A 126413-nucleotide genomic window follows, 5' to 3' on the forward strand; every position below is an offset into this window, starting at 1 on the left:
CATGAATGTGATGCCTGTGTGCATCTGTGCAACAGGCGCGAGAAGGGGCTCCACAGCCCGACGGGCCAGGCTGGGGTGTCTGGCACAGAGACTGAATGTGACCAGGGCAGGACAGGCCTCTGAGCCCAGCCCAGATCTCAAGTACGGCCAAGAATGGGACCACACACCACCAGCTCTGGGCAGCATCAGCGACACCTGCTCCCAGGCTGGACGGCGCTATCTGAGGAGGATGGGCCCCAGAGATTGTAGAGTCTCTTGTGTCTGGCCCTGTGATATCAGGGGCTGGGGACAGTGCAGGGTGACCATGCGTTCTCCGCCTCCCGCCCCATCCTCGCCCACTGCCTCTGCCATTTTGCACTCCCCACAGGCAGATGGGTCTGATGGGGTTTTTCCAGGCTGGGTCGGTGGCCTGACCCAGCAGGGGCCATGGGGACAGGGCAGGGACCATTCCTGGACACTCAGGGGAGATGAGGTGTGTCCCTGAGCCCCCACGGCTGGGGGCAGGGGTTGGGGGTCTGGGAACAGCTTTGGCAGGAGCAGGCGGAAGTCAGGGATGGGGAGGTCGGCAGTGCCCCCCACCCCACATCCTGTTTTGGAATGTGGGGCCCCAACACATGCGTTCCTTTGGACTTCGTCCAGGCAGTATCTCCCCACCCAGGCCCACTCCCAAGGGAACTGTGCACCAGGGTGGGGAGGGTTCCCCGGCACGCCCAAGCATTAACCTAGGGTTTTTCCAGGCTGGGCTGAGCCCCTGAGCCAGCACGGGTTAAGGACACATTTTCCACCTCTTCCTGAAATCAGGCCAGGGGATCTCCATCAGCACGTGGAAAACCATACAGGCCCCCATGGCTGAAGGGGAGATGAAACATAACAAAGGAGGCGAGTCCTGGCGAGGCACAGCCCACCTCCAGTGCCTGTGCCCACCAGCCCCACATTAAACCCTGGGGACTGTCAGGCCCTGGGATACCACCTGGGAAGCCCAGCCAGGCTGAAGTGGGGACAGTTCCATGACGGGTTTAAGAGCATGGGCTCTGGACCAGTCAAGCCAGGGATGAGGCCGGGACCTGCCATTTACTCGCTGCCTGACTGTGGGAAAGTGGCTTAGATCCTCTGAGTCTCAGCTTCCCTCCTGCCAGGGTTGTCAAGAGAATTAAATGAGCTAATTCATGCAATGGGCTCAGCACAGGGCTGGGCCCAGCACAGGTGGCCAGGTGAGGGAGGGGGATGGTGTGCGGGCTGGGCAGACTCCCAGAAAGGCAGAGGGGACAAATAAAACATCTCAACCTGCAAGTGTCCCCTCCCTGGCCGCTCAGGTCACTGTCCATCCTCCTAACTCTCCTCCTCTAAGGGACAACTTCTTCTGCCACCTAGAGCAGTAGGAAGTGACTCAATTCAGAGCCTTATGGGGGAAGAGAAGCCTTTCTCTCTATTATAAAAACCATGCTCATTATAGTAAATCTGGACATTACGGAAAAGCAGGAAGGAAGCAAAAGCTGTTATTTAGCTACCGAAGCCAACCCCTCTGGTTAGCTGCATGTTTTTCCATGTGGGATTTTTCCCGGGCACGGGTTTGCTTGTTCTCTGTAACATGGTTGGGACCTTAGCATGAGAACGGAGAGCTGAAGGAGATACAGGGTCAGCTGGCCCAGCCTCCTCAGTTGACAAGCCAGGAGACTCTGGCCCAGAGAAGCTCAGGGACTTGTCCAAGGTCAGGGGTGGCAGAGCCGGAACCAGATCCATTAGGTGTTTGCTGCCTCTCAAAATACCAGTGCCCCCAACACCAGCACCAATCCTCCCTCCAGCCCTGAAGACAGCCTTCAAAGGGGACAGTCAACAGCGGATTGAGGCCTTTCAGTTTGGAGGGACAGGCTTCCATGAGTCCCCTGGTTCCCTCAATAAGGGGTGCAGCTCTGGTTGACCCCTCTCCCCCATTTCTAGATGGAGACACACCATGGGATGGGAGTGAGGTGGGGGTAGGGGTGGGTGAGAGACGGAAAGGGAGGGCTAGCAGAGCCCAGCAAGGGGTGTGCCCTGTGCCTGTTCCCAAGGGTGGAGTCAGACAACAGGGTCACGCTGTCCCTTTAAGAGAAGGGGGAGAGCTAGCCCCTCTCAGCCATCCTGTCCTGTCATCCATCCCAGCCAAATGCGAAAGGGAAAATGAAAGAGGGACCAGGAGGAACAGGTCCTAGGCATCTCTCAAGGTCCCTCGCTCAGCTCTAACACCCCAGCTCCAGCCACAGGGTGAGTGGGGCTGGTGAGGATCTGGGGGCCTCAGGGCCCCAAGGGACCCGAGTGTGTGTGTGTGTGTGTGTGTGTGTGTGTGTGTTGGGGGAGGCTCTGAGGAAATGTGGGAGGAAGCAGAGAAGCACCAGCAGGAGATGGGAGAGGGCTAGGCCCACATTCCCAACACCCTGGGGTCCGACTGTTTGGGGACACCTAGGACAAAAGATCCTGATAGAGTTATGGAAATTGGGGCTCCCTTTGTGTCAGGCCCCCAATTCTGTGAGGAATCCACTGAAGTAAAAAGGGCAGTAGAAATGGTGGGCGGAGAAAGAAGGAGGTGGGATCCCTCTGGGTCTGGTGGCTCCCACCTCTCCCAGGGGTACCAAATTGGGTCTGGAGTCCCGGGTTCGAGCCACCGTTATTGCCCATGGAGCATCCCTGAGTACATAAGGGCACCACTGGCTTTCTGCTTCTACAAATGCGGTCAGGGGCTGGCCCTGCTGATCTCCACGTTCCCTGTCTACAAATCCGGACTCTGGAGGAGCACAGGACCCAACCACGCAGGCCCATGGGTGTCTGGCTAGAGCACCAGGGTGGAGCTCCTCCCCAGCACCCATTGGCCCCAAGGAGAAGGGCGCCCATAGTTGAGAATCACCGAACCCCTCCCGCACCCGCCCCATTTGCTAACTCATTTGTTCCCACAAAATCCCGCCTAAACCCAGGTCTAGCTGACCCCCTGACTCACCCCGAAGTTAGAGGAGGTCTAATGGACTACACCCCGACGGGGATGGAGGGGTGGGGGTCCCTGATCTGCCCCGGCCTCTGACTCCAGCCCTGCGTCCACAGCGCCATGGGGGAGTGGGCGTTCCTCGGCTCGCTGCTGGACGCCTTGCAGTCGCAGGTGCCGCTCGTGGGCCGCCTGTGGCTGGTGGTCATGCTGATCTTCCGCATCCTGGTGCTGGCCACGGTGGGCGAGGCCGTGTTCGCGGACGAGCAGGAGGAGTTCGTGTGCAACACGCGGCAGCCAGGCTGTCGCCAGATCTGCTATGACCGCGCTTTCCCCGTCTCCCACTACCGCTTCTGGGTCTTCCACATCCTGCTGCTCTCGGCGCCCCCGGTGCTGTTCCTCATCTACTCCATGCACGAGACCAGCAAGGAGCCGGGTGGGGCCGACGCCACGCCCCGGGGGCGCCCCCAGGGCCCCTGCGCGCCCTCCGCCCTGCGCGCCCGCCGCGCGCGCTGCTGCTACCTGCTGAGCGTGGTGCTGCGCCTGGCGGCCGAGCTGGCCTTCCTGGGCGGCCAGACGCTGTTCTACGGCTTCCGCGTGGCCCCGCGCTTCGCGTGCGCCGGCCCGCCGTGCCCGCACATCGTGGACTGCTTCGTGAGCCGGCCCACCGAGAAGACCGTCTTCGTGGTCTTCTACTTCGCCGTGGGGCTGCTCTCGGCGCTGCTCAGCGTGGCCGAGCTGGGCCACCTGCTCTGGAAGGGCCGTCCGTGCGCCAGGGGCTCTCACCAGGCGGCCGAGCGCGACAACCGCTGCAACCGCGCGCACGAGGTGGCGCAGAAGCTGCTCCCGCCTCCGCTGCCGCCGCCGCCGCCGCCGCCGCCGAGCCTGCCCTCCCGGCGCCCGGGCCCCGACCCCTACGCCCCACCCGCCTATGCGCACCGGGCCGGCGACAGCGAGGGCGGCAGCGGCCGCAGCAAGGCGTCCCTGGCCATTGTCCGCCAGGACCTGGCCATCTAGAAGCGGCCACCTCCTCGGGCGGAGGGTGAGATCAGAGGCCGGCAGACCCCGCCGCCCCCGGCCCTCACCGCAGAAGCAAGAGGTGGCTTCCGCAAGAACTGCTCGAGGGACCCTGCTGAGCAGGAGACACGCAGCGGGGATGGCCTGCAGGGTGGCATCCCAGCCGGGCCGGGTCAGAGGATGAACTAAGGCAGGTCCTTGATGCCCTGACCCAGGTGGAAAGGAAGGAGGCCAGGGGGCTGGGAGAAAGTGGGTGAAAGGAGGGCAGACAGAGTGCAAGGTGGAGGAGGTTCAGATGGTGACCTGGTTGTTTTACTGGGGACGAAAACAACCGTGAGACTAGTCTCTGTGTGGGCTCTCCGTGCATGTGTGCACATGTACACAAATGCGGTGTGAGCTGTGTGTGCGCGTGCACATGTAAAACTTGTGTGAGCCGTTTGTGTGCATGTGTGTACGAACATACACATTCCATGTGAGCTCTCTGTGTGTGCACACCTGTACATCCTGTGTGGGTTTTGTGTGTGCATATGTATACCCCGCGTGCGTCCCGAGTATGTACATGCATGTGTACGCCCTGTGCGAGCTGTGTGTGTGTGTGTGATCTCTGATATACTCTGTGTGGGTGGCCAGGATCCAGTGCCAGCAGCAGCCACAGTGCCTCCCTCCCTACCTGGGGGGTGCATCACAGGAAGGTCTCCCCTCCTGATGGAGCCCACACAGGAAGAGGGGGGCAGGCCACAGTCTGGTAGGGCTTGTGGGCACCTCCACACTCTGGACCTTGTGGCCTGAGCTGGGAGGCGAGCTGCCCTTTCACCGAGGTAGAGTGGGGAGCGGGGGTGGGGCCAGAGGGCAGGACTCTTCTCTTCTAGCTTCACCCTCCTCACCCTGCTACTGGTCCCCACAGTTTATAAACATGCTTGAGTCCCTTCCATCCTCAGAAGAAACGTCCCCCCAAACGTGCTCCTGGCCCCGCATATCCTGCAGCCACCACCCATTTCCCTCCTGGGGGAATACAGAGAGCTGTCTACATGGCTGCCTCTTGTCCCCCTCCTGTCTCTCCTCTATCCCCATCTGTCTTCCTCCCTCACTGCCCAATGGGGCCACTCTCCATAAGATCTTCCAGAGCCTAAGCGACAACTCCAGGGGCCACCATCTGACTGCTCCCCTGGGGCTCCGTCCCCCCTGCTGAGCAGACTGCCAGTGACTCACTCGGCCTGATTTTTCCTGCGTCCCTGGCCCTTCCCTCTCTGTTCCTGCGCTCCTCTTCCGCGGCTCTTCTGCCTGTACTCCACAGGGCGGCCGAGGGGTCTTTCTCAATAGCCCCCCTGCTTAGGCCATTGGGGCTGCTCTGCCCTTTGGGTAAGCCCAGCACCTGAACGCGGCTCCTGACGTCCATCTGGCCCTGCCTCTCAGGCCTCCAGCCCCGTCAGATTGACTTCCCCACGGGTTTCTCTGCTCCAGATGACACCGAATTTTCTGTTTCTCCCAAGCCTGGTGCCTGATTTTGCTTCCCAGCGTTTGAACATCCTGTTCCTTCGCCGGGAGCAGCCTCCTCTTTGCAGCCCCACCCTCCCCTGGCTGACACCCACCTACCTGCCTTTTGGTCTCATTTGGGAAGAAAACAGATGCTTTCCCTGACGCTTGCCACTCTCAAGTCACTGAATTCTGGACCCCTCCACGCAAACTCAGATGTGGAGGTCCAGCTGTTTTCCAGATATATTCCTTCAACGAGTATTTGTTGAACACGTACTTTGCGCCAGGCAGTGTTCGAGATCAGCACTGTTCAGGAGAAACAGGACATGAGCCACATGTAATTTCAAGTTTTCCATTAGCCACATTAAAAAGTAAAAGGAAACAGGTGAAATTAATTTTAATATATTTTCTTTAACCCAATCTATCCAAAATATAATTTCAATATATTATTTGAAAATATTAAGGAGATATTTTACATTCTTTGTTTGGTACTAAGTCTTTGGAATCTGGTATATATTTTACCCTTGGAGCACATCTCAGTTTGGGCCAGCCATGTTTCTAAGACTCAGTCACCACACGTAGTTAGTGGCTGCTGTATTGAACAGAGCAGATCCAGATGTTGGGCTACAGTGGTGAGCAAAACCTGACTTCATGGCGCTTACATTCTGGTGGGGAGGGCCAACAGTACATGTAGAATGTACTGCCAGGAAGCCGTAAGAGTAAGGGGAGAATGACATCCTTGAGGGATGACACTGGAACAGAATGTAACCATGAAGTTGTCTCCAGGAAGAGCATTCCAGGTGGAGGGAATGGCAAGTGCAAAGGCCCTGAGGCAGGAATAAGCCAGAGGTGTTGGAGGCCAGTGTGGCCCAAGTGGAGCAAGGGATGGAGGAGGAGGCATGTCAGCAGCACCTCAAACACAACCTCAATTTCCTTAGTTCTCTTTTCAGTTGCTGATGTCCCCATCCACACAGGTCACCTCTACCCACTGTTGCTGTAGCCTGTCCTCTGCCTGCCTTCCACACTCCTCAATCACCTGTCCTCCCATTTCACCACCTAAGTATTTCCTCCCTGTCTCCTCTCTTCTTCAGCCCTCAGAGGCTGCACAGGGTCAGCCCCGTCACCAATGGCCTGGAGAACTCCCACAGCCTCTGCTCTGCACCCCTGCCTCCACACTCCTCATCCTGGATTACTGATCACCTCACTCACTGGCTTAAAGTCCTTCACTCCCATTGCCCTCAGGATCAAGTCCAGCTCCTGAACAGGCGTGACCTGAGCCTGTTCCGGCCGCCACATCCTCACCACTTCCACCAATCCAACCAAAAACTGAAATGGTTGAGACACAGAGATGGTGGCGATTTCCAATCATGAGAAGCTATTTATCACCTCTGCATCCCACCTGGCTGACTTTCCCTTAGAGATGAAGCTGGGGGGAGGCACCTCTTCCAGGGCGGCTTCCAAGCTCTACCTGAGCCTGGTTCGATGCCTCTGCCCTGCGCTCCCGGAGGCCTGAGCAAGACCCGGTCACCGCCCTCCCCAGGCTGTATCTGCCACCATCCTTGGTGAAGGCGGGGCCTGGTGCAGTGCCAAGCACATGCCAGCCCTTGGTGACCAGACGCCACAGCAGTGGTTCCCAACGAGGGGGCAGTTTTGCTCCCCAGGGGATGTTTGGCAATATCTGCAGACATATTTGGTTGTCACAGCCGGGGAGAAGATGCCACCGGCATCTAGTGGATAGAGGCCAGGGATGCTGCTAAATATCTTACAATGCACAGGATGGCCCCTCACAGCAAAGAATTCCCGAGCCCAAAATGTCACCTGGGCAGTGGTTGAGAAACTCTGCTCTGCAGCAACGTGCTGTGAGCCCCTGAGGGCAGCCCTAAGCCGCAGAGGGTCCCAGCAACAAAGGGACTACCCCAAGGGGCACTTTGTAAATGTGGGGGCCGCTGCTTTAGCTGTCACAACGAGGGGGACCCTGCTGGTGTTTGGTGGGCCAGGGCTAGGAATGCCAAGATGTCCTCCCATAGTAAAGAATTGTCACGCATGACTTTAGAATGTCCCACTGGACATTTACATAGTGAGAAAGCTCTTAATAATTACCTGAGCCCAAAACCTGACTGTTTTACATGTAAAACATTAAGGGTTTAGTTTGGGGAATTTTTTTTTGAATGTTTTTATTATGCATTCTAAGTTTTTATTTCAACAGCCACTCATACTCTTTAAACTTTCCTGGGTTTCTTGTACAGAATAGTTTCTGACCTTCTTACTTCTTTTAAAACCAAATGTATTCATTAAACATAAAAGCGAGCAGGACTGTCACATCTGCCATGTGGTTGTGCTCAAGTATGAGCACACGGAAACTCACAGTACTTTCCCTTCATTTCTCCTTTACAGTACAGCTGATTTTCTTTTTTGAAGATTGGCACCTGAGCTAACATCTGTTGCCAATCCTTTTTTTTTTTTTCTTTTTTTTTTGGTTCTTCTCCCCAAAGGCCGCCAGTACATAGTTATATATTATAGTTGTGGTCCTTCTGGTTGTGGCATGTGGGACGCCCCCTCAGCATGGCCTGATGAGTGCTGCCACGTCCGCGCCCAGGATCCGACCTGGTGAAACCCTGGGCCACTGAAGCAGAGCGCGCGAACATAACTACTGGGCACCGGGCGGCCCCACAGCTGATTTTTGTTAAGCACGTGTGCAGGTATAACTTTCACTTCAAATTCTTAGAGAAAGTCTTAGAAAATAGTTACCAGAAGCAGAGAGCCCCTGCTCCGCGCTCCCTCCAGCGCCAGTCCCGCCGACGGTGAGATAAGTGAGGCGCTGCCGCCACCTGGTGGCTGAAGTAGAAATGGCAGGCGGACTCCAGTGGAAGGAACTCTTCCTGGCCAAGAATCTCTGCTTGCCCAGGCGTCCCGCTAACACTCCCCAAACACAGCTTCCCCTGCCACCACCGCGCACCCGGACCCCTGCCCCAGACCTCGGTGCTTGATGCTTCTTCAGGGGCTTCAGGGATACAGGAAAGAAGCTGAGAAGCTGAGAAAGTGGGAGCCCTGAGCACTTGTCGCTGATCTGCCACTAACTGGCTGTGTGACCCTGGGCAAGGGCACTGCCCTCTCTGGGCCTTGATGTGTACTGTGATGGATGGGAAAAAAGTACCCTAGAGGCCTGCCATACTTGATGCTCTCAACCAGGAGCATCCAGGTTCTCCTGCAGCCTCCTGCCCACAGAATGACCGGAGGGGTGGGCAGGACAGTCCTTCTCCAGGGCAGAGAGATGAATGGCTCCTAAGCTTCCATCCCAATCCTGAGTTCTTGTAAGGTTGCGATGAGCCCCTGACCCGGATCTCCATGCCAACTGCCACTCCTCCCTTGAGGTCACTCCAAAAATAGAACTGCTCTGCCACTGAGTGACCCCAGACGCAAACTCTGACTTCCCAGTGGTTACGGTCTCCCTGCGAGCAGAGGCTGGCTTCCTCCCTCAGAATGGGGACTCCCTGAAGGCCGGGCAGTCTCTCGCCTCCCCTCTCCCCACTGGGGCTCCCTGACACGGGCTGTGTCCGACCCCAGACCGAGGCCTTCCCAAGGGCAGCCCTGTCTCCTTCTACAGGGTCGCCAAAGACCTCAGGACAAGGTCCCAAAGGCAGCGTGGCCCCCAGTGCTCACACCTGACCCCCCAGGCCCAGCCCCAGGCCCAGAGAAGGCGGCGAGGCAGCGAGGGTCCGAGGCATGTGTAGAATAAATATAACTTTATTCTTTATCCAGTAGATCTCAGTGGAAAGTCCAACAGTAACAGGTGCACCAGCGGGCTCTTGGGGATGAGACCTCAACCCCGGGGCAAGAGGGCAGGGCAGAGCCAGCTCCCCCAGCCCAGGGGTGCAGGGGGTGAAAGGAGGGGACCCCCTGTGGCCCGTCCTGCGGGGCAAGGAGGGGGCATTGGTGTGGGGTGGGGGGCAGGGGGCAGGCCAGGGAGATGGAGGAAGTCAGGCCAAGTGTGTCTGTCGGCTCATCTGTCCGTTGTGTGTGTGTGTGTGTGTGTGTGTGTGTGTCTGGGGACCCTGTGGGTGGTGCTGGTGGCTGTGAGGCTGGGGGGCCGGCGCCTTCACAGTGGGGGCTGGAGGGCTCGGATGACATGAGCCCTGACAGGGAGGCAGCTCTGCCAAGGACACGGGGCTGAGAAACACACACGGGGATGTTCTGAGCGCCCCGTGCTCTGCTCCTGCCCGTCCCTCGTGGTGAGCCCCTCCTCTGGGGGCTGCTCCGAACTTTCCACACCCAGTGGTTAGGCAGAATGAGAAGAGGAGGGCAGGCCTCAGAAAGTCAGTACTTCACAGTTTTAAAGAGAAAACTGAGGAGAAAAGGCTGGGGAGGAGGGCTAGGGGGGTGCAGGGACATGGAGAGAGAGTAGGAGCCCCTTCTGAGCCGCTCCCCTCCCCCAGGACCCACCCCACTCCAGCTCTGGATCCAGCTTCCCCCCCAATACACAGCACAGATTCCTTCAGTATAAATGTGCTTAAAATGAAAATTCTTATTAAAAAATCAAAACCAAAAAAAAAATTAAAATAAAAACAAAACCAGCGAGAATTAATACCTGGGGGTTGGTATGGCAGGGTATGTACAGGGGGAACCCCCCACCCCTGGCCCACCCCCTCTGTCACCAACCGAGGCAGGGGGGTTCCCCAACCGGGGGGCAATGGCTTGCGAGTTCTGAGGATGGGGAGCCAGGTCCTGGCATTTGCTGGTGATGAAGATGTGGCGAGGCGGGCAGAGGGGGGTCTTGATGAACACGAGGCCCCCAGCCCCATCCTGAGGCCCAGGACCAGGGGTCCTCGCTCAGTTCATGGCCTTGCCCCTGATGACAGCCCAGGCTGCGGGAGCAGGCAGTCCATCACGGCCCAGGCCTCTGTCCCAAGAGTCGCCGCCTCCTCCCTCCCATCCCCCGAAGAAGGGAGGACGGGTGGGGGGCAGGGCTGGCGGGGGTCACATGGTTGGTAGAAAGGCAGAGAAGCCAGGGCATGGGGCGAGGGCTGTGTCCACGGGGCGCAGGCGTCACGGGGAGTGGGTGGCGGGGCTGCTTCTGTTTGAGCTGGGGCTGAGGCTGGGGCTACAGCTGCCGGGTGGGGGGACCAGGCCGCCCCCATCCCGCCCCCCGCCCCCTGGCTGTCCGCTCAGAGTGTCCAGGCCCTCTGAGTTCTCCAGCATTTCCTGGATGAGAGGTGGCATGGAGCCCGGGATCTCCATCTTCAGCGTGATCACCCGCTCGGCCCCTGCAGGAAAGGAGAGGCAGAGGTCAGCACGCCAGCCAGCCCATTCCCCTAGCAAGCAGGGCCCCAGGAAGGAGGGCTGCAGGGTACGGGGATCAATACTGCCCTTATCAGCATCGCCTGTGCACTGAACTCGGGCCTCGGTTGGACATAAGCCAGCCCTCATAAGTCCCCAAGTCTGAGGAGCAGCGGGGCAAAGTGGTTCCGAACTCAGGCTGTGGGGTCAGACGGCCTGGGCTTGACTCTGGGTCCTTCCCATGTGCTGTGTGCTAAGGATTCTCCTGACATCTCAAAACAGCTCTGTAAACACCGTCATTATCCCCACTCTTCAGATGGGAAACTGAGACTCAGAGCTATTAAGCGACCTGCTCAAGGACACACACCCGCACGGTCTGGTTCCAGAGCCATTCTCTGAACCACCATGCAAAGGTGACACTGCCACCTCAGAGCTCACAGGCAGGTCACCTGGGCACGGTGGGGTCCAGATGAGTGGGGCATCATCCTGGGTACAAAGATGTAGGGTTTGGCTCGGATATGGAGAGCCTGACCCTGGGCACGGACAGTGGGTCCTGGGTCAGGTCTTGGGGCCCGACCCAGGCAGACCCACAGGGCACAAATCCAGGTGTGGGAGCCTCACCCTTAGCACTGATGCTTCGCAGGTCTGTGATCTTCATCAGCATCTTGGGGAACATGTGGGGGCGGCTGGGCCTCCGTTTCCGCACATAGACCTTCAGCGCCTCGAGCAGCGGCTCCTGCAGCATGTCCACCCTGTCTGGCTGCTCCAGGTCCTGCCGGTCTGAGGAAGCAGAGATGCCCCCTGAGCAGCTGCCCTGGCCAAGCGAGGAACACAGCCGCGCTCCCATCCTTGGCCACTGGGGGGCGTGCCTGCCCAGGAGAAGCCTGAGCTTCTCTGCTCCTGGGGCCTCCCCACACCGGGTACTGGAGGGGTCTGTCTGCTGCGAGAAAGCCCTAAGAGGCTCTTAAATGCCAGCAAAGGGGAGCTGGGGATGGGGGTTGCCCAAAGGCTGCCCTGACAGCCCAGTTCATGGGGCTGGGACCCCTGAACACAGGCAGTGCTGTCCGTAGGCAGACGAAGGATGGCCCAGCAGGTCTCCCAATCCCACCCACTATTCTGCACGCCAGCACCACATGGCAGAAAACATAACAATAAAATAGTAACAGCCAAGATTTACTAGGTCTTACACTGGGCACACTGGGCCCTATTTATTAATTACCACCTTAATCCTCCCATCAACTTCATAAGGTGGCGACTATTATTGCCCCGATTTTACAGAAACGGGGCCTCAGAGAAGTTCAGCAACCTGCTCAAGGTCCCAAGCTGGCCAAGATTTGGACCTGGGTGGTCTGACCTTCAGGCGCTCACTCTTAAGGCCCCTAGGAAGGAGCACTGCCTAGAAATAGGGAACCAGATGTCAGGTCTCCACCGCCACTCCCTTGCTGTGTGGCCACAGATCAGACTTTGCCCCTCTGGGACTCAGGTTCCCCCTGAGAGGAGCCTGACAGGGGCCAAGGTCCCTTTCTGATCTGATGACCCCTGAGCTTCTCCCTAGGAGGGGCTCCAAGGGCTGCACCACCAGCCCAGACCCTTGCCCACCTCCACAGATGAGGCAGATGGCGCTGAGCAGCCCGGTCTCAGCATCATCCATCTCCAGGGGCAGAAGCTGGTTGGCGAAGGCAAAGACCAGGTCCGTGAGGGGGCCGAAGCCAGCGTTGTGCATCTGGGTCCGGTTGAGGGTCAGCCCGTCTGAGAAGGTCATTGTGTCCTGCTCGGGCGTGTACCGCGTGCAGATCCGCAAGATCTGGGAGCAGAGGATGCTCAAGTTCAGGGACTCGGCCCATCCCTCTAGCACTTTCAGCACAGCATCCACACAGGACCACCTGGCAGGCAGCCAGACCTGTGCCATCAGACAGAAGCTTCTTCAATGATGGAAACATTCTCCACCAGCACCATCCAATACAACAGCCACCAGCCAGCCACACCGTGGCCACTGGGCACTTGAAATGTGGCTGGTGCAACTGAGGAACTGAGTTTGTTTAATTTTAATAAATTTAAATAGCCACGCATTGTGAATGGCTACTGTAGTGGACAGTGCAGATCTGGAGCATCCTGCCTCCATGCAGAGAATTTCTAAGGGAAACTAGAATTGCCAGGAGGCAAGGACCACAGTGGATTTATGTCTACAGTTCCCAGGACTATTGCACAGAGCTTAACAAACGTCTATCATCTCCAACTGGGTCAAACCCTGATCCTGCCTCCTGCATCCAGGGCACAGGAGGGGAAGGCTGCCCAGAGACGGCACACTCTGCACCTCCCACTGCGCCCCACCCCTACGAGGAAGCAGCAGCCTGGTCACTCCCAGGTTCCCCACCCTGGAGGTGGCCAAGAGGGAAGAGATGGGCTGAACCCATCAGGTATGACAGGGAGAAGGGTCCTCCTTCCAGCCTTGGCTTTGCAAGTTCCACTGCCCCCCATCCCGCCTCCAGCCCAGCCCACCCTCGGCTCCACCAAATGTCCTGCAGTCCTCTGAACCCAGCTAGTCCCACACCAGCAGGCCTTTCAGATCCTGGTCCTAAGTTAGGGACGCCCTCTCATGTGCTCCTTCTACACGATGGCCCCTAGATGCTAGCTCCTCCAGGACTTTGTCCCTGGGGCCCAGCATTTGTGGCTCTCTCTTCTACAAGGAGGAAACAGCCCTCCCCCATCTCCATCCAGCACTTAGCTCAGTTTTGCAACCTCTGTTTACATATCTGTTACCTCCACCAACAGAAGGTTTTCGAGAGAGGGGATGGTGTCGTGTTCATCCCTGTTCCTGACACCCAGCTCAAGGCCTGGCCACGCAGGGTCCCAGGTGAATCTTTATTACAGACATAGATGGCAAAATGGGTGGTTTGGATGGAAGGCTCAATGGAAAGATGGGGTGAGGTGGATGGCTGCATGTACGGTGAATGGGTGAACCAGTGCCCATCCGAGTGCTAAGTGGCTGAGTGGACAGGTGGACACACAGGGGAGAGGAAGGGTGGATTTTTGGGTGGGTGGGCATTTTGGCAGATCGATTCCAGATGGATGTTTAGGAAGGTGGTGATCTGAGTGGCCGGACATCCTCCAAGGACATGGGGGCAGTGCCCAGTGGGCAGGGTGCAGACCCTCACCAGGATGTCCAGGCAGGCAGCCTTGAGGAGGGTGATCTGGTCAGCAATGGTGAGGGTGGTGAAGCCGGGCAGTTGCTTGGCGAACTCCACAGTCTTAATGATGCACTTGGTGGAGAGTTCACTGAACTTGTCCCAGAGGTCAATGTCCAGAGAGACACGTTGTTCTGAGCTGTTGTTCTGGGAGGATGGCGGAGAGTGAGGGCCTTCTCCTCAGGGCACCCATTCTCGGCCTGCCTCCACCGCCCCCACAGGCCTGCCTCACTTCCCGAGAGCTCCTTGAGAGAAGGCAGCAGGAGGAAGGCGAAGTGGGAGAAGAGAAGGACGTGGAGGCGGAGGCAGGGCTGAGGAGGCGCAAGCCCGGCAGGAGAAGGGGTGCCCCGCCCCGCCAGGACGGGGGAAGCCGTACCGTAGTGTATTTGCCCAGCTGGCAGAGGGCAGGAAAGGTTTCCTGGTGCGCTTTGCGCACCTTCTCGATGAGCTCCCCCACCTCCGGCGTCAGCGTGTAGCTCTCTGAGCACTCGGGCTTGGGTGCCTCCTTCTTCTTCTTGTTCCGGTCATTCCTCACGGCTGTGGAGGGCACAGACCTGGCCATTAGCAGGCATCAGTCCATCCCCACGCGAGCTCCTCCCACCAGACAGAGAGCCGCTGGCTGCGGAGGTCACCCAGCGGGGGCACACACACACGGGAACACCAGGCAAATGTGCACACACACAAAAGCACACACATATGAGTGCACAGGCAGGCAAGGTGTCAACACACCGTCCACCCCTCCACGCCCACCTGACCCACACGCCAAGTCCTGCCCAGGGCCCCACAACCACAGCACATGGGTCCCTCAGCCAGCCCACCGTGCCCCGCGCTCCCACACATTGACTCCAGCCCACACTCCAGGTGTGCAGGTGTCCCGGGCCAGAAGCAAGTGTGCAGTGTTCCATCTGCGTGCTCTGCCTCCCCCGCCCCCGACTCCCTCTGCTTCCAGGAAGGACCAACTCCTGCCTCCACTGGCCCCCAGCCCTCCTGGCAGCCCGTCCCTGGGAGGAGCCCCAAGCAGCTCCTCCAGCAGGCAGGCAAGGAGGAGGGCTCCCCAGCCTGAGAGTGGGGGGCCAGGCGGGAGAATCTCTCGGCCCATTAGCCTGGGGAGCTGACAAATCACCAGGGGCGCTGAGCCGCACACACCACTCGGCTTTAAAGAAGCGATGGGGTCGTTACCAGCCGATTATCCCAGACACACAATCACTCACAGGGCCAGTGGTGGCGGCTGCTGACGCTGGAGGAAGAGAGGGTGGGGGTGGGGGCCCGGGGAGGGGGCAGCAGGTTGGGGGGAGCTGGCATAATTTGGAGATCACTCATGTCGATTCTGCAAATTCAATAAAGTGCAAGGGAGAGAAGAGAGAGGGAGAGGGAGAGTGGGGGGATAATTTGGGAAGAGAAAATTGCAGCTGTGACAAGACGTTTATCATTCGGAAGCTTTAATTCTATTGAAATGGCAGCTGCTCAGCTCGGGGGCACAGAGCAGCCGGAGAGGAGGAGGGAGGGAAAGGGGGAGCAGGCGGTGGGAGGGAGAGGGGGTCCCCATCCTGGTCCTTCTGCACTAGAAAGCTCTGGGAGTGGAAGGTAGCAGAAGCAGAGGGAGGAGGAGGTGCTGGGGCCCCAAGGGAAGGGTCCAGGACTGCGGGTCCCAAGCTGTCACCTGCTCTGCAGCATGGAGCCACCACTTCCTGGGCTCTAGACATTGCAGCCCGTGTCTCCTGTGGCAGGAGGTGGCAGGGTGCTGCAGGGCCCCTCCACTCCTGTCTGGGGCTCCTCGCATGCCCCCTACATCCCGTCTCCACTTCCCTCTTCCAATGCCCTCCCCACAAAGAGCTAGGGGTCCTGCAGCGCCCTCCCCTACCCCATCCCCCAAGGCTCATGCTCCATGGCAACGGCCACGCAGACAAGGAGGCGTCTGTCAGCGTCATTTATCTCTGACATCATCAATCACCGGTCACCACGGCAACACCCATGATTCAACATAAGAGGGTCTCCCTGTCCAGCCGTCCCTCCCTCCCTCCAGTGGGCCTCAGCTGAGCCCAAACTGGAAACCCCGTTCCTCTGGGATCTGAGAAGTCCCAATTCTCTCTTCCAACTCCACGTCCCAGGCTTCACCAGACAATGGCTTTTAGATCCCCGTGCCAGCCGCAACACCACACAGACACTAACACCAACCAGCACCCCTCAGCACAGGCCCTTCCCGAAGATGCACAATCCAGAGGGACTCAGGTATGCCTCTGAGCCCAGCCACAAAGCCAAGCAGGGCCTGGAAGCCAGCTGGCCAGGAGCAGACACACACACAGACATGTGCGAGCACACACAGCCAGCCCTGCACCAACAGGCACAGCTGTCCATACACGGACACACAGCTGGCTAGATGCAGACAGACAGACAGTCCCTTGAGCCCACACACCACCCCAAGGGCATGCAAGTGCACAGCCCTACACACTCACACCCCTGCTCCCCGGCCTTCCTGCCCCACAAGGCCGGCCCCTGGCCCGTGGCACTCACACTCCCTGGACATGCCCACTTCGAGGCACTTCTGCAGCCGGCAGTACTGGCAGCGGTTCCGGGTCACCTTGTTGATGATGCAGCTCTTGTCCCGGTGACACGTGTACACCATGTTCTTCTGGATGCTGCGGCGGAAGAAGCCCTGGGTATGGAGGGAAGGGGTCAGGTCAGCCACACCCACCGCGGGAGCAGTGCGGCCTAAGGCCCCCGCCCAGAGCAGGTGGCCAAGCCAACTGCTGCCCCCAAGCCTGTGGCCATCACCTACCTGACCAAGCCAGGTAAGGTGGGGAGAATGGTCCACCTACAAGAATACCCCCAAGAGAATCCCAGCACCTGCCTCTACACTGCAGGTGGGCAGGGGTCTTCCCCCAACCTACACCCACACACCCGGCGCTTCCTCCCTCCTGGGGAAAAGGACCTCAGGGCTGCGAGTGAGGCAGGAAAAGGGGGAGATGGGGCCAGACAGGAGAGGGCAGGGCTCCAGAACCCACGGCCCTGGGCTCAGAGTGCAGGAAGAGAAGGCAAGCACAAAGAGGCCACAGAGGGACACAGGCTGGCCAGAGAGATGGAGACGAACACACACTCAGAAGCAAGGCAGCAGACACACGTTCAGCAACCAGGCAGATGTGCATGCACTGATCACAGGAAGACCCAGGCGGGTCAGGGGCTGTACACTCGGGCGAACCAGAGAGGCAGACAGACAGACCAGGGACAAACTGGAACAACCAGACAGGACGGGCAGACATACACAGTCTGAGGACTTGCACTTTGCCCTTGATCTGTGCCCTTTGTCCCACACCTGAGGATAGCCATTCCACACCAAGGGGCAGCCCAGTGCCCTAAGCCCCAAAGCTGTGTAGCTTCTGAGCCCCAATCTCTAGGGAAGAAACAGGCACAGAGGTTCTGGCTCTGCAGAGACGAGGAAGAGAGGCCAGGCCCACTGCTGGGAGGGCAGCAGCCACATCTGCGCCCTGGAGCCTAACATGCACACAGGGAAATGCAGCCAGCCAGCGAGCAGCCCGCAGCCTGGGCACCTGAGGGAGAAGCCAAGACAGGGCGCCCACTCCAGACTGCCGCCTGCCAGGCTGCCGCGGCGAGGTTCAGGCCAGGCCGCCGGGGACAGGCCTCCTGGGTCCCCAGCCAAGAGCCAGTCGGCAGCCAGCTCACCATGGCAACCTGGGCAGCGGCAGCAGAGTGGGTGTATGCCCTGCCAGCTGGAGGATGAAGACAGGGCAAGGAGCTCAGGCAGGAGAGGGACCTCTGGTTTGGGGGAGCCCTGTTCATTTCTGGGGGAGTACGATTGCAGGCCTCTTCTCCTCCAAGGCTGCTGCCACCTTCTGCATAGAAGCAAGATCAGCAGCTTAGGGACATCCCTGCCCCCAACAGCATACTCCCAGGGCACTGGCAGTGGGGACATCCCATTTATCTAATCAGGATTGTCCTTCCCAATGACCCTCTCAACTCACCTTGCAGCCCTCACAGGCGCTGACCCCATAGTGGTAGCCTGAGGATTTGTCTTGACAGACAAAGCAAGGCTTATAGATGCGGGGGAGAGGGGGTGGCGAGGGAGGGCTGGGCACTATCTCTTCTGAACTGCTGCTCTGGGTCTCGATGGCTAGAGAGAGAAGACGGAGGGGAGGTTAGAGACCGGGGTCGCCATCCTTAATTCCATGCCCACCCTGCCTCATCTCTCCCAGGAGCCTTGCCCAGCCTCATCACTGATGCCAGGATTCAAACTCTGGGGTAGGGACACAGTCTCAAGAAAGCTGGTACTTCCCAGCCAAACTTGGGGAATGAGGCTGCCAATGAAGCCGCAAGCACCCCATCACTCGTGCCGACTTTCCCAGGATCCCCCCTTCAAAACGAGAAAGATCAGATGATAAACCATGAGATTTGTATGTGGACATGGTGACATTTGGCGGGTGAGGGTGGGGGTCAGCCCTGTTCTAAAGCCCTGGGCCCTGGGTGGCCTGGCACGATGTCTCCATGTTAGGAAGGAGTTAAGCCCTGATGAGGAGGGAGGGAAGAGGACACAAGCTGGGGGCAGAGGAAACTGGGGTCAACAGGATATTCAAAGCCGGCCACTCCCCCACCCCCTCTGCTTCCGCTCCCCCCCTCCACCCGCTCCCCTCTCCACCGCCTCTGCCAGAAGCCACAGCCCCTCCTCCACCCAAACAATCCCCTGGCCAAGGACCCAAGGCAGGGTCCGCAGAGTCTCGCAAACGTTGGGGCCAAGAGACAGGGACTCCCTGAGATAAGCAGGGGGACTCCCTAGAGACAGGGAAGAGTCCCTATGGGCGCCGGAAGCCCACTGCTCTGGGTGCCCCGTCTAGGGGGAAGCAGCATGACAAAGGGGGTCTGTTCCCATCAATGCTCTGTCTGTCTGGCCTCAATACTATGTCCGGGTTACTACCCCCCTCCCCTCCTGTTATTCAGCTCCAAGAGGGCAGCCAGGAGGGGTGACCCAGCCAGCAGAAGCAGCCCCCACTAGCCAAATCCTCCCCAGTGTCTGGCCTCATGCCCATCACGCCAGGCAGAACACAGCAGGGCTGGATGGGGGCTGTCTGTGCCCAAAACCTGGGCAGCTGGGGGTATACCATGCTGGATGAGAACTATGACCGAGGCAACCCCAGATTCCCAAGGGGCCACCCAGCATCCTCCTGAGACCCTAGCCAGGTCTACCTATCCAGGTCCAAGGAGGGGCAAGGACACCTCCCTAAATAGGTAGAGCCCTATCTCTTCCCACACCTCAAAATCCTACCTAGTCTCACCCTAAACTCTGGCATACAAGGTTCCGAAATTCAAAGCGGCCCAGAGCTCCTGGCCCAAGCACTTACAGCCGTGAGTCACATGGCCCCAAATCCAGGCAGAGAGAAAAGAAGTGCATAGATGCTGGGGGTTGGCTGCATGTTACCACCCTCCCCCCTTACATGCAGACACACCAGGACTGCCAGGCAGGCGGTTGATGACCGGGAACCTGGCCAACGACCTTGGCAAGGCCCTCCTGGCTCTTAGTAGGGCCTGGGCACCAGTTCCCCAGTCAGCCTGGCTAACCAGCACTGCTGTGGTCCCATGTCCCCATCCCTGCCCAGAGGCCAGCCTGCAGCAAAGGAATAGTGGATGCCCACATCCTCACCAGTGCACAGGCTCTTCACTGACCTAGCCCAACGTTCAGCTCCTCACTCAACACCAAACTGCCCTGGCCTGGTTTTCCCCCACCTCACTCTCCCCAGGCCAGACAAGCAAATCAGACAGGCGAGAGGCCTGAGAACAGCTGCTGGGGGGCGGGGTGGGGGGCCTGGGTGAGGCCAGGAGGCAGAGGGGTGAGCGACAAAGGAACCCTTTGTTGTGCTAACTTTTTCCAAGACGTAAAAGGAGTAACAATAGACAATCCAGACTGGGGGGTGGGGGGGGGGATCAAGGACAAGGGTGTAGGGGGACTGTGGCCTAGAATCCCAGTCAGCGTTCCAACAGGCAGAGGATGAAGGCCCTGACCTCCCCTCCCATTCCACCCTTTGCCCAGGGCTGGCCTCCTCCAAAGCCCCACCTCTAAAATGGACCAGATAGGAAGAGGAGAAAGGACAGAGGGAACTTTGGGGTACAGAGTGGGGTGGAGGGAGGGGAGGGGTGCATGGGGAGACACACAGGATACTGGGATGAGGGACAGACAGCTTTAAGGTCAGGAACTGACTGGAGGGGCAAAGGCCCATAGAAATTCAGAGCTAAGGCAAAGTCCAGAGGGCGTTTATGGAGCTGAAAGAACATGCTTTTTAAAATTGTTTTTTGGCAGGATGGGGGAGATGACCCAAGGTGGGGGCTACAGTTTGGGCTGGGTGAGGCTTCCTTTTGGCCCACTCCAAGCAGCTGGCTGCCTTTGAGACTGTAACACCCTCTGCACACCACCCCCCCACCAGCACGTCCCCACCTGTCACCCAGGTAACAGCTTTGAGGTTTCCCACTGTGCCCTTTGAACCTAGAGCCCTGGCCCAGTCCTCACCGTCCCAGGCCTCCAGCCAGCAAAGCCTGGGGCACTCTGGCACCCTCACAGCCTCACCAAGAGTTAATACACAGCTTTAACTCTGCACACCCCACCTAGTGGGGAAGGACTGCCACGGCCTGGCCCCTCCCCACTCAACTCCCTCCCCAGAGGCTCAGCCCACAAATCTCTCTTCTTCCTGCAGAAGGACGAAGCTGGAGAAGCACCACACCTTCTCAGCTCAAAGGTCCAGGGCCCAGCGGAGGGCTGGAACCGGCTCAGGAAGCCAGGCGTCCCCTCTGCCAGGGTCCCCTCCCCCGCCCCCCTCAGGGCGGGCAGGAGGCGCAGAGCCTCCGGATTCCCCACACCCCAGAGCCGTTCGCAGGCTCGCACAAGGGGCCGGTTTCCTGGAGGAGATCAGCAGGAAATCAGCCGGGCCCCCGGCCAGCAGCTCCCCTCCCAATCCAGCTGGCGCCCGCTCCTCCGCAGCTCCCCTCGCAGCCCCTAGGGAGGGTTGGGGAGGGGGCGCAGGGCCCTCGGGGCCGCCCTTCCTCCTCGCCAGGGGAGGGTGGGGGTGGCGCTGGGGGTAGTACGGGCAAGAAGGTCCCTGGCCCAGCGGCCGCCGATAAGCATCTCTCCCCCTCCCCCCACTCCGGGCATCCACGTGCTTCACATTCTTGGACGTCTGGGAGCGGGTGGAGGCGTGAGAGGCGAGATTGGTGGGGGACAGACGGGGAACCACATCCTGTGTACCCCTTGTCCTCTAGTGCCCTGAAGCAGGGCTCGGGGAGGGAGAGGCAAGGTCCCCACGGCCCTGCAGGATCCAGGTCTCCTCCCCCAGGCAACCTGCTGTCTCTTCCCACCTTTGGTGGAGGTGGCAGGAGAAAGTGAGAACTCGGTGGTTGAGAGTGCTGGAGGGCTCCTGTCACCAGACAACCTCCACACACACCAAGGGGTTCCTTCCAACGCAGTGGTAGACAGGGTCAAGTCACCACCCCTGGCCTCCAGGTCCTTCCTGTGCCTCAGAACAACCTCCACACCCACCATTCCCAGCCCACAGCCTTGGGGGTGAGCCCACTGGCACCCCACTGGCATATGCACATCTACATGCAGACTACAGGAACTGGGAAGCCCAGGCCTCTCACTCTCCTCCAACCCAGACAGGCCGTAGGGAACAAGGCTCCACTTCCCCATTGCCTGTGGGCTCCACTCTGCTTCTCCAGCTCCAGTTTGGGGCCAGGAAGAGCTGAGCTGCCCTGACCAGCAAAGGAAGAGTCAGGGCTAGAGCCCAAGGTCTCAGATCCCAGCTTCCTCCCAGTCCTCTGGCAAAGGTGGCCAAGGTGGTGGAGGGGGTGACCCTGGCAGCTGTGCCCCAATTATCCCACTTTGGGGGGACACCTTCCTCCAGCTCTGGGAGGATAGAAGAATGGTGCTGGTGTCACACCTCTCACCTCTCCCTTTTTGCCAAAGTCAACCGATGCTCACACCCCGTCTCACCCCATCTCCCAACATCTCCCACCGTCTGCAGCCCACAGCCTCCCAGCCGATCTGCCCCAGAGGCAAAGGTCGGAGGCTGGACAATAGGAAAGGCTGGGGGTGAGGTGGCTCTGAGAGGGGCAGAGGTGGGGTGTCTCTCCACCTCAGGTCTGTCTTCCTAGAGTAAAGGGGGTGGGAGTTGCCCTTCAACCTTCTCCAATCTTCCTTGCCCCCAGAGACCCACTCCACTCCTGCTCCCTGGCAGGCCGGGGGGCGAGGCAGCCAGTCAGGGAGGGTGGCAGAAGCTCCAGAGAGGAGCTGAGAAGGTAGAGGAAGAAACTCGAGCCGGTAACAATAACCCCCTAGGGCAGCTCTCTCGAACTCAGGTACACCACCTCCCAGCTGGAATGAACACGTCCAGGTGTGCACCCCAGGCACTCACCGCTGGTGCCCAGAGCCCCTCTTGCAGAGGAGCCGGAACCCAGAGAGGGGACAGCGAGGAACGAAGGTGAGCAGGCTGCCAGAACCCCAGGGTTCTCATCAGCGCCCCTCTTAGAAAGGGATAGCCCAGTGCCTGCCCCATCCCCAAGTGAAAACAAGGTAACAAAAGGACGTGGCTTGGTTGGGAGGGGATGCATGCTCATTTCCAGAGTAGCCTCAGACCCACAAAAAAGAAACTCATGCCCCAGAGAACAAACCAGATTAGGATTAGGGGGAGTGGGATTTCTCCCACCAGAACAGCTTCTACCCTCCATTCCCAGGGCAGAAGCCTCAAAAATGCCAGCCAGTGTCTAGGGCCAGGACAACCCTCAGATGGACGTGCCCCTCCCCAAGATGAAAGGGTTGGTTAGGATGGCAGACGGGTGTCTGATGAAGTTGCCCCTTCCTGCCACACCCCACTGCCAACACCAAAGACACGGAGCGCTCCCCTGACACCGACTCTAATAACACAAGGGGAAGGGCTGGGGGCAGCAGCTGTCGCACAGGAGGAGGTCTCCCCCAGGCTTTGGCAGGGGTGGGGTCAGGGGAAGAGGCCCCTCCTCCTCGGGCAGACAAGCCCACAGATAGGACCTTTACCCTACCCTCCAGGGTGGCAGAAAGGACCCCTCTCCTGTGAAACTACAGGATACCAAGCACGAAGATATAAACTGGAGGCAAAAGGCTTCATTTCCCCTGCAAGCCGTAGAAGGAGAGGAGAACAAATGTTTCCTGAAGGGAGGAACCCCCAAAGTTCCTCAGTCCTAATATAACACAAACAGCGCCCAGGGTTACTCGGGGCAGTCCAATTGTCCAGCAAGGGCACCCGAGTTTCAGCCAGATAGACGAGGGAAAGTGAAGGGTAGAGACAAGACCCCCGCCACGCCCCCAGACCCGCATCCCACGGTAGGAGGGGAAGCCCCACCGCCCACCCCCACCCCCAGCTCCCACAACAGGAGAGGGGAGGCCGGTACCTACAGTGGTTTGAGCCATTCCAAAGCGGAGTCCGGAGCGGGGTGGAGTAGGGACCGGGGGCGGGGAGCCCCTTCTCCGGGAGCAAACAAGCCCGATTCTGGTTATAAAAATCCACCACTAGGAAGGGATTGGGGGTGGGGGTAAGGCCCCCCACTTCTACACTCTCGTACATCTTCCCCGCGGAGATAAGAGGTCCGGGCGGGGACGTCCTGCACGACGCCTCCCTCACTCAGGCGGCGGCGCCATCCGAAAGAAGCTGGGGGCGAGGGGCACGTGCCCTCGCCCCGACTGGCGACCCGGGCAGGGGGCAGCCCTCTGCCCGAAGTCCAGCGTCTAAGTCGGCCGGCCGCTCCGCCAGCGCCAGGTGAAAAGCGGGGAAGTTGTGTGTGCCGGGAGCGGGGTCCCTCGGCTCCCCCCGGGAACGCCCGGCCGAGGCCCGGGAACTCAGCCGCTTCACCTCGAGGGGGCTCCCGTCTCGTGTCTCATGGTGTCCAAGGCAGAGTTCGCGGCTCCCCAAGTGCGCCGGCCGGGGGCGGGATCGGCGCGGGGCAGGGGGGTCACCGAGCACTTCCTCCTCCCCGCCGGGGCTCCCTGGCTTCTCCGGGCGAGGATTCCGGGTGGGGGTGGGGAAGGCGCGGCTCCGCCTCCGCCAGGCCCGGGGCGGCCGGCCGTCGCTCGGTCTCCGGCGGTGCGCGCCGAGGCCCCCCGGCCCGCGCGCCCCCTCCCCTGCGGCCCCACCCCCTTTCCTCCGCCCCGTCCCGTCCAGGCACCGCCCCTGGCTTAACCCTTTCCCGGCGGGTCTGACCGCAGTGGGCGAAAAGCAGGGAACTGAGAGCGAGAGGCGGGATGAGGATAGGCGAGTGGGGGGAGCCTGGGAAGGGGGAGGAGAGAAGAGGGGACGGAAGCGGGGAAAGGCTCCAGAGGAGGAGTACGCGGAGTACAGACGGAGGACGGGTACGGGGAGAGGAGGGGGCTGCGCGCGGAGGCGAGGACGGAAGAGGGGCGGGCGTCTCCCCCACCCTAGTTCCGGCGTGGTTTGGTCCCCCGTGGTTTGGTCAGTCCTTGGCCCGGCGATACCACGGCGGGGAAGGTGGTGGGGCGGAGAGGAGGGGGTGGTCCCGGTGTCCTCCCCCTAACACACCCCCCACCCAGCCCCGGCCTCATTTGCCTAATGCAATGCGGCTGAACTCTCGCTGAACTCGCCTGGCGGCGCCTCACCTCCGGGTGACCCACCCACCGCTGCCCGTGACATCACCCGCTCGCCAGCCCGCCCGCGGAGCTCGCCCGCCGGCCCCCTGCCCGACTGAGCCGGGCAAGCTCCCCCGGGGACACGGAGAGCGGCCGCAGGAGGCGAAGGGCCGCGGTGCGTGTGGCCAAGGGTTAGCGCCACGAATGTGGCGTGCCGGGTGTCCCGGGTGTGACATTGTGCAGCTCGGGCGCTGTGTCGGAATGAGACACCCGGCTTGTGTCATTGTCTGTGACATCATGTGTGACTCCGGCCGCCCGCCCACCCGCCGCCGGAACCCGACGCGGCAGCGCGTGTGCTCTGGCACAAACGCGCGCAGAGGGGGCTCCCCTCCCCACGCTCTGCGTGCTTCCGGCCAGCATAGCCCCGCCCAGGGTGTCTCCCGGCCGCGGGAACAGGATCGACCCCCCACCGCACAGCCCAGCCCTGGAGAGAGAAAAGGAGGAGCTGGTGCCTTCCAGCTGACCACTTCCTCCCCGAAGCCCTCTTTCATTGGAAGAAAGGTTTAGGTTGGATAGGTCCATTAAAGAGGGGATGCCCCCAGAGGAGAGGGTATCCTATTACTCCCTCTGACCCTGCTGCGCAGCTCCCGCCCTCTAAAAAAGGGATGGGAATTCACATGCTTCCCAAGGATATTCTTCTAGCAGCTAGGCTGTTTACCTACGTTGTCATTTAATCCTCACAGCAACTCCAAGAGATAAGTGGGCATTATTCGTATTTTACAAATAAATAGGCTGAGGTTTCAGCAACGCTAGATGTGTTGTCCAAGATCACACTACTAATTAAGGGTGAAGTGAGCATTTGAATTTTCTGTAGCCAAAGCCCATATTCCCACCATGCCAGGCAGATTCAAGAAAAACTATTTTCTGAGCACCTCCAACAGAGATACCGTGGTGAGCCTGCCCTTGCAGACCATATGGAGCAACAGCCATTAAGCAAATAATCACAAATATATATAACTGCAAACTCAGATAATTGGTATTATGACACAAGTATAGTGTGCTTTGAAGGAGAATTAATGTAGGTACCTAATTTAGGTTGAAGGGTCTGGGAAGACCTCAAAGCAGAGACGTAAGGAAAGAGGAGAAGTTTGGAAATTAGACAGAGTAGGACGGATTGCAGTTTCAGCAAGAGGAAGACCCTATGCGAAGGTCCTGGGGTTGCAGAAGCGTGTGAGTTCATCCAAGGAACTGACAGAGGACGAGGGTGAATGGAGTATAAAACTCAAGAGGAAAAAGGGCACAAGACCAGACTGAAGACATGGGCTGAGGCCAGACCAGGGGGGCTTGTTGGCCTCAATAAAACTGGATTTTACCCTAAATGCGAGGAGAAGCCACAGAAAGGTTCTAAGCAGAGCACAGGCAAGATCTGACTTACAGTGTTGTAAGATCTTTCTGTCAGCTGTGTAAAGAATGGATTGTAAGAAGGCAAGAGAGACCACTTGGAAGTTTCTGCACCAGGGGCCGGCTGGGTGGCGCAGCAGTTAAGTTTGCACCTTCCGCTTCTCGGTGGCCTGGGGTTTGCCAGTTCAGATCCCGGTGTGGACATGGCACCGCTTGGCAAAAAGCCATGCTGTGGTAGGCGTCCCACATATAAAGTAGAGGAAGATGGGCACGGATATTAGCCCAGGGCCAGTCTTCCTCAGCAAAAAGAGGAGGATTGGCAGTAGTTAGCTTCATTAGCAGAAGATTAGCTCAGGGCTAATCTTCCACAAGAAAAAAAGAAGAAGAAGAAGTTACTGCACCAGTCCAGCCGGCACACAATGGTAGCGCAGCCTAGGAAATGCAGTGGTGATAGACAGAGGAAGGTGGATTCACAAGACATTTTGAAAGTAGAATCAAAGGAGGGGGAGTGGGAGGTAGCAAAGAGGAGTCTGGTACGTAGCTTGTGCAACAGCAAAGTTCCTGAGACTTCAAAGTAGAGAAGTTTCCTGAGCTGGTGGACAGGTGGTTGTGGGGCTCCAAAGTGAGGTCTCCCCTGAGTGAGGTCTAGGCTGCAGGTGGAATGCTGGGGTCTGGGGCACAGACGCAGGCCTTGGCAGTGCATAAGACTGCTGGGGAAGAGGGCAGACTGCTTCCATGGCCCTGGTCTCTGTCCTGCCAAATGATGTAGCCCCTGGGTACCAGTTATGTGGGAGGCTCTGTGTTCACAGCTTCCAGGTACTAAGGGATCTGCGGTGTCCCTGCCATCAAAGACCTGGTGATCAGGAAGGATTACAGATTATTACAGCTCATGGCAGGAACTAGGTGGGGAGAAGTCACTGCGTGGTGGAAAGATGAATGTTGTCTAAGAGAAAAAATAAGGACCCACAGGCATTCAAAGGAGGGAGGGAGAGTGTGGCAAGGAAGGGGGAACATCTGTGAAGGTTTCTGGGAAGAGATGGCATTTAAGATGTTCCTTAAAGGATGGATAGGATTTCCGGAGCTGAAGAAAGGGACAAGTCGGGGTGAGATGCCTGCTCTGAGCAACAGCAAGGTTGTGAGGCAGGTCAGAGCAGAACAGTGTCCTGGGGCAGTGGGAGAAGAGCAAAAAAGGAAGACTCTAGCCGGCCACTGGGGGTGGGAGGACTCGGGTAGCCACTGTTTGGAGGCCTGAGGCCCTGTCCTCCTCTGCCGCATCTCCCACAGCTCCACCAGGGCTGTGTGCTGAGCAGGTGTGGGCTGAACCAAACTGGCCACCACTTGTGCTAGGCAGGACTTCCTCCTGTCCCTAACCCCATCTGGAGGGGACAACAGGAAATCAGGAGGCTAGAGCCAGACGGACTTCAGGTCCCAGTATAGGTGGCCATCCCCCAAGACAATGCTTACTCCACCTGCCCCTGGTCATCAGTGCTCTCGCAGAGTACTTGAAGCTCACCCAGGGCCTCACCAGCAAGCAGGTCACTGTGGCCTCATAGCAAGTTGCCCAGCCAGGGACCGATTAGGAGTCTTGCTTTAAAGAAGAGGAAACAGACTCAGAGGTTGGGTGACCTGCTGAAGGCCACACAGGAAGAGCTGTCCTTTTAAGACTTCTGCCCACGGGGGGCCTTAGTCTGAGGGCTGGCTGAGGTTCCTGGCAACCCAGATGTAAAACAGGGAGGGGAAGGCCTCTATTTCTGATCTAGCCAGGGCTGAGGGCCTCCAGTCTACCGTGGAGACCCAGCTTCACTGGCTGTGCCCGGACTCCATGGAGGGAGAGGAGGAGGAAGGCGGTGTGGGCACCGCCCCGAAGTAATTTGGAAAAGGGAAACACTTCCTCTTTCCACAGATGCTAAACCCCTAAAGAGTCGTCAGGGCCTGCACTGGCACATCCCCATGGGCACACGGCCCCTGGCATGGGGTGGACACAATGTGTCAGGTCCTGGCCAACCTAAGAGGACAGGCTTCCTTCCTTCCTCTCCCCCAGCCCATCCTGGGATCCTGCCTGAGGGGCACTGAGCATTATCAATGCTATGAGATAAAAGGTGAGGGGGCCCCATTTTCATCAAAACCCCATACTAAAGTCTTCTGGCTGACTCTGCATTTTACATCTCAGGAAAGGCACTGCTAGCAGCACCCCCTTCCCCTAGGCTGTCCCTCCTATAGTCCAGGGAAGGAGTGGGCAGGAGGGAGGGAAGACACAGACTACCAAGGGGAAGGAGTGGCAGAGGAGAAGAGAAAGGTACACCCCCAGCTCTGTCTCCACAGGCTTCCCAGACCCTAGGCCCATTCCCCACACACAGCAATTATGTGGACGGAAAGGAAAAGCCTGGAGCCAGTCTTTTGGGGCTCCTATCCCCGGCTCCTCTACTGATTGCTTCCAACTTTCCTGCCCCCACCCCACACATTGAAACAAAGTAAGAATAAGAACTATGGCTTTTACACTCTGTTCCTACAGTGTCTGTCTGAAGATGCGGGGAGGGTGCCCGCTGAGCTCTGCAAACTCCCCTGGCAGCAGTGGGCAGATTCGGGGGTGGGGATGGGTGTGAACAGACTGTTTCCCCAGCTTCCAGGACAGGATGGAGATATGGCCCAGGCCTCTTATCACTCTCCCTCCAGTCTTCAGGATCCAAAACAGAGAAGAGGGGGAATTGGGCGGGGAGGGGGCGGGGGGTGGCTTCCCTATGCACCTACTGGGGCAAGGAGGAGGTCCTAAAGGAGAAGCAGGGCCTCAGCCATGGAGAAGGGGGTTTCAGCATTGGCACTGACAGCTCCCAAGGCTCCTCGCACCCAGGAGTGCTCCCCACAGACCCTCCCACAGCTGCCTATCTGGATGGTGGAAAATAGCCCAGCTTTATACTTAACCCAGTCACTTAACATCCACCAGTGCTGTTCCCTCATGTGTAAATGAGGATAATGCCCCACCCAGGATTGCAGGGATTAAGATTGGTAAAATAGATCCGGGCACACATTAGGTACTCCACAGATGTTAGCATCCCCTTCTTTCCAACTCTGACCTAGAAAGGGCCTGGGTCCCTCTTCAGTGTCGTAATAGCCAGTTCCGCAGCAGTGACACAGCGATGATCACATGCAAGTCGCAGAGCTGAGCACATTACGTTGATGTCTTGCCTAATCTCAGCCCTTTGAGGGAGGTTCTGGTAATATCCCTGCTTTACCGATGAGGAAATATGCTCAGAGAGGGTACTGCACGCAGTAAGTGGCAAAGCCAGAACCCAAGGTACACTGCCTACTCCACAGCCGCCCTTGGAGTTCCCAGGGTGAGCAACCAAAAAGGCAGGTTACTTTCCCCTCCAGCCTAGACCAGTGATCCTCCCCTCCCCAAACCCCTCCCTTTAAACACTCTGTGCCCTAAGTCACTGCCCCCTCCAGCACACAAACTAACTGACACCCCCCTCCCTGACTCCAGATTTGATTCTCCCAAGACACTCAACTCTCTGACCCTCTCACCAAATACACACAAGCCATTAACCCCCTTTCCAACACACACACAACCCTGACCCCCCCTCCCAAAACACACACAACCCTGACCCTCCCCACAATGCACACAGAATCTCAACCCTCCACAGTAAACAGCAGTCCTCAGAGACCAAGCCCCAGGGGCCTGTTTGGGGGTGGGGGATCCAGTACCATCTCTGGGGCCTCCCACTCTGGCTCCCTGAGAGACTATAGCAGGACAAATACCCACCCCTCCCCACAGTGACCTGGAGAATATTTCTGTCGTTCCAGGGTCTCTGAAAGGTACACTTAAGATATCCAAAGTCCAGCCTCCTTCCAACTTAAGACAGGGATGGGAGGGTGAGGGGGGCCATCTGAACGCCTTTGTTGGTGGGAAGTGGGAAGTAGGAGGAGGGAGCCTTATCAGCGAGGTTTCCTACAAAAAAGGTGGCAGAGGACCAGAGCATATCGTTGCTCCCTGCAGGAATGGGGGCCACCGATGTCGACCTCTTCCGGGAACTGCCTGACCCCCAACACCAGACTAAGGCGAAGGGAGCAGGGAAGGTGAAGCTGCCTCTATCTCTGAGTGTGAATTCTGATCTGTCATGCTTCACTACACGGAGCTGAGAGCTTGGGTCACCAGGCCCCTCAGCCGTGCACGAGAAGGAGGGAGATACCTGGCTCCCTCAGGCCGCAGCCACACCTCTGGTCCCAGAGAAGGGGAAGGTCAAGGAGAGGCTCAGAAGCCGGGGGTCTGAGTAGGAAGAGAAATTGTTATTGTTTACTAGGAAGGAGGAGGGGCAGGGAAACCCACAGGCTCACAGAGGGAGGGCGCAGGAAGGGGCATTGCCTAACCTGGGTGGAGAAAGCCAGAGAAGGCTCCACTTGCCTGAAATGTGGGCACCCCACCCTAGGGGGAGAAGGTTACCAGGGTGGGAAGCGGGGGACCCGGAAGCCCTCCCCACCCACCTCTAAGAAAGAGGAAGAAGCTTGCAACATTCAGAGGAGGGCAAAGTATTCACTCATCTGGCACAGGACAGGGCAAGGACAGGCGCCAGGCCCCTCCAAACCTCTATGAGTCGAGGCCCAGGTGGGCAGATTTTCTACGTCTCCGTTCCCATCACCTGGGCAAGAATAAGTTGTCCACAGGCACCAGGTTACGGGCCTCTGACTTCTCCCTCCCTAAAAATCCCACCCTGGTAGGAAGCAGATGTTCCAGTTACCCAAGCTGAGGATATGACCCCCAGTCCCTGTAGACGCAGTAACCACTCCACAGATATTAGGAAGCACGGACACACCCACCCATTCCCTAGCAACCTTGAACCCAGAGACTGGCCTCCCCCATCACCTAGCACAGCCTGGAAGATTGGACTAGAATCGGGGTTCCCCAACTCCCAGGTCACTATGCTGTCCACCTCACACTCCTATGTAAGGAGGACAGAAGACGGCGTGGGAACAGAAGGTAGAGGTGTAAGAAGGGGTGTCAGTGGGAACTGAGGCAGTATCTGTCTACCCTCTGGCCCCAGGGCATAAAGGACGGGGCCTAAAGGAGTACAGACATAGAGCCCCTGCTCCCAGCGGCTGATGGGGCCTGGGAAGGAGGGGGCCACCGCGGAGCCACAGGAGGCGATCCAGGAAGCAGTGGTGGCGGTGGGCAGACAGCCAGTGCGGGCAGTGAGGCACCCAGCCAGGGCCTGCCCCAGGGACAAAGAGACTCCCTGGCTCCAGGGAGAGTGCACTGCCCCCACACTGAGAAGGGGGCACTGACCCAGTCGAGCCAGGCGCACAGGGCAGTGGTGCCAGGCAGCTTGCCAGTGGTCATGGGAGGGACGATGGGTGCCCAGGGCAGGGTGTTCAGTCCATGCCCGCTAGGAGAGGTGGGACACGTTTCCCAGGTCAGCAGCTGACCAGCCAGCCAGCCCGTTCTGCTGCTTCCACCCCCTCCCACCCAGGCCAGGCCTCTGCTCTCTCCTCCCCCCAGCCCTGGCCTGGCGCCCAGCTGGGCCCTGGGGGCCAGAGTTACTGTAAGCGGCCTGGCAGGCCCAAGGCCTGGACTCTGCCAGCTGGCCATAGCCGCCACCACCTCCCACTACCTGGCTCGGCCAGCCAAGGAAGGGTACTGAGACCCCCGCGCAGCCAACAGGCGACCCCTGTGGCAGAGGGCGGAGGCAGACAGAAAACACAGGCCCTGCCAAGAGCATGAATGCGTCCACAGCCAGAGTCCGGGCTGAGCGCCCCCTCCTGGGACACTCGCCCTATCCACCAGGCTACCCATGGGTCCCTCCTTCTCACCCTCCCCACAAAGGGAAGCACAACCTAGCATGGCCAGGGTGGAGCTGGCAGGAAGAGGGGGGGTTCCAGCTGGCCTGCCCCTGTCTACTCCTTCAAGCTCTTTCCCTCAGACGCACTGGAGGGGGTGGGCTGGAGGTGGGGGGCCACTCTCCGTAGAGCTGCCATTTCCACCAAATGTCGAGAGGTTTGTTTACCCGCCTCTGACCTCTGTGTCCAGTCCCTGGAGCTATTTATAAGGCCCTCAACAGCAGAGCACAGGAGAGGGCCCGAGGGCACTGTGTAACAGCACTGTTTCATCTCTCCCTCTGCCACCCCCAACATCAAACACAACCACTGTGATCTGCCTATAAGCCATGGCCTCTCATCCTTGAGCCCCCCACATGATGGTCCCCCACTTCTGGAGAACACCTCAACACTACAGCGAAACAGGTGTGCCCAGAAGCCAAGCCCTGAGGCCTGCCGCCCTCCACAGCCCCCACCCACCAAACCTCCCACCACCCCACTTACTGGCTGGGGATGGCGTGCTATAGCCGCTAACTGGAAGCTGGTGCTGGAGAGTGGTCAGAGCGCCTGGCGGGGAGAGTCCACCCAGCATAGGGGGGAAGAAGAAGGCATAGGGGGGCACCGGGTACCCATTGAGGTGCCCTCCCCCAGGTGTTGGGCAGGAGCTGCTGTTGCTGGCCATGCCAAGCAGCCACAGTCAGAAGGGCAAGCAGACAGTCTGGCAGAGGGCTCTGGCGGGCTTCAGGCCGCCCCTCCTCGGAGCATGGGGCCTGGGCCCAGAGGGGGTTTGGGTGGTCAGCCCACCCCCCCTTCTGTCCTGGAGCTGCTGTCCAAGGCCAGCAGGCTAATCTCCGCCTTCTGGAGCCCCCACTCTAGCTGGGGGCCGGGTGGGTTGGGGGATGTCCCAAGAGCCGATCCTTTGGTCAAGCAGTTCTGTGAGCTGGCACTTTCCTGGGAAGGTCCAGAGCTGGCCTTCAGGACGCCGAAAAGGATGCCTCTCCTAGGTGGGCCCCGGCTAGGCGGCTGGGGGGGCCATGTCCTGTGATGCTGCAGAAAGAGGAAAGACAGGTGAGTGGGCACTGAGGAGCAGGCACACGGGCATTCCCCATGGAGCTCCCCAACCTGGGCGGCCGGAGATTTTCCTGTGGCACCCGGCTGAGCAGACAGCTGGCACCATGCCTGGCTGGCAGAGACAGCCTGGGAGCAGGGCCCAGACACTGCTGGGGGTAGCAGGATAGCACAGCCAGGCTAGGGAGACGGAGACAGAGGCCAGAGCCATGGAGGGTCTCTCACCCACAATCCTGAGGGGCAAGGGTCCAGGGTGCCACCCCAGAGGATCCCTGCAGCAGAGGCAGGCAGCTGGCCGTCCTTCCCCCAGTGAGGGTTACCTGAGGTCAAGAGCGGAGAATGTGTGCTTGAGGGGAGGGGGGGAGGAAAAGCTGCTTCCCTAAAGCATTGGTACTTCTCAGAAAAATGACTCCTAAGCCAGGGGGCCCTTCTCACACCACTTCCCCCCCCAAATCAAGCCCCAGCACCCCAGATGGGTTTGTCCCACAGGCCCAGGGAGGAGGCCCATTGACCTACAGACAAATAGGGAAATGGGAACCAAGGACTCCTAGGTATCACCTCCAATGCCCAACAGCACGATGGGCTGAGGGCAGGCAGTGTGTCAGGAGGGCAGGGACTGCCCCGGCCGGAAGCCCCCTACTCCCAGGCAATGAAGGGGTGAGGGAGACTGATCTCAGAGTTCACCCACACACCCTGTCTGCAGAAGCCACATCCCTGGAGGGGGTGGGAGGTGGGCTGAAGATGAAAGGCCAGGTGCACCCCCACCGGTGGGTACACAGATCCACACCCTGTTTGAACAGCTGGGACCAGAGGACACGAACAGATAACACCCTGGGATAGAGAGAGACAGAGATGAACCCGGAGATCCCACGACACAGTGAGACAGACAGGCAGCAACAAGAATAAAGAGACGGAAAAAGAGAAGCAGATCCACAAGAGGATGCTTCACGTCCACTCGGGCTACAGGAGTTTATACAGACATAAATACATATGCACGTATTTATATATGGATATGTTTGTACTAATATATATGACACATATATCTATAAGAAAAACAAAAGAAGAGAAACAGACAAAAAGAAACACAGCCAATCAAAACCACAATGAGATACCACTTCACATCCACTATGATGGCTGTATTCAAAAAGTCTGATAAGGGGGCTGGCCCCGTGGCCTAGTGGTTGAGTTCAGCGTGCTCTGCTTCAGCAGCCTGGGTTCATGGGTTTGGATCCCAGGTGTGGACCTACACCACTTGTCAGTCATGCTGTGGTGGCAACCCACATACAAAATAGATGAACACTGCCACAGATGTTAGCTCAGCAACAATCTTCCTCAAGCAAAAAGGAAGATTGGCAACAGATGTTAGCTCAGCCACAATCTTCCTCAGCAAAAATAAAAAAGTCTGATAATAACAAATGTTGGCAAGAATGTAGAGAAACTGGAACCCTCATACATTGCTGGTGGGAATGTAAAATAGTATAGCAACTTTGGAAAATAGTCAGGCAGTTCCTCAAAAGGTTAAATACAAAGTAATCATATAACCCAGCAATGCCACTCCTAGGTATCTACCCAACAGATATGAAAACACACGTCTACACAAAAACTTGTACATGGATGTTCATACCAGCATTATTCATAATGGCCAAAAAGTGGACCCAAATGTCCATCAACTGAGGAATGGATAAATAAAATGCTGTCTAGCCAAGCAATGGAATATTATTCTGCCATAAAAAGGAATGAAATACTGACATACATTACAACATGGATAAACTTTGAAAACATTATGCTAGTTCTAAAAGACCACATATTGTATGATTCCATTTATATGAAACATCCAGAAAAGGCAAATCTATAAAGACAGAAAGTAGATTGTGGTTACCAGGGGCTGGGGCGTGGGTTTGAAGGAAATGGGAAGTGACTGCTGATGGGTATGGGGGCTTGTTTTGGAGTGATGAAAATTTTCTAAAATTGACTGTGGTGATAGTTGCACAACTCTGTGAATATACTAAAACGATTGAATGGTACATTCTAATGGGTGAATTTTATGGTATATTAATTACAACTCAATAAAGCTGTAAAAAAGAAGAAGAAAGAAAGGAAGAGAGGAAGGAAAGAGAAAAGAAAAGAAACACAGACCCAAAATAAGAACTGCCTCCATTTCCAACCCCTTCTCCCCCAAGCTCAGGCCAGACTAGGTTCCAAGCTCCAGGCTCCAGGCTCAGACCTGGAGTCCAGGGCATGCGGACATGGCCAGCATTTGGCCGAGGACAATGCCTGGGACGGGGGAGTTCCTGCCAAGGCCACTCTGAGGAGGCCAGGTCTTCTGGGCCCAGCTGGGCCAGGCTGAGGGAGGGAGAGGTGGGAGACAGGTACTTGCTAGGGAGGGGCAGCTTTGCCAGGAGGGAAATCTGGACCTTATTAATGACCATGATTTTTACTGTTACTAATTACGACAGCCACAGGGCCTCTCTCCTTACTTCTGAACGAGGTGCCCCCTTCTCTCCCCAGGCTCCTCCCAGGCTGAGAGGGCTGATGTCAGAGGAACAGGGGCCCCACCCATCGGGCCAGCTGCCGTCCTGGCCCCCCCACACCCCTGTGGGGCCCCACACAATGGGAACTCAAGCTGGGGAGCTAGGCAAGGGAAGGAGGAGTTGGCTGAGCCTCAGCAGCATGACACACACACACACACACCACACACTTACACAAACTCCTGGACACAGGTCTACGGAAAGTGTCCGGGTGGGTAAGAACACGCTTGCGTGCCCCAGCCTGTGTGTGTGTGCGGGCACACACGTGAGGAGAGGGAACCTGGAGATACCATCTCTCCACACCTGGGCTCCGCCACACAGCGCGTGGTTCAGGGCTTGCTTGCGTGCATGGCCCCAGGACACAGCTCCCCACAGACACCATCACAAGCCCACAGTTCTCCAAACTGCACATTCCCTGGCCCTCACACAGCCGGGCTGGCCTCTGAACCCACCTCCCTGCAGGCCCCTCAACACGCACAATAGGATCCACAAACACCCAAGAGGTGCTCCCTCTGAGAAACACTGAAGTGGATTCAAGTCCATACGGAGGCCTGCCTCCCCGAGGTGAGGCCCAGGAGGCTGAAGCCCGGAAAGCCATGCACTCCAGACCCCAAGCACCCTGACCCAGCTTTTGGGGGGTCAGGAGAAGATTCAGTCAGACCAGTCTGGACCCTCTGGAGCCCACCTTGCCTCCAGAGGAGAGAGAATTGCAGCCACCTTAATGCCTCAACTTTGCCCCAGAGGAGTTTGAAATCTCGGACCATACTTCAACCCCCTACAGATACACACCCAGGGAGAGGCTGGAAGGCCTCCCCCACCCCCATCAGAGCCTCATTAACTCAGCCTGCAAACTTTGGTGCAAAGTTACTCAGCTCCCTGGGGAGGGCCTTGAGCTGCGAGAGGGGGTAAAGGTCACAGAAATGGGCCAAGAGCCAGGCTGGCCAGGGAACAGGGATGGGCAAGGGTAGGGATGATGGAGGCGGGGCCAAAGAGTGTAGGCCCAGCCTCAGAAGGTCCCTCTGTAGCCATGAGACTTGGGCAGACGCTTGGGCCCAGGCCCCCTGTACCCAGGGGTGGAGACGATACCGTCAGAGAATCGAAACCAGCACCAAAGAAAGGGAAAACAAACTACCCACATCCAACCTCCACCCTATGCCCGCCACCTCCACTGCCCACAGGTTCCCTCCCTCGAGGGAGAGAAAACCACATGCCCACACCTCCACAACACTAAGCCCAGCCTCGGCACAGCAGAAAGAGGGCTGGGGGCTGGAGTGTCTGCCAGCAACCATGCACCCCTGCCCGCTGGGGCCTCCCTCACCCCAAAAAGGTGCCAGGATCCCTTCCCCAGTGTCAGACATCCCCAGCTGCCCATTCGTTATATCCCCCAGAGTCACACGCCTAGAGACAAATGCAAGAGCTGGCTGAGCCACAAAGATGGTAGAAAGAACCAGAGGTTTGAAGGGTCAAATCTCAGCTCTGCCACTCTGGGTGACCTTAGGCAAGTCACTTAACCTCTCTAAGCATCTGTTTACTCGCCTGTGAACTGCATACCTCAACAACTGGCTCTGTGATTTAAGAGATAAAAGTCCTGGAAAGCACCTAGTATAGCGCCTGACACAGAGGAGGTGCTGGGCAACTGGGTCCCCTCCCTCCCCCATACCTCTGAGCACCACCTGAGTGCCTCCCTGGGCAGTGTGTCTGCTCTCCCTTCCCATTCCCCAACCAAGGCTAGCATCTGTTCACAGGGCTGGGCAGGAGAATTACCCATTTTCCAGGGTCTGCTTCCCCCCAGACTGAAGAGAGGGATGTGGGCAGAGGGGTATTTGGGGTGTGGGTAGAGGCCCGACCACAATCCTTTCCCAAATTCCCTTCTTTCATGTCACAAACCAAAAAAGGGAAACCTTTGGATTTGGGGAGGGGAAGAGAAATAGACCATTTCTTCCCCTATTCTCAGGGGAGAGGAATCAGGGGTCCCCAAACCCAGCTGGCCCAGTCCCCCTTCTTCATCTACTTTCTCCTCTCTACTCCTCAGGCTCTCCCAAAACAATGGCTCCCAAGGTAGAAAAGTCAGGCGGTCCCAGGGGGGCTGAGAGGAGGGGACAGGGATTGGGGAGCTTAAAAGAAGGGGAGACAGGGGGTTTCCTAAGCATTCTAGACAGTCAATGAATCATATGCAAATAACACTCAAAGCTCAAGCTCAACTTGGGGGGTGGTGGGGGTGGGGATGGGGACTCCAGCCCTGGCAGAAACAGAGACCTGGCCCCTTTGGACCCCCTACCCCTGCTAGGAGCTGGCAGAGCAGGGCAAGGCAGGACAGGGCAGATTTCAAACCAGAACAGTGGGCTGGAACTATTTATAAACTTTCCAGGAAAACACACACATATACACACACACACACAAAGCCACAACCTCTCTCCTCCCCCACGCTCCTCAGATCTGCAGGCAGGGGTTGGGGAGCAGCAATGGCTACTACTCCCTTTTTCCCCTTTATCCAGGAGCCCCTCTGGCCAAGGTTCTCACCGGCTCCTCCCCGGCAAGGCCACAGTCCAGCTACTCTGGTCTCAGTTTACCGTTTGCTCACCAGGGTCCGGGTTGCAGAAAGCCTGGCCAGGCCAACCTCTCTTTGAAAGGGACCACCCCAGGATGGCCTGAGAAGGATCACGTGGGCAAGGCTGGGACAGATGGAGGTGCCTCTTCCCCACCAGCCCTGAGGACCCCAGGCCTGCCTCACTGGAGCTAAGCTTGTTTGAAAAACCTGTCCCAAGCATGCGTCAGCCCTGAGCACATCCTCAGGGGGGTAGGGGAAGGCTGAAGTCGAGCATCTTCCTCTGGATACTGCCACTGCCCACTGCCCACTGTCTCAAGCGCAGCACCTAGTCCCAGAAGAGTGGGTCTGATGTCTCCCGAACTTGTGCCCCACCTGGCCTAAGGTCCTGCTTCAGCTACGCAGGGCTGCCTGACCTTCACATGCCACAATCTCAGCAGTGACTGAATACCAGGCAGAAAGGGCAACTGGACAAGCCCAAGCCCAGACAGGCCAGGTTCTGGGAGGAGGAAGCAGGGGTCTCTGCCAAGCAGGGCAGTGCCCCCAACTCCTGCACCCCCAAGGACCGCAACCCAGAGCCCCGTGGGAAACATGCTCAGGACCTCTGAAGTCCAGGGTGGCTAAGGGGCCCACCCAGAACCAGAGCTGAAGCCTCCCACCCAGTCTTCTTTCAAGCAGAGAGTAGGTGAAAGGGCAGGGGGCAGCCCAGGCCGCAAGGAGAGGGAGCAACCCACGGGGAAGGAAGAAAACAGGAAGAGGAAGAGATGAGCCTGCCCAGGCCACAGCCAGACCACAGGAGTGTGTGGACCATACAAAGGCAGCTCTGTCCTTGTGGGGGACCAAAGGGGCACAGACAAAAGGGGACCCCCCAGCCTGGAAACCACCGTCCTCATACCCAGCCTGGCACGGGGCTTTCCCCACCCTCACCTTGGCAGCTGCCCCCTCACCACTGTCTCCCCCTCCCCCATGCAGTGCAGGAAGCACAAGTCCCTCACAATGGGGGGGTCAGAGCACAGAGCAAGTGAGTGTGTGTGTGTGTGTGTGTGTGTGTATGTGTGTGTGTGTGTGTGTCTACAGCAATCCCCCCATCCCCTCAGCTCTGCCCCAACCCTGAGACTGCCAGATTCTAAATCCTAGGGCAGACAGACTGTCTGCAGGTCACAGTGCTACCAGCCCCCTCCCAGCATCTCTCCCTGGGGACCCAGGCTGCAGGGAAGCCGGGAATGGCCCCCCTGCTGCCTCAGGATATCCTTTTGGCTCTGACCCCAGACCAGGCCTGAGTCAGACTGTGCCCTGCCCCATACTCCCTCATCCCTCGACCCCCCAGGAACTTCCTACTCCATACCCGCCTATTCAGTTGGGGCTAGAACTAGGGGCAATCTCTTCCCCTCTCCATCCTCAGCTGAACAGGGAAGCCCACAAGGGGGTGGGCAAAATGGGTCACAAAGTCCTATGGCCTGCCCCTTAAAGTACAGGCCTGCGGGATCAAGGAGAAGCTGGTGCAGGCTGTGTGTACGGGAAAGGACACTCTGCAGACCACGACCCTCCCACCCCCAAAAACATACACAACTGGGGATCCTGTCCCGAGCCCCTCCCTACTCCAGCCTGGATCCCAAGAAGCCACAGAAATGCCCTGGGGAAGGTAGTTTCCATGAGAACACAGGATGGGAGAAGGCTCAAAAAGTAAAAGGAACTAGAGAGCAGAGGTTCCAGGCACCGGCATCTTCACGAGGCAGCAGGACCCAGGCCAGAGGGGACAGGGTCTGCACAATCAATCAGACTCACACAGTCGGCCACAGTCAAGCACAGCCAGACGCGGTCACAGTCTCCCCAATGCTGGGTCTGCGTAGGTGGCTGTGACTCCTTCCCACAGACAGAAGTCTGGGGGGCCCTGGGGGATCTGGGGCATCGGAGACCACACACACTCAGCCTGAAACGGCCCCCTAGACAGGCCCCCCAAGACCCCCCCCAACTGTGGGCCTGGGGGGAGGAGCAGCTCCCTCCCCACAAGAACCAGGGTAGTGCCCACGGCGGCGGCTATCTCCAAGGCAACCAACAACAAACATCCCGGGAACCACAGTGGGACAGGAAGTGACAGCCACGTGACAGGAAGACATTTTTTTCAGCGTTGGGGGGGTGATGAAGATTGTTAGCAGCCCCTGGGGAATCAGCTGTCCCCCTAAGTTTCCCTCACTTTGAGCTGGAGGGAAGGGGGGCTGGGAGGGTGGCCACTCCCCAGCGCAGTGTGCACAGTTGGTGGCAGGGTTGACAACCCCTCCCTCCCTGCCTGCCACTCACAGTCTCCTCGTTGGTCACCCTCCCCTCCACTTCCTGCCGTGACTGGAGATCAGAGAACTCCCCACCGCAGCTTCCCCTTCTCAAGTCTCGATTCCTGGGCTGAAGGTTTCACTGGGGGTGAGGGACTGAAGGAAGGAGGGCTGGGGACCTGCGGTAGGACCCAGGGGACAGAAGCTCTGGGGTGGGGCCCGGAGGGAGCCACTCCAAGGTAGGTGTGTACACACAGGCACACAGCGAGTGGGTCACGGTGACACACCACCAGGCGCAGTGACACACCGAGACTGCCTGACCTCGGACAGCCCTGGGGGGAGGGGAGCAGAGCCATTGGATCCAGCCCTGGCGTGCCCCACTCCAGCCCTGTCTTGAGCCTCCGGGTTCATCTAAGGCGTCTACTGCCTCCAGGCAGGCGAGGTCGCAACTGTGCACAGCCTCCGCCGCCTCTCCCCCGCCTTTTATGCAGAGGAATCCCCCTCCCTGCTCCAAGGTGCCCGCCTAGATGAGGGCACCTTGGCTGGAGGTGGGGGGAATGGAACCTCCCTCCATCCCCCTCCCCTTCTCTGCAGATGTCCCAGACTATATTTAGCCCAAACCGGGCGGCCAGCCAGACCCAGACTCCCCACTGGCCCGGAGCTGAGCTCCCAGTTTTTATGCAATTAAAACATTAACAGAGAACCACCCCCAGCCACACACCCCCACGTCCCCCAGCCCTGCCAGAGCAGCAGAGCTCAGAAAACTTGAACAAGGGCAGCCCGGCTCTGCAACCAGTGACGGGGGTTGGGGGGGGTCACTGGGCAAAGAGCAATAAATCCATCCCCTTGCCTATCATCTCCTCGCCTCTACCCCCAGAGGCAGGACAGGGGCATCATCCATGAGATCAGGTTGACAGTTGGAGGGGGGCAGGCTTTCCTTGTTTCGCAGAAGGAAGAGAAAGGCATATCCAGTGGGTGAGGGGGTTGCCTGGTTGCAGAAATTCCACCTGTCATTTTGCAGCCCCCTCCCAGGCCAGCTCCAGTTACAGGGCTGGGGGCTGGCAACAGGTGCTGGCCAGGCTGGCAGCAGTCTAATCCCCCACCCACTCCCCAGGCTGAGAGTGGTGCCTGGAGGTCCCAGCAGGGGCCCTGGTGGACACGATGTTGGGTTGGAGGAGGAGGCATCGCTGCCAGGTGCGGGGTGGGGGGGTGTAAGACCTGGCCCCCTGGACACTACGATGTGTATTGGAGGGTCTGGGGAAGGCAGGGAAACCTTAGCTCCACTGCACCTATTTCATTTCCCCATGATGCCAGGCGGGAGGGCTAGAGTGTGGGAGGTCTGTCTGCCTGCCTCTTCCTCCTCCTCCTCTCCAAATTCCAGGAACAGGCAAGGGAGGCTCCAGTTGCGGAGAGAGAGGGAGAGCAAGCGGGCGGTCCCAGCTGGTGGGGGGCGGGGACTGGAGCGGGAGGCAAAATCCAGACGAAGCAAGAGACACCCACACCCGAGCCAGACTGGGGACAGACACACCGACGCTGACACATTCTCACACTCTGGGCCTGGTCCCCGCATGCCCGCCCAGACACCCTCAGCCAATCCTGCCAATCCCCAGAACACTCCCTGAACACACACAGAGATCCTGGCCCTCACCCCCACCCTGCATCCCCCTACAAACCGGGTGGGCTCCAGACAGCAGCCAGAGGGTGAGGACGGGAACAGAGGGAGGAAAGACAGCAGGCGTCAGAGAAGACGTGCAGCCAAAGCCCTGGGAGCTGGGGGTATCAGTTGCCACACTCCTTTCCCAAAACCCAGTAAGTCAAGACAACCCTGGTCATCTTGCCAAGGGCCCTGACAGCTTCCCACACTCCCAAAACCACCACCACCAGAAAGGGACGGGGGTGGGAGGTGCTGGGCAAGTGGGGAGTACCCCGTTTATTTGTCACAGGGATAGGATTACCTTCCCCAGATGCCCATCACCCCAGATCCCAGACAGTGCTCCTAAATAGACCCCACAGAGGCCCAAACACACTCAGCCGTCCAGCCCAGAGTAAGTCCTGCCCTGCCCTGCCCATGCCGCCCAGAGGACAGGGAACCAGGCATTGAGGTTTACATTTTGGGGCAGGCCTCACCCTCATGTCACACAGTTCTAAGGATGACTCCACCTAAGACTCTAGAGTCTGAGCAGGCGGGAAAGGTCTCAGAGGGCAGAGCCAGCTTCCAAGACCAAATGATTTAAGGGAAGGGGTGCTAATTAACTGGGGTCTGGGTCAATACCCCCAAAATGGACCTGAAGGGCTACTCAGACGACGTCCTCTCCCCCACACTAGACAGGGTGGCAGGAACCACGTCATGGCACAAGTGGGTGACTGTGCCCAGCGGGGGAGGCACGGGGGTGATCAAGATGGGGCTGCCCACAGCTAGCTTCCTGCCAGGCTGCCACATGGTTGGGAGTAGGAGGGGGATCAGAGAGGTGTCCCAGAGTGGAAGCAGGGGCATTTAAGGTCAGACTGAAGGGACAGAGATTTAGAGGCTATGGGGGTGGGCAGGATTAAGCTATTCCAAGCCCAGAGTCTTCTCAGATCTGCCACTGCTTGTGCACTGCCCTCACCAGTCTGATGGGGAAACCCCGACAGCGACCACCTCATCCACACTCACTCACACCCTCAAAGTCCTTCCAAATCCAACATCCTCAGCTCCCAAGGGCCTACTTGAGTCTGACCCTAGTGACGGCTCTGTCCCAAGATGGACATGGTCCAGACTCCCAGGCAGAAGTGATGTCCTAGCCCCTCCCAATACACCAACACCCTTCACAGCCACAAACTCCCTGACTCCGCAACCACCCTCCTTCTTCCTCCAGCTCCAAATACTCTTTCTCTTGTTCCTTCCTCCAGACTCATCCCCACCTCCCCCCTCACAGGGGAAACCCCAAGCCTCCAAGCCACCCTACTCCAACCTGGGGCTTCCCTGGCCCAGCTGCCCCATCAATCACAAGGCCCTGGTGGAGAGTTTGGGGCTTGAGCCCCAGTTTCCTAGCAGGACCTGATATCCTTACTGAACCACTTCTCCAGAACAACCCTGCCCTATGATGACTGCAGCCAGGGAAGAGGACAAGAGACATCTCTGAATCTCCTAACCAGGAAACTGGAGGAGGGATGGTGGTCAGCAGCAGAAGTGAGGGTTGGGGGCAAGCCGCACGGGGTGGGGAGGTGGGGGAGTGTTCTAGGGAGCAAGTCCCTCTGAACGTGTACACACACACATGTGCAGACAGCCAGCAGGCAAAGGACAATCTGGTTACTGAAGAGGGAGCCTGCACCAGGCAGGGGCCAAGGGTACTCGTCCATGCCAGCACACTGGGCATCCTATCCAAGACAGGATGGATCATGGAGAAGCCTCTAAGGTTGGAGGCTTTTCTTGTTTGATCTCCACAGGAGTTGGTCCTCATCCACAGCCTAGTACACTGGGGGCCTATCCCCCTTCCCACGGAGCAGCCTGACAATAGGGCAGTGCCCAGAGAGGGGACAAAGCCAAGCCAATTATCCAACACTCCCCTGAACATACACATCTGGCTAGCAGCTTTTGCGCCTCGTGGGTGGCACCAGGTCCTAGACACCCTCATCAGAGCAAAGACGACGACCAGTCTATTCCGTCCTCCCCTCAGCCCAAAAACCTTCCACAACCCCATGGTAGCACCAAACCCAGAGACATCCCTCCCCCTACTGCACTGGCTCCCGCACCCAATTCTGACGGCTCCCCTCACTCCACGGGGGACACCAGCTGAGCGGGCCCCGCCCCCCAGCCGACTGCCTCTGATGGGGGTGGGCCCCCCGGGCTGATTCTCCCCAAACCACAGGGCGTCTCAGATAACAGGAGAGAAAGAAGGAGGGGGCTAGTCCGTTGGGCATCCGATCTCTCCCCAAACAGGTTTGAAAGTCTTTTTGTTTTGCTTGGTTTTGAAGAGAAAAGACAGAGAACAGGGGTTCCCAGCGGCGGTTCTGCTACAGCTCGGGCACCGGGGACACGCGCGGCAGACCGCCCCAGACGCCTCACGGCTGCGCGCGAAGACACGGGAGCAGACAGACACATAGACGGGGCACCCCCACCCTGGGCACGGCGGCGGCGGATTGGGAAGCCCAGGAATCCCCAGGTTCCCGTCGGAACCCGTCTGGCACCTGGTCCCCGCCCGCCGCTCCCCTCAACAGCAGGCCACGGGGCTCCGTTGCCTGCGGGAGCCAGGGGGGTCTCCAAGATCCCCGGGAGAGAGGTTACCTCGAAGTGGGGGGACGCAATCCGTCCGGGGCGCCCGCGGGCACGGCGTCTGCCCTAACCCTGCGCCTAACCTCTGCGCTCGCCGTCAGAAGTGCGGGGTCCCGGGAGAGGAGCAGTCCGGGGGGCCGCGGCTCAGGGGCGCGGGGCGAAGGCAGCGGCCATGGCGAGTCACGTGCGGAGGCTGAAACTTTACCCGGAGCCCCAGACTAGGGGGGCGGAGGGTACCGAGCAGTGGGGAGGCCCTCTCCCTCAGGCCCGCCTCCGTCCGCCCAACAACCAATCACCATCCAGGGGCGGGCCCACAGGATCACGCCCCCCGGCCCCCCCGCCCTTATAGAACCAGGGAAGGGCGAGTCTTAAAGGTGCCGCGCCTAACGGAAGGCAGGACCGTGGGAATCTGGGAGAATCCCTCCCTCTGCCCCAAAAGAAGAGATTCAGAGCCAGGAGCGGGTGAAGATATGCGGAAAGAATGGCAAGAGGGCTCGGTGAAGAAAGGACTGCAGTGTGTGGCATCACACTCCCTTCCCCCCAACCACACACACCCACACTCACGGGGGCATGGATCACACACACAGCCCTGACACCTAAACCAAGAGAGGCGGCGGCATAGTATGGAAGTGAACACGGTGACTACGGACGGCCCTAGCTGTCAAGCCCCTGATTCCCATAATTATAATCTTGCTCCAGGGACCGGTTGGAGCCGAGAGCTGTGTGACCTTGAATAAGTCGCTTCCTTTTTCTCAATCTTAATTTTCTTATCTGCAAAAGAGGAGGGCAAGAGTAGACCTCCCGCAAGTACACCTCCTCTCCTCTTCCCCCAAACACCTCTCCATCTCGACTGGGTCACAAGAACTCTGGCCCAACCAAACCCTTCAGCGCCCCACAAGCACCCTTCCACCAAAAGGGCAGCGGCTCTTGGATCTTCCAAGAGCCAAGTAGGGGGCGCCCAGGAGCACCCCTCCATGCTAGAGGACTCTCAGACTCAAGCTTCTCCCTCCTGGCCCAGGCTGGAGGAGCCTGGAAAGCTTGCGTTCTTGTTCCAGTGGGGCAGATCTGAATCACTCTCCATCTGCAGAGACCCCAATCCCCAACACAGTCACGAGCCCCTCTCCAAGCCCCCCAGCCTGCTGCTCCGTTTGGGAGGATCGTGTCCCCACCTCCAGCAGTCTACTGGAGTGGGGGTGGGGCGAAAGCGGAATCACTAAAGAACAACCTCCCCTCCCCGTCCCCGGTCAGAGAAGTGGCCACAAGTGCCCCCACAGGACTTCCCACTGGAAAGGGAAGTGCCACACTCCCAGGCCTCCATCCCAGTGAGGAGACTCAGCTTGATCCGGCTGGCAGAGCTCTCAAACCCACCGGTCCGACGACCCCGCTTTACAGACGAGGAACCAGAGACGAGGAGTGTACACAGACCGGGAGCGGACACTGGGTTTTGTCCACGGTCGCAGTGGTTACAAAGCCGGGTCTAGAATTGAGGTATCTGATTGTCTCTCTCCAGCTTTAGCCCCCTAGCCTTGGTAAGGTAGGACAGGCCCGGTGGGGACGCTCTGCCCTGAGGTCAGGCGCAGGGGAAAGGTGCCTGGGCAGCGCCAAGCAGCGGTTACCCAGGCCCCTTCCCGCCTGCTGGGCTGGGCTGTCTCCCGCTCCCGTCTGGATTTCCGTCTGCCGGTGCGAACCGCCCGCCCAGCCCCTCCCGCCCCGTCCCGTCCAGATCCATCCGCAAACATGCGCTCAGCGGGCAGGAATGCGCCAATGGCTCCCAGATGTGGACGCCGACGCTTAACCCCTTCCCCTCCAGCACCCCCACCCCAAAGGCCTTCCAGCTTGAGCCTAGGCAGCAGCTGGGGACGGCGCCCTAGGGAGGGACCAGCCTGAGATGGGACCCAGCACCAGCCACCCCCAGCCTGCACAGGCTTCTCCTGGCCTAGATTCTACCAGTCTTCCTTCCAGCTGAGGCCAGAGGGGAAGGATCATGGACACAAAAATGCAAGTGTGCATAAACGTAGGTACGCTTCCTCCCACCAAGGGTGGCCTTCACATACACCTGCCAGCACGTGGGGTCAGATACACTCGTGCACATTGAGAGTCAGGTGTGCAAAGGCACTCCCAGAAAACCCATACATGCATAGCCATGTGCACATTCAGAGCACACATGTGTATGCCCCCACATGCACGCCCAGGATGTATGCACATCCATGGGCACACGGAACAAGCACATATAAGACAGGCATCTGTGCTAGCACAAGGGCATGAAGCAGAGGGTGGGGCACACTCCTAAACAGACACAGCAGTAGGCCCATGTGCGGATGAGGGAAGAAATTCATGCACCCACAAACCTGCTCCCCACAGGGGGTCAGTCACTCATGCATACAAGACTGGCACCCATGTGTATAAGTACACAGCCTGCACACCTTTAGGGTACTCCCTCCCTGCCAAGGGCACCCAGTACTGCATGTCCAATGTCTAGCCCTACCCAGGCTTGACTCCAGGAGGCAGGAGAGGTCCCCAGGTGGGAGGCTAGGAGTCTTCAATCTGCAGCAGCAGCTGAACTGCAGCTGTGCTGGGCCTGCAACAGGGCTCCCATCCCCCATCCTCCAAGGACCCTCGTGCAGGAGGTTGAGAAAAGTGCAGGAAGCAGCAGAGGACTAGCGGAGGGGGAAAAGCCACAGGCCCAGGGGCTCCTCACTCTTTAGGAAAGACACTTCTTGGGGCTTACCCTTCCCCTCCTGCACACAGAAGTAGATGTGCTTGGGGAGGAGCCTGAGCTGCTGGTTTCCCAAGACAGTGATCCCTCTCCAAACAAGATGAAAACCAAGAGAACCCTGACAGGTGCATTGCCAGTGACAGCCCCCAGCAGTCAAAGGAGATACAAAATAGCTCTGAGACACCCCAGGAGGGCCCACACTTCCAGCAAAACAAAGCCTCCCTCTCAGAGCCTGCCAGGAACTCCTGAAGAATAGCATCATTGGTAATCTGAAGAGAGGATGGGAAGCATTGCCCCTCCAAGACCACCTGGATGTGGGTGGGGTGGGAGATGTCTGCTGCAACAGAACCAGCCCCAACTGACTTCTCTTCTCCACAGCCTCCCAGCTCATCCCCAAAGGAGCTCCTCCCACAAGCACCCTCATGGCCCCACCCCCATTTGACTCTCAAAGTACGGAAGGGTAATCTGGGGCAGGGCTCCTATGTCCATTGCATAGATGAGGAAGCTGAGGCTCAAAAAGGAAATTTCCTTGCCCAAGGTCATACAGCTTGTCAGTGGCAGAGCTAAGACTCAAACCCACAGGCTCCTCAACAACGCCTCCCCCCATTTACTCGGAATCAAACATATTTCTACACAGTACCCTGCTGCCTCTTCCTTCACCCCCTAACAGAGCAATTGAGCAAAACACCATCCTTGCCTGGCTCTGCAGGTTTATGGGTGGGGCCAACACATGCCAGAGAAAGATCAGAGAAGGTACTGTGGGCTACACACATATCCCCCAACCCTACCCTAAGCATGATGCCCACCTGCCCAGCAGGCACAGCCGGGTGACTCAGCTGCATCCGGGGGAGATGCCAGGGCAGTGACTCACCTACCGAGAAGAGCTGAGCCTGGCACTTTGCCAGCCCCAGGACAGAAGTGACTTAGTCACCGAGACTGTGATGCCCAGCAGGCACACCCCAGGGATTGGGGACGGGGCAGGCTGTGCCCTCCATGGTTACATACACCCCCTGGTGAAGAACAGGCATCCTGGGGTGAGCCATGGTTGTATCTGCCCCTGCCCCCTCACCACTGCCCACTCCCACCACACCAGGCGCTGCTCCAGTGCAGACAAGTTTTGTGAGACCCCTGGGCTGCCCTGCTCCCTTGCAGCCTGCCCCCTGCCTGTCACTCACCACCCACTCTCCCACCAGCCCCACCTCCTCCTGCCACCCAAGTTGTACCCAGGCTGTGAGTCTCCTTTAACATGTCCTGGCAGCACCTCCTGCCCCCACAGCCCCTCTCACCACCCCCCCACATACACACACATACACACACTCATACACACTTCTGCCAGCAGCTGCTGAAGTTGTTGAGCAGGAGAGGAATCGGGAGGGTGGGGTACAGGGATTGAGTTACCAGAGGCCGATGGGGTGGGCCGTCACCCAATCCCTTCCCCAGCTAGTCCTCCTCCTTGGGCACAGTCTCCCTTACCTGCTTTCCTCCCACCTCTGGCTGGCAGCCTCCTGCCCTTTATGCCCCTCCACCCCCACTCCACCCAAGCTAGGAAATAAATGTTTAAGAGTATTTGTCATGCTAAGACCAGCCCGGTATATGAGGGGGAGACAGAATGAGAGAGATCGAGACAGAGATGGACAGAAAGAATAATTCCAGTTCTCAGTGCTCTGGCTACAACCACTAAGTGTGTCTATCTCTGTGTATGTTGGAGCTGTAAGGGGACTGAATAACTCCCCAAGTCCCAGGAGAGTTGATAGGGCCCAAGGGGAGTCCACAGGCTGAACAACCTCAATCCATTTGCACTATTGATTTCTCACACACTGCAGCAGGTCTGATGGAGGGGGGGACATGATAAATCAGCCCCCCAGAGACAGAGAAACTGAGTGGGGGGGGGAGGGACTCCTGCGCCACAATTTGTGGCCCACTGAGACCAGCTTGGTGGGCAGGGGGTGGGCAGCAGAGGAATAGATATTGAGTAGCAGGAGGCAGGGTCAAGGAGTAGGTGTTGGATTAAGGCTCCTCTGGAACACCTCCTTCCAGCTGGATCTGAAGCTGATTTGAAGAAAGAAGGTAGGGGACAGAAGCACCACATTTGGCTACACAGGCAGGGCCCTGAACAACTCCAGGGGGCGCCATTCACATTAGAGTCTATGCAATGGCTCCTCCTGCAGCTGTGCAACACGGTGGCCCTGGGGATGAGGCTGAGACAGGAGACCAAATTCAGAGGGACCACACTTCTCCACCGAAATTTCTCCACCTGCACCTCAATCAAGGCATCAGAGGAAAACTCATTTCTGACTTGTTATTAGAAGCCCGTAGTAATCTCCCTACTTTTCAGCCCTGCACCCTTCCTTTGTTGAGGAGATTGGCAAACAACCACGAGGACCTACACATGGCAGGATGGGGGCTCACAAAGGGCTCTGGAGAGTCTGCAAACCTTAGTCCTCAGTCTGTCCCTAACTCATTCTGGGTCTGTGGGCAAATCTGTGCATCTCTAAAATGGAGTTAGACCGGATGCCCCTTCTCTAAGTTGTCTCCAAGCCTCACTACTCGTCAGCCTGTGAGCCTGTTGGAAGCCGCCCAGCACCTCGATTCACACCAGTGGCCACAGGCCACCTAAACAAACCCCAACCCTCACCTCCCTCCAGCCTGGACACAGGCTCTCTCCATACAGTGGAGACTTATAAACACACCAAGCTGGGGTTTACCGGAGACTCCGCACAAACAAGCAGAGAGGAAAACCGACCAGACGTGCCTGGCTGAGGTCCTCCTTGCTGCCCTAGGGGAGGGACGCACAATCATGTGTGGTGAGGGAGCTTGACGAGAAAGAATGGTGCAAAGGGCCTAGGTGGGGGTTCCAATGCAGCTAACAACTGGCTGAGTCCTTAGGGCCAGTCACTTCCCCTCTTTAGGCCTTAGTTTCCCTCTCTGTAAGGAAGAGGGATTGTCTATGTGACTTCTCAAGCCCTTTGTGGTTCTAAGTCCACTTGGACAGACAGAGCCCTGAGGGGTCCCCAAGACACCCTGCCTGCTTGCTTACCCTCACCTTGGCCAGCCCCTCTGCCTGCCCGTGCTTTTCTGCACGTCCCTTCTGCCAGGGGACAGACCAACTAAAAATAGTCCCTGCAGCCTTTCTCGCCCACAGCTGCCCAAAGAGCAGGAAATGAGGGGGGCAGGGAGGCCCATGTCCTGCTCTCCTCCACAAATTCCCAGCTCAGAACTATGTCCAGCACTCCAGCCTGGGGCTAGTGCCAACTTGGCCATCTTGGGGGCATCCCACACCCCTTCCCTAGGGGGAGGCCTGCCCATAAGTGCCTACAGTCACAGAGCTGTCCCTACCCCGCAAGAGGAGGAGAGAGGAGGCAAGCGGTCTAAAGGGAAACCTTCCCAATTTCTGACAAATCTGTGCCAACCACATTGTGGGCACCGTGAGGGCAGGGCCTGGCTCCACTGACTGGTCTTTTGAGGGCAGAGAGAATTGGCGTGGGGAAGTTTGTGCTGGTTTCCTTCATCCTGGCCCAGCTGGAGGGAAGACAAAATAGTGCCCCAGCTTCAATTATGCTAATCCCCTGTTCCCCAAAATGTGTGGGGGAAGACATAGGGGTTTCGATAGCCACCCCTCGATACCATGGGAAAAAAGCTAAAAAGGATAACAGAAGATCTTGGCTTCCACATGTAAAGATGGAAGGCTGGAGGCAAGAACAGGCCATGCCTGCCAGGCTGGGAATGTGTTGCCCCCAAACTGAATCAGAGGCTAGGAGGGAGGAGTCAGGGTGCTACGGTGCCAGGGGCTACAGTGCACCCACCCCTATCCCACCTGAGATTCCTGATACCTCCCAGCCCTGGGAGAAGGCCCTCCTCACACAGGAGGAAGGAAACCAGCTTAGTGACTTTCTGGAGGCCTGCAGGGCAGCTCTGCACCATGAGGTAGGCAGGAAACCCAGGAGTCCTGGCACCCAGCCCAGAGAGTGAGTGAGAGAAATACCTTGGAGGGGAGGAAACAGCCCAGAGTAAGGCAGACACATGGTACCCCGAGCAGCTCCCAGATGTGACCCATAAGGAGGAACTGGCCAAAGGCGCTGGATGGGGAAAGTGAACACATTTCTGAACAAGAGAGAAGAAAGTGGGGCCATGGGAATGGGAGGGATGGGGCCAGCCTGGCTCTTACCTCCTGTCCTCTCCTCCCTGTCAGAGTCAGAGATCCTGACATTAAGGCCACCAAATATCCAAGAGGTCTTGGGGTCCTGGGTGTGTTTCCCTCTCCCCTAATCTTCAGACCCCAGCCCCTTCATTCCTAAGCTTCCTCTGGCACCCCTTCCCCAGGGCCAAGCCACGCTGGGAGTCAGCAAGCCCAAGGTGGTAACTGGGAGGCCTGGGCAGTGCCAAGGGTAGCCCTCCTACCATCCTCCCACTGGCTTTCCTCCCGCCTGCTCTCAGCCGCCACACATATCTCAGCTGTCGAATCCGATTAGGGCTCCTGCCCAGTGAGCCGGACAAGGAGGCCAGTGGGCAGGGGAGAGACAGGGACAAGGACGCTGAGCAGGAAAGGCAGAAGGAAGGTGAAGACAGGGCTCAGGGGAAAAGGTGTGGAGCCCCCAGAGGAAGAACAGCCTGGTAGGGCGATCTGTCCTCTCTGACCACAGGCGCTCTGGCGTCAGCTACAACCGGCACTAGGGGAATTCTGCAGAACCCTGGGGCAACAGCCCTGCCTGGTTCCTCTATCCCCCAGATGGGCAAGGATGGGGGAAGGAAACTGAAGGCAGAGAGACTGACCTAGATTTAGGAAGAGAATCCCATCCTGGAACCCTCCCCCCACCACTCCAGTCATAACTACCATTTGCACTGGGCTTTAGGATACACTGTCTTATGGAGTCTTTATGGGAGTATCCCTATCAGGCAAGCTGGGCTTGTTACTGATGGCTATTTTTACAAGTGAAGAAACTGCGGCTTAGAAACCTGTATAAATACATATAGTTAAATGACAGGACTGAGTCTCAGATTTAGGCATCTGATTCTCAGTCCACTGCTCACACTCAGAATCTCTACTTTTCTCTCTGAGTCAAGAGCAGAATTAAGTCTAAAGTCACTCCATTATCCACCCTTTCTTCCAAAACCAACCCCTCACCTAGACAGTTACCAGATAAGGACATGGCACCCACCCCCAACATACAGAGAGCTAGAGGGGTTCCCCCAAAGTGTGACCTGTCTTTTCTATCACTCCCTTCTGCAGTCTGCTACACCCAGAGGTAATATACACACTCACACACAGAGTTACTCCTACACTCCCCCCTACAAACCCACCAAACCAGAATGAGGTGCCCTAGATCTTCAGAGAGCTGGGCCTGTCAGCCCCCCTCTGGAGAGAAAAACAAGCCACTGTAAACAGTAGGTGCCATTCAGCCCTCTCCCAGAGAGCCTGCAAGAGGGCAGAAGCTTCAGGGTAACACCACGAGGCTGAGGCTCTGACAGTCAAGGAGCCCAGGGAGCTGGCACAGCTGGGTGTCCTCCTTGATCTGGTCCACACCCCCAACCCCAGCCATCTGGGCTGAGCCTCTTCCGGCCTTGGCCATACTCCTGGATCTCTCCCCTTCAATGCATGTAGCCACCTCTATCCAAAGCTTATAGAGCTTACAACTATATGGTCTACACACACACACACACAGCAGGGGGGTCCGGGGGTGCAGGTAGGGGTGGAGGACTTTGCTATGGGCCCTGAGGTGTTGGCAGGGATGGGGGCTCTAAGCTGAAAGAAGTTTCCCTAGAGGAAAAGGTCACCAAAAACCGCTCACAACCTCCACTACCCTCCAGCAAAGCCTTCGGTCACCCAAGTGCCAGATGAGCCTGGAAAGGGACAGTAGTTACCCTACAAGGTGAGTAAGGAGTGGCAGGTGAAGTCCTGAGCTCTTGGGGCTGGGAGGCAGAGAGGCAGCAAGAGAGAAACCCCCCAGAAGGGCTCAGCTCCCTCTCCTGCTCCCTACACTGTTACCCCAGCACTGCCAATTCTCCTGTGGAGGTGACATGGGGGAAGGGGTATTAGGCAATACTGAAAAGGAGGGTGCAAGGGTGTGGGGCCTGAACAGACCTTCCCCCCACTTTCTATTCTTAGCCAGAGAACAGGGAATGCCTCCGGGGAAGTGCAGGAAAAACGCTGGAGGATGCAGGGGCTCTGAGCTTTCAGATACCCCACTGTTCCCAGGCTCCCACCTCCCAGGATTACAGTGAGCAGTGGGGGAGGAGGGATGGGGAAAGCCTGAACTGGCGAGAGGGAAATAACCAGATCAGAAGCAGAGAGGCCCAGCAGAAGGCAGCCGAAGGGGAATTGGGAAGGGGTGTGTGTAGTCCTACCTGCTCAGGTGAGTGCTGGCATGGGGGCGATGGGGTTCCCAGGAGATCCGGGGAAGCCCTCTCAGCTCGATTCAGGATTCCCCCCTGCTTCTAGGTTAGGCTGCTGCAAGAGGCACGGGTTCCCGTTGGGTCCTAAAGCCCACTCATCAAACAGTAGGCTCTCCCCGCCCTCTTCCACCCGCCCTGACTGGGTCATCGGGTGCAGAGCTGAGGACTGATGGGAGAGAAAGGCTCACTGGGAGAAAGACAGGGATCTGAGTCATAGGCTGGAGACAGGAACAGTCCCCAGTCTCAGATACACAGCACATGGATGACTCTAGCTGAGGATAGGATAACATGGGACAGGAGAAAAAAGACATTTCTTCCTGCCTGCCTCAAGCAGATGGATTTGGGCTTTGGTGCTGAGATGGGGTTAAGATCTCCTCCCCTATCACTCCAGCTAAGCCACCTAGCCACTGAGAATTTGGGGAAGGGGGCGTTCATTTTGGATGGGTGCTCCTTCTCCCTATCCCTCATAGATGTAGCACAGTCTCCTCATCCTTCCCTACTATTCCTAAATGACAAGGAGGTCACCCCAGGGGGAAAACCCTCCAAAACCTTGCTTTCCAGTAAGTAAAAAAGGCAGCATGACTTGGATGGCAGTTGGAAACTGGTCAAGTTATATCTCCTTAGACTGAGGTGTGTGTATCTGGGAGTGTTAGTGTGCAGATATACATATACAGTGAGAGTATGAGCAGGTGGGGCTGGGGGACTGAGCTACATCCATTACCAAAAACGGCAATTGTCAGTGGAAGAACAGGATGCAGAATCTAGGGGTCAACTAGTGCCCCTACCCAGCCCCTAATAGGATCCTGAAACTTTACCAGAATGACTAAGTTAAAGAAAATGTTTTCCTAGGTACCATATGAGATAAATACAGGGGGCAGAGGGGCCTCTTAACACACTTAGATCAACTTCAACATTACAGACCTAGTTTAGCATAGCTAATCTCAGTAACTCAGAAAGGAGAATTCAGGTTTGGTGGGCCAGGTGGGCCAGGGAAAGGTGGACAGGAAGGCTGCAGAGGGCTAGATTGAGAACATTTTGCAAGGAGAGTTGCACATATCTCCAACAGCAGCAGAGCAGGGAAAACGTCATGGGGTAAAGGGCCAGGGGAAACCAGGGACAGTCTTGAGGGAAGGGAGAAAGCACATCCTCTTCCTAGAAGGGGAGAGGGCAGTGGCATTGCCTCCACCTCCTCTGTCTTGCAAGAAAAATGGGGAAAGAAGCTAGACAGTATGGACGAGGGCCCCAGGGTGGAGTCCATGGGGTGAGTTCAGGTCAAGCCTTTCACCCTAATGTGCCTCAGTTCCCTCCCAGCTGTTACACCAGGCTCTTGGTTCTTCCCAGGCAGCTAATGAATGTTTACAAGAGTTTGGAGATCCTCAGATCTCAGCTGGGCCACCGCTACAGTTATAAAGCTCAATAAGCACTGAGCGTTATTTGGGGAGGGGAAGAGAAAGCCAAGAGGGAAACAGACTACTCTCTTGCAAACTAAGGATACAACCAAACTCAGAGCAGCACAATCCTCAGCTGCCACAGGATATCCTTGTGCCCAGGGATGAAGGTCACACACCCTGGTACCTCCAACCACCACCAAAGGCTGGTCTCCAGCTAACTGCAGGCAGAACCCAGACTAACAGCTGGTCTTCATTAACTCCAGCTTTTTTCACCCCCCACTGTGAACCCACAGCTTCTACAGGCCTAGGCCAGAGCGGGCTGCCCTAGCTGACCTTGCAGCTGACTCCGGGTTGGGGGACGCTGCACCAAAGTCCAAGTTACCAGCTGAAAATAAAGTTGAAGTAAGTCTCCTTTTTCCCACTGGGAGCAAGAAGAGAGGAAAGAAAGGAGTGTGGGGGTGAGAGGGTGGAGGTAGGGGAATTTAGGGCAAACAGCAGGCAGTGAAGTCAGCTGGATTGAGGCCCAGAAACCCCCACACTCTGGGGCCAAGTCTTACTCTAGCTTTGCTTTCAGCTTGAGTCTTGGCTAGGCCCCAAACTAGGGAAGGCCCTGGCTGCCCCTTTCCACCTCCCTACCCCCGCCCTTATTAAATACACATTTTATCTCTCAGCATCTTCATTATCTTAACTGAAGGAGACAAGCGGTGGATGGCGGCAGCAGAGCGTCAAGAGGGGGGGCGGGTGTGGGGAGTAGGCGCACCCTTGTTATGAAGTGCTGATCTAGCTCTTTCAGGCGGTGTGGGAAACAGAGGAGGGATCAAAGGGAGCGAGGCTGATTCAGAACTCAATTAGAGCTTTTTAAAAAAGGAGCTGGCTCTCTCCTTTCGCCAGTCTTCAGACAGCATTTACCCAGGCCCCTTGCACCCAATTAGCTTCTACTGCCAGTGCCTTGGGGCTGGGGTTGAAAATGAAGGGGAGGCCAGAGGGCACGCCTTCTCCCCTACAGAATGTACCTCTTCTGAGAAGAGGGAGACCTACCCTGTTGGTAGCTTAGAAGAGAATGTCTTAGAGGGCACCTTCCTTATCTTTTTAGGAGGAACCTGAGATCAGAACTTTCCCCAAAAGTGAAAATGTGGGACATCAAAGGTGGGTTCCTCCTTAATCCCTTGCCAACTACAGGCACAGCTCCTGGCCAATCTCTAGGGACATAGGTAACACCCAGACAGGCACCCCTCTTCCCAGCAGGTAGGTCTCTCTCTCCATAGCCAAGGCTTCCTGGTAGCAACATGGAAGTTGCCTGAAGCAAAATACCACTACATCAGAGGGAGCGATTGGAACGCATCTGTGAGGCCAATAAATGCTCCACATTTTATAAGACAGAGCACGCTTCTTTTACAGGGGCCTGCTCCACCTCAGTGCAAAAGCATCAGCCATGTCTACCCCAGATCAGAACTGTCCTCAAGACGGAGGGAAAGGCAACATCTTGGTTCATTTATTAGTTCATTCAACAATTGCTTATTGAGTACCTACCAGGTACCAGGGGCACTCTACTAAGTGCTGGGGACAGATAGAAATGTAAATAAAATCTCAGTCTAGGGGCTGGCCTGGTGGCACAGCCGTTAAGTTTATGTGTTCTGCTTCTCAGCAGCCGGGGGTTTGCTGGTTCGGATCCTGGGTCTGCACATGGCACCGCCTGGCAAAAGCCATGCTGTGGTAGGCGTCCCACATATAAAGTAGAGGAAGACAGGCATGGATGTTAGCTCAGGGCCAGTCTTCCTCAGCAAAAAGAGGATTGGCAGTAGTTAGCTCAGGGCTAATCTTCCTCAAAAAAAAAAAAAAAAAAAAAAGAAACCTCAGTCCAGGTTCTCTCCTGGTCTTCCTCAGTAGTCAAGGTAACAGCTTTCAAAAGATATTTTTAAAGATCTCCAAGTTGTATCTCATTCCTACTTCCCAATTCTTACTGGTGTATCTTAAAAGGGCACTTAATAAAAGCAGGGAGCAACGAGGGGAAGAGAGAACAGAGCTCTGCCAACTTTTTTTGATCTCTGGGTAGCTTGGACCTCACACACTCTTGCCAGTTATCTAGCCACAGGCAAGTCTTCATTGAGCCAGAAATGTCAGTGGCAGCTCTGGGGTTGAAAATCACACCAATTTTATTGTGTCTATGTTCTTTCCATAGCAATACCCACCAAGACTCTATGGAGGCTTCTTTGAAGAAAAATAAATAAGCCAGGATACAGACACACACCCCACCACTTTCAAGAGGAAGAATGTAGGTCAGCATCTTTGCCACTACTCTATGTGAAACAGCCTATGATCTTGGCAAAAACTAGTAACCACAAGCCCATCCCATCCCACTAAAAATCCCACCACCTTCCCATAGCTCTCAGCTTCAGTAAGAAAAAGCCAGCAAGAAAAGGACTTTCTTCCTCCTTTCAATCTGCTCCCCGGCTGTTTGAATTACACTTAAGACTTCACTGACAAACATACATCAGCTTTTGCTCCCACAAGGGCAGCGGAAGCCAAGCAGGGACTCTAAGTCTGCTTCACGCATCATTGACAGAACCAACCCTGTTCCAATTGCTGAAGTCTTAAGAGCAGCAATGACCTAGAAATTGACAGTGGGGGGAGAACTGAAGGAAAGGAAACTGACAAACCAGTACACAGAAAACCCTATTTCCAAATACCAGGGGAAAGAGAGAGAAAGGAGGTAGAGGGGAAAGAGATTTGGCCCCTTTGAATCTGCAAATGTGATCTTGGCTCAGAGCCATGGAGGATACATAGCAGCCCCATTGCGAGTCAAGCCATGTTCCTGACTCAAACCCTACAGTTAAGAGGAAGGCGCCAAGCCTCAAACACAACGAGGTGGGGAGGCCGCTCCTTTTTGGGCAGGATCCTACTGTGGACACAGAACAGACAGCAGCTGCCCACAGTGTGGAAACAAACTGTAAAGCAGTCACGTCTCTTAAGGCTGCAGCATCCAATAAAATGTAATTTAAATCAAGCCTTGCATCTGTTCTCAATCCCATTCAGTCTCTGCTTTCCATCAGCCTTCGGACAATCTTTGCAATTATGCTTGTTAACCCTTATAGCCCCGGACACTTTCCAAGCTTCTAGGTATAGAACTGTGTTCTCCACTCACACATTACCCTCTCTCCATAGCCAAGAGAGGGAATGAATGCTCTAATAAAGGATTGTGAGGGTGAGAATGACATTCAGACTCCTGTCTACAGACTATGCTCAGCTACACACACCAGTGGGTAGTTTTCATTTCAGAGGGCTCTGTGTGCCCTTCTATCCCACACCACCTGCTGTAGCCCAGATCACATTGCAAGGATACAGTGGGCAGCATGAATGAAACAGTGGCCAACAGATCATTTGTACATGTATCAAGTTCCCAAACTCAAGTCCATATCAGAAAGACAGGAGTCAGAAGAGCTCAGGGAGAAGCACAGACTTGGTCACTGGCTCTCAGACCATTCAAATCACACATAGTTTACATTCCAAGCATTTGTTTGAGTTATAAAAGTACAGCAATCTCCCAAACAAATCAAACTTAAGCTTTTTTTCCCTTTCCTCAAGACTACCCCAGCCCCATGTTTGTGCTTTCAAGGCACTCAGTGCCCTCTGGTGTCCCCATCAGTAATTGCCATTTAATGCCACTGGAAACCAAACCCAGAAAAGGGGACTTGAGTAACCATATGGATTGATTTATCTATTAAGATTGGAACAATATGAGGTTTAGATGAAAATCCAACCCCAAACTAAGGTGTCTTGAAACAAGTGGTTTCATCTAGGGCAGCTAAGACTGTGGGACAGTTTGGGGAGGAATTTTCACATTGCCTTTTAAAAGTCTGAGCTCTCTTGAAATGCGATTGCTTAAAAAGACAAAGAACACAACTTAAAAATAAATATATTCACAATCTGAAGAATTACATTCTCCTTATCACCCCCACAACTTTGGGAGTACCCAAGAAACTGAAGTAGTCTTTAAAATGTCACAATGTGGAAGTAAGTGAAACATGAACACAGTATACTCCAAAAGAAAGAAATTCTTTGACCAAAGTGTCCTCCAAATCTCCATGTGGACTTGCTTATTTTCCTGTCATCCTTTTTCATTCTTCTTACTCTAGCCCCAAACTTCTTTAAAATACACCAGTGTTTGAGGAAACTAAGAGGTAAACATATGCACATTGTACAAAATAATCTGTATACTTACAAGCATATTGGTTAGCGACACTGAAGTGGTAGAAGTAGTGAATGTAATTAAAAAGGGTCTACTCAGTAATTTTTAATGCATAAAAATAATAAGACCCAAACATATTATGCTGTGCTAATATTCATGAATCTATAGATTAAAATTTACCAGTTTCATGTAAAAAAGATCATATTTGTTTTCAGACCTGAGTGTATAAAGCACTAAAATGAAGACTCCACAGCTTTCTAAATGCCAGCTGGATGCTTTCAAATGGGGCATTAGTATAAAAGAATTTAAGGCAATCCAATAGCTAAGATATTTCCAATTAAAGCTTTGTCTTTCAGAGCACGCTCTATTTCCTTCTCTTCAATCTTCAAAGACACCTGGAAAGAAGAGAAGAGGACTTTTCACGGTAGAGAACTCACAAAAGCAAAGTTTTTATTACATAAACTTCTACCATGTTAAACTTTTGTTACAAGAGGCTAAACACTGCTTTTTCAATGGCCTGCAAAAAATATCTCATTCATACTGCAGTCCCGTCCTCACAGATCTTAAATCCTACCTAACAAAAAACAAATCAATTGTGGTCATTTTTAAATCTTTAGCAAAAGATAAGCTCTCCAAAACACGACAATTAAAAGCAATGTCACAAAGAAGCAGTTAGTTGTACCTTTGTGAAGCGGGTTTCCTTGTTTTTCTTTAATCCTAAAATGCCCCTGGCCTCCAAGAGCCCTGAAAGTGATAAACACTCTGACTGGTCCACAGCTGCCACCTGCTGTTTGCGACAGACGTTGCTATAGGCTTCATATAACTGAGGAAACAAGGGAGAACAAATGTTGCTTAAAAGTCATATCGCTTGTCACCTTATAATCTCTTTTAAAATGTGAGTTTGGGTTTGCAAAAAAGATATCTGAATACTCTAATTCTCCCTCTTTTCAATAAAATCCTTGAACAGGCATTCTGTAGATATTGCCAAAACCCTAAACTGTAATGCAGGAAAGGGGCTTTATATATTTCACAGGGAGAGGCAGAAATGAAGGGGAGAAGATTAATGGTAAATTCTCAACCACAACCCAAGGGAAATAGAGTCAGCTGCCTTTTATATGGTACCAGTATTTATTCTTACTGTTAAAATCCATTTTTAATTCATATCATCTGGAGCTTGACAGACCTTTTGGAAAATATCTGCTCTGCAAAGCAGATTCTCATCTCCACCCCAGCTCCATCTGCTAAGATTCCCAACTAACCTTCCCCAGAGTGACCTCCTTAATCTTCAACTGCCTGGTCAAGAGCAACAAAGAGCAGACCAAGATCTTCTGCTGAAGAGGGAAGGAATCTTGTGCTCCTTCTCGGCTCAAAGTCATTCTGTTACCATCAACTTCTGAAATGACTTGGGATATGTGAATAAGACCAACTTGCTTGGGAACCAGTGACTCAGAGGGTGATTTACCTATAAAGTAAATAAATCAAGCTTAATTAGATTTTAAGATATTGTGTGTACTGAGACAGGTGATACGAAGTTTTAGCTGAAGGAAATTCAAGTGCAGTCATGTCGCACCAAAGCAGAGGTTCCAACTCTCTAACAGAAACTAAGGATGAGAGAAAATGCTATCCTCAGAAAGATGCCCAAATAATGTGGATAACTTGTAAAGCAGGGTTATCCTTTTTCTGGCAGAATGGTGAACTAGTCTGTCCTATAGAATGCAACTTAATGTCAAAGAGTCAAAATCCACGTCAAGAAAGAACCAGACAGAGAACTGAGTTCTGCCTTGGAAGTTCCTCATATCTCAAAGGTAAAAAAGAACAGAATCTTGAAGCAAAGACAACCATGCTTGGTAATTAAGAAAGGAAAAAAAAGTTGGAAAAATTACCCAATATTTTGAATCAAATGAGTGGCTAAATGTGGACAGGCAAGTCAATCCTACGTAAGTCCTCTAGACAGCCTCCCCAAATGACCTTTGAGCTTTCGTTCACTTGTCCAAGCTGATCTACAGTAGAGCAACACTTGAGAAAATGTCATTGGATATCTTAGCAGATAGTACCATCCCAGAGGCCGGAGGTTGGGAAGCTGCCAACAGCCGCACAGGACTATGGACTCATTGTTTGGAGATGCATGAATTGCAAGACAGAGGAGGGATTTGCTCTGAAACAACCTTTGCCTAAAGTTACTTCCTGAGACCACGTGCATTAGCCCCACAACAATTTGCTTCTATTTCATTACCACAAACAGGATGCTGCAGAGGACTAAAAGTGGAGAAACTAGAGATCACTGATCAAGTAGCAGAGTCTTAAAGTTGGAAGGAATGTAGAGGTCTGTTCTTGCTCCCTACCCAATGGCTGAATCTCCTCTAAAACAATCCCAACCAAATGGTCATCTATCCAGCTTTTGTTTGAATGTCTTCAGTGCTGGAGAAGTCACTGTGTGTCAAAGAAGCCCAGTTAGTGCTATTTATTGAAAGGGTCTTCTTATATTTAGCTGAAGTCAGTCTCCCTATAGCTTTCTAGAGCCATTAAAAGCTAATCACAAATACCAGAGATCAAATGACAAAAATTAGGTTCTGTCTAGTAATTTATGGCCGGAACTTAAAGCCTCTTTCAGCTATGTGTGCCAGTGGTGCTCACAGGGACCACTGACAAGCCTAAATGTTATTGGGACGGGGAAAAAAGGGAATAATCTGAAAAGTTGAAGAGAAACCAGTATCTAATCTATGCATTGGCATATATTACCTACCATCAGCCTAAGCACTAAGTGCGGCTACTTCTGAAAAATTTTTATTTATTTATTTTTTATTAAGATTATGATAGATTACAACCTTGTGAGATTTCATTTGTACATTATTGTTAGTCATTTTGTGGGTACACCACTTCACCCTTTGTGCCCTCCCCTACTCCTCCTTTTCCCTGGTAACCACCGATCAGTTCTCCTTGTCTATATGTTAACTTCCACCTATAAGTGGAGTCATATAGAGTTCGTCTTTCTCTGTCTGGCTTATTTCGCTTAACATAATACCCTCAAGGTCCATCCATGTTGATGCGAATGGAACAATCTGGTCCTTTTTTATGGCTAAGTAGTATTCCATTGTGTATATATACCATATCTTCTTTATCCAGTCATCAGTTTCTGGGCATTTAGGTTGGTTCCACGTCTTGGCTATTGTAAATAATGCTGCAATGAACATAGGGGTGCAGGGGACTCTTGGGATTGCTGATTTCAGGTTCTTAGGATAGATACCCAGTAGTGGGATGGCTGGGTCATAGGGTATTTCTATTTTTAACTTTTTGAGGAATCTCCATATTGTTTTCCATAGTGGCTGCACGAGTTTGCATTCCCACCAACAGTGTATGAGGGTTCCTTTTTCTCCACAACCTCTCCAACATTTGTCACTCTTGGTTTTGGATATTTTTGCCAATCTAATGGGTGTAAGGTGATATCTTAGTGTAGTTTTGATTTGCACTTTCCTGATGATTAGTGATGATGAACATGTTTTCATGTGTCTATTGGCCATACTTATATCTTCTTTGGAGAAATGTCTGTTCATGTGAAATATTTTTATTAATTTTCTTTCAATAAGTTGATGAAAAAAACAAAGTGTGTTCTGTGAAACTACAGTGCTAGAAACAATTTTAATAACTCTCAACCACTGCAGGAGTTAAGGAAGAAACAATCAAATCAGACTGTCCTGTTTCTAAAGATTAACGCTGGATATTAAACACTGACAAGATAAGTATGTAGTTCATGGCCATTTTACATCTGGGATAACTAAGAGAACAAGGCTGAGGGAAAGGAAAATTAAATGTTGTTTTTCTAACAGCCCATAGTTTACTGTAGCAATATCATCTTCATACCTTGACCCTCCTAGCATTGTTTAAAGTCTTGAGACATGGCACATTGAACTCAATTCTTTCACTGTCTGACTCTCTCCTATTTACCAGGCTTTGCTTTCACCTGTACGGAGACCTGAAGTGCACTCAATATAAACACCCAAAGAGAAGCTGATCCAACCTTATTGTCTACAGTTTTCATTCCTAGAGCTTGGAAAGAAAACTTACTCTGTCCCAGCCATTTATGTAACACCCTGGGGAACTCATTTCCAGTAATGGATGGACTATAGTACTGGCAGGCAAGATTGAAATAAAGTAGATAAAATTGACCAAAAACACAGGCACACACACAAAAATGGGTGAGTGTGGATTTAACTATGTTCATCTTTCTCCCTCTTTCCTAAGAAAAGTTAAGCTTCTAATTATAAAGGAAGATGGGAAGGAGATAAACTACTTACATTCAGACAGTGGTTTGAGGATAGTCTGGCTTTTGACATCCGACTCTACAATTTCAATAGCTCTCCTATAAAAAAATATTTCTAAAATTAATTTAGACTGAGTCACACCAAACACTACATCAAACCACCAAGTTCAAAAACAGATACATTAACAAAAAAAACCAGCATGTTTTATAATTTTAAAGCCACCAAACAAAACCGGGTTATGTCTCAGCTAAAGGGGACTTAATTGCCTTGAAATAATTCATGGACCAGGGAATCTGAGAAACTTCAACACTACATGGTTTCCTGTTATAGATGCCAAGTAGGTCATCACACATCAAGCCAATGATAACATTTTGGATGAGGAGAAAATGTCATGGATAGGAGAGAGGTTATGTAATGTGGGCGACTGACTAAAGAGAGCCAGTACCACCCATCTACACCAGACCTAAAAGGGGAGTCCTCAGTTTTATATACATAGAATATGTGTAGGCTAAACCACACCAGCCCACATGACTATTGCTCATAGCTGCAGTCTTTACCCAAGTAGTTTGCAGACTAGGGGAAACTTTCAAATCCAGGATCATGCCATCTAGCAACAGCAAGAACTTACTCTCCCACTGCTCTCTCCAAAGTACTTTGCCCACAGGAAGCCATAAGCCAGACCTGGATCTTGTGCATGGCAGTAGGGGGAGGTTAGACCAGCAGGCCAGCACAGCAAGTATCATTTTAATGGACCCAGTGTCCCTACTGGGAAGGAAGAAATTTCATCAGTCAGCACAGAGGCTTTCCTCAGCAGGAGGGGCTGGGGGATGGGAAGGGAGAGAGGTCTGGAGTACAACTGTGGGGGACCACCAAGTGGAGGAAGGGGTGCTCACAAAAGCAAAGGAAGGGGAAAAAAGTCTAAAGGCAAAGATGGTTCAGGTCCATAAATAAACCTGCTTGAGACCAGCTAATGGAAAAGTAAACTGGAGTCTTTTTTAATACAAATGTAATTAACCAATCTATAATCACCACAGGGAGTGCCAGCAACATCTCATTTGTTTCTCCCTCTGTAGGTAATGGACTGATAATGTTTCAGACATTAACACGGTGGAAATGCAGAGCTCCCCACTGAGAAACAAGTCCTCCTTTCTGAGTGTAAAAAGTGGCCGAATAAAGCCTCTTAAGCTACAATCATTTGAGTTACAAGAGACAATTAACAGCATTTCTTTTTTTAATAAAAACAGCCAATAGTACCATAACTCACCTGCAAACATCTAGCGCTTTGCGAACATCTCCTGAAACAGCAGAGACTTTTCGGGCACAGAATTGAATTGCAGCATCGTCCACAACCCAATCTCTAGATACCTTTGGACAAGACATAGCAGATGACAACTTGAACTATAAGATTCCCCCTCTCTGTAATTTAGGTCCCAGACATAAATATTTTCACACTTAAGTCTAAACTTGATGGGCTACCCTTTAGGGTCTAAAAGATACTTTTTCTACTCATAAGTAAAGGGAGATTTCACATATTTAAATATTTTGTAGGAATGTGGTAGAGGTTCATAAACGGGAAAAAAGTAATCAGAACTTAAATTAGCAAAATTAAACTAAACTAAACTCTATCTGGTCATTTTCAAAACAGAAAGTTTTTTATAGGCCCTATTTTAAATGCCATTAAAGAAGCATTTGAGTAATTCCTCTAACTTTTATTTTTATTCCAACACTGAGGCATCCAATAAATGGAGCCATGGCTGGAAATTCACATAAGATATTCTCACTGTGGCCCATTCGAACTCCCTGCTTAGTAAAGCAATCAAAGCAAAATACTTTAGAACTATTCTTACATTTCCCCAACACAGGTGATCCAAGGAACGCATAATTTGGTACAATGGTTGGCACCTACCTGATTAAGTCGATCTTGCAAGATAGTGGCTATCTGATTTTTGGTATAAGGTGGGAAGTTCAACAGCCGTGGCTTACATTTTTCTCTAGCTTGAAGCCTGGGCAGAATTCTGTCTGTGAGATCCAGGGTATTAGCAATACCTGAGGAGGAAATAACACTAACCATCACTGGTCACATCACCCTAAAAAGAAAACTAAACTAAACTAAAGCTGAACAGAGTTTCCAGTCATAATCCAGCATTGCAATTGTTGCTTCCCACTTGCCACCCCCCCCCACCAACACTCATCAGGTAAGATGTCATCATAGAATGCTTTTTTCAAGTTAGGTTTACAACTGTTGACTGATAAGCAAGACAAGATACTCTCAAATTCAATTGTCTCTGAAATGCAATACTATGTCATTTCTATTCAGACTTAAAAAATTGATTTGCCTTAGATTAAAATTATTATTTTATAGTAACTTTCTTATTTTGACAAGCAGAAAGCTGGTTAAAGATAAAATAATAGGTGATAAATAAGCTGAAGAGATGAAAGAAAACGAATTCTTTAGAACCACCACGTAACATTAACAGTTGAGTACTAACCAATCAGCACCAATCGAGAATTGCTTAGCCATGGCCATTCAAACAGTGTGTACAATACATCTTGCCCTTTGCTGTCCAGCTGATCCATCTCATCCAACACCAACACACTACACATAAAGAGAAACAATTAGTATCCATGTTCACCTTCTAAACTCTCCAATCTGTTTGATCTGGGCTGACTGTAGGTCACATTCCTACAAGTGAGACCAGTTTGAAGATCATAATGTGTCCTACCTCCATTCACTATTATGTAATACCCCCACCATCACGAAAAAGTAACACAATCAAGCAATTCGTTTAAAAACATTTTTTCCATTTTAAAATTAGAAGGTGTATTTTTCCTTTCTTCTTTCCCTTTAAGTTTATGTAACCACCTCTCATAGAATATAGGAATTGTTCTCTTTATGAGCAAACTGATAAATTCAAGAGATTAGAATGTGAGTTTGTGGGCAATAGATCTTGCAGATTTTCACAGAACAACATGCAACAGAGCAATACTTACATCATGGGGCCCTTTTCCGCAGTCATATGGTTTTCTAGTTTTCTCATCATGTCCTTCCCAGCTGGCCTGGATACTCCTTCCTGACAAATCTCCTGAGCAATAGCTGGGAATACAGCCTGGGCACTCCTCAAGGACATGCAATTCAGCATGATAGTTTTAAAGCCTTTTAATTCCTTCTAGAAAAACACAAACATGGGCATTATTTTGGCTTCAAATAAAGATTTGATGGAACCTGAAGGGTCATTGAGGAATTAACAGCACATAAAAGAATAAGCTTACTTTCATTTGGGAAGATTTAGACAATGAAACTAAAGACGTCTTATTTTGGGCAAACCTTCAATCCCCTAAGCACTTCTACTCTTTCTTAACCCTTAATAACAAAGTGTCACTTTAGCAAGAGCATCATAATTCAGACTCAATGTACCTTGAGGTCTTGCAGAATTCGGCTTAAGCAGGCAGTTTTTCCAGTCCCAGGAGCACCAGAAAGATAAAGACTTCCAGCTTTTTTCCCACAGATGTGCTCTCTCAGGAAATTTCTGATGACGTTCATCTCCTTTTCCCTGGCAGGCAGCCGATCCGGGACAGCCGTATTCAGGACCAGCTTTGCTTGCTGGTAGCAAGTACCTGTGCCAGATATAAAAGGACAATAAGACACAACAATGGTGACTGAGAAGACTCACTGGGTTTCACTTGGAGTCACCAGCCTTCTTTATGAGGCTCCACTAACAGCTGCCATGTAAGAACGAACCTTCTTGCTTGAACAGTCTTACACATGCAGACTCTTTCTCCAGTGGACATCTCTGCTCAGAATTTGTTGTGATGTCTTGACCTTTTTGAACTGAGGAATGAATTTTGTTTTGGCGACCTCTGGCTTGTTCTCTTTTGCTAGGAGACTTAATTGTCAGCTGATTGTCAAATACCAATCTGCGCCCCTTAGGTACATGTGAGCGAGGGGGACCATTCTCTTTCTTGCCTTGCTTTGGTGGAGAACAGGGAGGTAAGTGGGGAGTGTTGCACAGGTTGTCATCACCTGAAACATTAAAATCAAAATATGGTAATTCATAGCAAAGGATATTAAAATGACTGGTGAAGATCTCGCAACCCCCAGAAAGGTGAATTTCTAACACTTCAGAACCACCAAAATAAAATGCCTCTCATCTAGAAGCAAATATTGGCCACCAGATGGCACCACTGCCTCTTATATGGTAGAAACCAAATGGGTTTTAGTGGGATGAAATTCTGTGATTGTTCTAAAACAGGGTTTCTCAATCTTGGCGCCACTGACATCTTGGACCAAATAATTCTTCATTGTGGGGACTGTCCTGTGCATTGAAGAATATTTAGCAGCGTCCTTGGCCTTTATCCATTATGCCAGTAGCACCAGCTAAGTTGTGACAACCAAAATGTCTCTGGATACAACCAAATCACCCCTCATCAAAAACATTTGATCTAAAACAAGAAAGGATTACCAACCACTGTTCTAAAACAAGAATGTCACCTGTTTCTCTTATTCACAATTACTGAGGCAAGTTTCCAAATACTTTATAACTAACCGCAAGGTCATTTAAAACACTGACAAAACCAAGTTCAGTGTTTAGAACTGAAGATCAAATTTACTAAGTAGTTCAGAAAATCATCTCCATAAGTGGCTTAACTCTGAAGTTCAGTTAGCACTTAGCAACCATTCTGAACATAACCAAAGCGAATAAAGTGGTCTTAGCTGAATTTAGAAAGCTGCTTCAAAGGCCTAGGCATCTTATTGAGGAAAGAGAAGTCGAGAGCCACCAGGCAAAAAGTTGTACTTATATAATGGATAGCTTACCCAGACGTTTTCTGGGGCTGAGAGGCAGAATTTTTACACAAGGAGGACGGGGTGTGGCCTGGACATTTGTCAGTGCTACCTTGGTGTCACTAGAGTTTTTAGCTTTGTCCAATGTCCGAGACAGCTTCTTTTTTGGAAAACTGATTGTAGCCTGTGACTGGGATCGGGTTTGAGGCATGATGGCAACACAGCTGGGTACAAAAGAGAGAACAGGACAGCCGGTCAATGGGCAAAAGTGAAAGGAAAATAACTAACATGGAATTTATACAGATGATCAACACTCATTTCATGCGAAAATTATGCTATAACAATATTTTCGCATTCAGTGCTGCTTCACATCCTAAGCATTGCAATAACAGGGAACACCTGTTGTCTACCTACTATGTGTAAGACACTGTTATAAGCATTTTAGGCATTGACTCATTTAAGTTCTACACCCACCTTAGAGGTAGGTCCTACTAGTACCCTCATCTTCCAGATGAGAAAACTGAGAACACAGCGGCCCAAAGACACAGCAAAGCAGGGATATAAGCCCAGGCCTTCTGGCTCCAGAGCCCAAGTTCTAAACCAGCTGAGCAATGAAATAAGAAGTTTATCTTAATTGACTTCTAGAACACTCCTAATGCCCTCACTCCAGGGACGGGACCTATCTTTATCACCAGCTTAGCCCAGCAACCTTCCACATTCACAGTCTGCCCCAAGTCCTCACTCTGCACGGAGTGCCCACTCCACACACCTTTCGGCCCCCGCCCGGAACACCGCCTTCCTACCACATTGAGCTCCTTTACCCCACGCACACTGCCAGACTACTCCGAGGGCGCGCAGCCCCCTGCCCTTGCCGCGACCCCAGACCTCCCGCGATGAGCTCTCCTCCCCTCGCTTCACCTCGGGCCTCGTCGGAACCCGCGGTCCTCGCCGCAGGCCCTCACCCCACTCCGCTGCCTCCCAGACCCCAGGCCTCCCCGAGCAATGCTCTCCTCTCCACCTCCCCGGGCTGCGTCACCTCGGCGGGCTGCTTCCTGTCTCTCGCACACGGCTTCAGGGATTCTCCACGACAAGCTCCTAAGCAAACCACACACCCGCAGCGGCAAAGCCCAGACGCGCTCGCGCCAAATCTCCACAGCCGCAGCTTTCCCGCCTCCCGCCAAGGCCCGACCAGGCTTCTGATTGGGTGTCGCCAGAGCGCCGCGCGCCTTGGCCAACGCCCCCTCCTTCGCGTCCAATCCAGCTGGAAGGCCCACAGCCAATAAGAGAGCCCCAGGTCTCAGCGCCACGGGGAGGCCACGCCCTCCAAGCAAAGAGATCATCTACATCCGGGGCCTCGGCGGAAGGACGCGCGGTTGCGGCTCTGGGTAAGGAGGGACTGCTGCGCCGCAAAGCCCGGCGGGAGATGTAGTCTTTGCCGCACAGGACTCTATTTCCACGCCCTTCTTTCGAGGGGAGGTGTAAAGATGTGGGTTGCCCCTTCTCACGGCTGCTGGAACCCATGTTTATTACCCTAATTGCCTAGAATATCAAAGAGCTACCACATAGTACCTTCCATTTTGGGGGTGGTGCAGGGCGCCAGGCACCATACTAGGCGCTTTACTTCCTTTTTTTTTTTAAAGATTTTGTTTTTCCTTTTATCTCCCAAAGCCGCCCCCCCCCCCGCCCCCCACCGTACATAGTTGTGGGTCCTTCTAGTTGTGGCATGCGGGACGCCGCCTGGCGCGGCTTAAAGAGCGGTGCCATGTCTGCGCCCATGAGCCGAACCGGCGAAACCCTGGGCCACCGAAGCAGAGCCCCCGAACTTAACCACTCGGTCACTGGGCGGGCCTCAGGCGCTTTACTTCTCTAATGCTCAAGCCTGCAAAGCTCAAGGCATATGTGCGGAGGGTTAATTAGAGGTTACAGCATGTTGGTAGCAGTGACGGGCCGAGGACCCAGACACCCTGACAGCCAAACTAATGTGCTTTTGTAAAGTTCTACACATGCATAAAGAAATAGACTACACTTCATCACAGTATCCTCCCTGATTTGTATTTCGAATATGAGAAATAGAGCTAGACCTTTGCTTTTATTTTGTTAAAGGTTAAAATATGATATTCTGTGCACCTTATCATTAATCCCATTAATCCACACACTGTGGGGGGTATAGAGAATTATGACCCCTTAATTTTAAAATCTTTTTTATGGCTAAACACCAGGGTTTCAGGGCCAGAGAAGACTGCTATAGAAGAAGAGGCAAGCTGAGCTTTTAATGAAAAATATAAATTAGAGCAGTAATTTACAGGCCAGTATCCAAAGCTAATAACCTAGTTAAGCCTCAAGTTCTGTTAAAGATCAGGACCCAGCTCTAGGTAATGGTAAGCATTTATCTTTCATCCTTCAATATCAAATGAAACAGAGCAATAAAGCTAAGAAGTAGGAAAACAATATTACAATTGTCAGTCAATTTAGTTAGTTCATACAGGAGATAAGAGCCAATATTGAGTGCTTAAGTGTATGCCAGGGGCTGAGTTCAAGTATTTCACCTATATCAACTTATTCTCACAAGCACCCCATGAGGTTGGTATTATTTCCATTTCACAAATGAGGAAACTGAAAGAGAGGTGGTTGAGTAAATTTGCCCAAGGTCACACAACTAGTAAATGGAAGAGCTGTAATTTAAACTCAGGAAGTCTGACAGATCACTCTTGACCACTTAAACAAAGGGGAAGGATTAGACAGGCATAGGTTCTAAAGTGGCCTATAGGCCTTCCCTAAAAGAGGAAGAGATGGTAAAGGAGCACATTTTGGGAAGGCTTTGCAGGAGCTGAAAACTACATCCTGAAGAGATTAGGCTGCTGTGAATGGAAAAAAGGGTTACCACAGAATGAAGGCTTTTTGACCAAATGTTATTTCTGACTTTTTTTAAGGAAGATTAGCCCCGAGCCAACATCTGCCACCAATCCGTTTTTTTTTTTCTTCCTGAGGAAGGCTGGCCCTGAGCTAACATCCGTGCTCATCTTCCTCTACTTTTTATGTGGGACACCTAACACAGCATGGCTTGCCAAGCGGTGCCATGTCCATACCTGGGATCCGAACCGGCGAACCACGGGCTGCCAAAGCGGAACGTGCGCACTTAACTGCTGTGCCACCGGGGCCAGCCCCTATTTCTGACCTCTTAATAGGACAATAGAACCCAGGAAGCAACCTTTACTGTTCATATTTATTTTTATAACCTGGGCACCTCACCTTTAAGGGATGGAGGTGAACCACCTCCCTCACTTACGGTGGGATAGAGGAAGCAGAGGAAACTATGAGAACTTAACATGCTTAACAAACATTAACGTGTTGGAGCCTATGAACACCTTCACCAGGAATACAGCACTAGTCCAAGAGAAGCCTACCAATGTAAATGACCACTATAAAAGCAGGCAAAGAAATCAGAGAACGTCGGGATCAAAACATCTCTAAAAGGTTACCTACTTGAAGCTTTCCCTTTTCAAAACTCCAGTAACATGATGCACATACCACCAGACTGTTTCTTGCTTCTCTGCCTCTGTCCTCGCTGTTTCCTGTCTGGAATGCTACTCACCAAGCTCTTTCCTTGGCTAATTACCATAAAGCCTTTTAATACCCTACATAGGTTTCTCCTGGTAGCTGTCCTGAAGTCTTCTACTAGACTCTGAGTTCCTTGGAGGCAAAAACCGTGTCCTATTCATCTACATATTGTAGGTACCTGGCACAGAGTAAAGTATGCAATAATGCTTGCTGAATGAATAGAAAGGACATTCCTGCCAAGTGGATATCCACCTTTTTCACGAACACTTTTTGTGGTCGGATAGCATATAGTCCTTTAAATCTTACACCCCTACACCCAGGAGTGGAGTATGAATTCAATTATGTGTAAAACGACCCCAACTGGGCTCCAGCGGTATCAGAGGCAAAGCATTTCCCCACAGTGTATCCTCTGGTGTGGTCAGGATCCTGAAGTTGACGTTTTAGTTCTCTTTCCTCTGTCTGCAGAGTAACAGGAAGTCAGAGAGGGGCAGCTTCCTCGAAGTGAGTCACACAGTTTGTGGCTGGGGTGGGCCAGGAAATACTTAAGAGGCACATTCACAATAATGAGCTGCTATGTTCCAGTAATAATTAGAGTGCGTAAACTGGTGCCCTTATCAGCTGCTAATTCATACGAAGTATCATGGGGGAAGGAATCAAATCACACTGGAAGGACCCGTTCAGCATCCTGTTTGTGTGTGTACACACACACACACATGCGTGTGCAGACTAGCAATACCATCCCAATAGGGCATAGAAAAGCTTATAGGGTTAGGAAGCTGAGGGTCATTTAGGCAAGCTCCATTTGAAGGCTATTTAAAGTCACAGGAGGAACAATTAAATCAATAAATAGGTAGTTTATTTATCATATTAATAACAATGATGGGTCAAATAATCAGGAATTCATCCAATCTGGCATGTACGGATGATGAAAATGAAAGGGGGCCTTTTTCCCCCCTCCCTCCCTCACCTTCATAAGTTTATATCTAAATTATGTGAGAATGATTCATACACACACCCATTATGAATCAGTATGGGAAATAATTTCAAGACCTTTGCTAGTCATGAAAGTGCAAGTTAAGCTCATGAAGTCTTAGTGGTGATTAAGTCAGCTGACCACAGTAAGGAGAGAATGTCTGGTTCAATTTTTACACCTAAAGTCAAAGTTCAAGAAAGCCAGCTAAGATTTCAACTTAAAAAGCAGTGAAGACAGAAAGGCAACATACATAAAAATAGACACACACAGTCTTGTATGCTCTGCCCCCCCAACTTCACTTTCACACCCCAGTGTGAGAATCTGCCATGCAACACGGAGAAAGAATCATAAGGGATATAAAGAAAGGACACAGGCCAGAGGGTCTCCTGGGTTCCCTGAAATCAGGAGCAAAGGAGAGTTAAGTGGCAAATATAAATAATGACCAAGTCTATCAGAATCACCCAGTCAGCATGGCTAACTAGAACTGTGATTTTCAAAACACAGCAGGAAGGAAGGAGAAAAAACCCTCAGGAAGCTACAGATGCTTCTGCCCAAGTCAGTATATCTGCTTTCACAGAGGACCTGGAGACAAGCCCCTACACTAACCTGAGGCAACAGATTTTCTCCTCTCTATGCCACCACTTGGGGTGGTATTCCAGACAAGAGTACACAGTTTTCAGTTTTGTGTTTTTGTTTTTAAGCAAGATTTAATTAAACTGCACGGCATCCAGAAGAAATGTACCAAAGAATCCAACCTGAGACCAGATTATACATTGTAGAGGGGTAAAAAAATCAATGCTAACTGGGAGAGGGAGCGCTGTAATCAGAAATATAACTCCAAAATAAATCATACAATAAATTATTTTTTTAAAAGAAAAGAAACTGATCCACATGCAAAGATGGGCACACACATACGCACACACGCTCTTCACAAATGTCACTCTGGTCTTTTATTCAGTGTTGACTATGACTTCCATGCTGGTTGCCATGGGGAAGGACAAAGGTTAGACGTGAAAAAAGAAGGCTCAGCCCCTCTGTCACCAGAGGAATGAGATTTAAGACAATTAAAGAGGGAACCCACTAGCTTGTTGGAAACAAAAGCAGAAAGAAGGAAACAGCAGTTATCAAGGAAGATTTTAATTGCTTCAAAGAGGGAGAGAGGAAGAAAGCACAGAAATCTAACACAAGTAAAGGCACAATGAACGCGGAGTTGAATGGAACCAAACCCTTCCTTCGGTTAAACAGTTACCCTTTTTTTATATGTGTTTTGAAGGTGGTTGTAGTTTTGTTTCATTTTGTTTTTAAGAGATGAGTCTTGAAGGCAGAGTTGTAATGCCTCCTATTCCCTAAATTAGGGTGGTTTACAGAAAACCATCTTGACCACATAGCCAGGGACTGAGATTCAACAGGGAAAGAAAGACTACAACTGGAATGTGAAGAATTTGATTTGCAGTTGATTGTAGGTTGGGTTTCCAGAAAGACAGACAGCTCAGTGTAGTGTGATCAAAGGGCCTCAGATGCCCTATACTCCACCCCCAGAACGTCGAAGAAGGGACGGACCCTGGAGTCACACTTCTCCCCCACTCCCATAAGCACTCAGCCTACAGATTCAAGTGATCAGGAGAATTAAAACACACCCCAACCCTGAGTTGCTCCGTAGCAAGTCTATTTACAATTTTTTCTCACCTCTCTCTGGAGGTAAATCTGGGTTTCAAGTTGGGAAGCTATGGGGTGAGAGGATGCCCCCAGTGCAATGGCCAATGGCTAGTCTCCTTGCCTCTGCCGGTTGGGAGGGCTGGGGTGAATTGCTGGAGACAGCAGCCTCACATCCATTGGGTGGGGTAGCCCTAAGTGCTCTCACTCTGCGGGCCCAGGCTGTGAAAATGCCATCATTTTCTCTGCAGCAGGAGTAAATCCCCACAATAGAGAAAATCACACCTGGAATATCAAAGTGTTTTGATCCAGGTTTGGTGACTAGAGAAGAGGGGGAAGAGGGGCATCTAGCTCATTTAAAAACTTGGAAGCCACTGCCCCCCTTCCCAGAAAGGGCGGTAAGAAATAATTAAGCTTTTCCCACTAGAGAAAAACATCATAAAACCAAACCCACACAAGGGCTTTTAACACAGCTTCCTGATGCTTAGTTGGGCAATGTCTCTTCCTTCTAGGAAAGGATAAGGGGATTAATGGGACTGGGCAACAGCCTCAACATGAGACCACCCAATCTGCCACTGAAGAGACGATATTCCCACAAGCAGATAAAAAGAGCAGTTTAAAAGGTGAGAAGTTTTAGTGCTCTTGCAGCCAGCCCACCTTAAACCTATATTACAAGCTTTTTACAACATACAAAATAGATCAATAACTATGAGGATCACATTCCCATTCTTCAATAGTAAATATACATGACAAATCTGTTATTAACAGAGGGACCAAATAATGTATAAGGCAAAGACATTTAAGTAGGTACTGTGTCATCAACATGTTCTGAAGAAGAAAATCCACCTGACTAGATCTAGGCCTAGGCCTTTTCTCATGAGGCCAAGAAAATGAAAATACAATCAATACCCATTGACACAGTCCAAATGTAGTGGAATATGAGGAGCAGCAGGTCATAGGGAAGATAGCCCCAGTGAAAAGCTGGGGTTTGGCTTTTACTTGTGATACTTAGTTTGATGCTCTATGTCTGAGTAAAGGGGGAAAAAAGATACACTTTGATAAAATTGTACAAAGGCATCAACTCCCATTTAAAAAATAAATGGGAAGGTTTCACAGTCCAAGTTCAATAACTGGTCAGTATCTACCCTGGAACTCTGCTGCACTATCAACTCTGTACTCTCTCCTTTTCCCTCCACCAGCATCCCCTCTGACAGCTCTACTGGCTTCAGGATGCTGGGGATACTGCTGGAAGATAACTGCTAACGGATTTTAAAAGTAGAATAATAAATAAAGAATGATTGGAAAAGTTTGGTGACAGACCTAATCATGGTTTGCCCCAAGAGTCACTGTGGTCCAGGGGATGGCAAAGGATAGCAGCCCCACACAAATAAGCCAAGGTGAGCCCTCTCTCATCTAGTATTGGGAAGACTTGGGGTTCACCGGGCATCGTGCACAGATCCTTAGTCTGCAATCCAATAGACTGGAAATGTGCCTAAGGTGGTTTAAGCCTGTGATGTATCTGGTGAAGTTTTTAAACTGACTTTCCCTACCCATTTCAAGGAATAGCCATGTCCTCTCTGCAAGCTTGGAGCAGTCTCTACACTTGGCAAGAGCTGTAGCAAACCAAACCATCTGGTGTGTGGAGCTCAGGAGCCTCATCCTGCTTTTGGAGAAGGAGAAGTCCTTGTCCCATCATTCAAGCTCAGTTCCTACATAGGGAACCTCCATTTTCTCTGTGCTCTTTACCTAGGAACTTGGAAGATGAAGAAACAACATACTGCTGGCTGCCAAGGAAGATCAATTGGACTAGGCACACCTCACCAAAGTCTCTGTGCTTCTTGGCACAGAGGAATCTTTGACTACCCCCATAGACTTCCTCGCCCTTCTCTATTTCTGTGTTGTTAACCCCTGCAGTCTTGCGAAGGCAAGGGTGGTAGAGAAAGGAACAGCAAGAGCCCGCCCAGTCAGATGGGCTGTGAACTTCAGAATGAGCAGGCCTTAGTTAAAGTCTTTCGTAGCCCACAGAGCTGCTCCCTTCCAGGAGGTGCTTCACTCTTCCCTTCGTTGTCATCCTGGAGCACCCACCAGGGGCTGAAGTTTCTAGACAGGACTGAAAGGGCCAGTGGCCTTCAGGGCCAGTCAGAAAAGACTGAGGAAGGCTCAAGATTAAGGCCAAGGTCCTCTTCCTGTACCCCACTGGAGGTTTTTGGGATTTGTGAATCTGGAAGGAATGAATGAATGAAAGTGACTTTTCTCTTGGGAGGTGAGGGGAAGGAGGAAAAAGATCCCTCAGTCTCAGCACCCTGAGGAAACAGGGCAGGGAGGCCCAGAGGACTCAGATGGCCCCTGGTCCCTTTGCTTCAGAGGAACTGACTAGCTCCAAAAGGATCCCCAGTTTATTTCATCCTCTCTTTTTATTAGATGTTTAGTTCAACTGATTAGTATTTAGTGTTTATATCCAACTTATCCCTGGGGTGGAGTCATGGGGTGAGAGCAAAATCAAAACACCCCTAAAAATAAAGCAGACCCATTTCCTTGAGCTTTCTTCAAACTTGACCTTTAAAACAGATCACTTCTCTGCAAACTCCTTTCCTGTTTCACTAAAAATGCCCACTCCCCAGAAGTCCTGGCCATGCCAGCCTCCAGCCTCCCAAATGATGAAATCTAATACATACCCACCAAGTTCCCCCCACAGTGGTAGGAGGATGTAGGAGTACCATTCTCCATCCTGCCCCAACAATGAGTTAATTCATCACAACAAGGCACCTTTCCCCAAGAGGAAAGCAGGAGACATGGAAGCTTTTTCCTCATCTGGCTAGCAGGGCTTGCTAGAGGAGGGATGGAGGCAGGGTTTGAGACCCTACTGTCAATATAAAGAGTCCGATCACCAAGTCGAGAGACGAGATGCATAGATGGAGGTGAGCAGGGAGGAAGCCTGGAGTCTAGAGGTTGGCTGCACTGGAGAAACACGTTAGGAGCTCTCATGCAGGTTTCAGGGGAATGGAAGGGACCATCTGAGAAGAGGAGAGGGTCCATCCTTTTCCTGAGGAACAGGACCAAGCCAGGCTTCACCTGAGAATGGGTGGCAGAGGCGGGGCTCCACGGGCAGCTGAAAAAAATAAAATAAAAATAATGCACACAAGGTCACCCACCAGACCCTGAATAACCCAAACATTCCTGAAATGAGCCACAGGCTCTTTATGCTAACCTTTACAACTTGGGGACTATGTTTTGTTGTTTTTTTAAGAAAATGAAGATGAGGAAAAGCAATTTTTAACCTAAGAAAAGGACACCAATTCTACATTCTATGCACTTATGGAAAAATTTTCATCACTACTCCTCTCACCTCGGTTTGTTTTGCTGGGATATATTCTCTGAAAGTGTTTATATTCTTCTGGAGCAGGAAAGTCTTCTACTGGGTGGAAAGAATACTTTGACTCAAAATCATCTGTGAAAGGAACAGAATATTAATTCCTATCACCCTTTCTTGTGAGCCCACACGCCTCTGTACCACTTCTGATCTCCCCTTTACTAGTCTCTCATGCATTCGGATGTACTATGAGGGCCTGCCTTGCCCTGTAAACCAAGGTGCCTGAGGACAGTAACAGCATCACTCCATGTGCCTCATATGCAAAGAGGACGTGCTCAAAAGCTCTTTACATTAAAGAATGAGTCTTTGAGCTGATTCTTTAAATCTTCCTATCAAAAATCAGGCACACAACAGGAAAGGAGCCCAGCTGTTTGCATGAGAGCAGAAAGAAATTATGGTTCTGTGTTTCTATAACATAGTCATCTTACAGAATATCACCATGGGAAACCAAATGAACTGAATCCACAAATTTGTAGAAATTAACCTAAAATGGGAATATTTGTCACCAGCCAGTGAGAGATCTGATTAGATAATTCTCTTTTGGGCCCAGGTCACTCTCATTTAGGTCTGCAACACAGTTGGGAGAGCCATCCCATGACCCCCACTCCCACTTTCCACAGCCCCTCTACAGGAAGGCTCAAATCTTCTAGTTGTATAGCTCGATCACATTCCAAAGGACATATCTTCAAAGCAAAAACTCTGGTCCACCTAATAGGAACAGACTAGAGCAGGGGCAGAGAAGAGTCAACTATAAAAGAATCTAGAGTGTTAGGGCTGACAGAGGCCATATAGATCTTTCCAGGGGTCCTCAACAGAGGGTCTAACATACCCTCTGGACAACCTTTGCCTGGGGCTCCATCCAGGATCTAATGAATTAGAATCTCTTAGGTGTAGCCCAAGCTTCATTTACAACTTTGGAAAATTTAAGCTGATACACTCATAATCTAGTCAACCTCCTTGTTTCACAGATAGGGAAGTGACTTCCTCAAAGTAACCCAACTAGTTAGTAGCTTTGGATTACTAGATAAATGTTGTGCACAGTGTTTAGTTTTGTTTTTAAAGGGCCAGAAAGGAGCTCTTCTTCCTAAGAGAATACATAAGTCCTATCTGAATAATCCTAAAGAGGATAAGTCTCTGACCTAAAAGCTAACCACAGATATGGGTGGCTTTAGAGTTAGCACGACACTTGCTGATTTTACTTCAATCTTTTCCAAAGCCTATTCCATGCCTAGAATTCGCATACGGAAAGGGATGTCAATAAACAGGGCCTGGAAGTCTGAGGTGAAGTCAGGAGAGGAACAGCTGTGAATGGAGGATACAGAGTGATCATCCCACTCTACAGTAGCCACTGGAATTAGCAACGTCACCACTGGAACTATGAGACTAAAACAGCGAACTAGCTACTCACCCAAGAAAGATCGAACAGTGGTAATTGAATCTCTGTGGCCATTCCTCAGGGGTGGTGGAGGAGGAGGGGGTGGCCCAGCTGGCGTCCTGGAGGGCGGAGGTGGGGGCTTTCCTCGGCTCAGGGGCTCTGACCCATGCATTCGGTATGGTGGCGGGGGAGGAGGAGCGTCCCTGGCACCATTTCGGATCATGGGTGGAGGGGGTGGAGGAGCTGCAATTAAAATCCAGAGCAGTTAGGTTTGGATGTAGAGATGGTGAGGAGTAGAGGGATTTGAGAGACACGGACTAAAAGAGTGCCTGGGTGCTTTCCCAAAGAACTGGGCTCTGTGAGCCTCTGTGCAGCATGTTAAATAGCGTATTCACACTCCTCTCATCCCCACTTCTTTAACAGCATCACTATTCTTCCAGAAACCGAAGTTCAGGATAAAGGTATGACCCTTTTTCATTTCCCATGAGAAGTCAGTCAGGAACTCTACCTATTTTTTTTTTTTTTTTTTTTTGCTTTTCCTCCCCAAATCCCTCCAGTACACAGCTGTATATTTTAGTTGTGGGTCCTTCTAGCTGTGGCACGTGGGACACCGCCTCAACATGGCCTGAAGAGCAGTGCCACGTCCATGCTCAGGATTCGAACCAGTGAAATCCTGGGCTACCGAAGCTGAGGGTGTGGACTTAACCACTCTGCCACGGAGCCGGCCCCTCTACCCATTCTTGATGACTTTTTTCCTGCTTTTCCATGCCTTCCTCCACAGTTCAGGGTCTTCTCATATTTAGCCTGTTCCACTGCAAAAAGCCTCCCAAATGTTCTCTTGGCTTCTAATCTCTTACCTTTCCAATCCATTCTGCATACCACCAACTCACTAATCTCCCCAAAATAACTTGCCCAAACTTTTTCAAGGCCTTTGCATTTCCTACATCCCCAACTGGGTCTCATCCAATTATCCTCCTTTTTTACACTGTAACCTCCCCATCGGTCAGCCTGATCTCACCTTCTCTTATTCCTTTCTTAATTCCTAGGCTGGGCTGGGTAGCCTCTTCTGCACTTCCACTGTCGCCTCTGTAACTCTCTACCACTCTGCTATACTGAATTATAATTATTCATTACATGTGCTTCTTTCCCAGTACACTGTGTGTATTCCTTAAAGTCAGAGCAGTGTCCATTCACTGGTGTTCCCAAGCTTAGCCGAATGTACAGCACAAGGGAAGTACCCAAACGACGTTTGCTGAATAAACCAAATTAGATATGTTTTGCTCTTGTGACTCCCTCACAATACTCTGAAATAGCGTGCCTCTTCCCTTACTACCAAATCCTACCTATCCTTTAAGGTTCAACTCAAGTCCCATCTTCTCCAGGTTTTCCCAAAGCAATCCACTCTATTCTGAGCCCCTCCTTCTTTGCTCTCCCACACCATATATAGGTTACGTCACTTATTCTAGCATTTAATAGCACAGACTAAAATGAAATACATTTGAGGAAGTTACGTTTCTCCAAGGAAAGTCATGTTGCTCAAAAAAATTGGCAATACCTCTTTTGGAACTGCCTGCAAACCCAGTTCATCAGACAGATCCATAAATATTATTATATGATAGCTAGACATCTCTGAGGTCGCCCCACCAACAACAACAAAAATATTCGTACCTACGTCTGACTCTGCTTTTTGGCCATTTTCAAAAGTCACATTCATCCATAAAAGAGAAAACTTTGCCACCAAGTTGGAGGTAATGTCAAAAGCCTATTTGAAGAAATGGCGGCATCATTGGAATAGGTTCTAATGTGTTTAAGTTGTATTACTTCTATGCTCTACATTAACAATAACAGTAGCTACCACTTGTTTGGTATCCATTATGTTCCAGGCACTCTCCTGGGTGCTTTATATGCATTAAATCTTAAAAAATTCTGGGGCCTGCAACGTCGGACTGAACGAGGGGACGCAAGAGAGGCAGGCCGGAGCCACTGCCGTCGCCATGACGCGCGGTAACCAGCGCGAGCTCGCCCGCCAGAAGAATATGAAAAAGCAGAGCGACTCGGGTAAGGGAAAGCGCCGAGATAACGGGCTTTCTGCTGCCGCCCGCAAGCAGAGGGACTCGGAGATCGTGCAGCAGAAGCAGAAAAAGGCAAACGAGAAGGAGGAGGAACCCAAGTAGCTTTGTGGCTTCGTGTCCAACCCTCTTGCCCTTCGCCTGTGTGCCTGGAGCCAGTCCCACCACGCTCGCGTTTTCTCCTGTAGTGCTCACAGGTCCCAGCACCGATGGCATTCCCTTTGCCCTGAGTCTGCAGCGGGTCCCTTTTGTGTTTCCTTGCCCTCAGGTAGCCTCTCTCCCCCTGGGCCACTCCTGGGGGTGAGGAGGTTACCCCTTCCCAGTGTTTTTTATTCCTGTGGGGCTCACCCCAAAGTATTAAAAGTAGCTTTGTAAGTCAAAAAAAAAAATTCTTACAGTCACCCCTGCAAAGTACGTGGTATTGTCTCCACTTCACAGATGAGGAAACTGGGACTCAGGTTGTCTAAGGTCACAGAACTAATACAAACAGACGCAGCACATGTCTGCTCTTCCCCTCCCCCACACTGCTCTTCCATAACTGCCACAAGTATTATGTATCTTATCTCCCCAACAAATTTACAGCCCAGTGAGAAGGCAGTGCATCTTTTGGTACCTAGGCCATGTCCAATAAATAGTTGTTACCTAAATAGTACATGGAGAGACTACTTGGCGTAACAGACAACACCATTTTAGTAATAAAAGTACATCTTATTATTCTTCCTGAATTACTATCAGAATCTCTACAGAGTGACTACAGTTAAGCATGTAACAGTAATGGGATGATGCATATATATAACGGGTCCAGCACTGCAGGCTAAAAAATTTTAGTTTTTGCTTCCTATAAGACACACCCAAAATGTCAACTCTCCCTCACTCTTTTTTTTTTTTTTAAAGATTTTATTTTTTTCGTTTTTCTCCCCAAAGCCCCCTAGTACATAGTTGTATATTCTTCATTGTGGGTCCTCCTAGTTGTGGCATGTGGGACGCTGCCTCAGCATGGTTTGATGAGCAGTGCCATGTCCGCGCCCAGGATTCCAACCGATGAAACACTGGGCCGCCTGCAGCGGAGCGCGTGAACTTAACCACTCGGCCACGGGGCCAGCCCCTCTCCCTCACTCTTTTTAAGGTCTCTTTAAGTATGTACAGTGGCCATTAGAGGCAATAATTAAAGAGAAATCTCCTTAACACCTCCCAGCAGCTCTCTGAGCCTTGTTTTCATTCCAAATCTGCCCAAACCAAAGGTCTTTCAGGTCATCCTCAAAATATCTCCCTAAAACCCAGATTTCTCAGGATCCTAAGAGCTTGTCTGTATTCCCAGGGCAGGGCAAGACAGAGTAAGGCAGACAGAATTAGCTAGGCTCAAAAGGATACCAGCTGGACACTTGGCAGGTGGCAGTGATTAAAGCCAACCTGGACCGGCAAAACAGAGCAGGGCCAGTCATCCCAACCAGGTTCCACCATCTCCAGTAAGTTTCTGAGCTCTTTGCCATATCCAGTTTTAAGACTGTTTCAAGTGACAGAATCAGAACCCAAGACCCTAAGAAACCAGTTTGTAAAAAAACCTCGGGGTGGGAGATCACCTTTTGTACTCTAAGATAAACCCAATTTTGAGGAAAGCATGATGGTATTGATTCTTTTGAAAAGAAAAAAATTCCTTTAAAAATAGACAGTGTAGGGGCTGGCCCAGTGGCATAGTGGTCAAGTTCGCACGCTCCACTTCAGTGGCCCGGGGTGCACAGGTTCGGATCCCAGGTGCATACCTAGTGCTGCTTATCAAGCCATGCTGTGGCAGGCGTCCCACATATAAAATAGAGGAAGATGGGCACAGATGTGAGCTCAGGGCAAATCTTCCTCAGGAAAAAAAAAAAGATAGTGTTTTACTCTCCAAAGGAAAAAATTCAGGAAACAAACTCTATGAACCAATAATGTGGGATTTCTTTGGTCCCTACGTACCCTGAAAAGACAAAAGACTCCATACTCTTTCAAATGTAAATAATTCATATGAAAACAAAAGTATATTATCACATAATATTGTCATAACATTATTTAATAACAGAGATAAGTCCATGAACTACCTGGAAGTCCTTTGCATAAAACCACTCACATTCATCAGTATACTACAAAGCACTTTCATATATACTTTGATTTACAACCACCTCTGAAAGTACTATGAACACCATTTTACAGATGGGGAAACAAACTCAGAGAATCAGAGTAATCTTCCCAATGTCACACAACAAAGAGAGCCAATACTCAAAAGATCTGACTAAAATAACTCAATTTCTTTCCAGTGTGTCATTCTTAAGAATTGCTGCTCTGGTTACTGACGAGGAAAGCAGACTGAGGCCTCTACCAGCCCTCAAAGTTGGAGATGCCCAACAGACAGAAGAACAGGGTTCATAACTTCACATTTTCCTAAAGAAAGAACTGAGAAATGGAAAGCAAGAAGTACGGAGACATTTAAAACTACTCAGTTCAATGCAGAGAAATTACATTTTTCTCCACTTCTAGTCCTGGATAGCGTTGGAAAGATATGGGCACTGCTCGGATAAAGGGTCTTTCAAAAATCCCTAAGTTAAAATCAAAAAACTTGATTTTAACTTTTTTTTTAAAAAAAGTTAACAAAAGTTAACAAAAGTTAAGGTGGTGCAGTGGTTAAGTTTGCACATTCCACTTCAGTGGCCCGGAGTTTGCTGGTTCGGATCCCGGGTGCGGACATGGCACTGCTTGGCAAGCCATGCTGTGATAGGTGTCCCACAGATAAGGTAGAGGAAGATGGGCACAGTTGTTAGCTCAGGGCCAGTCTTCCTCAGTAAAAAGAGGAGGATTGGCTGTGGATGTTAGCTCAGGGCTAATCTTCCTCAAAACGAAAAAATAATAATTTTAAACCTAAACTTTGTAGAATCAAAGTCCACTTTAGGACTGTATCCTTACAGCTAAAGCCAGGGAGACACGGGATCAGGAACACAGCAGGCTACTGCACAAGTGCCTTATGTTAGACTGCCAGCTCCTACACTACAAATCTCTATGTACCTAACCAAGCAGCAGGACAAGTTAATGCGCTTTTAATACAGGCTTCTTGAGGACAGAACTTCTTAATCAATGATCTATACCTGCAGAGACTGATTGTTTAAAATAAAAGCTCAAAAGCCATTTGTGGAAGGTGTGGCTCAAAGCCCAATGATACAAGAGGATATGGAAGCCAAAATTCCTGGTTCTAAGAAGGCCCTAGACAGCCGTCATGGTCTCCTTCACCCTCTAATTTGTCATGCTATTTTGTAAAAAGATTATACAACCTCGTCTACCTTTTCTAGGGTTCCTTAATCCCCTCCTCACCCATTTTAGGGCTATGGCCCATTGTTACAATCACTCCCTTACACACTCCCTTGCCCAACTCTCCCCTAAAAAATGCTAACCCTGGTTAAATACAACTCTGCCCCTACTCAGTACCTGCACATGCACAGCTGAACACACACCTCACTTTAAATGTATGGTCCCTAATCTCGAGTGGCCCTTCCTGTGGCTGGTTATCCTAGTACACTTCCCTACTCCATTCACTCTCGCACACTTCCAGATGACCACTTCATGCCCTTTTCTCTCTCTCACATCTCCCTCTTCTTCCCTTCCCTCATTCACAGCAGATGTCTTTGCTATCACACCAAGAAAACAGAAGCAAATCAGAAGAAACCTTCCACATGCTCCTATCACTACGTCCACCTACCCACTTGCTTCTATGCCTCTATGCTTTGCCTTCCCTCCTGTTACCACAGAAGAACTATCTGTGTTCTTATCTAAGATCAACCCCTTATCTATGAATCAGATTCCATTCCTTCTTGCCTCCTCAAGGACATTACTCAGGAAATTTTCCCCCTCTCTACTGGATCATTCCACCAGTATACAGATGGTGAAGTCTCTCTCCTCTTGGAGGGGGGGACCCAATCTTCAATCCCACATCCTTCTCCAGCAACCATTCATCTGCACCCCCACTCCCCTCTACAGCAAACTCCCTAAGGGATGTCTATATTGCTATCTCCAATTCCTCTTCTCCTATCCCTGCGTTCTTGAGCCCATCCCAATTAGACTTCCATGATCACCCTTCCTCTACCATTCTACTAAAACTACTCAAAAGGGTCCCATGTTGTTTGGGGGTCCCTCAAAAAGACTCCCCTGTTGCCAAGATCAATGTCATTCTTAGTCTTCAACTTACCTGACTCATCTGCAGCACTGGACACAGTTGATCACTCACTCTATCTTGGAGTTTTTCCATCACTCTCCTGGTGTCCCTCCCTCCTTCCTCACTAGAGACTCTTTCTCAGCTTCCTCTGCTTGCTGTTCTTCACCTCTGTGACCTCAGGTCTCAGATCTCCTCTCTATTTATATTCACTTCCTAGGTGATCTCACCCAGTATGTGGCTTTCAATATCATTCAAATTTCTCTCTCTAGCCAGACCTCTCATCTGAACTTCCCTTCTGAGTTTGATAGCCAATCACCAATTCAGTATTTCCTCTTGGATGCCTAACAGGTATCTCAAATTTGACTTGTTCTCCCTTCCCCCAAACCTGCTGTGGTCCTACCCACCTGCCCAGTTTATTGCAACAGCCTCCTAAGTGGTCTCCTTTTGCCACCTTTGTCCTCCTGCAAGTCTGTTCTCAACGCAGGAGCTAGTGATCTTTTGAGAAGGTCAATCAATCCTACTCCCCTATTCCAACCCTTCCAGCGGCTCCTTATCTCACACAGAGTACAACCCAAAGTCTTTACAAAGTCCTACAATGTTCTCCCATGGAAATCTAGCTCTTTGACCTCCGAGTCCCGACACTCTCCCTCTCCCTCATTCTAGTCCTGCCACAATGGTCTCCTTGCTGTCCTCAGTCTCATGGCCTTTGCGTTTGCTTTCTCAATGCCTGCTTAGCTTACTCCCTCACTTTCTTCAGGTCTTTGCCAAACTGTCACTTTATCAGTAAGCCCTTCCCTGACCCTACTTCACTCCCCACCTCTGCAACTGAAAATATCATCACTCCATCCCCACCCTAGTATATCCTAATCCCCTTCTCTGCTTTGTATTTCTCTAAAGCACCTACATACTATGTATTTACACATTTTTTTACTAATTTATTTGCTTGACTGTCCAAGAGAACAGGAATTTTTTGTCTTTTCTATTTATTGCTGTTTCCCTAACAACACAGTCCAAACACATAAAAAGGCACTCAATAAACCTGATGAATGAGTAAGTGAATTCTTATTCTCTTCAGTCACTGAAGGAGAGCTTTGGGGAAAAGGTTGAAGAGAAAAGATAAACTCAACTTTCTGTAAGAAAGGGAAAAAAGGTGCCTCCAGGCACTTACCTGCTCCCCGACTGGGAGGGTCTCGGGCTGGAGGAGGAGGCCTATTACTCTGTAAAGAAGGGGAAGCTGAGGTGGGTGGAGGAGGTGCCAGGCCTCTGACAGGCCCTGCTGTCTTCCTATGCAAAGAATTGTGTCTCTGTGGCAGCTCAGGGGCTGACTCATTAGTGGGACTGGAGGGTCCATTGGGGACCCCAGGAGGCTGGCGGTAAGGCGGAGGAGGAGGGGCCAGAGACTGGCCACTTGGTCCCGTTCTGATATTCACAGGGGAAGGAGGTGGTTTGACTGGGGGTGGAGCAGGAGGTCCCTCTCGACCAGGGTGAAGCCTTTGTCCAGGCGTGGGCGGCAAGGGTTTCTCTCTGTTGTAGGCTGGGGCTTTGTTGCTGTGCATAGGCAGAGGTGTAGAGGGTGCATTGGCACGCCGCCCTGGGGGTGGCGGAGGAGGAGCAGAGGAGCTGTGCTTCATGCCCGTACTGCTGGTAGTATTAGGCCGGGAGAGGTCTGGTAATGAGGGTCTCTGCATCCGGGGCAGTTCTGGGAGAGAGGCTCGGCTGTTGTCAGTATCATCTTGAGGGCGCCCGCTGGCTGTAGACACTGGAGGCCTTGGAGCAGCAGCTCGAGAACTGGGGACCTGTAGAGCTGGCTTACCAGCTAGGTTCTCTACAAACACACCAGACAGCACTGGGTCAACAGAGCCAGATATATGTTGGTCAGTATCCCTACTTCACCCAGCCTCCTAGAGCAATCAGCACGGTAGCAGGGAAAGTACCTGTATAGTTCTGGGTTTTAATCTGGTTTTAGGCTCAGGGCCCATTAACAAATACTGCTGATATAAGCTGAATACATTTTTATTTAATTCCTCAGCTTTTGCTTTATTCCATTCTATAACTCCTCCCCTCCTTCCTTGCCTCCTTCCTACCACCTCTACCACACTCCTCAACCCCAAATGGCTCACTTGGGACCAGTCAGAAATTAATGTGCCAAGAAAGTACTTATGAGGTACCTGAAACATCCTTGGCTCCCACAGGTCGGAGCTTTGGCACCCCTCCTTGGAAGAGACCTCCCTTGGGCTGCAGGGTAGCTGTTCCAGAGCCGTAACCACCACTGCTTCCTTTGGGTTCTGGAAAGCATACCATTAGGGTTTTCACTTCATATGCTCTGAGCTGATGACCAAGTCAATTCTGAGGAGAAATCCCTCCTCTATCTGGGCTTTAATTTGCAAACAAAGCAATCTTGCTTTTGCCTTCCCATTAATAAATAAAGGCTAGGCCACTGCTCCACAACTTCACGTGGAGATGAAACTCCTCACTGTGATGAAAGAGAGACAACAAAAGAAACAAGAGCCAATCTTCCCTTTTTAAGGCAGAGGGATAACCAGGACAAAGACATGTTCGACAGAGTTCTCTGAGCTCTCCTCTCCAAGTACCAGTTGGTAAGGGTGCCAATGACTCAGGGGACCCAGGTGTGAGCAAACTCTCCATAGGCCTATCAGAATGGACACTTGTAGCAATTAGAAAATCATCATTGGCTTTAGCTTAGCAGTTTTTGGGAATGTGGTAGTCTCCCCAGAGAACAGCCAAAGATGTGCCCTAAACAGCACTAATTACAGTAGGAGATAGGAGTCTTAATCCTGAGAATGCTTCCCAAAGGTAAAAAAGAAATTTCTAAGGTATTCAAATGAACAGATAAGAAGACAGGCAAAGAAAACTCTCCCAAAGCACAAAACTCTCCCACTCAAGCCCCAACAATAAATATGACAAGCCAGCTAAGTCTCCAAGTCAATCCTGGGATGCTGGTGGTTCACTAGGAAATGAAGCTTAGACTCACTCTCAAGGATGGGAGCACTCCGATCGTTAATGTTGGTCACCTTCTTCAGCTTGGTTCCTTTGCAGATGTCCTGTAAGAGGGCACCTCGACCCCGCTGTTCATCTCTACTCAGCTTGGGCAGCTCTGTGTTTGCCTGGAGGAAGAGGGAAATATAAGTTCATCCTAAATAGTTCCCTTCATCAAAAGCTTGGGATAAATACCTTAAGCCAAACTGGATTCCATGAGATGCTTCTCTAATCTAATCAGATATATGTGCCAAACGACAGTAACAATGTGCACTATCGCTCTCTATCCTTTTTCTCCTACTGTACCTTCTGTGAAAGTGATCAGTCTCCCTCTTAATCAGCACCTTCTGATAGGAGGCCTATACTACTATTTACTGAGTACCTACGTGCTGGGCTGTGTGTTACAGGCTTTACATCTACCATCATCATCATGATCATCATCATCATCATGATCATCATCATCAGGACAAACATTCATTGAGTCCCTACTATGCCTCAGGCATTGTGCTAAGAACATTACTTGCATTATCTCATTTAAATCTTGCAATATTCCTGTGAGAAAGGTACTATTATCATTATTCATTTGGAAAGTGGGGGCCAAAGGCTGACAGTTTACTAAAGCCATGAATCCCGTAAATAGTAAAGAAAGGATCCAAACCCAGACAGTGACTCTAAAATTCATATCTTATCCCAACTAACATACCTGATTGCCTCCCTATTACTTCAATTTATCCTCTAAACAATGTTATAAAATAGACTGTATTATTCCCATTCCAAAGATGAGGAAACAAAGGTGAGGAAAATTAGCCACATGATTAGTAAATGCAGAGCTGAGATCTGAAGGCTTGTCTGACAACATCAAAGCCCATGTCTTTTCCACTTTCCCTACTGTCTCTTTCAACAACATTCTGTTTCTTTTCAAGTTCTTCATCCTCTACCTACCTCTTAAACGTCATTTCACAGAATTCTATCCTCAGCCTCCATCTAAATATCCCTAAGCAAGCTTATCCAGTCTCAGGGTTTGAATACCACCTATAACCCCCAAAATCTCAAATCTTTATATCTTTTCCCCACTCCTTGATCTGAGCTTTATACCAATATATGCCAATGCCTATAGGACATCTCCAAATGAATATCCTACACATACCTAAATACAACACATCAATACCATGTCCCTTACAAAGTTTTCAAATGTAGAACTTTTTAAATTAAAACACCCAATGGAATCTTTTGGAAACCATTAAAAAATTCCTCTAGGGGCCGGCCCGGTGGTGCAGCAGTTAAGTTCCCACATTCTGCTTTGGTGGCCCGGGGTTCGCTGGTTCGGATCCCAGGTGCAGACATGGCACTGCTTGGCCAGCATGCTGTGGGAGGCGCCCCACATATAAAGTAGAGGAAGGTGGGCATGGATGTTAGCTCAGGGCTAGTCTTCCTCAGCAAAAAGAGGAGGATTGGCAGGTTAGCTCAGGGCTAATCTTGCAAAAAAAAAAAAAAATTTCTTCTAAAATCCATCTGGAAGACTAAGTATTTGGAAAAAACTATGAAAATGGTACTTGCACCACTAAAGGCTAGGACCAACTACAACAGGAGCACAGGGACAGACAGCTAGATAAATGGAACACAACAGGAAGTCCATAAGTAAGCCTAGGTCTATATAAGAAATAATAAAAGTATATTTCATCAGTGCAGAAAGCATAGATTACTAAAAACAAGCTGTTAATAACAACTTATTAATTTTTGGAAAAAAACAAAATTAAATCCCTACCTCATAGCTTACTCTCAAATTCTAGCTGAATTATAAAATGTAAATTAAAGATACTACAGTAGTCCCCCTTATCCACAGTTTCATTTTTTTACAGTTTAAGTTACCATGGTCAACTGCAGTCTAAAAATATTAAATGGAAAATTCCAGAAATAAACAATTCATAAGTTTTAAACTGCATGCTGTTCTGAGTAGTGTGATGAAATTTCACGCTATCCCACTCTATCCTGCCTAGTACATGAATCATCCCTTTGTCCAGTGTATCCATGCTGTATATGCTACCCACCCATCTTGGGTTATCAGATCGACTGTTGAGGTATTGTAGTGCTGGTGTTCAAACAACCCTTATTTTACTTAATGATGGCCCCAAAGTGCAAGAGTAGTGATGTCGGCAATTCAGATATGCCAAAGAGAAGTTATTGTTGTTAATCTCTTACTGTGCCTAATTCATAAATTAAACTTTACCATAGGTATGTATGTATAGGAAAAAACAGTATATAGAGTTCAGTACTATCGTGATTTCAAGTATCCACTGGGGGTCTTGCAACATATCCCCTGCACATGAGGGGGGGATTAATGTATATTAAAAAATTAGGTAAGGGGAAGGACACAACTGAAAGGAAAGCATGACAACTAAAATACAGGAAAAGATTGACAGACTTGCCTATTACAAACTATTTACTTAGGAATATAAGTAAATAAGCAGATGACATACGGGAAGGAAAAATCACATGTGACGAATGTAACATACGACAGACACAAAGGTAGTGTCCTAAATCTGTAGAGCATTAACATATAAATATGACTTATGAATCAATAGGATAACAAGCAAAGAATATGAACAATACTGCATAAAAGAAATCAAAGAGCCAGCAAATATGAAAAAATTTTTCAATTACAATAAAAAATGCAGGCTAAAACACAGTATCATTATTTACCAATGAAACTGGTAAAAGTTAAAATTGTAACTAAAGAGACTGCTAGCTTCATGAAGGCAGGGTCCACCGATCACTGTTGTACAGTGCCTAGCACAGTGAGGATATTAAAAAAACGTGTAGAATAAATAACTGTCCTACGGTAGTCAATAAGGATCCAGGGAAACAAGTACTCTTGTACTACCTGGGGTAAGACAAGTTGGGTGATCTTTCCAGAACATAATTTATGTATCAAACACCCTTATAAAGTCTAGCACAAGAATTCTACTTCTAGGAATTAACTTTAAGAAAACTGCAGGCGGCCCAGTGTTTCCTTGGTTTGAATCCTGGGCACGGACATGGCACTGCTCATCAAGCCACGCTGAGGCAGCGTCCCACATGCCACAACTAGGAGGACCCACAACGAAGAATATACAACTATGTACCGGGGGGCTTTGGGGAGAAAAAGGAAAAAAAGAAAATCTTTAAAAAAAAAAAAAGAAAACAATTGGAGCAGTGCACAAAGATGTTAATAATAGCAAAAAGTTTATAATAGCATAAAACTGAAAATAATCTAAAAGTTCAACCAAAAGGAACAATGATGGTATAACCATACAATGGGATGCCAGTTAAGTTCTTAAAGATGTACAAGTAAATATCTTTACGTAGCAGTAAATGTTTAACACAATCAAGTAAGCATAAAACAATATATGCAACATAATTCACTTTCTATTCTATAGAACAGGACCATCAAGAGAACCTATCAAAACTATCTAGGGTAGTTTTGAGAATAAAGTGAAATATAACACTTTTCAAGAGCTTAATTAGCACAGTGCCTGGTGTATAATAGGGGCTCAAAAAACAATACCTAGGTTATTATTTGGAAGAAAAAAGGTACACACATATAGAAAATTTCTGGAAGGATATACACTGATAATAGCAAAAGTTAATTTCAGGTAGTAATTCTTTACATTTATTTGTATTTTCCAGTTTTCCTACAATAAATATATATAACATCTAAAATGTTAACAAAGGTTATAGATAGTTTAACATTTTCTATTTTTATTGGTATTCTCTAATTTTTTCCACATTTTCAGTACAGTAAAAAATGTTCTAATGGTATCACTAACCATTTAATGATATGAGAAGTCATTCACGATGTATTGAGTAAGAAGAGATTAGAAATCAGTATGTATATATAGCATAACCTCTTTTTTAAAAAAGTAGATAGATAAAAGGGAGGGAGGAGAGGAAGGATATATATAAAACTGTTATGAATGGTTGGATTATGGGTAATTGCTCCCTTTTGCTCATCCATAGTTCATAAATTTCTTGAACATATTACTTTTGTAAAGAGAAAAATATTATTAAAATATTACCAAACGTGTCGAAAGTTGAGCTCGTATTCTCTTTGTAAATAGCACCGTCATTCAACCAAGCCCCCAAACTAGAGTCATTCAAATCTCCTTCCTCTCCTCACTCTTCTAGATAGTGCCATCAAACTCTAAGATAAGTGTTTCTCGTCTCCACTCTCCATCCTCACTGCTTTAGTCCAGACCCTTAATTTTCAATTGCAATAGGCTTCTGTCTCTAGTTTCGGCCTCCCTGTCTCCAGTCTCAACCCACAACCTACTCTCCACACTGTTAAGAAAGATCTTTCCAATACAAACTCAACCAGGTTACTCCTGCTGCTGAAATACACACCTTCCTATCATCAGAAGAAGAAAAATCCAAACTCCAGCCCATTCCTCTCCAGCTTCGTCTCTCACCATAGCTCTTCAAGCAATAATCTAAACCTCTAGGTGCTTTCTCAGAAATCAGCACCCTTCCACAGGCTACCTCCTCAACTTCGAATGCCCTCCCTCCCTCTTCTCTTTCTGGCTAAACTCTACCCACCTTTTAAGACTCAGCTCAAGTATCACCTCCCTACTGGAAGCCTTCTCTGACTGCCTCCTCTCCCTCCAACCACTAGGTGAGGTGCCCTTCTTTGTGGCCCTCTTTATCTCTGCATAGCAGAGAATTTGCCTGTTGACTTGTCTGTCTGACCCACTGCACTGGGAGCCTTGAAAACAGAAACTGTCTCATTTCTGGTGATGGTATTACAGATGATTTTTATTTGCTTCTTTTTGCTTATCTGCATATTTTTCCTCTCTTTAATTATATAAATAAGTTATCACTGTAAAAGAGTGAAGCAATATGTAAGCACAGAGTAAAATTACCTGGACTTTCTAACTGTATGCCTAGCCAAGTCCCTGACACATAGTAAGCCCCCAGTAAAAGGCTGTTGAGTAAATCACAATGTAGGGCAGTAATCCAAGAAGTTATAGAGATCGAAGCACAGTCTTTGGGTCCTTGAATGCCACTATAAGTGGAGCAGCTATGCTTTTATCTACTTCACTTATTGCACTTCCACATAAAATTTCATCCAAAAAGGGGGTTCATACATATCCTCAAATAAAATGTCTGAAAACCAGAAGTTAAGGGGAAAAAACAAGTCGGTAGACCTGAACTCTAGTCCTAGTTCTGAAATAAATTAGCTATACAAGTCACTTTTCTTCTTTAGGGAACCATTTCTCATCTGTTAAACACCTCACACACACACAAACACACACTTCCAGGATATTCATTCTCTAAAGTTACTCTTGCTTCTAAATTTTACAAAAATGAGAAAAAGCATCCAGGTTGCTTCTTCTTCATGTGACACTAGATATCACAATCCAGATATAGTACAGTTGGCCCTCTGTATCTGCCATTTCCGCATCAACAGATTCAACCAACCGCTGACTGAAAGGCCTGTGAGGGTTGTGTCTGCACTGAACATGTACAGACTTTTTTCCTTGTCATTATTCCCTAAACAATAGAGTAGAACAACTATTTACATAGCATTTCCATTGTATTAGGTATTATAAGTAATCTAGAGATGATTTAAAGTATATGGGAGGATGTGCACAGGTTATATGCAAATACTATGCCATTTTATATACGGGACTTGAGCATCCTTGGATTTTGGTATCCACGGGGGTCCTGGAACCAATCCCCTGTGGATATGGGGGGACAACTGGAAAAGTGGCTACCTCCTTGGTTCAGAAGCCACACTGCTTTTTTTCCGCCCATTATCGAACCTTTAAGTCTTTTTACTAATATGTTCCATAAACTCCTTTCTTTCTTGATGGTGTATTAGACTTGATGGACTTGGCTGTAAAACTAAGTGATCTGGAGTAGAAGAAAAGGAGATGAAACGGCAGCAAGAAACAAACACCAGGAATTGCCATACCTTTTCTCAAGGATGCCAGAGAAATGACACACTGACCTTTATAAAATAGTTTAGGGGAGAAGCACTAGTTCCCACTCTGATATCACCTGTACAAATCTCCCTTTAGACTGAACCAGGACGAGAAAACTAGATAAGCCACTATGGTTCTAAGATGACCTCTCAGGAATCACAACCTAGTTGATGAGGACAGACTTGACTTGTTAATTCTCCATCGTCCTACACCATATGTCTTTGAGTATGCTGTCTTATACTAGGAAGCCCCAAGTATTCATTGAGGTTTTGAGACAGCCAGGTGGAAGGATTACCTACCTGGTTAAAAGTGGGAGGTGGAGGAGGACCAGGCGGGGGTGGAGGGGGAGGAGGAATTGGCATCCTTGCCCTGCTTGCAGTTGGCACTGCTCTCTCTCCCTTTTAATCTGCAGCTTTAGGTCACTCATATACCTGCAAATGAAACAGAAATTCATGAGAACAACTTTCCCATTAGAGACACTGAGTACCTAGGAGAACTAGAGGACCAGGCATGACAGTAGAGAGAAACTAAGCACCTCATCTCCTAGTTCCACTGGGATACAGTCCAGGGTTTGGTAAACTTTTTCTGTAAAAGGCCAGATAATAAACATTTTAGGCTTTGTAGGCCACACATGGTCTCTGTCACATATTATTGTTTTATTTTGACAAAATTTTTTAGATTAATAAATGTTTATTTTTTAGAGTAGTTTTAGGTTCACAGCAAAATTGAACAGAACATACAGAGGGTACCCATATACCCCACACACAGACACAGCCTCCTCAACTATCTATATCCTGCAGTAGTACATTTGCTACAAGCGATGAATCCACATTGACACCTCATTATCACCCGAAGTCCACAGTTTACATTAGGGTTCACTCTTGGTGTTGTACATTCTTTAGGTTTGGACAAATGTACAATGACAACTACCCACCGCTGCGGTTATCACACAGAATAGTTTTGCTGCCCTAAAAATCCTCTGTGCTCCGCCTATTCATCCCTTCTTCCCCCCTACCCCTGGCAACCACTGATCTTTTTACTGTCTTCATAGTTTTGCCTTTTCCAGAATGTCACATAGTTGGAATCATGTAACATGTAGCCTTTTCAGGTTGGTTTCTTTCACTTATAATATGCATTTAAGTTTCCTCCATGTCTTTTCACAGCTTGATAGCTCACTTCTTTTCAGCCCTGAATAATATTCCATTGTCTGAATGCACCACTGTTTATCCATTCACCTACTGAAGGGCACCTTGGTTGCTTCTAAGTTTTAGCAATTATGGATAAACCTGCTATAAATATCCTCGTGCAAGTTTTTGTGTGGACATAAGTTTTCAGCTCACTCGAGTAAATACCAAGGAGCATGACTGCTGGATCATATGGTAAGCCTATATTCTGTAACAAACTGCCAAACCATCTTCCAAGTGGCTACACCATTTTGCACTCCCACTGGCAATGAACAAGAGTTCCTACTGCTTCACATCCTTATCAGCATTTGGTGTTGGCAGTGTTTTAGATTCTGGCCATACAGGTGTGTAGTGGTATCGCATTGGGTTTTTTGTCTTTGTTTTTTTTGAGGAAGATTAGCCCTGAGCTAACCTGCCAATCCTCCTCTTTTTGTTGAGGAAGACTGGTCCTGAGCTAACATCTGTGCCCATCTTCCTCTACTTTCTATGTGGGACACCTGCCACAGCATGGCTTGACAAGCAGTGCATAGGTCTGCACCCAGGATCCAAACCTGCGAACCCCGGGCCACCAAAGTGGAACATTCGAACTTAACTGCTGAGCCACTAGGCCGGGCCCTGGTATCTCACTGTTTTAATATGCAATTCCCTGATGACATATGAAATTGAACATCTTTTCATAAGCTTACTTGCTTGCCATCTATATATCTTCTTGGTGAGGTGTCTGTTCAGGTCTTTTGTCCAGTTTTTAAATGGGCTGCTTGTTTTCTTATTGTTGAGTTTTAAAAGTCATTTGTGGGGGTCGGCCCGGTGGCGCAGCGGTTAAGTGTGCACGTTCCGCTTCTGGTGGCCCGGGGTTTGCCGGTTCGGATCCCGGGTGCGGATGTGGCACCGCTTGCCAAGTGCCATGTCCGTACCCGGGATCCGAACCGGCAAACCCCGGGCCACCAGAAGCGGAACGTGCACACTTAACCGCTGCGCCACCGGGCCGACCCCAAAGATGCCTTCTTAAAATAGGCTCAATTCAAATGCCAATTTCAAAATAGATCCATCCAAAAAAAATCACCTTCATCAGGTGATAGACTTTAGTGTTGACAACCGGCAATGGCCTTCAATCTTTCTTCTGCTTCTATAAGGACTGCATGTATGACACGCTCCTATCAGTGACATTTAGCATACAATGGTACACAACAGAAGAGTATTATCATTTCTCATTTTACAGGTGAGGACAACAAAGCTCCAGGAATGGCAATGCACGCATGCTCATTAGAAAGACTGACTGAGGGGCCAGCCCCATGGCCGAGTGGTTAAGTTCACGCACTACGCTTCGGCTGCCCAGGGTTTCACCGGTTTGGATCCTGGGCACGGACATGGCACTGCTCATCAGGCCATGCTGAGGCGGCGTCCCACATGCCACAACTAGAAGGACCCACAACTAAAATATACAACTATGTACCTGGGGATTGTGGGAGAAAAAGTAGAAAGAAAAAAAAAAAGACTGACTGATCTAAGGGCAACCGCCCAAGACCGCTCAGGAGTAAACTGCAGAGTTAGGACTCAAACCTAGGTCTTCTGATCCCTTTCTATTTCGCTAATCACTACGAACAACATCTCTACTAGAAACTGGTTTGGTTTAGCAATTTTCTACTATTTTTCCCCAAATGGAAATTCACCCCATTCCAAATTTCTACCTTAGTGAGGGAATACAAACAGCTCTCTTTCTGTTCCAAGAGCAGCCCAACTTATGTAAATTTAAATTCATACAACTTTCCTTTCCCTTTATTCAAACCAATTTAGTATTGATACTTAGAATCAGTAATCCAACGCAGAGTGCTGTTTCGAGAACTGCTTTTAGTTAAAGACAAATGAACCAAAAATAGTTTATGAAGTTTTATGACAGAAAGACAAATTTTAGTGACCAATTTTTAATCCAAAGACAAATTCAGGCCTTCTGGAAACACTGTCTATTAAAATTGTAAGATTCTTACATTCCTGAGGTTAAACCTGAGATTAAACTTAAAAAGAAAAAAAGAGGACCAGCCTCGTGGCCTAGTGGTTGAGTTCGGCACCCTCTGCTTCAGTGGCCTGTGTTCGTGGGTTTGGATCACGGGCACCCTACACCCCTCATGAGCCATGCTATGGCAGCAACCCATATATAAAATAGAGGAAGACTGGCACAGAAGTTAGCTCAGGGCTAATCTTCTTAAGCAAAAAAAAAAAAGGGGGGGGAGTTCTCTACAGAATTGTTTTTCCTTTCTGATCTATTACATCAGAACTACAAATCTCACCATCTGTGCTCTTCAGAGTCCTTGATTTTCAGAAATATTTTGGGTTGCCTCTAACATCTGCCACTAATCCTCCTCTTTTTGGCTGAGGAAGACTGGCCCTGAGCTAACATCCATGCCCAACTTCCTTGACTTTCTATGTGGGACGCATGCCACAGCATGGCTTGACAAGTGGTGCATAGGTCTGCACTCAGGATCCGAACCAGTAAAGTGGAACATGTAAACTTAACCGACGTGCCACCAGGCTGGCCCCAAGCCCTTCCATCTTAAAAACCACGATATAATAAGCTTTTCACATCCTCAGAAGTTAGTTTCTTTGAAATAAAGATCAGAGAGCATTATTTCAAATCTTCTTGACGTCAAATTTATCACAAAATTCAGAAATAAGTCTTCACAAAACTCAAGCAATGTACTTTTAACAAGTGCTTTCTTCTGTTCTTCAAAAGGCAAAACCTATTTTTCTATTCAATTTCCTAACATTTCATTCCAAATATTCCTAAATTTTTTTAAAGTTAATTTTCCAAATATTCCTAAATTTTAAAAGCAAGAGACTTTCTGAATGCAGAGACATCGACTATTGCTTTTTACATTTAATAAATGAAAAATCGAATTTAGTTGTTGCTTTTTTTCATATATTTAAAAATGATCTAAGAGACATCATAGTTACTACTACAATTTGGGGCCTCTTTTCAAATAGCATTCTGCTGTTAAAAACTCAGGTTTCAATTGCAAGTTATTAAACAAAATTTTTCTTTAATTCTAAATTTTAATGCCATCTACTTTCATGCTAAGAGACCTCAGGTAACTACACTTTCTTTTGATCTCAGCTTTGATTACAGAGTAAATTACAGGTTTTGTATCGAAGTATCCAACAAAATCCCACAGGGGAAAAAAACTGACCTTAAAAAAGTAGGCTGCCTCCCTCAGCAAAGTCTCATGGGCCTTAGTTCCGCCTTACAAGAACCAGTCATATGAACAGGAATTTGGGGTGTCAACAAAAAAATTACAACTTTCTTAAATACATGTTCAGTTCTTTAATATCCTATTAAACCTCTTCCCAACATAAAGAAACACAGAGAGAGGTAAAAGAGACATTTCAAGATCTTCTCTGAAAGACCAATAGCTCTGCCCACCCTGCCTTCTAGATAATCTAGACAGCTGTGTCTTCAAGAGGAAATGGTTCCAGATATTCTCCCAACGGAATTCTTCTGATCCCACAGTTCAAATCAAAAGAAAGCTTTCTAACAGTATCAGAGATGGAACATAAAATGTTTGGCAGAAAGAGAAAGCCAGTTGCTCTAGGACAAAGAAAGTCACATAATAGAGAATGGAGTTTTTGTTTGGTATATTTTAATCCCAGCCAGAAGGAACTCCAGCCTTGCCTAATGTGGCTTCAATAATCCAGGTAGGTGGGGTGGCAAGACTTTCCAAGCACGGACATTAAAAACTCATTGATGAGTCAGCTGTTCACAATCATAAATAAATAAAACCACCAACCCTACAAACCTTCACATCAGACAAGCTCAAAATGAGCAAGTCCATTTTGTACATTTCTCAACCAGGTTTTAGACAAATAGAATGAACAGCAAGAAACCAAGGGTAACTGCAACAAATGAAAATAAAAAGTGAGTGGGTAGGTTTTTGTTAAAACTAGACTCCAAATTCAACAGCAATTTCACCCCATTCTGATGAGCACTTGACGACTACTGACTCAAATACCCCATGACGGCCCATTAGTATAGTTTAGACAGTACCCGGAACTAAGAATTAAACTTGAAAGGAACATTTCATTTATCTATGTCCATTTAACCCAATGAGCTCTTAAGCACAGACCGGACCGTATCTTTCTACAGCTTTTTCCTATTATTTTACAGCACAGAGTAGTTGCTCAATAGTCACTTGCTGAACTGAACAAAAGTAAATTTAAGCTCAGCACTGTCTGAAAGAGCAAGCAAGTCTGAGTGGAGTAAAAAAAGCAACAAAAGAAGGATCAATGTGCCAGAAACAGAAAAGACAGAAGAATGGATAACTACGAAAAGAGGAAAGGAAGAAACACAGGGCTACGTGCAAAGTTCAGTGTTCCAAGAATTTTTAACTTGCTGAGGGGCTGGCCCTGTGGCCGAGTGGTTAAGTTCACATGCTCTGCTTCAGAAGCCCAGGGTTTCACCAGTTCAGATGCTTGGCACGGACCTAGCACAACTCATCAAGCCATGCTGAGGTAGCGTCTCACATAGTAGAACTAGAAGGACCTACAACTAGCATATACAACTGTGAACTAGGGGGCTTTGGGGAGAAGAAAAAGAAAAAAAACAAGATAGGCTACAGACGTTAGCTTAGGGCCAATCTTTAAAAAAAACTTGCTGAATTCATTCATTCATGAATTCATCTACCATGCAATAAATATTTATTGAGCACCCACCACTTAATCCATTCAAAAATATTTACTAAGCACCCACTAGGTGCCAAAGCATTGTTCTATAACAATAATTCTGAGCTGGGGTGATTTTGTTCCCCAGGAGACATTCAGCAATGCCTACAGACTTTTCTTTTTTTTTGAGGAAGATTAGCCCTGAGCTAACTACTGCTAATCCTCCTCTTTTTGCTGAGGAAGACTGGCCCTGAGCTACCATTCATGACCATCTTCCTCTACTTTATATGTGGGACATCTACCACAGCATGGCTTTTGCCAAGCGGTGCCATGTCTGCACCCAGGATCCGAACCAGTGAACCCTGGGCTGCTGAGAAGCAGAACGTGCGCACTTAACTGCTATGCCACCAGGCCGGCCCCCTACAGACATTTTTGATTGTAATGACTGGGGCTGCTACTGGCATCAAGTGAATACAAAACAAGGCTCCTGCTAAACATTCTATAATGCATAGGACAGCTCCCTATGACAAAGAAGTTATCTGGTTCAAAATGTCAATAATGCTGAGGTTGATAAACCCTGTTCTAGAGGCTGAACAAGACAAGTTTCTTGTCTTGTAGCTTACATTCTAGTAGAAGAGATAAACAAGGAAACATATAATCTCAGTATCTCAGTTACTGATAAAAAGAATTTAAGAAAGAGAATCATAAAGGGAGAGTGCAGGAGTATGGTGGAGTATTCTTTTAGATAGGGTTGCAGTGAGGGGGGCTTGCGGGGGGAGGTGGCTCTCCAAAGAAGCCTCTCCATGAGCAGAGCAAGCCCTATGAATATCTGGGATAAGAACATTCCAGAAAGAATGAACAAACAGCAACTGAAAACCCCGAGATGGGAAAGAGTTTGATGTGTGAGAGAACTAGTAAGAAAGTCAGGGTAGCTGGAACACAGTGGGAGGGAGAGTGGTAGGAGATGAAATCTGAGGCCTTACAGGCCAGCCTCCAAATCCAAAAGCAGTATCGTTCTCTATCCAATATGCCTGTAATACCAAAGAAGTCTAAACCAACGAACAGCTTCACACCCAAAGTAAACAACTTCAATCAGTTACCTTATTAATCCCACAGACTGTACTTGATCTCTTGGCTTAAGCACAGCTAGGGACCTAGGTACTAACTGGAAGCCTTCCAGGGTTAAAAGTCACCTGGATAATCTGCCTGCCTGTCCACCTGCCCATCAACTTTGCTCCTGAAAAGAAGTACAGTATGGGGAGGTAGGAGCTCATTATCCCAGTGGCATAATGGTATCCAGTTCCCAGGCCAAAGAATCCCAACATGGGAGAAGAGCCAGGCGCTAAGAGTATCCACATGCCACCCCAGGAGACTACCAAACAGCAGGAACCAAACAGGTTCCTATAATTACGTGGAAACTGATGTCAACACATAATTATGAACACACCTCCATGTGTTGTAGGACAAAATACAGCAGAGGGTTTCTACTAAAGCATTTTTGGTTTCTCTAAAATACAAGGAAACAGATGAGAATAACTTTCATGTTAAACATATTTTACCATCGCCCCTAAAGGCTTTATACAGTTTAAAAATATTCCACAGCCCTCTTCTCTCAATGGAGAAGGTGCTACCCGGCCCCCGAAATTAAATTCAGTCAAACCTCTGGTGAAACAGATTTCTATCATGTGTCAAGATGGAATGAATTAAAATTCCAATGTTACTCCATGAACGGGAAAAAATGATCTTTCCAACTACACGATAAATATTTAAACTGAAAATCCTAGGACTTCTACAACTAAACCTGGATGTTTTACTCTTTACATCAATGATTGTCCACTGTAATAGGCAGCACACAACCCTGGAAGAGAAAAGGAAGGAGGCAGAAGAAAAATATATAACTATATGATGAAATCCTTTCAAATATAATTTCTCCCAATACAACAGCTTTTCCCTCAAACATGACTCTTTCCTCTTGTCCCAGATTATTTTTGAAAAGCCCTAAAAACATAAACCCAGAAGTCTACTTATTCATATACTACTTGATGTGGTAAATATTAGGTACCGTGGGTTATTCCCAGATACAGGGTAACCAGGAAGACAAGTCCTCTCATCTAATGATGGCAAATCAATGAGAAGTCTTCTCTTGTGGTCAATTAAATAACCACAGCTGCAAAGAATGGCTTCATAAGAAAGATAATGAGAGATAAATGCAAGAGCAACTGTAAATTAAATGTCTCAAAATCATGCCAAACAGAGATTAGGGAATGACCTCACCAAACATCCCCAACCTCTACCACATCTCTACCACACTTAGAGCAAAGAGAAAATCCTGTTATCCTGAAAACTGAATATTGGGAAGGTAGGGGAACACGTACAGCAAATAGATAGCAGTAAATCAGTAATAGTTCAAATTTGTGCCTTATAACATAGTCAGCGATCAATAATCAATGACACAATAACTTCAGATTTAGCATTGTTTTGTGACTTAATATGCTCAAACCGTTTCAACGGAACATGTAAAAACATATTAGGGCTATTTCTATAGAGCTGCTCATCTTAGAACGCAAATCAGCTCTATGTCAGAGCCAACACGGTTTCCTCAGGCTGTACAGTCAAGCTCCACATAACAACGTTTCAGTCAACAATGGACTGCCTATACGACGGTGGTCCCATAAGACTAGTACCGTATAGCCTAGGTGTGTAGTAGGCTAGACCATTTAAGTTTGTGTAAGTATACACAATGATGTTCTCACAACGAAGAAATCGCCTAATGATGCATTTCTCAGAATGTGTCCTCGTCATGAAGTGACAGACGACTGTACTTTAGTTAATAACAGCCACAAGACTTCCAAGAACTAAGAACTAGGGTCCTACACTTGGCCTCTACACTACTAAGATAGGTACCATTTGGCTCCTGACCTCCAAGCAATTTATAGAAACCAGGGAGCAGCTGCAAACGTCTCATTTCCAGATGCTTCACAGACTGGCAGTAGAATATACAAGTTTTCCTTTCTAGGCCTAGGGATCTATAATACAAAAAGGAGAAAAGAATATGCCCTTTCATATTGTCAAAGTTAAAAACAAACTTCAAATCACAGTACTTTAACATCGCCAAAAATGATGCTGCACAAAGCCAAGGCAGATAATTAGTACATCTGTTTCAATTTTCCATTTCACCAAAAAAAATTAACAAATTCCTGGATTTGGATGTGAAATGATGCAGAGAGTAGCTCAATGTTCATAACTAATGTTTCCGCCCCACCCACACTTCTCAGGAACCAGTGGATTTAGAAATGTTGGCTAAAAAAATAAAGTCACACAAGGCCAAAGTTATTATTACCATTAGCCAGCATTTAACTAGAGAAGAGAGTTAACCAGATGAAGGACACACATTCTAATTTAAAAATCCAGACCAAAGCTACACAGACTAAAACGCAGTCTGAATACAAAAGTACTATTAGAGGAAGCCTAAAGAGTCTGCCTTGCAGACTTACGACAGCAATAAATGGTTTAGAAGACTCTTCTAAAACAGAGTTTCCAAATTTGCCTGAAGATAAGACATATCCCAGGGCAATTGTTTAAAATACAAACAAACAAACAAATACAAAAAGACTCCTGGGCCCTAATCCAGACCTACTAAAATCAGAAATTTTCCAGGAGAGGGATCTAGGATTCTACATTCAACAAGCACCTTAAGTGATTCCCGGTATTAGGGAAGTCTGGAAAACATTGTTCTAAAGGAACATTAGTAATCAACTACAGAGATATTATCCGAATGGATATCAGCAAGAAAAAGCTGATGAATATGTTGGTTAAACATGAATATGATGCATTTATCAGTGCCCCCTCATAAAATACCATTAAAATTACAGCAAAAGGACTTTTTTTAAAGACATAAACCTAAAAAAAAAGTGAAGAAAATGAGAAAGGAGAGAACAGCAGAAAGAGAGATGTCAAGAAAATTTTGGAAGCTGGAAAGCAGATGCACTAGTGATAAATAACTTCACAGAAAGGAAAAGGCTAAACGCATCAGTGGAAAGAAGCAAGCTGATTCCCATCACAGAATCTCAGAGAAGGTTCAGAAATTAGAGGCACCTGGTACCTTTGTACGAAAGAGTGTAGGAGGAGCTAAAACAGGAGAATCGGTTGAAAGTCTGCAGAAGAAAGAGACTCCTCCATCCCTTCTTTCCCCTCCCCATGCTGCAGGCAGAAGACTGGAGAAGACGAACCACAGGGGAGGGCCTCTGAACCAAGAGATCAGTCACAGCTAAGGGCAGGAGTGCCATACTGAAAATAGGGTATCAAGTGAAAGTCTAACCTTTACTCACCTTACTCACCAATGAGACTTCTCCCCGCTCCCCAGTTCTTTTCTCCCACTTGGCTCCAAAAACACCTGCTGCCAGACTTATACTCTCTAAGCAGGAGACTGGAGAAGTCCTCGCTGAGGAAGCTGACCAGCTGCCAAGTCACCCTAAAGTGGTGCCCACCACTTGATGAGCCAGGGCTCCACACTCAGAGCTTTTTAGTGCCTCATTCTTAAAAATGAACAGATAGGGGCCAACCCAGTGGTGTAGTGGTTAGGTTTGCACACTCTGTGCGGCCCAGGGTTTGCAGGTTTGGATCCCGGGCGCAAACCTAGCACCACTTGTCAAGCCACACTGTGGCAACATCCTGAATAAAATAGAGGAAGATGGGCACAGACATTAGCTCAGCAACAATCTTCCTCAAGCAAAAAGAGGAAGATTGGCAACAGATGTTACTTCAGGGCTAATCTTCCCCAGGCAAAAAAAAAAAAAAGCCAAGAACTATCAGACACTTGAAGAAAACCTCTAACACAAAAGACAGGAATAAAAGTAAACCAACAAAATAGAATTCCTGACCATCTGAAAATTTACACATAAAATTCTGAGAGTAAAAACAGCTCTTGGGGGGCCGGCTCAGTGGCCAAGTGGTTAAGTTCGCACACTCTGCTTTAGTGGCCCAGGGTTTCACTGTTTCAAATCCTGGGCACGGACATGGCACCACTTGTCAAACCATGCTGAGGTGGCATCCTACATGCCACAACTAGAAGGACCCACAACTAAAAATACACAACTATGTACCAGGGGTCTTTGGGAGAAAAAGGAAAAATAAAATCTTAAAAAAAAAAAAACTCTTGAAAATCTAAAAATTGATAGCAAATATTAAAAACACAAAAGTCGAAAGAAAAAGCTAAGGATATCTGAAAACTGAATGAGAAACAAAAAACAAAAAATTCGCAAGGAAAAACAAATTAGAGGACCAGTATAGGAATTTCATCTGAATAATAAGGATTCCCAGAAAGAGAGAGGAGAGAAATAATTATCAAAGAGGGAATACATTATCAAAGAAATAGCACAAGAAAATTTCCCAGGATAGGTGGAAATAAGCTTCAGACTGAAAAGGCCCACTGAATGCCAAACATGATGAATTTTAAAATATCCACACGGAGGTACGACATTTTGTATTTCAGAATACTAGGGGTAAAGATAAGACTCTAAAATCTTTCAGAGAAAAAACAGATCCCATACAAAGAATCCAAGTCAGAATAACATCAAACTACACAATATTACTATTGAAAGTTACAAGACCAGAGAGCAAGACTTAAACTTCCAAAGAAATATGATCTCCAACATAACATTTTCTTTCTAGTCAAACTGGTAAGCAGCATAAGGCTAGAAAACAGACAATTCAAACCTGCAAGACCACAAAAAATGCACTCCCTCCAATGGACTCTTTTCCATAAGGCCTGTGGAAGAAGTGCCACTAACATGTTTGTACTAAAAGGAGATTTAGGGGCCAGCCCCGTGGCTGAATGGTTAAGTTCCCCATGGCCCAAGGTTTCGCTGGTTCGAATCCTGGGTGCAGACATGGCACCACTCATCAGGCCATGCTGAGGCGGCGTCCCACATGCCACAAATGGAAGGACTCACAACTGAGAACATACAACTATGTACCGGGGGGCTTGGGGAGAAAAAGGAAAAAAAAAAAATCTTAAAAGGAGATTTATACTTCTATCGGAGTTTAGGGATGAATCAAGTGAAAAAAAGAAAAGAATAGCAATTATTATATTTAGGGGAAAAATTTATAAGGAAGGAAATATAATCATAGTACACACAGTCATTATATTAGATGCTAAATTTTTTTTTCTTCTTTTGGTAACAATCACCTCTACTCCCTTCTGGACTCACGGGGGAGGGGAGAGGAGGCTGGAACTAAATTTCCCAGAATCCCCTGTCAATAGGATTGTGGTTTAAATTCCACCAATATGAGTCATTCACTCAAGATCTGGAAGATGGTAGAAAGGTAGATGCCATTATTGCTCCTCCAGTAGCAAGGAGCAGGTGTGTGGGCTCCAACAGATGGCAGACGTGCTTTGCAGCATTTTCCAACAGTCTACAAACTGCCTACTTTGGTGTTTAAGGCAGCCAAGATTATTAATGGTAGCAGTTTCTTGTAACCCCTTTAAGGTGGCTTTCCCTGACCTATGCTCCCATTGCCTTCCAATGGTTTTGTAAGTATCTAATATTCTCTTTGAAATATCAAGAATGGTTTGTTTTTCTGATTGAACCCTAATATATAACCTAAAAACACACAACATGTTGATTTAATCAAAATTGTGATGTATGTGTTTTAGGAGGATAGCAGGAAGGGTTGAGGGTAGACAGTAGTATAAGAATACAAAATCATTTTCCATAGTAGAAATTCAACAGATACTATCTAAGACCAGAAAAATCAAGAAATAACAGTATAAATATACCATGTAGAAATATGGAGATAATATACATCAGAAAAAACACCGAAAGTATTAAAAGTGATTGAAGACAAATAAGGAGAAATGGACCAGCTGGTTTTTTTAATTATAAGCCCCAGAGTACTATTTGACTCTTTAAACTCTGTATTCTGACTATTTTTTTCCTTTTTTTTGAGGAAGATTAGCCCTGAGCTAACATCTGCCACCAATCCTTCTCTTTTTTGCTGAGGAAGACTGGCCCTGAGCTAACATTTGTGCCCATCTTCTTCTACTTTCTATGTGGGACGCCTGCCACAGCATGGCTTGACAAGCAATGTGTAGGTCCACACCCAGGATCTGAACCAGCGAACCCCGGGCTGCCAAAGCGGAACGTGCGAACTTCACCGCTGTGCCACTGGGCCAGCCCCTCTCACCATTTTCATAAAAAACATTTAATTACCAAAACCCAAAAAATCCTAACACTGCATAAGCAAAACGAAACTTCAGACTGACCAAAATTTCAAAAAATAAGGTCAATACCAGATCTGTTACCAATGCAGTTAAGGACAGTAGAAAATCCCAAACAAACCAAAATAACTACAAGGCCATTACGCTTGATTCTAGAACCTGTGTCTCAGATTCAATTCTAATAGGAGCAGGCTATCTAATATGACCCAAATCTCTGCCACAGCCTGGGTGTAACCAAACAACATTCACCACCCCAGAGCTTACTCTACCACAGGTCAAATACATGAGGAACTTACATGCCACCATAAGAAAGCACAACCAAAATTAATTGCAAAAGAAAGCACAAAAATAGAAGGAGAAGGGAGCCAGCCTGGTGGTGTAGCAGTTAAGTTTGCATGTTCTGCTTTGGTGGCCCGGGGTTCGCTGGTTCGGATCCCAGCTGGGGACCTATGTGCTGCATATCAAGTCAAGCTGTGGCAGGTGTCCCACATAAAATAGAGGAAGATGGGCATGGATGTTAGCTCAGGGCCAATCTTCCTCAGCAAAAAAAAAAAGGAAGGATTGGCAGCAGATGTTAGCTCAGGGCTAATCGTCCTCAAATAAATAAGTAAATAAATAAAAATAAAATAAAGAATTGGATCAAATAAATAGAGAGATAAATCTTAAAATCAACTATCTTAGCTCCTTTTTAGGTCTTGTTTTCAATTTAATGCAACTAACTGAAAAACAAAAACAACCAGGGGCCAGCCTGGTGGTGCAGTGGATAAGTTCGCACATTCCACTTTGGCAGCCCGGGGTTCGCCAGTTCAGATCCTGGGTGCGGACCTACGCACTGCTTGTCAAGCCATGCTGTGGCAGGTGTTCCACATATAAAGTAGAGGAAGATGAGCATGGATGTTAGCTCAGGGCCAGTCTTCCTCAGCAAAAAGAGGAAGATTGGTGGCAGATGTTAGCTCAGGGCTAATCTTCCTAAAAAAAATAAATAACATTAATAGAAAAACAACCAACATCTATTGTCAAAACATCTTCAAAAGTTCTAAGACACTGTTAATTAGATTAAAAGGTGATTACAAGGTAGGCTGAAACCTAGTCACTGATGACAAAAAACAGCTCTTCTCCCTCTAGGCTAGCCATATCTAATATTACTAACCCTCAACTTCCATGTGCCATCTGCACTTACACACCCCAAATATAAAAGTAGAAAAGCATACACAGAGAACAGTCAGAAGTAAGGAAAATCCAGTGATGACAGCTGCCATTAAGAAAAGGCCTGAAAGATAACTTAAGCAGATGCTCCATAAAATGTTGATCCAGACTTCACATGGAGAGAAGTGTCATGCTTCATTTCAAAGATGATATATTAAGTCCCAACACACCACAGATAATCTAATAACAAAGCTGTGACTTTCATTGTCGAGGAGTCCCTTCTTTCTCACTCTAATACCCTTAAGCCATCAGATACACAGATGCTCCTTGCTGAAATGCAAGAAAAATATGCACATTTTCATTCCCTGATCACCAGTGATGGGCTGCTAAACCAGAAGTCTACTTTAAGTTATGAAAACAGGGCAAGCTGATCCAATTACACAAGAAAGGTACTAAATCAAACAGGACCATCTGGCTTTGAGGAAGAGTGCTGTGATTTCTGAACAAAAGTCAACATACTTGCAGATAAAAATGCTTTCAAATATTCAGAGTTATACTGGCCCTTAGGCTACTGATTCATTTGCATGTCCAACAAGAGTTACGCGTTGTGTTAAGACATATGGCCTAGATGGCGGGTATGAAAGAATATCACATTCACCAGTTCATACAAGAACATCTGTGCACTCTCTCTAGCCCTATGAGACTTACAAAAAACAGTCAATATTCCCCAGAAGTGAAGAGGTTTTCTGTTTCCTGAATAGCAGTTTTGGTAAACTAACAATCCAGCATCCCCCATAAACTAAGAACTGTTCCCCAACAATCACTAATCTCCAAACCAATTTCCAAGATCCTAAAATTTTAAGACCTAACCCAACCATGTAAGTTTAATTTGCAGGACCTATTTTAAAATAGCCTTTATTCGGGAAAGTTCTTATAGAAAAGACGTTCCATTGTACATGCATCAAATTTCTTTATGATATTGATGGTTTCAGCATCAACACTAATACATTAATATCTGTGGAAAGAACTGACAGAAAAAATCTCTACTGTAAATGTTGAGCTCAAAATTCACTATGCTTTTTACCTGGTTTTTGGGAGAGCTCGCACGCTCTGAAGCCTTGCCTCCTACCTCTCTGCTGCTCACTCCCTAAGCTCCAGACACACGGGAACTTCCTTCAATTCTTCAAAATAGCCATGTTCATTCCCTCCTCCGGACCTTCACCCATGCCATTCCCTCCATCTGGAAGAGTCTTTTGTCCTTCCCTCTCATCCGTTAGGCTTCAGCCTAAAAGTCAAGTCCTCAGGAACCTTCCCTGACTGCTCTCCTTCCCAACTGACCTGCGTTAGGCTTCCCATTAGCTGTCTCCACAGCATTTAGAGCAACAGTAATTAATTACTCGTTTAATGGATGTCTTCCCCACAAGACCATAACGGCATGAGTGCAAGGACTGAATCAGCTTCTTTCACTGCTGTATTGCCAACACCTAGCAGTGCTCAGCACAGAGCAGCAGCTCAAAAATTCTTGTCAAATAAATGAATAACAGGGCCAAGAGAACCATCAGCTCCGGCGACTCTACTTATAATTTACCCTACAGATACAGTCACACATGCAAAGGGCCAAATATATATGGTTATTCACTGGAGCACAGTTTCTAATAGCGAAAGACTGGAAACAATTTAAAATGTCTACCAGTATAGGGCAGGTGTCAAATCTCTTCATTGCTTATACAGAATGATTGCCAAAATAAGTTTAAAAAAATGCAGATAGTGAAAAAGCAAAAAATATACATATATTTACTTTATAAGTACATGGTATCTTCAGAAAGAATCTTTTTTTTTCCCTGAGGAAGATTAGCCCTGAGCTAACATCCATGCCCATCTTCCTCTACTTTATATGTGGGACACCTACCACAGCATGGCGTGCCACATGGTGCCATGTTAACTCCCGGCATCTGAACCGACGAACCCCAGGCGACCGAAGCAGAATGTGCGCACTTAACCGCTGCGCCACCGGGCTGGCCCCATGAAAGAATCTTAAGAAAGTGATCATTTTAGTTACCTCTGAGAAGACTGGCTTGAAGAACTTCTCTGAGAAGAACTGGATTGATAAGCAGACAAGGGTAGAAGGTAGACTATTCACAGTACACCCTTTTTATCTTTCGAATTGTGAACTATGTGTATTTAAAAAATAAAATTTGCGGGACTGGCCCCATGGCTGACTGGTTGAAGTCTAGCTCTGCTTTGGTGGCCCAGGTTCACAGGCTCAGATCCCGGGTGTGAACCTACTCCACTCATCAGCCATGCTGCGGAGGCATCCGACATATGAAATAGAGGAAGACTGGCACAGATGTTAGCTCAGGGCTAATCTTCCTCACCAAAATAAAAATTAAAAAATAATAATAATAAAATAAAATTTGCTGAAGACAGTCCTGTCCTTATTTCTAAGACAGTGATGAAGAGTTTAAAAATCTCATACCTGGATCTTTAATGACAAACATCCTGCCTATAAGCTGAACACTGGGAAGATGGAAGTGGAAAGAAGAAAAACTCACCTAGCCACAAAACTCAGACAGCTTACCCCATAGTAGACTGTACCATTTTAGAAGAAAATTCCTTTTTTTTTAACTACCAATTGTCCCAATGTGGACATATGGAAAATGTTTTCAAAGTCGGGATTATTGGGAGGAAAAAACGGAATTATTGGATTCAGCATTTCTATAAGCATAGAAAGCAGGTTGATGAATCTGTCCTGAAGAAATATCATAAATACTGACTAAAAAAAAAATTACTTCCACTGAAGGGCCACAAAATCTAAATGGAGCTTAATTTGGCCACAAAGTGTAAGAAACTAAAATTTTTTTGAAAACCAATTATAAGAACAGGGAGGAAATCTACACACATTCCTTAGATATACAGATTTGCCAAACTTTAAGACAATCTTCAGGAAAGAAAGATCTGACACTAAACACACCTCCAGCAATCCTATTTGTTACCACAATCAAAGCCCTGGACCAGAATCAAAACCTTTGCATCTGAACCTATGAGGTTCCCAAACCTGCACATCAGGAACAGAACACTCTGGACTAATGATGGCCGGAGAAAGCTGAATCCAGGGCCACCAACGAGAGGATCTGTGTCGGGGTTATCTCCAACATCACACTGTCATATACTGCAAGAAATGATCTTCATAATCCATCCCAAGACCTACTGGAGACACACTTATCTTCAACTAATTATCCCCTGAAAAACAAAAGACTACTTACTAAGTAGAACACACTGGAAAGCGCAGTTACTAAGTAGAACTAAGTATTTAGTGTAGCCATTCTAAATTGTTACAACTTTACCAAGCCCGAATGGCAAGTCAGAAGCCGATTCCTGGCTCCCCTATTTGATAACTTATTTGCCTCTCCTGGCTCTCTCCTCTTAAGAGATCTAAGACTGACACAGACATTAGCAAACTTACGGCCTTTTTCCCCTGTAACACTATTTTTCTCCATAAAGTTCTATTCAGCATTTTTAAACACCCCTCTATAATAATACCGAGAAGCGCTCATGAGTTTAGCCTATGGCTCCCAAGGCTCAAAAACCTGGGGGGGGGGGGGGGGGGGCAAGAAAAAAGTCAAAAATACTCTCTCTCTTCCTCAATGCCCTGGACTTGCAAAGCCAGGCAAAGGCAATGATTCTGCATTTAACCACCAGATGAATAAGAAACAGGGTTGAATTCTGAAGAACCATAAAGGAGTGCACGCACATTCAGTAAAGAGCTCTGCTTCTATTTCCCTGCAGGGCAGCTCTCAGGATCTGCCAATGAACCTCATTTTGACATGGAACACCCCATCCACTCTAATCCGGGGCATATCCCTCAAGAGACGGTCAGTCAAGCGGAACTCTGCCAACTCCTGCTCGGGTGTTGTGTGAGGAACAGTAGCAACAAGAGCCTACTGGGAGAAGGAGATCAACAATCACGCTCAAGAAGAAAAGAAGTTATTTGCCAAAGGGAAGCATGTTGCCAAAATGTTAGTCACAGCTTCAAGGTCCCAGTTCGTGTCTCTGCAACTATTCTTTGCTTTGACAGAGTCTATTCTCTGGCCCAGGAAACCCAGTTTAGCTTCTGTTACTTTCCCCATTTGAAGCAGTCAAAAATCCTTTCAATTTGGTGGTATCAAACTGTGACACAGACAAGATGTCCACCAGAAACCAAAAAGGAGGAAAAAAATGTGTAATTTGCCGTTTCCCACTTAGGACTGGCTCAAGTAGAGCAATGGAAAAGCGTGACAGGATAGGAAAAATGGAAAGTCATTATGTTACAGAAGCAGGTTATATCAAAAGCTTGCCCACAGCTCTGAGCCTCCATAATTTATTTCAAAACCTTCTTGAAAACAAACCAAAAAGACACACTGTAGGTTGAAATGACGGCAAAATATTAAGCAGGTTTTTACCTCCAAATAAGTGTCTATACTTCATAGCCTAGAGCTCTTCCCGGGATTCGTATGAAGACTGTGGTTGCTGAAACAACCGGAACCAGCAGCCCATGATTTCCAGAATTATTTCAGAGCAACAGGAAAAGAGACTCAAGCGAACCAATCAAAGAGCCTAAGAAGTCAAGAAAGAACATCGGACAATTTTCTCTTCAATAGGAACAGCACTCCTCTCTTCCCTTCTTAAAAGCCATCAGTAAAACCTGAAAATTCCACTATTCTCAACCCCTTCCACCTTCCCCTGCATTTCATCTTTGTGCTGACATAACTAATCACTACCAACTAAGGTAAACACTACTCTGATACCAAGTGCGAGGCAGAATTAGAAACTGCCCCCTCTTAAGCAAATCCACGTCAGACCTCAGAAATGCCAAGACTTTCAGGAACATTTCTTCTAAGCTAAACAAGTTCACCTATGTCCAAAGAAAAGCTAGAACAGTCAAGATTTCAAAGGATTAACAACAAAGAAGGTAAAACTGTCCACAAGCACACTGGTCCTCCCCAACTGGCAACTAACTGGTCCAAAGTGACTGGACCAAAGCCAAAGGTTCAACTGTCTAAAACACTACTTTTCAGTGAATTCTCAAAGAGTTCACGAGGAAAGTCAGTGTTTGTCAAGAGTAAAATACTGTGGTGGCTAGAAAACAAAACACTGCATTCTTCCGCATTCTCTATCAACCGACCTCATTCACCCTGAACTCTTAAATTCCCTATCTCCATCTTGTTGGCTACCAATACAAAGTAACACAATAATATGAAATTTTTGGCTACTAAAAGTTGACTCTCAGAAAAGTTAAAAAATTGGACATGTATCAAATCAAAATCAACTATTCCCTGATACAAAAAAAATGCAGCAAGGCTGAGAGGAGGAACCTGAGAAAGACACATCTTCTAAATATCAGTATCTCAGTCTTGTTTTCAGGGATCACCTTTTTGCAAGCACTTTAAATATTCCCTTTGGTTAACAATCTTTTAGAGGCAGAGAGGGACCAAACTTGTCATTTCAAAGGTGAAAAAAATGAGATACGGGCGGCCCCCTGGCAGAGTGGTTAAGTTCGCGTGCTCCACTTTGGCCGCCCAGGGTTTCGGAGGTTCGGATCTTGAGCACAGACATGGCACCGCTCATCAAGCCTTGCTGAGGCAGCGTTCCACATGCCACAACTAGAAGGACCCACAACTAAAAATACACAACTGTGTACCAGGGGGCTTTGGGGAGAGAAAGGAAAAATAAAATCTTTAAAAAAAAAAGAGACAGTTTAATGATTTGCCTCAAAGTAAGTAAATCTATAGGTGGGCTAGGACGGTCCTTATTCCCTGAGGTTCTCTTTTGGTTTGTAAAAGGAGAAAAAAGTCACCAAAACATTCAGTAAGTCATTCAGAAACAGAAACTGTAAGGCAAAAATAACCACATGAAAAAGGAGGTGGATGCTGGGGGTGCCCAAAGCAGTAACAGATTGTTCAAATCCCTTGAAAAATACAAATTCCAGTACATACCAGCTTCTTCCAGTTCCTCACTCCAGTATTATTTTTTACAATGTTTCCTTCCTGATCAGCAACTGAACGACACACTGCCCAGGTTTAACAGGTTAAGATTTCCATCTTTCCTCACTTCACACCACTCCAACCTGAACTCTCAACTCTAGGTTGCTCCCATGCGCATCTCAACATTTCTCAATCCGACCTTTAACTCGACTCTGATTCCTTCTCAACCGACCCTCTTAAGATTCCCTCTAGTGTAGGCAGTTGTCCCGAGTTATCCTCTCCACCATCGGTTTTCACTCAACTCAACCCCCAAAATGTCACAGTGGCCTCCTCACCCGGGGCATCCTGTTAATCACCTGTTCCCAACAGGTCCTCCCGCCCCATCTCCCTTTTGGCGCACGATTACCTCGTTCCTTAGCCTGAGTTGCCGTCCTACTCACCTTACCCAACCCTCCAGGATCCCTTGTTTCCTGTCTCTCATTAACCTCCCTCCCCATTTTCATAGTCAGCGCTCGCCCCACACCAATTCCCGACCAGCCCTCCCTACTTAGATTCCCCACGCCCCCTTTCCTCCTGGTTCTTCAGACTCAGCCCCAGTCCCCTCACCCCTCAGGCCCCGCCCCCAGGACCCCTTGCTCCCTCAGGTCCCTCCTCCAATGTCCCCCCTCTCCTCAAACTCCGCCCCAATCCCCCCTCCCCTAGCTCTCCCTCCCACTCAGGTCCGCAGGTCATCTCAGCGCCAGACCCAGCCTCCTCGGCCCCTTTCCGACCTGGCCGCAGCGGCTCCGGGAGCGAATCCTCCGCCACCTCCGCTCCGGCTTCTGCCGTCCTGCTCGCCCCCCAGCAAGCTCCCTTTCTCGCCGCCGCCGCCCCTTTTGCCAACCCGGAAATGGATCGGCTCCCACTGTCCCCAGCGTCCGCGAACAAAATGGAGGCGGGGGAAAAAGGAGGAGGGAGCTAGGAGCGAAGAGACGCTACACGCATGCGCCCCTGGAAAGCCCGCCCCCGGCCGACGGACGTTAAGGCGGAAGCGGTCGGGTGGCAGCCATCTTGGGAAGGTCACAAGGGTTCCGTTTACCAGCTAGAAGCAGACTTCTGGCTACAATTGAAATCATCTAGGAAGACTTAAATAAATAGTGCTGCTTGCGTTCCACCCTCAGAGGTTCTGATTTAACTGGTCTTGGGTACGGCGTAGGCATCGGAACTTTTAAAGTTGCGCAGGAGATTCTAACACGTTGTCGAGGTGGAGACTCGCTGAGCTAAAGATTCTTGAGTACGCCTCTTTTTCCTCTTTATTCCTCCGCGCACGAGCACGCGCCCATACTCATCCTAAATGTCTTTCCCTAGTTTCAAGTTAACGAAGAAGGCCTCAGTCAACCTCGTAAGGGCCGGGTAGTCAAGTTCCGGTTGTCATAGCAACCGAGAGACAGGCCCCTGCTAACAAATCATCTTTAACGTCATGTTAGCTACCTAAGCTGAACACCCGTGAACACCCGTCTTTGTGGCGGCCGGGGGCTCCCCAGCTTCCAGGGCCAGGGGATGGTGCTGTGGATTCCTCCAGCTGCTTGGGTCAGGGAGAGGAATCCTGTGCCCTTCCTGGTGGGGCTGCTGTTACCTTTGTCCCAGCTGACTAAGGGTCCCTCTCTAGTCCCCCCACAAAAGCGATTTTCCGCTGCAGCCAATCTCACTGCCTTATATCCTCAAAATGCTCTTCAGGTCTCCCTATCATCCTTCCTTGCGCTGAATCCAGAGTAAGTTGACAGATTTGGGACTTAGTTCCCATTACTTAGTATGTACCATCGGGCCTCAGCCACCCTATCTGTAAAATGGGGCTAATAGCGCCTGTCCCGACTGTTTCATAGGGTCGTTGGAGAGCTCAAATAGGTAATGAATGGGAAAGCACGTGGTAAGCCATAAGTTGTTATTATTTTTGTTTTCCTTCTGCCATGAGTTGTGCTGGGCACCACCCATGAGTCAAATAAATGTCACAGTGTTCGTTGAGTACCTGCTGTGGGCCACCTACTGGGCTAGGCACCAGGAGATGGCTACAGAGGTGACTAAGACAGAGCCTCTGCCCTCAGGGAACTCACTGTGTGGTGGGCAGACTGGCATGTAAGAAGCTAGCTAAGATACAAGTCAGCCTGTGATTAGTGTCATGGGGACATATCTGCTGTGGGACATCAGACAAGGGAGTGATTAATTCCTGCTAAAGGATGGGAGAAGGGGTACTGGCCCTGTTGCATAGTGGTTAAGTTTGCATGCCCCACTCCGGCAGCTGGGGTTCATGGGTTCAGATCCTGGGCACGGAGCTACACAATACACCATTCATCAAGCCATGCTGTGTCAGTGTCCCACATACAAAATAGAGGAAGATTGCCACCATTGTTAGCTCAGGGACAATCTTCCTCAAGCAAAAAGAGGAAGATTGGTAACAGATTTTAGCTCAGGGCTAATCTTCCTCACCAAAACAAAATAAAAAAAAAAAAAAGACGAAGAATGGGAGAAGTTTTCATAAATGGTTTTGAACTGGGCCTTGAAGGATGAGTAGGATTTTATTACTAATCAGAGAAGGCCAGAAACACATTCCAGACATAAGGATCATAGATGCAGAGGTGAAGATTTTCAGGTATGTAGTCCTGCGTATGTGAAGGCAGGGTGATTAGGCCAGGGAGATAGTGGATCTAAACTCTCAGCTCAGGCCAATCCTGGTGGCCTGGAGGTTAAGTTCAGTGTGCTCCACTTCAGCCGCCCAGGTTCAGTTCCTAGCCGCGGACCTGTCAGTGGCCATGCTGTGGCGGTGGCTCACATACAAAAAGAGGAAGATTGGCAACAGTTGTTAGTGCAGGGCAAATCTTCCTCAGCAAAAAAAAAAAAAAAAAAAAAAAACCACCTCCTAGCTCTTCAATCTCATCTCCATCCTGTCCACTTCCTCACTATACACTGTGTGGACCTGCTTTCTATCACTGCAATGCACCAAGAGGTTCTTCAAGGCCTTTTTATTGGCTTTACTCTGTGTCTTCCTCATTTGTCAGCTCTTAGCTCAAATGTTCCCTCCTCAAAGGGCATTCCCTGCTCACGTTAGTTAACGTAAGCCCCCCATTCTCTATAACATCACTCCATGATAAGGGCAGCGGATGGGGTGGAATACAGGGACATCTCAGCCAGACTTGGGGAGATAGGCATGGGCTTCATGAAGAAAGTAATATCTAAGTGAGGGCTGAGGGCAAAGTAGGAATTGGCCAGAGGCGAGGGAAAGCATGCAAGGGCAGAGGCAGAGTATATGCGAAACAGAAGAAACATGGCACGTTCCAAAACCTGAAAGCATTTTGATGTGGTTAGAGCTAGAACTTATGGGAGAAGCAAGAAATTAGGTCAAAGAAGTAACCATAACATCTGACATTTATTAACCCTTTCCATGTGCCAGGCACTATCATAGCTTCACATGTCATAACTCATTTAATCCTTGCAAGAACTTTCTGAAGTAGGTAATATTACCCTCATTTTACAGATGAAGAAACAGATGCAGCAAGGTTAACTGTTTTGCCCAAAGTCACATACCTACGAAGTAGCAGAACTTTCTCCGGAGTCTGTTCTCCTAATGCCCGTACTGTGACTCTGCACCCTACCAGACCCAATGTCCCTTTATTATAACAAATATTCTGTAACTTAGTTTCACCATCCTGAAGTGAAATTAACAGATAATAGAACCTATCTGATTTCAAAGAAACAAATCAATAGAATGCCCTGACTATAAAAAAGACAAGAGGGAGGCATTTCAATATGGCAATGCTCAGGCACCACTATGCTGGAAGATACACAGTAAAATAGTCACATGCTTGCACTCATGCCTAGAATCAATAAGAACATGACAGGGACAAAAGCAGACTGACCTAAGGAGTTATATTGGGCAGTGTTGTCATTTGTGATTTTCCAAAATGGTGAACGACTCTTGTTAAAGTTCTGAACAACGCAGTAGTTGTATTCCTAAAAAAAGACAGGTTATGTTAAGTACGTGCAAAAAATATTTCGTGTTTGTACTTTCCTTTTCTGATAATATGACAGGCTAAGTACCTGGGAGAACTTCTCCCTAAAAACAACTAAGAATCCTGGATGCAACACTAAAAAGTCTTAAATGCTTTGACGAAAAAAGTAAGGAATTTTCAGGGCAAAACAAAGTAAGTGAAGGCAGATGATGCAGAGAGAGGTAAGTGGAACACTGAGGCAGGCTTTGTTCTGAGGACGCTGCCTGGCTGGGTGAACTTGAGCTTCTGTCAGGGTCTCATGGGAAAAGGAAATGCCCCATGGAGCTCCTCCACAGGGGAGTTTAACAGGAGAGTCTCCTTCATAAAGATGGGACCTCAGGGGCCATCCCAGTGGCCCAGCGGTTAATTTCGCATGTTCTGCTTTGGCAGCCTGAGGTTCACCAGTTCGGATTCTGGGTGCGACCTACACGCCACTTATCAAGCCATGCTGTGGCAGGCACTCCACATATAAAGTAGAGGAAGATGGGTACGATGTTAGCTCAGGTCAACTCTTCCTCAGCAAAAATAGGAGGAATGGCAGCAGATGTTAGCTCAGGGCTAATCTTCCCAAAAAAATAAAATAAAATAAAAAAAGATGGGACCTCAAAGAACTACATCCTCATGGGAAGGGTGAACCAGAAATAAGCCTGTCCCCTTTTCCCTTAGGTGTAGGGTTAATGGAGACAGATTCTAGGCTCAGACGTAATAAATACATTTTTCATGTAGACTGTCCAGTGGGACATTGAAAGTCATGTGGAACTCAGATTCTTGGTTGTGTGGAACCATCCCTTGCCTTGCAGCCTCTAGCATCCCTGACCCCTGCCTGCTAAATCCTTTATCGTTGTGATCAGCAAAAAGGCCTCCACAAATTTCCAAAATGCCCCCGTGGAGAACCACTGCCCCATGCTACACTGTCAAGGTGACAGGGGACAATTTGTGAAGGACTGTATCATGTATCGTGAAAAGTTAGATTTTATCTTGAGGACAAGAGAGAAACCATTGAAAATTTTAAGCCAAGAAGTGCCATGACCCACTTTGCCTTCTAGAAAGATTACTCTGAGTGCAGCAGGGAGGATGGCTCAGATGGGGCCAGGTTGGAGGCAGGAACGCCAGGCAGGAGGCTGCTGTGGAAGTCTAAGTGTTAGATGATGGTTGCCTGTACTGACTGAAGAGCCCAAGGCCTCAAGTCTAAGTTCTCCCCACTACTGAACAGAGTGAGACTTTGGGCAGGTTATTCAACCTCCATCAGCCTCAGGCTCCTCATCTGCAAAATGGAGATAAGACTAAATAGAATGCATCAGAAGTTGTGTACAGGGACCAGCCCGGTGGCACTGAGGTTAAGTTTGCACGTTCCACTTCGGCGGCCTGGGGTTCACCGGTTTGGATCCTGCGTGCAGACATGGCACCGCTTGGCAAGCCATGCTGTGGTAGGCGTCCCACATATAAAGTAGAGAAAGACAGGCATGGATGTTAGCTCAGGGCCAGTCTTTCTCAGCAAAAAGAGGAGGATTGGCAGCAGCAAGCTCAGGGCTAATCTTCCTCAAAAAAAAAAAGAAGTGTGTACATACTTGGAAAGCACTCACTAATCTTAGCCATAATCATTATTAGGGTATCAGCAGTAGAGATGGAGAGAAGTAACTCTAGAGATAGTTAATAAATGGAAATTGAGGGCTGAAGAGAAGGAGGAGCCAAAGATGATTCCCAAGTTTCTGGCTTGAACTCCTGTGTGGAGTTCAAGCTTGGCTGGAGAGAGTTGAAGAAACCTGAGGAGCCTGGAGGGGAAGGGAGGGAAGAGAGGTCCAGTAGGCCACTGGATGTTTGGGTCTGGAACTTAGAAAAGCAATCCTAGTAATCTGGGACTCAAAACTGCGGTAGCTAGTCTCCAAAGACAGCCCCCGTCAACCCGGGACTCCTTGTATTCATTGAATCTGGGCTGGCCTGTGACTCCCTTTAATGCAGTAGAAGCTTCCACTCTTTTGCTTTTGGGACCCCCTAAGCTCCCATGTGAGAAATCATTTACTGTGCTGCAGAGACCACCTGGAAGGAGCGACGTTGACGTGAAGAAAGGGAAGTCCAGCTGTGCCAGCATTCCAGTTGTTACCACCAGGGTAAGCCAGCCATCTGGGACATTCCAGCTCCAGTCACCTTCTGAGTGCAGCCACATGAGACACCCCAAGTGAGACAGCAGAACTGTCCAGCTGAGCCCCAATCAACCAGGAGGATCATGAGAAGTTATAAAATGGTTGTTGTTTTAAGCCACTTACTTTAGAATAGTTTGTTCTGCAGCAATAGATCCCCAAACAGAAATATATTGATGAAGTCTAAGCCTGGGTGTATAGCGGGAAGAGAACATGGCTTAGGACAGAGCCAAGGAACTCCCGGCGCAAGGACCAAGCTGATTGAGAAGTCCAGCAAGGGAAACTGAGAAAGAGAGGACAGAGGGAAATCCTGAGAGCATAGTGTCCTGGAAGCAGCGATCAGTGTTCAAAAATGAAGAACAGTCAGAAACATCAAATGCCAGAGAGAGGAAGAGTAAGATAATTGTCCTTTGGATTTGAGACGTGGGCATCAGTGACCTTGACAAGAACAGTTTCTGTGAGTAATAAGGGCGGATGCCACATGCCCTGGGTTGAAGAATGAAAGGGAAACAAAGAGCAATAAAACCAAACAACTAGAGTTAGACATATTTTCTTTTAGAGTTAGATAAATTGACCTGGATGAATCTCACAAGCATAGTGTTGAGGTGAGGGGCCGGCCCCGTGGGCGAGTGGTTAAGTTCGCACGCTCTGCTTCGGCGGCCCAGGGTTTCACCAGTTCAGATCCTGGGCGCGGACGTGGCCCGCTCATCAAGCGATGCTGAGGCGGCGTCTCACATAGCACAAGAAGAGGCACTCACAACTGGGGGGTTTTGGGGAGCACAAGAAGCGAAAAAAAAAAAAAAGAAGAAGAAGATTGTTGGGGCCGGCCCGTGGCTGAATGGTTAAGTTCGCACGCTCTGCTTCAGTGGCCCAAGGTTTTGCCGATTCAGATCCTGAGTGCAGACGTGGCACCGTTCATCAGGCCACATTGAAGCGGTGTTCCACATGCCACAACTAGAAGGACCCACAACTAAAACATACAACAACGCACTGGAGGGATTTGGGGAAAAAAAAGCAATTTAAAAAAAGAAGAGTTTAGAAAATAGCTGCCATCTATTCTCTGGGAAAGGAAAAAGGACACAGTTACCATGAAATAAAAACAGAGATTTTTAAAAAAAGAAGATTGTGCCAATCTTTAGGGGAAAAAAAGTGTTGTGGCAAGAGAGTTGCTGAACACTACATCCTGTAGGACAATATTTGTATAAAGTTTAAAAACATGCAAATATAAAAATCTCTTAAAACTCAATAATAAAAAGACAAGTAACCCAATTAGAAAATGGGCAAAAGATCTTATAGTGGGTTGAATAGTGTCCTCTAAAAATTCACATTCACTCAGAACCTCAGAATTTGACCTTATTTGGAAATAAGGTCTTTGCAGATGTAATTTGTTACATTAAAGTCATACTAGATTAAGACAATGTCATACTGGACTAGAGTGGGCCCTAAATCCAATGACTTATATGACGTATATCCTTATACGAAGAGGAGAGGACTCAGAGACACACACAGGGGAAAACATCATGTGAAGACAGAGGCAGAGATTGGAGTGATGTATCTACAAGTTAAGCAAATAAAATTCATATAACGTGAAGTCATTTTAACTACCTTAAAGTGTACAATTGAGCTGTTTTAGTATATTCACAATGTTGTGCGACCATCACCACTATCTAATTCCAGAACATTTCCATCAGCCCTAAAAGAAACCCTGTACCCATTAGCAGTCTCTCCCAGTTCAGCTTTCCTCCCACCCCCATTCCATTCTTTGTCTCTGTGGATTTGCCTATGCTGGACAAATTGAATCAAATAATATATGACGTTTTGTGTCTGGCTTCTTTCACTTAGCATAATGTTTTTGAGGTCCATCCATGTCGTAGCATGTATTAGTACTTCACTTGTTAAATGGCCAAATAATATTCCATTTTATGGATATACCACATTTTAGTTTATCCATTCATGAGCTGATGGACATTGAGTTGTTTCCACTTTTTGGCTGTTGCAAACAATGTTGCTATGAACGTTCTTGTACAGAGAGTTTCTTTTTGGGGTGATGAAATTGTTCTAAAATTGACTGTGGTGATGGTCCCACAACTCTAGATATACTAAAAGCCATTGAACTGTATACTTTAGTGTGTGTAAATTATATCTCAATAAAACTGTTACCTCCCAAAATGCAAAACACTATATTGTTTTGAGATGTATATATGGGTAGTAAAAGTTGACAGAAATGCATGGAAATGATACCATACTCAAGAAAGTCGTTGCCTCTAGGGAGAAAGGAAGAGGATGTGACTGGGGACCAGTACCAGAGGGCTCAGCGGTGGGTAGGGTTTCATTTCTTAAACTGAGCGGTGGAGACACGGGTATTCATTATATTAGTCTTTAAACTTTTTGTATGATTGAAATACTACACAACACAATTTAAAATAACTGTTTAACAAGAGTGAGTGATTGGGATGCACAGGATATCACAAGATGCAAAAATCATCACACACTAACTGCAAAGAGAAAAAGAAGTGTTTTTTTTTTAAAGATTGACACCTGAGCTAACATCTGTTGCCAATCTTCCATTTTTCTTCTTCTTCTTCTTCCCAAAGCCCCCCAGTACATAGTTGTATATTCTAGCTGTAGGTCCTTCTGGTTGTGCTATGTGGGACACCGCCTCAGCATGGCCTGACGAGTGGTGACATGTCTGTGCCCAGGTTCCAAACTGGAGAAACCCTGGGCCACCGAAGCAGAGTGCACGAACCTAACCACTCGGCCACGGGGCCGGCTCCTCTTCTTACTTTTTTAATGTAACTACTAGAAAAATTTAAATTACATCTGTGGCTCCCATTAGATTTGTATTGGACAGTAATGCTCTAGACAGAACTTACATCTTATACTCTATAGAGCGGATGAAGGTGCAAGTAAACAGGGGCATGGGGAAACAATTAGAACAAGTCAAAATTTGGGATATTTTACAAGACATCTGTCCGAGACTACAAAAAGTCAATGTCATTGAAAAAAAGAAAAGGAGCTGTTCTAGATTAAAAGAGGCTAAGGTGACATAACCAAATGCAATGCGTGGAACTTGATTGAATCAGGGTTTTTTTTAAAGTTCATTAAAAGATATTTTTGAGACAACCTGGGAAAATTAAATATAGGCTGGATATTAGATGATATTATAGAAACATGTTGATTTTCTTATGTATGAGAATGGTGTGGTGGATATGTAGGAGAACGTTCTCGTTGTTAGGAGATTCCCGCTAAGGCATCTAGGAGTGAAGTGGTATAATCTTCACAACTTACTTTCAAATAGCTCAGCAAAAGAAAAAGTGTGTGCGTGTGTGTGTGTGTGTGTGTGTGTGTGTGTAGAGAGAGAGCGAGAGAAAGAGAGAGAATAAAAGCAAATTTAGGGGCCAGCCCAGTGGCGCAGCGGGTAAGTGCGCACGTTCCGCTTTGGCAGCCTGAGGTTTGGCGGTTTGGATCCCTGGTGGACATGGCACCGCTCATCAAGCCATGCTATGGTAGACACCCCACATATAAAGTAAAGGAAGATGGGCACGGATGTTAGCTCAGGGCCAGTCTTTCTCAGCAAAAAGAGGAGGATTGGCAGCAGATGTTAGCTCAGGGCTAATCTTCCTCCCCCCAAAAAAAGCAAATTTAGCAAAATGTTAATTATAGAATCTAGAATGGTTTACAAATACTCATTGTACTAATCTTTCAACTTCTCTGTGTATGAAATTTTTCATGATGAAAAGTTAGGGAAATGACAAAATTAAAAAGAATGAATGGGAGATGAGGAAGTGGAGACAGTTTGTGGAGCCAACCCTTTTAAGAAGTTTGGCCATGAACTGAAGTGAGGAACAGGGCAGTAGCGGTAGCAGGTATGTAAGGTCAAGGAAAGTGTTTTTAAAAATAGGGACTTGAGAGCGTTTAAATGCTAAATGGGAAAGAGACAGTAGAGAGGAAGAGAATGAAAGATACAAGTTATTCTGATCAGATTTCTGACTCATGCCTGGGGATAGACCCTCTGAGAGAGATTCAAGATACCCCCTAAGAAATGTTCTACCCCACCTCTCCCCGTCCCACGCCTCCTCGCTATCCCCAAGCGTGGTGAGAAAGTAGTCTTTGTGGTGACATCTAGTGGATTCAAAGGGCACTGCTTAAATTCTTCACACTCCGCTCTATGTACACCCGCAACCAGGAGAGCATTACGCTGGTCTTCTGACCACTCCAAATTATTTTCAATTGTTATACATATATAATTATGCTCAAATTATTTTGTTCATTGCTAGACCAGCCTAGGAAGTACAACACTACTAAGTAAGCTCATCCTCTCCCTCACACAGCCCACAAAGCCCTTTGACCACCTCTCGTGTCTCTCCGCCACTCTCCTCACAGGGAGGCAGAACACAGGCGGGGTGGAGGAAGGGACCAGGAAAGATAATCCTCCCAGTTGCAGTCAGGTGGCCACTGCAGCCTGGGGAGCGCAAGGTGGATGTTCCTCAGCTATATAAGCTTCCAGGATTGTGCAGAGCTTAAACTGTGGGCTCTGGAGTCAGAATAACTGGGTTCAAATCTCTGCTAGCTGTGAGATGAGGGCTGAGGACTTGGCCTCTCTGTGCCTCTGATGAGAAATCTCTCGAGACCTCAATTCTCATCTGGAAAGCAGAGTTGATAAACCAACCTCCTGGTTTTATTGGGAAGATTAAATGAGAGAATGCACGTAAAGCCAAACATAGTGAGTGACAAAGGACACTCTTCCAAAGGTCAACTCTTATCGTCAGCCCTGAAAGGGGGCAGATGACTAACCAGTCTGGCGGTGGCTGAGATGGGGATGAGGGGAGAGCCCCATACTACTTCCTCTGTCCTCCTGACTTCCCACTTCCACATTTTGGCTGTCAAGCCCTATGCCTGCTTCAAGGCCTAGGTCATCTCTTCCAAAACATTTTCTCTTATTATGTGCCAACTCCCATCTCCAGACCAGTAGTGAATCGCCTGGGCTTTGTTCCTTGAGCACTTATCATCTTGCGTCTAGTCCCATTCTTACAGCTCCTACTTCAACCAACCTAATTTATTTATTTTTGCTGAGGAAGATTAGCCCTGAGCTAACATCTGTTGCCAATCTTCCTCTTTTTTTTGCTTGGGGAAGATTAGCTCTGAACTAACATCTGTGCCGATCTTCCTCCACTTTATATGTGGGATACCACTACAGCGTGGCTGGCAAGTGGTGTGGCTCTACTCCCAGGATCCAAACCTATGATCCTGGGCCACTGAAGCAGAGGGCACTGAACTTAACCACTACACCATGGGGGTAGCCCCCCCAACATAATTTATTCCCCCAAAATAATTTTACCTGTTTTTGAACTTCTCCTAAATGGAATCGTAGAGTGTATAGTCTTATGTGTCTGGCTTCTTTTGCAGAATGTTATATCTATAAGATTCATTCATGCAGGTAGTAGTTGTTTGTCTTTTTTATTGTTATATAGGATTCCACCATAAGAATACACCATAATTAATTTATTCATTCACCTGTTGAAAGTCACTTGGGCTTTTCCCCAAAGAAACAATAATTTCTTTATCATTAATAAAACCACTATGATCACTGTTGTATATATCTCTTGGTAGACATAAGCACTAATTTCTCTTGGGTATACACCTGGGAGTAGAAATGCTAGGTCATAGTTTAGGTGTACATTAAGTTTTAGTAGATACTATCAAACAGTTTTCCAAAGTGGTTGCAGCAATTTACACTTCCCCAGCAATGTATAAAAGTTCCAATTGCTCCATTCCTCACTGAGGCCTGGTATTGCCACTCTTTTCAATTTTGTGCATACATAATCTGATTTAGGCTTTTTAAAAGAACACCCAACTGAAGAGTAAAGAACCAGCT

The 126413-nt window shown here is 49.5% G+C and overlaps 5 protein-coding genes and 2 long non-coding RNA genes across 28 annotated transcripts; 4 read left to right on the top strand and 3 right to left on the bottom strand.

The window, feature by feature from the left end:
- Positions 1-2111: 2111 nt before the first annotated feature.
- Positions 2112-5915, top strand: GJD3 (gap junction protein delta 3). The gene is made up of 2 exons (XM_008518923.2): positions 2112-2241; positions 3070-5915. The coding sequence occupies exon 2, from the start codon at positions 3074-3076 to the stop codon at positions 3965-3967; it is 894 nt and encodes a 297-aa protein (XP_008517145.2). The 5' UTR covers positions 2112-2241; positions 3070-3073; the 3' UTR covers positions 3968-5915.
- A 3253-nt stretch (positions 5916-9168) lies between these two features.
- On the bottom strand, positions 9169-53615 carry RARA (retinoic acid receptor alpha). Of its 17 annotated transcripts, none has more exons than XM_070562031.1 (9): positions 53427-53615; positions 32213-32755; positions 17877-18025; positions 16411-16552; positions 14276-14436; positions 13870-14046; positions 12314-12518; positions 11336-11494; positions 9169-10701 (listed from the first exon to the last, which is right to left on the bottom strand). In XM_070562031.1, the coding sequence occupies exons 2-9, from the start codon at positions 32388-32390 to the stop codon at positions 10484-10486; spliced, it is 1389 nt and encodes a 462-aa protein (XP_070418132.1). In that variant the 5' UTR covers positions 32391-32755; positions 53427-53615; the 3' UTR covers positions 9169-10483. The 17 variants fall into 17 exon arrangements, with proteins under 17 accessions (XP_070418132.1, XP_070418126.1, XP_070418136.1 ...); XM_070562025.1 differs by having other exon boundaries at positions 12314-12614; positions 53427-53565; XM_070562035.1 differs by lacking the exon at positions 53427-53615 and adding an exon at positions 45737-46109.
- Positions 15910-18308, top strand: LOC139074053 (uncharacterized). Its single transcript, XR_011523366.1, has 2 exons — positions 15910-16688; positions 18108-18308. It is a non-coding gene; the product is annotated as an uncharacterized lncRNA (long non-coding RNA).
- LOC139074052 (uncharacterized) lies at positions 44722-57869 on the top strand. The gene is made up of 4 exons (XR_011523365.1): positions 44722-45856; positions 55159-55267; positions 55959-56011; positions 57045-57869. It is a non-coding gene; the product is annotated as an uncharacterized lncRNA (long non-coding RNA).
- An 893-nt stretch (positions 57870-58762) lies between these two features.
- On the bottom strand, positions 58763-69349 carry CDC6 (cell division cycle 6). Its single transcript, XM_070562023.1, has 12 exons — positions 69127-69349; positions 68124-68314; positions 67050-67331; positions 66726-66925; positions 66302-66477; positions 65800-65906; positions 65217-65356; positions 64575-64675; positions 63344-63408; positions 60311-60513; positions 59734-59874; positions 58763-59446 (listed from the first exon to the last, which is right to left on the bottom strand). Exons 2-12 carry the CDS (start codon positions 68299-68301, stop codon positions 59357-59359), a joined length of 1683 nt encoding a protein of 560 aa, XP_070418124.1. The 5' UTR covers positions 68302-68314; positions 69127-69349; the 3' UTR covers positions 58763-59356.
- Positions 69350-72482: 3133 nt separating this feature from the next.
- On the bottom strand, positions 72483-115536 carry WIPF2 (WAS/WASL interacting protein family member 2). Of its 6 annotated transcripts, XM_070562045.1 has the most exons (10): positions 114819-115011; positions 112858-113011; positions 94755-94804; positions 94519-94650; positions 88255-88387; positions 87431-87547; positions 86431-87087; positions 79053-79262; positions 77621-77722; positions 72483-77383 (listed from the first exon to the last, which is right to left on the bottom strand). In XM_070562045.1, the coding sequence occupies exons 4-10, from the start codon at positions 94579-94581 to the stop codon at positions 77343-77345; spliced, it is 1323 nt and encodes a 440-aa protein (XP_070418146.1). In that variant the 5' UTR covers positions 94582-94650; positions 94755-94804; positions 112858-113011; positions 114819-115011; the 3' UTR covers positions 72483-77342. The 6 variants fall into 6 exon arrangements, with proteins under 6 accessions (XP_070418146.1, XP_070418143.1, XP_070418145.1 ...); XM_070562042.1 differs by lacking the exons at positions 94755-94804; positions 114819-115011 and adding an exon at positions 115149-115318; XM_070562044.1 differs by lacking the exon at positions 94755-94804.
- Positions 80954-81477, top strand: LOC103550177 (small EDRK-rich factor 2-like). The gene has a single exon (XM_070562047.1). The coding sequence runs from the start codon at positions 81014-81016 to the stop codon at positions 81191-81193; it is 180 nt and encodes a 59-aa protein (XP_070418148.1). The 5' UTR covers positions 80954-81013; the 3' UTR covers positions 81194-81477.
- Positions 115537-126413: the final 10877 nt, after the last annotated feature.

This window comes from Equus przewalskii, chromosome 10 (assembly GCF_037783145.1).
Source record: "Equus przewalskii isolate Varuska chromosome 10, EquPr2, whole genome shotgun sequence".
In the NCBI taxonomy this organism is placed as follows: Eukaryota; Metazoa; Chordata; class Mammalia; order Perissodactyla; family Equidae; genus Equus; species Equus przewalskii.

Excerpts from the sequence above, each read along its gene's own strand:
- CDC6 (XM_070562023.1), bottom strand. The coding sequence starts at position 68,301 with ATGCCTCAAACCCGATCCCAGTCACAGGCTACAATCAGTTTTCCAAAA. Across the intron at positions 67,332-68,123 it reads CAGCCCCAGAAAACGTCTGG|GTGATGACAACCTGTGCAAC; the intron begins GTAAGCTATCCA and ends TTAATGTTTCAG. Across the intron at positions 66,926-67,049 it reads AAGACTGTTCAAGCAAGAAG|GTACTTGCTACCAGCAAGCA; the intron begins GTTCGTTCTTAC and ends TATCTGGCACAG.
- GJD3 (XM_008518923.2), top strand. The coding sequence starts at position 3,074 with ATGGGGGAGTGGGCGTTCCTCGGCTCGCTGCTGGACGCCTTGCAGTCG.
- RARA (XM_070562025.1), bottom strand. The coding sequence starts at position 32,390 with ATGGCCAGCAACAGCAGCTCCTGCCCAACACCTGGGGGAGGGCACCTC. Across the intron at positions 14,437-16,410 it reads AGTGGGCATGTCCAGGGAGT|CCGTGAGGAATGACCGGAAC; the intron begins GTGAGTGCCACG and ends TGCCCTCCACAG. Across the intron at positions 11,495-12,313 it reads CATCTGCCTCATCTGTGGAG|ACCGGCAGGACCTGGAGCAG; the intron begins GTGGGCAAGGGT and ends CTGCTTCCTCAG.
- LOC103550177 (XM_070562047.1), top strand. The coding sequence starts at position 81,014 with ATGACGCGCGGTAACCAGCGCGAGCTCGCCCGCCAGAAGAATATGAAA.
- WIPF2 (XM_070562041.1), bottom strand. The coding sequence starts at position 94,581 with ATGCCAATTCCTCCTCCCCCTCCACCCCCGCCTGGTCCTCCTCCACCT. Across the intron at positions 87,088-87,430 it reads GGGAGCCAAGGATGTTTCAG|AGAACCTAGCTGGTAAGCCA; the intron begins GTACCTCATAAG and ends GTGTGTTTGTAG. Across the intron at positions 77,384-77,620 it reads TCCCAGCAAAACAAACCGAG|CTGCCCGTGGAGCCCCGCCT; the intron begins GTGAGAGGAGTA and ends TATTTTTTTCAG.